This window comes from Megalops cyprinoides, chromosome 4 (assembly GCF_013368585.1).
Source record: "Megalops cyprinoides isolate fMegCyp1 chromosome 4, fMegCyp1.pri, whole genome shotgun sequence".
In the NCBI taxonomy this organism is placed as follows: domain Eukaryota; kingdom Metazoa; phylum Chordata; class Actinopteri; order Elopiformes; family Megalopidae; genus Megalops; species Megalops cyprinoides.
This window is the reverse complement of record NC_050586.1, coordinates 24,495,246-24,599,427: the sequence shown is the minus strand read 5'-3', so window position 1 is coordinate 24,599,427 and position 104,182 is coordinate 24,495,246. Positions and strand designations below refer to the sequence as shown.

The 104,182-nt window shown below is 39.4% G+C and overlaps 5 protein-coding genes across 5 annotated transcripts; 2 read left to right on the top strand and 3 right to left on the bottom strand.

The window, feature by feature from the left end:
- Positions 1 to 3,861: 3,861 nt before the first annotated feature.
- LOC118776174 (solute carrier family 2, facilitated glucose transporter member 11-like) lies at positions 3,862 to 12,454 on the bottom strand. Its single transcript, XM_036526285.1, has 12 exons — positions 12,431 to 12,454; positions 12,096 to 12,194; positions 11,178 to 11,338; positions 10,342 to 10,466; positions 10,099 to 10,228; positions 9,261 to 9,409; positions 7,991 to 8,178; positions 7,267 to 7,377; positions 6,921 to 7,022; positions 6,760 to 6,835; positions 6,298 to 6,425; positions 3,862 to 4,056 (listed from the first exon to the last, which is right to left on the bottom strand). The coding sequence occupies exons 1-12, from the start codon at positions 12,452 to 12,454 to the stop codon at positions 3,862 to 3,864; spliced, it is 1,488 nt and encodes a 495-aa protein (XP_036382178.1).
- A 5,280-nt stretch (positions 12,455 to 17,734) lies between these two features.
- Positions 17,735 to 32,775, bottom strand: slc2a11a (solute carrier family 2 member 11a). The gene is made up of 12 exons (XM_036526923.1): positions 32,309 to 32,775; positions 31,483 to 31,581; positions 31,234 to 31,394; positions 30,915 to 31,039; positions 29,807 to 29,936; positions 27,309 to 27,457; positions 26,885 to 27,072; positions 25,555 to 25,665; positions 25,186 to 25,287; positions 24,523 to 24,598; positions 23,528 to 23,655; positions 17,735 to 18,224 (listed from the first exon to the last, which is right to left on the bottom strand). The coding sequence occupies exons 1-12, from the start codon at positions 32,357 to 32,359 to the stop codon at positions 18,006 to 18,008; spliced, it is 1,539 nt and encodes a 512-aa protein (XP_036382816.1). The 5' UTR covers positions 32,360 to 32,775; the 3' UTR covers positions 17,735 to 18,005.
- Positions 32,776 to 40,729: 7,954 nt separating this feature from the next.
- tgfa (transforming growth factor, alpha) lies at positions 40,730 to 56,162 on the top strand. The gene is made up of 6 exons (XM_036526936.1): positions 40,730 to 41,238; positions 44,859 to 44,915; positions 52,785 to 52,899; positions 53,466 to 53,615; positions 54,114 to 54,223; positions 55,561 to 56,162. The coding sequence occupies exons 1-6, from the start codon at positions 41,199 to 41,201 to the stop codon at positions 55,566 to 55,568; spliced, it is 480 nt and encodes a 159-aa protein (XP_036382829.1). The 5' UTR covers positions 40,730 to 41,198; the 3' UTR covers positions 55,569 to 56,162.
- Positions 56,163 to 64,755: 8,593 nt separating this feature from the next.
- Positions 64,756 to 83,359, top strand: thoc5 (THO complex 5). The gene is made up of 20 exons (XM_036526914.1): positions 64,756 to 64,893; positions 65,237 to 65,353; positions 66,284 to 66,427; positions 67,107 to 67,220; positions 67,786 to 67,883; positions 68,012 to 68,158; positions 68,976 to 69,090; positions 69,490 to 69,622; positions 70,154 to 70,231; positions 71,952 to 71,995; positions 72,489 to 72,588; positions 76,396 to 76,504; positions 76,728 to 76,829; positions 77,876 to 77,972; positions 78,204 to 78,315; positions 79,157 to 79,260; positions 82,236 to 82,323; positions 82,413 to 82,528; positions 82,764 to 82,954; positions 83,151 to 83,359. Exons 2-20 carry the CDS (start codon positions 65,258 to 65,260, stop codon positions 83,212 to 83,214), a joined length of 2,052 nt encoding a protein of 683 aa, XP_036382807.1. The 5' UTR covers positions 64,756 to 64,893; positions 65,237 to 65,257; the 3' UTR covers positions 83,215 to 83,359.
- A 5,086-nt stretch (positions 83,360 to 88,445) lies between these two features.
- On the bottom strand, positions 88,446 to 95,570 carry LOC118776534 (neurofilament medium polypeptide-like). Its single transcript, XM_036526906.1, has 4 exons — positions 94,710 to 95,570; positions 90,898 to 91,097; positions 90,520 to 90,644; positions 88,446 to 90,354 (listed from the first exon to the last, which is right to left on the bottom strand). Exons 1-4 carry the CDS (start codon positions 95,512 to 95,514, stop codon positions 88,956 to 88,958), a joined length of 2,529 nt encoding a protein of 842 aa, XP_036382799.1. The 5' UTR covers positions 95,515 to 95,570; the 3' UTR covers positions 88,446 to 88,955.
- Between the last annotated feature and the right edge of the window lie 8,612 nt (positions 95,571 to 104,182).

The following is a 104,182-nucleotide window of genomic DNA, read 5'->3' as shown; positions in this document are numbered from 1 at the left end:
TGACAAACCATCGAGGGACAGCTGGGGAGCATGGGCTTGTCTTGGAAGGAGGCTGAAAAAGTTGCCAAGAACTGTGAGGCATGGCAAAGACCTGTTGCGGCCTTTTGCTCCAGAGGAGGTGAAGAGGAATAAGTAAGTAAGTAAGCCACACTGACACTGTGAGGTAAAACAGTAAGCAGAGGAATTACATCAGCGACTGAGCAGGGGAAGCATGTAGTTGATCTGGAAAATGCTACCCTGGACTGGTTTTTCTCCCTACTATCTTTAGAGACCACGGTGACAATGATTAAAACAGAGCCATGCTGAAAGTCAGGTGTACAGAACTTGAGGGAATATCAAGCCCCTGCAATATAGGACTGGCCGGCATCGACTGGAAACATCTGGAAGGCCCATGTCCTATGGATATTTTTTCAGATGCCTTGACAGAAATTCTAGGGTTACTGAACCACCACTACTGGATAGAGCCCCCTGTAGTTGAAGCTATGGAACACAGAAAGACCCATGGCCCTTTGTCATTTGCATCCACCTTTATGATATTAAAGGAAGTGTTCTTCAGATGGCTAGCTGAAAAGAGCAGCTACGTGTTCTAGCCAAGAATGTTTTCATCTATCCACCAAGAAATTCACTACTTACACAGTGGTGGATTGCTCATTGAAAAGTGTCCCTGGGGTCAATTACAAACTCTCAGTAAGCTCATTCAGTAGTAAGTAGTAGGACAGATGTCATAAATTGCAACTCTGTTCTAATCTAGCACATGCTTTCAATCAAGTTGAGGTGCTTCAGTTCTAGTCAGTGGTTTCTCAGCTTGCTGAACTCACTAAGTATGTGAGCTGCAAATGAACATCATCTAAGGGTAGAAAAACTCATTGGAAGATGTCAGAGAATTGAGCCCAAAGTCCCTTAATGCAATTACTCGTCTTGTTGAACTTCAATATCAATTTCAAACTTTTGCAGTTATTTTGTGCTTTCCAGGACAACACCACAGGTAAGCAACAATTTCTTTATTACAATTTTCAGCTCATTATGTATAAATAGCAATAAACAATATAAGACACATATGGACTAACAGCAAACCTGGCAAACTGCAATGAAATATACCCTGACTAAGACCCACCATTGCTGAATGTGGATATAAATGTCCGTGCATGCACAGAGAACAAGAAAAACAGAGTTTGTTTTTTAGGCGGAGCTAGTTTAGTCACCCTTGCACACTATACCTAGAAGCCAGGGGTCATCTGTGTCTTGTCGGTAGCTTCAGGGAGTACATCCCAATGTTACTGTTACAGATGTGTCCTTTTATCTCTTCCTAGTGTCTCTTGCATGATTCCTCGGTGTCCACCATTGAGGAGACCAGGAAGAGATGAGAGGGGAAAAAGGAGGTAGCTAGCACTTTGAGGGAAATTGAACTACCTCGTTCAGTTGAACTTTCACAATTCTGTGTGATGTTTAACAGGAACCCCTTCCCTCTACAATGCAGATGTTTGTTTTTAGCGTGGATAGGTTAATTTGACTATATTGCTAGTTACATCCCTGAAACAGAATTTTGTGTTCAATTTATAGAGTTTTTCAGGAAGACATCAAATATTACATCAGCTCATTATGAAATATTCAGAGGTAAAAATTACGTGTGTGATTGTTGTACACATATAATTTTTATTGTGATTTGTCATTTCTTAAAACTGTACTTTGTAGTGTTTTATAGTTCTGTAGTTTTTCATTGTCACAATAATGGAGATAATGTGTTTTACTCTCATGTAGAATCATGTGCATGTCCTTGTTTTGTACAACATTTCATGCTGTTTTGTTAACTGCACTTTACACTTGCCTTTTTAGAAGTTGCATAAGACCATCTACTTAATGGCAAAATGTAAATGTCATTGTACTCTGGCTGCTTATATGTTGCATATATGTTTGTATTGTTGTAGAGACTCTTTACGATTGCAACAATAAAAATGTATGGAATGTGGCATGAGTATAAGGGTTTATATTGTAAATCCTTGAAAAACTGCACATGAGGATACATCGATGCATCTTCTATTGGAGGACCAAGGAAATGTCTTGCTTCCTTGTTTCCTTGTAGGAATCAAGGAAATGATGCAAAAATCCACTGGCCTATTTCCTTCCTAGATTTAAAATATGAAGGTTTTGTCCGTGACATCAAAGCGAAAGTAAGTATTATTGTTCATTGGCATTTAATGCAGAGGAGCCAAAGGCAGTTTTTCTCATTACCCAAACCTTTTCACAACAAACTCAGGCACTACCCAGAACTCAACTATTTCATAGTTTTCATTTGCCTTTGACTGATGTTAATTAATGTTATCTAACTCTCACAACTCAAGCCAACACTTGACACACGCCAGAGAGAGTTGTTTATACCAAAGCAATACTTAATCATTCACTAGCTGACATAATTTAGAATATCCTAATTTTGTTACAAAATGGTAGTTATATACCTACGACCCAATGTCAGCAGAAGGGCATGATCTTCTGGGTCCTAAGGTCAATCTTGTTACACAGGTATCGGTAAATGAGTGTTGTTTTGAGTACTGAATGCCAGAATGTGTGGTCAGTTTTCAGGTCCTGCACATCCAAGACAAGTATCACATTTCCCATCATTCCTTGTATTGCAGGTAAATTTATTTCCATTTTTTATTTACAAACTAACTGTATTGAAACATACATATATATATATAGTAAAGTAAAACACATGTACTCTATATAATAAACCATTTATTTATCTCAGTGGTTAAGGTGCTTACCTTGAGCGCAGGCTGAGCTGTACAACCCAGGTTGAATCCCATGTGTATCATCAGCTGGTGATGACTGGAACTGGTTTCTTTCCGTCAAGGATAGCGGAGGGGATGGCAGCAGGGGTTTCTTGCCTTACCTCTCCCAGAAACCCTTAGATTCATTAGGCAGCTGAGAACTGCTGGTGGGTTGAGCATATTTCATACACAGTATACAGTTAGGGATTCCACAATAGGGCTACAGCGGGAAAAAGCATATAAAATATCTCATTTTCACAGACAAAATTTGAAATTTCCCAAACATCAACCTTTTTTAATTGTCATCCCAAACTAAGATTTGGAAGGAGAATTTTCAGGCAATTCCTTTTCAGTTACCCAAACCTATACAAACCGTTTATGTCCACAACTATAACAGATACAGCTTACCACTTTCTTTCTGAATCAGCTGTTCATTGCTTTACTCCCCCATTCTATCTTCCACTTTCTTTGCCTGCTTTATGATGTCCAAATGGGAGTGCAGCAACCTCAGCCCGTGGCCAAGTGCAATCCCTTCGTCGGACCCCAAGACAAATAACGGTATAACCACCTCAAATGCAACCTTCTTGCTTTGATTATGTGGATTATGTGGATTATTCATATCCACAGAGTGTCCTACTAGTATTGAAGTACTGGTGTTCAAAATTAATTTCAAAAGATTGTCAAAAGAAAGTCTAAAGAATGAAAATAAACAATGTTTTGATATATTGTTTTGTGCATTTCAGAGTTGTAGCATGAACTCTTGGAACTCACTGCAAAATTCAGTGAATGTTACTGTTAGGGGAATTAACCTGACCCTGTTAACTGATGTAGTTATCCACCCAGCCAACAGTCAACACATGTAAAACTTAAAAGCAAATGTTTATTTTCCAGCAACTCATAAAAATAGTTAAAAATTGCACACATTCACAGCTGATGGAAGGTCCAGGTATAGATAATGCAGAATAAAATTACTCCAAAGCTTTCACATTTTAGAAGAAACTAACATGGAAATACATACTCTGTTATCATGGTGATGTGTTAACTGAATGACATCTTATATTGAAAACTTCAAGTGCATGTATAAATAATATTTTTCTCATAGTTTTGTTGCAAGGACAAAATTTTTGGTCTTAATATTGGATTCCCTGTCCTTGAAATTGAGTTTGTTGAAGTCCTCCATGATCTCCACCATGGTCTTGTCCTTGGTCTCAGGAATGAAGCAGAGCATGAAGGTGCCACTAATGATGCAGTAGGTCACAAAGATCAGGAAACATGACTCTCCCAAGCCATCCTGCAGACACACACAACAGGGAACATATCAGGATCCGCTTCAGGAGGATTGTTTTCTTAAATGACTTTATAGTTCCTTTTTTTGAATACCAGACAAAAACATATACTATACATGTGATATGGCATCTCTGGTGTGAGTCTGTTCAAGTAGTCTTTGGATTGTATGTTGTATAACTGGGATTTCACTCAGGTCCATTCTGTTTGGATGACCTTTTTTCATTAGCATGAGTTTCACACTGGGGTTTCAGTCAGATGTACCATCTGCTGCTCCTTTTTTCACAACTGTTCCACAAAAAGTCACATGTAAAATGAAAACGTGTTAAGGAAAGCATACCTTTGAACCTAAAAAACACAGCCAGGGCATGCCTATGTATGGCTGTATAGCCATAAAGCCAAAGGTACCTGGATCAAGTCAAGCTTTGAACCATGTCTGTACAGTGTGTAATTTTAAAATTATTATTTAACTGAAGTAACAAACAGGTGGAAATGCATTGTGTAATGTATAGTGTTCTGTTTAACCCCTGAGCTCATGCATAGGCGTCACAAAATTTGTAAAACCCAACAAATGAACTCAGGCAGCCTTATACAGCAATGGTAAGAATGCAAGAAAAATTATTGACATTTTGGTATATTGCTATATATTTCTGATTTGCATGAATGTATCTTATTGTTAATGAAAACTTGTGAATACATATCATGTTAAGAACATGGGTGTTACAAACATTTTTTATCTTACTTTGGGATTAGTTATTTTTCTCAACATGTTGACATGTCGATTATAGATCCAGTCTACCACTGCAAACAACCCATGTAATCTATTTGCTACACTTCCACTCCATTCAATCCACCACTATAGCAGCTGCCGATGTTGCTTCCATCTTCGGATCCAAAGTTACTGACATCTCTAACTCGCTGCCATCACGCTCTGTTCACAAGGCTTCTCCGTCTGCTGCCAACCTTGCCAGCCTCTCAACATTTTCTGCGTTATCATTGAGTTAATTTCCTAGAACTCTCAACATGCAAATGGCCAGCTACCTGCCCAATAGATCCTATCCCTTCTCCCTTACTGCAGTCATTAGCCCCTGCACTTCTGCCATATATCTCCTTGATGATCAGTTCCTCCCTAATTCCTCCCTGTGTCTCACCCTTTCATACAAAGCCAACCATGGACCCCCACAGTCCTCAACTACCAACAGATAGCTCTCCTCCAATTCCTGTCTAAAACCCTTGCATGGGTTATGTCCAACCGACAGACTACTTGACTCCAAACCCAACCTTAATCATGGCTTGAAGGCTTGCCATTCAACTGAGACGGTTCTTCTCTCAGTAACAGGAGTGCTAAACTGTCTCCTTGTCTTCTGTTCTAATCCTTCTTGATCTCTCTGTGCTGTTTTATACAGTGGCCCACCAGGTCCTATTAGGAATCCTGACAGATCTAGACATCTCAATCAGTGCCCAGAAATGGTTCTCTTCCTACCCCACTGAACAAACTCCCCTACCAAGTATCATGATGTAGTTCTATCTTAACATCCCACAACCTTTCCACAAGAGTCAGCCAGGGATGTGCTCCTGAATGCCTCCTGTTCCCTCGGTACAGAATATTTCTCAGCTCGCTAATATCCTGTCATGGATTCTCAGTTGGCACCTCAAAGTTAGTCTTGCCAAAACAAGACAACACTCTCTCCATCGCCCCTAATACCATAATGGTGATTGCATATAAGGCTGCTGAGAATCTTTGTGTAGTTTTGGATAAAAATCTGTCCTTATCATAAATATAGTATCAATTAACTGGAGCTGTCAATTCTTTACAGTATCTGCAAAATCTATGCACTCCTCACTACATATGTTGCCCAGCTCAATGACCAGGCACTTGTACTGTTCTGACTGGACTACTGCAACTCTCATTGCCAGTCTCCCTAAGCGTGCCATCAGACATGCTCATGCAGAATGCTACTGCTCATCTTGTCTATACAAGTAATATCCTCAGGTCACACCTTTCCTCATCTACTTTCACTTGTTACCAGTTGTTGCCAGAATAAATACAATCTAAATACAATCTCTTGTCCAAGCCTATGGGACAGCAAGAGGAACTGTACCCTCTACCATACACTCCTGCTACACCACTACACTCTGCAGCCTCTGGTTGCCTTGTCATCCCTGAAAGGGTTCATCTTCTCACACGTCTATTCTCAACTCTGGCCCCCCAGTGGTGGAATGAGCTCCCCATGATATGCACACTCACCACTACAAAAGGGAAGAACATTCCAATGAAGAACAGGCTAACCCAGCCGACGGTGCCACTGATGACGTATGCAGAGGGTCGCCATGCTTGCAGGAAGAGGTCAGCAGGAAGGGTCATAGACACACCAGCTGAAATTATCAACAGGCCAAGGAAATGGCAAACGGGATTCTTAATTATCTATGCTCCACATTCCATTTATTTCATGGTTCTTCAAAGTTAATATTAAATTAAACGTCACTTTCTGTTCTACCCTGATGTTGATTTGGTTCTTCTAAAAAGACTTTCATTCTATTTGTTCAACAGGGAAGTTGTGTAACCTACACTGTTATTTTCAAGTAAGCTTGCAGTGTAAGTGGTAAAACTAAAATATATTAATGACAACAGGATTTCGGCATCTCCAGAGGTTACTGTATTAATATCCATATTGCCAGTTAGTCATGTTAGTCATAGAGGAATCCTTACCTGGTCCAACTCCATAAATACAGATGACAAAGAAAATGAGACTTATATTAAGGTATGGGACCCAGAGGTAATAATCCTACAAAGAAAGGAGAAATTTGTATGATTTGGTGTGTGAGGACATGTAGAGTAGCAGAGAAAATTCTCAAGTTATAAAGTGTTACCTTGAAATACAATGAAATTGTCAGAACCGACATTATAATCCCCATTAGGATGTAGCCAATACCCATCAGCTTCTTCCTGCCTGCACGGTCTATCAACAGTGACTGAAACAATAAAGGAGCAAACAATATGTGGAAGCACAAGATGAGAAAATACTGTGTTACTGTTATTATCCTTCTTTGATAATGTATGGTACTTTTAAAACTCATTTTTTAGTTCTTCTGCAGCACAGCAGATTTTAATGGAACAATACAAAGAAACTGCCTTGCTACACAAATTCAATAACAAATTTGGTACACTTTGGCAGTCTTATTAAATAATATAAAGTTGGCCTGTGGTAATACTCACACACAGACTGATGGCAAGGAATTCAGTGGCACCAAGCCCAATGGTAAGGTAGTGCATCTGATCCTTTGGTACCCCAGCTTGACAGAAAATATCAAATGCGTAGAAGTAGAGCTGCTCGTGGAGAATAACACAAAGAAAAAAGGGAAAAAAAGTCTAGGAATCAGTGCTCTATGACATATCTTGTCCCCTTTTATGTTATGATGCCTGTCAAGAGAAATACTGCAATATTGCATGAATATTTTTGATTGTGACACTGGTTCTTGTAAATGCTGATAATCTGTTATAAGTAAGGAAATTCATTTAGGTGCTCATGCATAATCGCCTTGACCCCACTAAAACATGCATTTTTTGTTCAACCTGAATGCCACTTGACATGGAAAAAAAGAAAGATTTTACTGCTGCCTATTTTAGTCTTACAACAGAGGTGAGTCCTGCCAAAGAGATTAAGCTGTAATTTTGGACATGCTATAATCTACACTTAATGCTTTGAAGTGTAAAGACCATCAGCCCCATCAGTCCTCAGCTCAACTCAGCTTACGCTTTTTCATTTTGCATATGCCACAATGTAGGCCTATTATGTGTCCCGTGAATAGAAAAAGTGTATTAAAACTGTTTAAAAATCAGATGTGCCAATTTACAGTATAGACTGCTTGTACGTATTGCTTTTTTGCACCAAAGTTTGTCATGTCCCCAGTTCCAGTCTCCTGGAAGAGGTTCCACTTACCGCTGTGCTGCCACAAAGCTGCACCCCAGCACAGGGGATCACCAGGGCAAGCAGCTGCCAGCGCACTGAGCGAGAGCGCAGGACATCACAAACTGTCTTGGCCTTCTGTCCATGCGTTGCGTCGCGCTCCTTGCTCATGTCTTCCAGCTCCATTTTCATGTCATCTTCGCCCCAGAGCCACCTTAAAGCTGAACACACATATATACATGTTTACAAACACAGGCATATGAAATGGGACACATGCCTTGCTTAATAAGCAGCAAACTGCACCAATAAGATAGATGGACTGATGAAAATCTTATTTGGGCACAAATACAGTCTTAACCAAGATTATGACCCGTATGCTCTCCGCTCATCATGTTGAGCTGATTCAAAACTACCTTGAATACAGCCCCAAGCCCAACCCATCTTTGACCCTGTTGTTCACATATTTTACAGCTGTAGAGCGTGCGTGGGACAACAAAACAGTTACTATAGAGATCCTTAAATTAATAATGGAGGTGACACAGCACCCTCTGATGCATTTACATTTACATTACATTTAGTTCATTTGGCAGACGCTTTTATCCAAAGCAACTTACAAGTGAGGAACAGCAAGCAAGCTACTGTATTGAGACCTTGGAGTAAGCTTTAAGTGCAACCTAAACAACTAAACTCAGCTAGATGAGTCAAGGAAAGTAGAAAACAGAGGTAAACGAGGTGAAAACACAAGGATAGACAGGCAGAGGAGACAAACAAGTAGTGACAAGAGAAAGAAGTGCGAGGCAGAAAGTGCGCGGGGATGGAATTGTGTTAGAGTAGTTAGAAGTTGCTAGGAGAGGAGGTGCTTTCGGAAGTGTTGGGTCTTCAAGAGGCTCTTGAAGATAGAGAGGGATACAGCTGCAGAAAAAAGCAAAGAACACTTTTGGGAGGCTGTACTTAAAGAAAATGTGCACATTTCAAATCTAATACCTACTTAAAAATCAAACATTTTAAACAGACATTTCAATGGTACTGGGCAGTTCCCTATACATGTAAATGTCAGATCCCCTCCAGGTCTCTGTGCCCGAGTTCACCCCTCAGTCGAATACCTGGGGTTACTGATGTTGAATAGGGAGAATAGTATGACCCATGAAAAAGAGAAACTGTGAATTACTCATGACCCATTGTAAGGAGGTTGTAATACCCCTGACTTTTTTTTAAAAAAAAAGAAAATGCCTATTACATTGATCCAAGCATTTGACATCATACATCTGGGAGTTTTTTCCTCCACTCTGTGGGATGCATGCACCTTTCTTGCAGCCTTCCTCGTCTCCCTTGTCGATGTAGAGGTAGCGTGGTGCCTCCGGGAAACAGAGGAGTGTCAGAAACTGCAGTAAGGCTGGGATGCCACTCACGGCCAGGAGGTAGGGCCACATGTCATCTGTGCCCATTAGCTCCCTGTGGAACATTGCATTACAGCTCATTAACAGACACTCTTATCAAGAGCAACTTACCACAGTGCTGGACAAAAGGAGAAGGCACAGATAAGTCCTGGGTATCAGCTTCTCCTTGTGCCCTTAATACATATATTTAATTTTTTAAACTTTAGAAATTTTCCTCTAAATCTAGTCTTTAGTTTAAATAAAGGCTTAGATGTATATGAAATAAATGGCAAAACTATCAGAATAGTATTGAAAGTATGTTCATGCTGGTAAGTACAGAGGTAGAGGAAATCAAAACAAGCACATTAAATATATCTAGCATTCAAAAGTTTTGTTTATGATGAATCATCAGGTGAGACATTCTGCCTCTTGTGCTTCAGATCCTGGTTTTGAGAAATTAACACCAGGCAAGTAAAGAAAAACTAACATGACAACTGGTATGTTATACAGGTAATGTCAACAGAACAACTTCAGAGGGCAGATCTGAAAAGTCCAAAGCAATAGTAGGAGGCACATTTCAGACACTTCCTCCATTTCTATAATAAGTGAAATATTTCAATGTTTTCAGACTGGTATAGGGATGGTAAACAAGCATGCAAACGTTAACTCTTGGTCTTCAGAGTCATAGATTCATTGAAAAGTGATCATAACAGATCTGCAGTTATTGAAAGCTATAGCTGAAAGTTGATCAAAGACATACTGTACCTAATTCCAACTATTGCACCAACAAGTTTCCCAAAGGCACTGAAGATGGAGCTGGTAAGAGTCAAGAATCCACGCATTTTCTTTGGAGAGCTCTCTCCTAGATACATTAGGTGCACACTGAGGCCAAGGCCTAGAACAAACAGTCAGTCATCAGCGTTTGGGTGAAATGCTACTTTAACCTATTAATTGAATGTCATGTTGTATGATGAAATGCAAAAACTAGAAATACAAAAAGACACACACCCACATTGTAGCCATAAAGGAGTCTGCCCAGCAGAATCATCTCAAAGGACTTAGCCACTCGACTTAGGGTCATCAGTAAAGCAGCAACAATTGCCACAATGTTATTGATCAGTAAGGCTTTCTTCCTGCAAAATCACAACACTGAAAATAAGAATTTGTATAAAACTAACACAGAGTAACAGTGTAATATATCCATACTACCTTGGTGTTTTTTACGCAATTAAAAACAGCATAAATACATATTGTACAGCTTTAACATACTGTAACAGCTTTAAGCTTTGTGTAAACTTCATATTCTGTATATTCCCCTCAGGGTAAAAAATGACCCACCCTTGCCACATCCCTATGATAATTGAAGCCTCTTAATTGAAACTCATCAACAACTTAGTGAATAACTGTTTTCCTACTTCACAGTGTGGAGAGACTGTATTTATTCAGTGTACACCACTTTTTTTACTACAAAACACACATAATAATAGATTTTTTTTGCTTTAATTGATGTGTTTATTATTATTATTATTATTATTATTATTATTATCCCTTGTGTACTGAAAAAAGACCCAAAGACAATCTTTGTACCCTGTACCCTGGTGGTGTACAGCTTTTATAAAAATATAAAAAGTTTCAATGCTTCACTTTTTTCTAATGGCAGGATCACTCCAGGAAATTAATTGAATTTCATGCTGAAAAAAGTACATTTATGGGGTTTTCTCTGATGTTAAACTTATTTTTGACCCCTAAAACAGCACAAGGATTAAGATACTGATATTTACATAACCATCCATATTATTAGCAGTCGAACTGACACCATTGTCATTTTCTATGTCATAGTATACCTGCCATAGACTACTGGGAGGGTCCCGCTATGTATAGCACCCAGCCAGCCCCCGATGCTGAACACCGACACGATGAAAGACCAGATCAGCATTTTGGTAGACTCCTCTACTGGGACCTCATACCTCCCCAGCCAAGTCTGGTTCACAAAACTCTGTATATGCTGGAGAGAGAGAGTAAATTGCTTTTATTATATGACTGACTACAAACCATAGAATTGATTTAACACGTTGGTCAAGGTCTGTTTTTACTATAAAAGAAACAAAGACATTGTTGGCACACAAAGCACTAGTCTTGAAAATATGCTAATAGACTTCACCATATTCTGGTAATTGCAGACATGAGGCAAAATGTTATTGCCAAGCATATGGCATACAGTAATATAATGTCTGCCATTGAAAAGCAGAAGTGTGGCTAACAAAACTGCATTTCTGGAAACTTTGTGATGCTTATCTTGGCTCGCAGACTCAGACAAAATAAACTGTTATGTTTGTCTGAATCTTTTTTAAATACCTGCTATAATAATAACAGGTCTTGGGTTAAAAACTGACCTTGATTTTTCTTTCTTGAGACAGACCTCACTGTCATAGTCCAAATCAATATGGCCTTTTTGAGTTTTGACAGCAGAGCACAATTCTGATTATCAAGGAGATGTTCTACATTACATTCTGTAATAATAACTACATTATGTAATTACTTCAAAGTACAACTCAGTCAACTCTGTTTAACAGTCTGTGGACCTTAAGCACTGCAGGCCTCTGAAAAATCAATAATTTCCCTTGGTTATACTCTTAATCCATGGAGTAAACTCATTAGGCATCTCCTAGTGCAGTGTTATTGCCAGTGACCACACTCCAGGGAGGCTGAGTTGGCAACAGCAATGAATTCTCACAGTCAGTGATGATATTTAGGCTGCTTACTTCTGCAGGGGAGGCCAAGATTGAAACTTGAATGCCATATTGAAATGATCCCCCTATTCCTAGCACCAATGTCAAAACATAAAGCCTCCAGTAATTCATCTGGAACAAACAAAAACAGAAACAAGATGTCACTACTGTCAGAGAACACACATTTCAGCAATTTTTCAACTGGCCCAAGCACAATCCAGGAAAGTAGAGCGTTTTAAATACATGAAGGAAAGTAATACAGAAAATAGAATTAGAATAGGGCTAAGTGAATATCTGTTGAGCACATGTGCAGACATCACCATTCCTCCTCTAACAAAGAATTTTCTCCGGGATGAATGAAATCTTACCAGTTCCTTCAATGTGTCCTTCATTCTGTGTTTTGACCCTTTTGTTGATGTTGCTGGAGATTAAATGAATACAGGTCCTCACTAGAACCTCTGGGGGGATGCTTCTTGTGACTGTGATGAAGGAATATATACCCACTCATTTTCTGCCCTGTTAGATATCCGTGTAGGGCACAAGTTGACAATTAATATGTAATGGACATTAACATGGGCAATGTCCACTGAGAAAGACAGAAGAAGCAGGATTAAACCTGATTCTCCAAACTGGATTGTGTCTGCTAAAGCTTCACAGCGGACCCCCCCCCCCCCCCCCCAGCCTCAGTTCTCTGTTGTTGGACATGCTGTGAGCTGATACCATAAAGGACACACTGTCAAATATTTATGCAAACTGTCACATGTGTCTGTTTTCCTTCATACTTTGGCAGGTGAAAGGGGAAGAAAGGAGAGGTAAAATACAGAAATAATTTACTAACAGCATTCATAGCTTTTTCACATGGGCTACACTGAATGTAAACAAGAGCCACATTATTAACATAACCTGTGATCCTGAAACACAGACTGGTGCAAATCCAAATCCAGCCAAATTTAAACTGAAATTCTAGCACTAACATAAGATATTTTGAGAAAACACTGTTGGGAAAGGTGTTTCATATTATACTGGAACCATTTATTGGTGAAAGTAAACTGTATGAATGCTGAAAAAGTAATGCTGGAACAGGTTCTGAAATACAGCTATAGGACTACTATAATACCTTGTGTTTAAAGGGATCATGGTCTATTTGCAATGCTGTCCTTTAAAACATTTCTACAGCATGTATTTATTCAAACAATTTGGCCCTGAAATACATTAATATCAAAGTTATGCAAGGTTAAATTTAACAAGAACAAGAATGGTTCCTGGAGTCAAACATAAGGATGAAGGAAGAGTTTTAACATCACAACCTTCCTTAATGTTCTGAACTGGCGTCACCTTGGGAGATCAAAAACGTCTTCAGGAATAGGACACACATTATGTTTGCTGGGTGCTCAGATTGCATGCGTCACTAAACAAACTATTACAAGCGTGGTTGCCAAGTACCCTGGATCTATGTGTGATGTATTATGTGTCCCCTGTTGCCAGAGTCTCTGCCTTGCTGCTGCATTGCCAAGGCTGAATGAGAGTTGACAGCATGACTGCAATCAGCTTGTGCAGGACATCACCTTTTAAAAGGTGATTGTCTGTGGAAGGGAATTCCCCCTTCAACATCCCATCAGCTCCCACCGTAGTCTTTGTTTCCTTAATGTTGTTTTATGTTTTCCCTGTTTTGTCTTTTTATGTGGCAAACAGATGAACAGATTTCATTTTTCATATTTTCTTGTTTTGTAATTGTATAAAATTTGGCTTAATTGTTGTGGTGAAATGTACATGATCAATTATGAACACCTGGATTATATATAAACTTGCAGATTTTAGCCAACATTGGAAGTTTAGCCAGGTGGTCAGTTGATTCCTGTAAGCTGACGTGCTCTGTCATCCCTGCCCTTCAAACTGCTGCATCACAGTGGTGTATAGAGTTACGTAATTTTTGCTGATTTTGTTATCAGTTCCAAGAAATGTGCCACTTTAAGTGACAAATTGGTTATCTCCCAGAAAAACATAAACAAATCTAGTTATACAATAAATCCAAACCCAAAGGATCATACAAATCCAAACATTGTAACCACTGTAGTAAAGAGGTCAAGTCAACAGAAAGTCTTTTTTGGATTCTAGCTCTGACAAGGCTTATCAAACATTTTATCAGCTGTAAAATGACTTTTGTCATTTACAGACTGGAATGCTGGTCTTTTACACAAGATAAACGGATGCCTGCAAGGTAGATTGGCAGAGCACATGTATTCCATAAGGGTGGGCAAGGTTGATTACCCTATGGCCAAGTCTTTTTTATAATGAAAACTCATCTACCTTCCAAGCTATGGCCATAAATCACATCATTTCATCTATTAGGAAGGGTAATAGGAAACAAAAAGTGAACCAACTGGAGACTTATTGGATCTATCTTGGAAATATAAAGGCTTCCAGAGTTGAATGAGGAGCAGGATACTCCTTTTTTCTGAATTCTACTAAGGATGTTTTTAAAGAATCTATGGCGCCATCTAGTGGATTTTTGAAGAGTTATTTTTGGGTAACCGACTGACTGTCTCGCATCGGTCATTGGTCACATATTACATTTCTGATTGGGGTCCCCCTCCCCCATGATCAAAGTTATGTGTCACACTCATTTGGCACTATTGTTGTTATTTTTGGTGTATCAGATTTATTGTTGTCTGATTTTGTAGATTGTACCATGCTTGATGGTTTTCCTACACATTGGGTTTGGTATTTCAATGATTGCCACCTAGTGCACCTACAATTGCCATTTATATTGTTTGTAGTGTACCAGCTCCCAGATGAAGGCTCTTTGTCACTGAAAAAACACGCAGGAGAACACCCAAATATGATTTTTACTGTTTCTAGAACCAGCCATGGAATTAAGGCTTTTTAGTTTTGCATTGAAGAGTGCCTTGGGTTTTCTTCAGCTTTTCATAATCTTTGCAGCTGTTGTATATGTAACTGCCAGCAGCTGGGAACACTTACCAGAAGTTGGTCCACAGGCTGGTATGAGGTGAACCTGCATTTCGTTCCATGGTTAAGACAGCAAGTGCCAATTAGGTGACAGCTCAGGGAAGGTGCAGCTGAGGATGGTGCAGCTGTTACAACTACTGTAGTACAAGCTATTTGGCAATGCTTTTAACATGGGAACTTATACTGTATCAAGATTTACTTTTAAAACATTTAGGTATGCTGTATGATGTGGTTCACTACTCTAAAAGATTTGTTTATTTGATTTACGAGTCAGGCTCCAACTGCCTGTAACTCTGACTTTGTGGTTTATCTAGTCAAGTGTCTGTGTGGCTTGATTTATTTTGAAGAAACTGCCAGACAAATTATCACAAACATCTGCGCATAAGAATGTCATTAGACCAGCAGATTTCTCAACACATGGTGGCAACTAGTTTGTTGAGCATTTTGCTCACAATGTGGGTGTGTCTCATTATTTTCCAAGACATGGCTAATCTGACTCGACACCGATTTCTGTCTTCTCTATGAAACCTTTCCATGCAGGAAAGGGTCAAATAAGGTAAGCACTGGAGTGGTTATTGTGTGTAACAACCTTGTTGACCAGACAGGCAGAGTGCAGTGTAAAAAAGCTAAATCCTTGGGTTTTCCTTGGGTTTGCAGGGTTATAAAATTGAGGAATACAGGTTATGAATTTCACTTCATGTGATAACACTGCATAACTAGTCAATTAAGTTGAATTCTCACTTTTTTAATGTTATTCTCTGAGGTCTGAGCACAGGCACACACTCCATTAGTTAATGAACCTTTGATAGTAAACACAACCTGTGTGAAAAAACCAATTTGGCAACCTTAATGTGCTGATTGCTCACACGGTCATGCACATATATACATGTATATCTGTCATTAATATCCCCCTAATGTACTTTTAGTAGAACTTGAATGAAACCCAGCATCTCAATATAGTTAATTAGTTAATGGTCAATAACTATCAAATGAATTATGGCCTGTCTGCAGGCTTTGTGTCTTTTGATATTACAGTGTTTATTAATGATTTTCTTAATCGGGAGAGACATTTCACGTGTAGAGTTAATCTGATGCATAGGTCTATTTAAATATCTTGGAAATGATGCAGATGATAAACCTCCTGAGATCAATCCAAACAATGAGCAGGTGTGTGGAAATGCTGTTCAGTTAGTGGCTATTAGTACTGCTCCTCTTGGTAGGAAACAGCATAAAAAATCCAAAAGATTGGATGATGATAATGTTTGACAGCTGATTTTGCTACCAAGACAGTTAAGTCTGTATGTGCAGCAGCAATTACAGCTGATCAGGTACCATATCTTAGTTCTCACTGATGAATACATTCATTTTAAAACTATGACTTCTCCAGATCATTGTGTTGAACCAAATCCTCATTATCTGTCTCATTACCCAGGGCTTACCATTTGAGCCACTTAATCATCTGTGAATATTTAGGTTTGAAAGAAAGCATGAATATACTTGGTTGTTCAGAGACGTTTAACAATAGTGCAATAAATAAATTCCGATTTATACAATTTAGAATTCTGAAAAGATTTGCAAAACTAGAGCTGATGAAAGTCTTGGCATGATGAAGCCTTCCCATTTGTGTACCATCTGTTGTGTAGCACCTGACCTGACACCTTCAGAATACCATTCAACAAGATGACAGGCACATTAACAGCATCAGCTGCAAACTGCAAACAACCATCTCAAATAACCACTCCTCTGCAATGCAAGTAATAGAGGTGAATGCTTCAATAAGATCAACCTCCCTGTAGCCCCGATCACCATCAAGCAGCACCCTGTGAGCTTTGCTGATGTTTTGCATGATGGTACAGTAATTTGCAGTGTACAGTATATCATTTTTGAATCAAATCAAAATTCATATTGAACGCTTGAAGAGAAACAACCCCCCGGAACAGTGATGAACATAGGAGGAACAGAGGAGGTCACCAAACCAACAAATACCCTAAGATCAGTACATGGCTGTGTGAGATGGCAGCCAGAGTACCTTCTCTCCTGGGAAACTGAGGAACATTTAGAGGTAAGGTGGCAATAAATAGCTGTTCTTTTTTATGTGAAGGGATATCTGGAGCTGAGGGTATATCAAAGCTAAAGAGCAAGTGGCCATGCCCCTTCTGATCTGGGTTAAAGGTACCTCTACATTATGAAAGTGTTGGTACTTGGCCTTAGTCTGACATTAAACACCACACCATTATAATCATCATCATCATCAGTAGTGGCACCTTTGGATATATTCAGACCTTTTGCTTCTAAATTAAAAAAAAAAGCTGAAATGATGGTCCTAGGCCTAAAAACCTCTTTTTCCCTTCCACAGACACACTGAATAAAATCATCAACATATTTCTGCTGGTACTACTACTACAAATAATAACAATCAGAACCTGCAAACAAAGATTTACAATTTTCTCTACTTCTACAGAGAAGGTCACAACTGAGACAATGTTAAATGACATTTCATATTTATTTAAGCAGAAATATATATGAATTATGTTATTAAAAATAAAATGTACATGCACAATACATGAATATTTCAGATTGTCTTCATTTTTTACACATTTTTGGTAATAGATAATTTAATAAATAAACAAGCTTAATAACAAAGCCTTTTCAATGGAGAGAGGTAGTAATTAGACCTCTAAAAAGCTATTACGCAGCTCCTTGTGCAAAGACTGCATCACTGTAACGTTCATGCTTGATGAGTCTAATCATTATTGCATGTATCTCTTTTTTCTAGTGCATGCCTGCTGGGGGTAGGCTCATTGTAAGGATGGGGGGGTTCATAAATTTCTTATTTTTAATTTATATAGTGAAATCACAGCTTGATTAAACCAAATTGAGACCACAGATACCGCAGCATACAAAACAGCAATTGCTGGCAGTGGGCAGAGCTGCCCTCTCTTCAGGTTGTCAAGCACGCAGGAAACTGAATAAGACCTACATTGCAGTGGAGTGCAAGACTTTACCCAACTGGTACTGGGTCTGAGCTGTGCCCGAACACTGCTTCTCCTGGCCTCGGAAATTGAGCTTGTCGTATTCGCTGGCGATGGCTGGGAGGGTCTTCCCTTTTGTCTCGGGCAGCACAAGGCCAATGAAGAGGGATGAGAGGAGGCAAACGGCACAGAAGGGAATGAAGCAAAACTGTCCAAATCCACTCTGAAAAACATACAATTCAATGAGACAACGTCTCCCTTGACATTTAGATACGTAGCAGATGCTCAAGCAAAAACTGCATCCAACAAAATGACACCAAACGTTACCCAAACATGGACACCACCATCCACACATGAACAAGCATCAGTGGCAAACACAGGGCCAAGACGACAAGTATGCAGCTGGCCGAACACACAAGAGCAATACAATAAACTAGATACAAGGACTGTACCGAACTTTGACCTTATTTCATTAATGTTGGGCTCAATGATGTACAACAAAGAACAAAAGCGTGGAACTTTATGACATTACAATGAAAATGAAGATTAATAGGGTGATTATTATTGTTGCTATTGCATTTGCGTTTGCTGCTTGGCAGATGCTCTTAACCAAAGTAGCTACAGCAAGGTAAGAAGTCTAGGTAGCTAGACAAAAAAAATTCACAGTAGGATGATTCAGATAGGGGGACCTTAGTCTCTTACACTGCAACAATCCTCTCTCTTCTTAGCTAGAAGTATGTGGAAGTTTTATTAGTTGTCTTCCAACTGTGATTCCTTGTGATCCCTGCAAATCAGGTCATTCCTTCTACCCATATAAAGAAATCATAATTCAACCTATTTTGAGAATAACAATATTATTATAATAATCTCACTTGTTGATGATGTCCCAGACCTATTTCTAATTCAGAGTGGGACACCTGACCAGCAAGCCAGCAACAAACAGGAGGTTAACATTTTTGTACGAAATATGTCAAAATAAAAGTACTTATTTGCATGCCAAATGTGATACTAAATGCTTCAAATATTACCTATTTGGACAGACTGACCTATGAATCCATCATATTTATCAACTGCAATATACAAGGAAGCCATATATGCGAAATCTGAAACATTGTTAGAAGATTTTAAATGGCTTATTGAGACAGAAGCACTATTCAGAACATAGACACACATACATTGTGCTATAGAGAAAAAAACACAAAAGAGAGTATAATAATGAAAGGGAATTCAATGTACTCTGGAGAACACCCTCTAATCAAAGTAAAACTGAAAGCTTTTGTCTTATGTAGTGCTTCTGTGCTTTTACTGCAGCCCAGCACCATTGTTTTCAGGATATACTGTCACAGGACTGCAGTCTGCGTTGTAGCGTAGAAAGACTTTATTTTACGAGAAAACGTAATTCTTTAATGTTTACAATATTAATGCACAAAAACAGCATCTGTGTGAAAGAACACTAGAAACTGAAACCCTAGCTAGAAGTATTGGGACAATCTAACTTGTGAATACTCGTTTGTACTCAGATGCATACAAATACTACTAAAATCATACAGGAAAGGTAGGCAATGAAAAGCATATGCTGATGAGGCCTGAAGTTTCATTTACATGTTGGATTTTGCTCCAGTAGCAAACTCTGGAAAAGTAGCAAAAACAACACTGCACTGGCTAACTCCAGCCCAATTTTGTAGGTTGGCTTACAGGATCACATCTGCTGCCTGACCGCCCAAAAGAATGCAATTGTTCCTCACTGTACTGGCAGGAGGACAGCAGGAAGAAATAAAGGAACAGTACCGTTATTTCAGTTGCCACCGCACACAAATCCTCATCCACAGCCTCTGGTGAGCAGGTCACAAATGGCAGCTGCACTAAAGACTGTGCGGACCTCATGATAAAATAACTGAATCTGATCATCCTCATAGCCATGCTTGGTGTCACTGAAAAGCTAGTTTCATGAGCTACAAGCTGGTGTTATTACTGTGTTGGTACAGTGGGCATATAATAAAGATCTTGGAACACTGTTCAAGGGTGAATGGTGGGGAATGAAAATTACATTTATATTCCACACCCATCTGGTGTGGTTTGATGTGTTGCGCTTACAAGATAACAGGAAGAATGTGTGTTTTTTGTTGTTTCGTTATTGTATTGTGCTATGATTGATGACATGGTTCCTCCAGTCTCTTGTCTCATTATTTCCATTAAAATTTGGGTATATAAGGGGAAAATTGGATAGTTTGAGGAGATTTGTTTGCATGACTGCCTACACACCATTTGTGTATAGCCCTCTTGTCTCTTCTCAGATAGAGCCACACTACATATTCTACATTCTACAAATAACTGTTAAAAGAAAGATATCTGAGTGAATAGTACTAATTGGAGTCAGATAGATTAAAGGTGGAATAACACTTGATTAATCCTGAACCCAAATCACTAAAGACCAGATGCTATCCTTCACTGCTTGTCCACTTCCACAATTGGTATGCGGTAAATGGAACCCTACAATTTTGAATGGCTTAAATTTCTTTTAATACCCATGTGGCATGAGAAACTAAGTATATGGCAAGCTGTTTTAACATTTAATCCTCTTCTTTGTGGAACGCACCAGGTGAACAGGTGATTGCAGCTTGTTTCCTGTCAATCACATGACAGTTTGGTTTGAAAGGAACACCAATTGCCTTGTTATCAATATCATTTCATTTGAAAGGAAGACGTTTCACAAAGCAACATTACTTCTCTTTGATGTCAATGTTTTTATTGCTTAATATCTGTCAGTACTCCCGCCTCCTAGCCCTGCGCTTTTGGTTTTTTTTCCTTTTTCCCTTGTTTCTGCCCGGCCCTTCTCTCCGCCCCGTCTCCGCCTGATTACCTGCGCACCTGCATCTCATCCCCTCGTCGGTCTGTCCCTTTATATGCCCTGCTCGCTGTTCAGTCATTGCTAGTTCGTCTCAGTGTTTTTTGCCTGTTTCGTCCCCGCGTTTTCTTTGCTCGCTTTTTGTGATTTTCGACCCGCCTGTTTCCGACTCCGTTTTGCCTGCCGCTTTGCTTTGTTTGCCTGATCGTGCCTTCCCGTTTTCCGACCCTGCCTGTTCTGACTTTCCCGTTTTGGAATTGCCCTCGGACTGCCTCTCTGGTTTTGACCCTGCCTGTATACTCGTTTTTGATTCTGCCGTGCGTTTCTCTGCCCTCGCGTTTTTTGGGTCTGCGACTGTGTCCTAACCTGTGCTGCCTGACAATATCAGAATGTTGGTCATTGACACAACACAGTCACATTGCCAATCACTTCTTTTGTCATTTGCAATAGTTTGATATAAAAAAAACAGGTCACATAGCTTTTAAATGGAGACACATGCAAATGAGATTTCATGAAAAGACGTGTCTCTGACCTTGCAAACACAGCTAGATTTAATGTTGTTGTTGATACTGACTGATACCAAGTTCAGCTGATTTCACACAAGTAACATCCAATACCAAGAACCTTATGTTTTACATTAATAATGTGGTTGCTTGGTCTCCTCAATAGCTTGTCTCGATGTCAAGGTTTAGTGTTCCTGATATCAACCTTTCTGTACTGGGATGCAACCATAACGTGGTTACTGATAACAATTCACATTTTTATAGCAATGTATATCTCCTCTGGGTATCAACTAGTTAAGCTCCATCTGCAGATATTTTTCCAGTTATGCCATACAACTGAAATGAAACCATTTTGTTTTAGTTTTTCACTGAAAATTAACTGTGATCAAAGCTTGGTGGTTGATATACAGGGGAGATATATTGCAATCAGTAAGGGAAATGGACAAAATGTGAGGTTGTTATTATATAACCTTATTTGTGAGCAATCAACAGAGCTCAGTATCAACAACTTTCACCACTGAGCATAAAGCAAAACAGATCTCCTAACCAAGGTTGCATGATGTGACATATGCAAATGAGAACACAAGAGGAGACACATGCAACATAATTGGTCATATATGTAAACGAGGTTGCAAATTAGACACATGCAAATGAGATTGCAAGATACACATTCAATGTACATGGTGATACATTCAAATAAGGCTGGACCATTCACTTCCTTTCTCAAAACTCACATTTCCATATATCACCACTTATATTGCAAGTATCTCCTCTTGTGATCACATTTCTGTGTATCTCCTCTTGCAACATCATTTGTATGTATCACTGCATACAACCTATGTGACCTGCCTGATTGATATTAAGCTAGTTTGCAAATGACATGAGAAGTGATTTACAATGTGACTGTCATGTGTCAATCAATGACCAACATGTTCATATAAAGGTGGACAAACATTGACATCAAAAAGGAGTAGTGTTTGTGAAATGTGAGTACTGCTTTCAAATAAAACAAAATGATAACAAAGTGGCTGGTGTTGCTTTCAGACTGAATCAGCTGAGATGAGTTTCAATCAACCGTTCGCATGGTACATTTAAGAAGACTATTGGGAAATATCGGGAGAGGGGGATTAAATGTTAAAAATGGCTTAACGTAGCAAGCAGGTGTTTCAGGACAAGTATGATGTCCTCAGAACCCTTTAGGCACATTTCTCCATTGTGCCATGTGAACACGACACCTGAGGATTCAATCATCTGATATTACTGTCATATTGTAACATGTGCCAGCTGTGTTGAATATTCAAAATACAAATGTTTGGACGACTCAGGCATCAATTCAAACTATGTTTTGAATTTTATGATCATTATTGTCATTCCATATAGCCATTCCTGTGATGTAGCTGCTTTGCTTTGTCTGAAATGCTGCCCATAGCGATATCTGACATGTAATGTTACCTAGATGGAATCCAAAAGAGCCCCTTCACTCCCAGTTTAACAGCAACTTATTTTGAATTTTTGGCAAATGCTTTTGACACTGTAAACAGTAACCATCACTACTGTCCAGAGTTTTTTTCCACTTGTTTTCTTGCATGTATTTCAATCCTCAGCAAGTGTTTGGTATAATCTCATTTTAAAGCAAATTGTTAAACAATTATCCTGTTGTGATAACCTTAGTCATCTCAGTTAGTCTTATTTTACTCTTTTCTCCTTCGTGCACCTGTCTTCTTGGAATCAGCAGTTGTAAATTGTTGTCTCTTATCTGTGTCAGTTTGTGGTTTTACACTGATGAGGTTGCACCAACACAGGTTCAAGGTCCTACAGGTCATGTGGTGGAGAAAAATCCGCATGTCAAAAATCCAACCTAATTTTCATGGATGCCTTGAACAAGGCAGTAGCAGGTAACTCCCTGGAAATGAATGGTAGCTAGCTAAGTAGGCAGTTAACAAGTCCCCTGTGTTACATAGTAGTGTGTATCATTCATTTTCCCTCTTCTCTTCCACCAGTAAAGAAAAAGGGAACTGACTGACAGGTATGTTGAATGATTGTTGTTTGGTGTACTAAATGTTTTATGGCTATCATTGTCTTTATTTCCACTGGGTTCTTGGGTGTCTCTAAAAATGTTTGCAAATGTTCACCAAAATAGATAAAATCTTGTCAAAATTATTTGAGACACACTCTCACCACAAGGAAGGGGAAGACCATCCCCACAAAGAAGAGGTTGATCCACATCAGGGAACCAGCAATCATGTAGGCAGCGGGGCGGGCCATTTGATTAAATATCTCAGTGGGTAGGACTCCTGTCACTCCAGCTAGGGAACAAACACAGTCAGATGAGCCTTGTCTGTGAAGCAATTGCTTCACTATTGCTTCACAATTACTTCATTGCTATTCAAGAGAACTGCATATATAAGATTAGAGGTCAACCACTCCAACAGTCCTAACCAGACCTGTGAAGATTATTGCATGAAGAAGGTACCCTATGGTATCCCTATTTACACAGATAACTACCAAAATAAAGGAAACACTTCAGTAAATGAGAAAAACCAAGTATATATCGAAAGCAGGTGCTTCCACACAGGTGTCATTCCTGAGTTAATTAATCAATTAAAAACTGTTGGGGAATGTCTGGCAGGAGCTTCCATGATGAGGACTACTCAACTTGCTGATGTATCAGGAGGAACAGTGGTGACATTGGCAGTCTGATTGAGAGACATCATCAACTAGGTGCAAATGTGATCTAAAGTTCATATTCTTTGATGCATGCATTGGTTTGAGATGCAAAGCAAAACATCTCAGTCAGTTGACTGAAAATATCAATCTAGAGCATGACCCAGCAGTTTCGTCAAGGTAAGTAGGAAGAAAAGGCGATTTCTGCCTTTTTGCACTACTCTTAAACGAAGCCAACTAACATAACTCAAAGTACATACTGCATAGATGTGGTTGATGGCAGGATTTCAGGTAAACATGAGGACCATCAAGAGTTTAGAATTTTTTAAAATGTACTGACTTGCTATTGACCTATTATCATTATCAGTATTGGTACTGGCCTTTTGAAAAATTCATATTGGTCAATTTCTAATACATAACCTTTTTAAGTCAGCAATGAGCACCTTGAAAATGCTGCAGCAAACACAAAAAACAAGTTTAGTTATAATGATTCAAAATCAATGACTCACCCGGTCCCATTCCAAAGCTCAGTATATAGGCAAAGATGCAGACCATACTCAGGTACGGGATCCACGGCGCTGTGTGCTGTTTTTAATCAGACAGAAAACAGAGGGTAGCTGTAGAGGAGCTTCATAAAAGATCTCCACCATGTCCTGTGCTTGAATGAACTCTGCTCAAGTTAATACTGTTTCACACCTGGAAATATGTAAGTAAAAATGACTATGAGAATATTTTTCATGAATAGAATGCATTCCTACGTTTTTACCATCACTTCACAGATTCAGTTTCTGCTTGACGTGTTAGAGTAAATAATACCAGAAGAGGGTCTGCAAAACACTATCTAAACAGGAGTGAAACTATAAACCCATTTTCTGGAATAATATGCATTTGTAAACAACACAATCTTGATTTGTGCAATGCCATTAAGATCAGGAAAACTGTCAATCAAGAAGAAAAAATTATTAAAAAATGTACATTTTTTCTATTATATGTTAATTAAAATTATGGAGGGAATTGTGTAAATATATCTTATCTCTTATCTCTTAAATATATAGAGAGGGGGGAGGTATGTGTCATTTAACCAATTCATTCCTCCATTCTAAGTTATAAAACATATAAATAAAATATGAAATTATAAAATATGGTTATATAATTATATAAAATAACCATACTTGTAATGACAGAGCCACCATGAAGACCACTGCCCAGCCAGCCATGAGAATGTATCCACCCATCAGCAACATTTTCCTGCCCAGCCGCTCGATCAACAGGTTCTGAGTGTTGGACAGGATCATTTCAATGGCTACAAAGAATTGACTCATTACTGTTAGTGCTAAGTGAAAATTGGATTGCTCCTGGAATTCAGAAATAATGTGACTGCTCCTGGAATTCAGAAATAATGTGGATTTTCTTTAAGCAGCACCATTTTACAATTTCAGATTAAAGATTAACATACAGTACCTTGGAGAGCTAAGAAGGATTTTGTGGTACTTACATAACATAAAAATGTGCTTGGGTAAGTAGATTAGTCAAATACTCACAGACAGTATTGAGGCCGTAAATTCACAGCTGCCTGTGCCAATGGTGACATACTGGATTTTATCCAGTGAAATCCCCGCCTCTTGGAATATGTAAGTTGCATAGAAATATATCTTTAAGGCAAAAAAGTAAGAAATAAGAAAACAAAGAAGAAAGCTTACATCAGTTTTATCATTAATTACATTAGCTTACATAAAATTTTTAGCTGAACACTTTTGTTAATTTATAATGACAATGTCCCCCATGCTGCGGCTGCCAAAGATTTGGAATAATTCCTTTTAAGGTAGGTTTAATTACTTTTAAGCAGCCTGGGAAATGAAGTTACCATATTACTAAAAGATCAGCTACATGGAATAGAAAGTGTGCAGATCATCCTGGATTTGAATACCCATGTATATATCCATTCCCACCGTATGCAGATCCAGGACGTATTTAATGTATTGTTTTGTGTGAATTTTGGAGTGGTATTAATGAAACAGAAATCTTCTGAAAATCTCACAAAAGCACATGCCTAAAACTGTCACTCTTGTATTCCTCTTGGCAGCGTGATCCAACTTTTCCATTTAGGTATCGCTTTAAGAGCATGAGCCAGGCTGGGGACATCCTGACCACCACAACCATGTGTTTTCAGCCCAATCTCACTTGCCTCTGTCATTCATCTCCAGGCTTCTGTGTAATACTGTAACAACTGGTTAAAAGTGGGTATACTGTTAAATAGCTTCTGTTCCCACTGGAACTATTAGCTTTTAGCTCAACACAGATTTCTACTGAGCATGTAAAAATTGTGGTGTCAGCTATTAAAGGTGTCAGCTATTAAAAGTCCTCTGCATCCACAGTGAGGGCCGAACAAGAGTAAGAGGGTGAAAGAAAGCGAGAGCATGGCCACAAATGCACAAAAAAATCCCTGCATCCTGTGAACCCCTAGAAAGTAGCTACATACCTGACGTTAGTTTGCTATCATTAAATGAACTGTATCCTGTGATGTTCACTGATGATGAAAGAAACCAGAAAATAGGTTCTATGCGCAGGGTTGCTAAGCAGTGGATGAATGGCAGAGATTAGGTTTCTAGCTCATTCTAGCTAGCCATCAATAGGTGGTTCATTTGGGGACAGTTTTGAAATCCACTACTGACAGCAGTCAAAGAACTCTCATCACAGCATTGCTTGATACAATGCCAAATGAATGTCTCTGTATGGTTACTCTGACATGGGATTGATTGGATGATGTAAGCATCAGTGTCACCCCATGATCATCATAAAGACAATTATGCTGTTTTACATCCATGCTTTCAAGTACCACCTCTGATCATGCCCCCCACCGACTTCACTCACAGCGTCATTCCCGCAGAGCTGCATGGCAGAACTGATGACCATGATTGACAGCAGCTGCCAGCGCATGCTGCGGTCTGTAAACAGCTCCCATGGTCTCTTGGCCCTTATCCCTGAGGCTGCAGCCTGCTCCTGCAGGATCTCCTCCATCTCGCTGTGCAGGACATCACAACCCCGTAGCTGAGTCAAGGCTGTACCAGAACACATGTGGATCACACTCAGATCTCGCTGTCTCTGACACACACACACACACACACACACACACATACACATACACACACACATGCGCACGCATGCACAAATATGCACATGTGGACCACGTAATAGTCCATTTACGTAGTTATATAAGCAGAAATTGCATACTTGAGTTCAAAACAAAGTTTAAAACCTGCCCCTTAAACAGAGCTTATCCTGGCTTTCTCCTCACCCTTGATGCAGGCCTCCTTGTTCCCTTTGTCAATGAGGAGGTAACGAGGGCTCTCAGGAAACCAGGGAAGGGTGAGCAGCTGAATAAGACCTGGGACAACATTACTGGCCAGAAGGTAAGGCCAGCATGACTCGCTACCTAAAATTTCCCTGGGTACAGGAAATCATCATCATCATCATCAACAATGGCCAAACTTGAATTTTGAGAAATAAAAAATTAGAGCTGTGATTTCCTATTACACTTTATTAAGGGCTACTGAAATGGCAAAACAGTTGTTGCCACTTTCCAGAGTCAAGCTCTTTCATCAGAACATACATGCAGAGTAACCACAAGCATATACAATTACTATCAGGCTATATAGCTGTTTTTAGCACTGATGTGGGTACACCTGTGATGACTGGGGACATTGATAAAGTGTAGAAGCATTTCATCAAACTTTAACATAAACATATCTCAGTATTCTTTAAACAGCATGCTCAAATGTGAGGATACATGCATTTAACATGTATCTCATCTTAATATTTGGTGATGGAATAATCCAAATTACCATTTCTTATTGTATCTTTATTTTCTGCTAAACAGCATTTTAGTGAACATTTAGTTCGCACCACATATATAGAGATACAACTTGATTCAGACTTGTCTTCTGTACTGCAGTTTCTATAAACCAGAAGAAACTGTCCTGGATGTTAACTTTTTGCAAAAAGGACAGTGTTTTCAGCCCTGCATGATTGGAATAAAGAGTGGTCTACCATTTTACAAGTGCCTTTGTTGATGTATGGGTCAAGACTATTTACAATATTTAACTAAGATTCACATTTAAAGAATTATCAGAACCCTTCACCATTGAAAACAAGTGTAGGTTTCTTTTGGCATGTGTCACTCATGGCCTTGTCTGCTTGTGAAGAACAGGGTGAAGGATGACTCATCTGACCGTATGGTTTTTTTTCCACTGCCCAGTAGCCACTGCCTACTCATGCCCTTGACTGATATTTGCAGTCAACCATTTCAGATATCATCATCTGTTTTGTCATGCATCTCAAACCAATGCACAGACATCACAGTCAATGAGTATGTTATTATGACCACGGTTGCCTAGTCGATAATGTCTTTCCCTCAGACTTCCATGCCAACATCATGTTAGCCACTGTTCCTTGGGAAACATCAGCAAGTTGAGCACTCTTCCTCTCTGAAGCTCCTGACAAACATGCCCCAACAATCAAGTCACTGAAATCGCTTCTTCTAGCCATGGTAGCCAGGGTAACAGCAAGATGGGACATTACTTTCTCAATTAAATCAGATGCCACACCTGTGTGGAATTACCTGCTTTCAGTATACTTTGAAACCCTCATTTACTCGAGTGTTTTCTTTATTACAAAATAACAGGAAAAATGCTTCTCAATGAATTTATTTTCCCAGAGTCCTAAGAACAAATTTACTTAACTTGGGGAAAAAAACATCGCCATTGCAATCCCTCGTTTTTGGAGGAAGAACTCCCCATAGAATGTTAAAAAGTTATTGTATAGGCAAATTTCCGAAAGTTTTAGAAAGAACTTAGGAGTGGATCGAAACACCTGATCATTCTTAAAAGATGATATTGCCTCAGTGCAGTTCAAATGAAGTGTAACTGAATAAAGACTGGTAACATTTAGAGAAGGCAAAAGGTGGACTTCTGCAATTTCAATGTTTTTCATGCAATTTAAAGAGTCCTGCATGTCAGCTAGATATCACAGTAATATACTAAAAGCAGGTTGTAAGAAATGCATCAATATACTGTGCAACATATCACTCCCTCAGGCTGTGATAATAGGCCTGGTGGGTTAATCTAGATTTTGTCCCAACAGGACATAATGGTTTTGACTGGACACCTGACTTTTAGGAAATTCATTCCACATTTTCTTTTCCAGTTACTTTTCAAAGTTACATCCAGATAGTTATCAGGTTTGGATTTCAGTTCCTTAATTATCTCAAAAGTATGCAGAAGCTTGTGTCACTAACTTGTGTTCTTATTTTAGTGCAGAATTGTTTGGTATCCATGACTACAATAGCTGCTCCTCCATCTGCAGGCTTGATTGCTATTTCCTTGCTGTGTCTAAGTTTTTTAACACCACTAATTCTTGTTCCGAAAAGTTGGAGTGAGAGAGATTTTTTTTCCCTTAATCAGCATGTCACTGTTCAAGCTAAGTCTAAATCTAAATCACAGCCAACTGAATGTTCTGATTATACTGGTTTCTTCAGCTCATTCAGAGTGTTCATATTTTGCTGATAAACTACTGACACAGTTGTTTTTGTGAAGGATTAATTCATACATAACATCTTGTTCAAAGATAATTACCTGAGAATTAAACCCACAATATTTTCACTTAGACATGGATACAGCCTGCCTCTGTAGGTAGTCCCTTTATTTGTCACCCCTTTTACAGCACTACAGTCAGAGGGTGTGTTAAGAGACTTGGAGAGAAAGGCTTCTGATCTGTTTATGCACCTCCTTGGCTTACCTGAGCCCCACCACTTGTCCCAGTACCACTCCGAAAGCTGTGAAGACGGCCGAGGACAATGCAACAGCACCTCGCAAATGCTTCGGAGCACTCTCTCCAAAATACATGGGTTGGATGTTCATGCTGACCCCTGTAGAGATACGGGTTTATTAGCACTTTTGTCCTTATGCTGTCTGATCTCTAATTGTTTAGCAGTTTTGTAGATGGCCTGTTCTGACATGACTTCAAATGTTTCTGTTTGAGTATCTGGAACTGTAGTAATGAATATACTATGGTGAAGTAGCTTAACAACCCCACAAGTAGCTTAAGTAGCTTAAGTAGCCTGACTTCAAATTATGCACTAAGCACCACTAACCAGTCCATAGTTGTGGCTTCAGGGAATAATTGTAATGCATGCATAGGGTGGTCATAAATTTCCAGTATATTTGGCTGAAACTATTACCATCATCATTCCTAATATTATGCATGTTTTCAGCAAAATGACATGTCACTGACAATAATGTTTAGGCATGAAAGATGCCCAAGTAGAACCTCATTGGAAATCTAACAAGCCAAGTGCAAAACCTGTTTGCCCATAAGTTCATTCTTAACTGACAGACAAGACATTCTTGACATGTAAAATGAAAATATTACTTTTGTGTTGAAATATAGATTTTTTTCACAGTAATAGACCAGGACATTATGAGTGCTCTGTTTAATGATTCCCAAAATGTACGTGACAAATTTATAATTCTACCCACACACTTTGGTGTATGTTTAACTTCAGAATTTCCAAATGGCAGTAGTTTGTTAAGAGGTATGGTAATGTAGTGCTTTGACCATTGCTTTATCAATGGCAGTAGTTTGTTAAGAGGTATGGTAATGTAGTGCTTTGGCCATTGCTTTATCAATGGACGTGAGCTACCCAGCACGAAAGAGATCTGTGGGGAAATCATGTCATTTAGGTGTATTTGAGCATTCCTCTAGGTGTATTTGAGCATTCCTTCAAGTTTTTAAAAGAATGCACAACATTCAAGGTTGATGAAGAGGCACATGCATTGCTGGTCTCCATTTCAACTTCACAAAAGCACTGATGCATTGTATGTAAATATTGCATACTAATGCTTACCCGCATTGATCCCCACAAGAAGACGAGCCACAATGATCATCTCAAAGGATCTGGCAGCTCTGCTCGTCACCGCCAGCACAGAACTTAGCATCAAAAACACATTGTTCACCAGTAATGATTTCTTCCTAGAGGTTGGGAGAGATGTGAATAACAGAACATTATAAACTGGAGCTACAGTATGTAACTTACACTAAGAAATTATAAAAACCAGGGGAGAAAAGTTTTGAGATACAGTCAAATTCTTCATTAAGGGAGAAATTTACCCTGATCAGTTTGTGCTCATATGCAATGCAGTGTTTGGTGCTGCATGGAACATTACCTTCCAAAACGGACAGCCATAGGACCAGCAATCAGCGCACCCACCAGCCCACCCAGTGAGAATATGGATACAATGAAGGTCCATATTAGAGTCACCTGGTAGACCTCTAGTTCTGCACCCCAGCGCTCCCGGCATGTCTCATTAATAAACCTCTGAATGTACTGAAAATAGGAAGAATAGACACCCATCACCCCATTTGCTTCAGTGATCTGCAAGAATGCAGTTACTGTTACATGAGTTCAATCTTACAATAGTAGGTGTGTTGATGATGGCGATGTTGTAACCATACTGAAGAGTTCCCCCAATGGCAGCTGAACACACTGTCAGACCCAGGATTCTAGTATGACCCTGTCAACACAGATCAGTACTGTGAATTATCCATTCCAAACTGTATTCAGACAAGTTTAACCTATGCATCCAGTGTGTAAAATGAACATGGAAGCTAATCCCAGGGATATCAAAAAGTTAAGGATTTATTTGGACAGATGCACTTACTGCAATAAATAGCTTGGTGCAACTGCAATTTCTAAAAGAAATGCATGGTGTTAATACATTGCCTCATGAAGCTCCATCAAGAGGTCAATGAACATGTACTAGATTTTTATTTCATTTTATGTTTATTCACAGTTCAGTACTGATATACAGTGCCAGTCAAAAGTTTTGACACACCTATGCGTAGAAGGGGTTTTCCTTTTATTTTGATTATATGTAATAAACAAATCTGAATGAATTTTTGGTTGAGAACCGTAAATAAAGTCACATGTCTTTTAGCCATTGAACGTAAGGCAACAATGACCCATCTCGCTCATACTGTAAGCACAGTTCGAGTCTGGATTTCCACAATCGCTTCCGTAATCAACGCGTGTTAAAGCTGAGACTAACAGATACACCACGCATTGCTACTACTCACAGTATGGAATACCGGTCTGTATGAGTGTACATTCATCATGTTCAGCGTATCAGTTTCCTAGCACAAATTTGCCAAGCCCAGTCGAATATAACTATAAAACAAATTACAGATTAATTTTTCATGACACACAACCGTGCAAAAAAAATTAATCACAAAATTGAATACCTTTTTCTCTTGGTCGTCGGGCATGTTGCATACCGGACTTTTGAGGGTCATCACAAGTAGTTTTTGTTTGCAAGCGTCTATGGAGGGTTACCCCTCAGTCAATGCGGTGTCAGCAAAAGGACGATGATTACTGATCCATGTGGAATATCCTATGGATTGACTCTCATCTGATACTAGTTTTGGGGGAGTGCTCTTTCTCTCCCTCCACCCTCTCGCTCTCTTTCTCCCTCTCTCCCTGTAAACCTACGTGCATTGAAACTGCACGTTTCAGAATATGCAACAATTAATCTACGTCTACACAAACGCGTTATTATAAATGTGCGGGTACATGTTCCTTAATATATTTTGAAAATATCCAGGTACTTCCAGTTAGAAAATATGTCCCTGTAATTTCCCAGAGTCGAAACCGATATCTTTGTGTATTTCGGGGCAGTCGGTGCACTGCGGTGTATTACGCAGGTTATTCTACCAAGCGACTGTATCAAACTGTATTTACAATCAGCAGATTCGCGTCGCTGAAGTGGGCTATACTTTAAATAACACATTTCATTTTTTGGCTAGTCTTAAGATTAATGACGTGGTTTCCATTATGGCAGTTGACGTGGGAGTGTATCTGTGTGTGACTGGCAGTTTGGAGAAGGGGTGGATAATTTTGTACAGCTCATGTCACGGGGAGCCAAACATGGGGTCATTTGATCAGGATTTTAAGTTCTCAGCGTATTTGCATAATTAGCCACTTGAAAGGGCACAAAGTTGTCCTTTCTAAGCTGACCTTAGGATATTTTAAATTTCAGTGTGTGTCGGGTTATCATTGGACGACGCTAAGCAGGTATTTTGATTTTTGATTATAGATATGGATATGAGTTAGAGGACCCAGACCTACACAGAACCAACCTACTTAGGATCCTTTGCCTTAATCCCACCAAAATTAACTAAATTTAACGATGGTAAAATTGTCTGGCAATTCCCACTGCCTTACGCCATGCTCTTCAACTCTTTGCCATCCTCTCCCCCCAGTCCCTGTCGCCTTCAGCTATGCATGTCATTCACACAAACAAACACACACAGCAGATGCCACACAGTAAATACTCCTCTATACTCCTAGCAATTAAATAAATCTAGGTAGTCACACAGCAATATATTAGTATGTGTTAATATGGTAACCCTCAGGGCCCCTACTTCCACCTCCAAAGAAAGGCTAATTTTGGCAGGGACAGAGGGTGGTTTTGCTAAGGGGACCACGTCCTCACTCCACACTCCCACACAAAAACACAGATAACAAGATGACAAGCAACATAAACAGCAACATAAATTGCAAGACAATGGTATTTCAGCAACCAGTTCCCTAGCACCAAAAACACCCTCCAAAAATTTTGAAAAGATTAAAATTACTGGGAGGCATGGTGCACTGCTGACTCCACGTCTCTGTCTCAGTGACAAGAACCATGTCCCTGTCCTTCAGCAACCTGTACCACCTCCTGCACAACAAGTGAGTGTCTTTGCAACTAATCTCTGCATTGTGATGGATTAAATTGAAGAACACAGGGGTCAAGAATTGTGAGCTCTCAAACCGGGAATTTAAACACCACCCCCTATCTGTGAGACACTCCACGGCAGCCAATAACATGTAGTGACTTGTTGAACATTATAAAAGATGAACCAAAACCAAAGGATCATTTGAGCTCAGTTACCTCAAAAATTACATAAAAAAAAACTTGGCTGCATGAAAACCTCACATCTTCAGCAACACAATACCATGTACATAAACACCTGGGCATACTGTGGAGGGAAAAAATGAATCTCATGATACACCACACACTGTGGAATAAGTCAGAAATATCAGCTGCCTAATAAAAGGATTAGAGAGAAAGGAGGTTGGTCAGACCTCAGAGCTTGCTATAGATGAAATAGGTCCTTTTTACGGCACATGAGGTTCCTATGGGGACTACTGGTGGTGCTGAGAATGGCTTAATTAAGCCATTACTTAATTGCTGCTGACATCAATCAAATTTTTTTTTCAGTATTAAAGTTGATTTACACAGGAATTATGGGACACTCTTTAATATCTATACCCAAAATAGTTTAAAGGAGCACTGAAATGGATTCAATCAATCTACACGCTGGCTGTAAAACTCTACCAAACCTACTGGTGTAGTGTGTGCTTGTGTGAGAGTTGAGGACTGGGTGCAATGTGGTAGGTAATTAGCTTGGGTGCAGGTTACAGCTGGGCCATTCTGTGACAGGTGAGCAGTAAGAACCAGTGGAAGATAGAGCTGAGTCACCAGCACCACCAGGAGTACCCACAGAAACCTCATATCATGACGGAGACCCCATCTGAAGACTTTATGAGCTGTGATTATCAGTGAAATCACAGCCATTAGTGGAGAGCTGCTCTTGGACTTGAAGTGCGATGGTGAGCACATTCATCCAACTCACAAGACATATTATCATTCAAGGGAGGCTCAGTTGCTGTGCTGTCCACCTTTGCCACTGATGTTTCAGACTTCACGACATCCGTGAAGGGAGCTTTCAGGACGTTAGGACCAGAAGCATCAGAAACCTTGCAGACTTGCTTAGGAAGTAACACTTCCTCTGTGCAAGCTTTAGATTGTTTGCACTCAGCCAGCCAAACATGACCTCAAGGCATCGCTGAGCCTCTTTACAGAGGGTGCAATGACAAGAAAATCACCCAGGTAATACAGCAGGTTGGAAAAGCCGAGGTCAGCAAAGATGCTTAGCATCACATGCAGGATGGAAGCTGGAGAGGTAAAGGCTCTATAACATCTATCAGACTCATGGAGAGGACATTATAGAAGCCTATTATAGAAGAGGTCCATGGTACTGAAAAAGATGTGTGCCCCAAGAGCAGCAAGGCAGTCAGCTTTATGGGGCAGTGGGTGTGCATCCTTAATTGTTTTTGTGTTGTGCCAGTAGAAGTCTGTACAGATCATCCGATTCCCGTTCTTCTTACACACTATGACAAACAATTGACAGAATTATTTGAAGGCAGTTTACCCATGGTGATGAGTGATGATCCAAAAAGAGAGAAGACATCTCAATTTTCACTGAGTTTGATAGCATTGGGGCCTGTGGCTGATTGAAGGAAGGAAATCAGTGCCCTTAATAACTCTCCCTGGTATTAAAACACCCTTTATCTATGTAGCTATGGACATTCTGATCTTCAGTTATCCTGAGGCTTATGCATTTAAGCAATCGGGAAGCCTCTTGTGTGCATCAGCTGCAAGCTTCAGCCAAGGAAGATGAAAGTATTGACTGGTGGAAAAGGAATGATTGATAATTACCCTGGTGGTGTCTTTCCTTGTAGCCCTTTGCCCTCTCTGTTACCTATAAGCTAGGGCTGACTAACAAGGTGGCAGAGGTTATAAAGTAGCTAACATTGGCAACGTGATTACGGTTTTGTATTTTCCATCAGTTTTTTTATTTCTGTTTTATTTTCAGTTTTAATTTCAAATTCAGTTTAGTTCCAGTTAGTTTGCAGGAAAAAGATTTTCTGTTTTTTATTTTTTTTAGTTTAGTTTAACTATTATGACCAGGAGGAATATGTTGGAAGCAAGTATTTGTGTGTCCAATGTTTTAACCTGACTGAACATGACAGAGAGTAAAAGACAATTGGATTCATTGCATGAATGAATGCTTCTTGTTTTTGTATTGATGAAATGAATAACAATAACTTAAGCTTGAATCCATCAATCAGTTTTGTTTGACCGTCGTGTATGGCCTAATCATCAACTTGGAGGGAATGTCTTTGTTTTGAGGTGACGTACATAGTAAGACTGAAGGCTTGTGTCACAACTCTTAATATATTTGAGTTTATGTTGAGTGGATGGATGGGTGGGTGTGTCCAGTCAAACAACAGCTTCTTTTGACCTTCAGGAAGACTCTTTGTTCCAGAGTCGTGGCTGTCCTGTTTCTTAGTTCAACTGTCAACATACACAGAGTATAGAAAACAACAAAAGCTTTAGACACACAGCCATAATTGGAGTGGTGACTCTATGAACATGCCCTGTTTTATCCCTGCATAAGTATTTTTTCATCTCATATGGCACACTCTCTGCTCTGGCAGATTGATTTGTGAGTGGCATGTCAACTTCAGACGCAATCTTCTATGCAATGAACCTGTATTTCTGAAGCACCTCTTTATATGTGCTTGCTGGAGTCATTATAACCTCAGTGCTGTGCTCTGGTTATACTGTGCAGTTAGGTCAACAATAAATGCCTCTGCTGCCATCTTTAGTGGCTCCATCACTGGTAATTGAATAGCCAGGGAAACACATGGATCCAGCAAGCAAGCTCCTGTTGGGGTTGGACTGAACTTGGCTGATAGTGGATTCAGTATGCCTGCAAAGTGGTCAGGCATACTGTAGCCCCTGTAGACTAAGGTCTTTTAAATACAAAACAAGCTCAGCAGTTTTACACAGCAGTACACAACCTGTTATATTAGCCTACCCCAGGATTCTACCCCACCTTCTCAAGATATGTACTCTGTAATGCTGATGAAAAAGTATCCTAGAGTGATAATATATCCATGTCTCCTTTGAAGTTTTGTTCAGCTTCCCCTTACCACCCTTTTCAATTCACAGTTTTGATATTATAATAGTCTGACCTTATTGTAACAATATCTGTACATATGTATGAAAAGATGTGCGATTTTGGCTATGACTGTACAGTTTTGTGCTTTGGTTTTATAATTCACGTGCTACATTGCATGATGAGCACTTTTCCCTTGTGTTAGCATGTTGCATTTGTCTCCCTCTTGTGTCCAAAAATACGTGGTGGAAATGCTGGGAATTCAGTGGTGAAAAGAGTTCTGGTAAAACCTCCAAGTAGAAGTAATCTTACTTAAGAAAAAAACTACTTGAGTAGAAGTAGGTATTCATCCTGGGAACTGCTTGAATAAGAGTGAAATACCTAAGTCAAAGTGCTTTTGTGTTACATTTTTTTGTAACCATTCACCGTGATGCGCAAGTACTGATGTGTAGCTCATTTCCTTCATGTTACCTGATTTGTCTTGTACAATGTCATTCGTATTCATCAAAAAGGAAGAAGAACTCACCCACAAAATTTCTAGTTTCATTAGCTCTCACTCATTACCTTCCCTGCACCTTGTCCCTCACAGGATCACCCTCAGCACACCAATGCACAAGGACATGAAAGTGGTGATAACACAGGCTTTATTATTTTTTACAGGCAATTTCAACAGCTCATGAAATGTGAGGCACAAATTTTAATGCTCCTCCCCTGCCATGGACCAGGATGCTGCCTGCAGAAGTGTGTACCCTCTTGCAGGTAAATGTGCCCATACACCATGCACATACCAGCAATCCACCATATTCACTTTTGCCAGAGGAGTTAGGGCACTCCCTTCAGACCAAGGTATTACATATACACAGCAACCTTGACAGAAAGACACAGCAGTAGGCAAACCACTAGCAATAACTAGAAATTTAAATTTGTCTTAGACAACTCACGGCTCAGATAAGCTTAAAAGATGGTTGAAATTGTACTGCTGCAAATAGTGACACTTTGGTATAACGCCAGGATCAAATGCCAGGTGATAAAGGGAAATCACCACAAGAAATTTTTTTGTCTGATTATATCTGACACATATTATCGGCTTCTTACCTGCACTCAGGAGGTAGCGCCCCTCGTGGATAAGGGACTTTTCATTATTCTATTGTGCATTGGCATTTCTTATTGCTTTTGAAGATTTCCTATATTTCTTTGCTATTGTGTTTTTTAAATTATTGTAATAAACTGAATGTTTCATTGTTGAGTTCATTCTCTGCTTGTTTCATTTATTTGAAGATGTATGTGTGGGGATAAAAAGTAGCTACTGGAAAAGTACTAAAACAACCTCCACGGGCACAATTCCCAGTGTGGCGTAGTCAAACTGACATATCAGAGGCTATACAGAGACAAGCTTAACAAATTAATATGCTTCCTGTCATTAAATTTCTCCTGCTGTGTTGACCCTACTATGGAATATACAGTACTTCACATTGCACTGTAGAAGTTCAAAGTGCAGTTCTGTATTTCCCCAATAGGTGTCTATACAGCTGTTAAGTGTCACTGTCCAACTCGCTGGTGGTGCTGAATTCTGTTTCATATGTATTATCTCTTTCTAAAGTCTGCATATTCAAGTACTGGGTACTTATTCCCTGGTGCAACATATAATTTTTGTCTGTCAGATCCTCCTTTTTCCCTAGGGCTCAAATCAGATTTAATTGGTATCAGTAGGTCTATAATTATCCACATTGCCATGTGGCTTTTCTGGAACTTCATTATTCGCTTGATGTAAAATTAATAGATTTCACAGTTTATTTTCAGACACAGTGGGGAAGATGGCTTCCAGGTCTGATGGCATAGTGACAGACTGTGGGGCAATTATCAACACACATTTCTGAGTTTCTGTTGTCTTATAAAACTGTGCTTAGTACTTATCTTTTCTGAAAATTGTCTTAGTTGCACCAATCACAAAGCTTGTTACAAGCTAGCTTGTTTTGTTTTAAAGCAAAATGAGACTGATGTTTTTCTGTCCAGGCCCCAGAGCTGTGGAATGCACTCCCAGACAATGTTACAGTGGGAATGTTTGTGTTTTGTTGCATGAGTGATGACGATTCTAACTGGGCTGAGTTATTTATTTGAGGCTCTTTGAACCTCATTATTGTAATGACAACTATAGGAAAAAATCAAGAACACTTTGTATATAAACATCTATAATCTTGCTATAATATTAAAATTTCAGAATATGTGCAAAGTGGGGCAGGAGGGACAGAAGGGGATACATGAGGATAAGGATTAAAAGAATGCTATTCCATATCTCTTGAAGATTGAAGGGATTTTGATAGCTCTATGGATTATTTTAAAGTAAAGGAAATAAAGAGTAAGATTTTTGGAGTTGTTTCTGGAGTAAATGTATTTGCAAATTACAGTGGAGAAAAGTCACATACTTAAACATCTGACAATTTATAAATTTAACTAAGTTAATTATTTGATATGCATCTGAGACAATATCACTTCTATATTGGATGATTTTCTATCATGGGGTGTGAGGAGGTGTCTTATTCCACAGTACTCGTTGTTTCCAGTACTGGTTCATAGAATATGAAGGATTTGCAATTAGAGAGGTATGTTTCATTTATCAGTATATGCAAGGGCCAGAAACCTTGAATTATTCCTGTATATTTAAATGATTCCATTTCAACTGGTTGCCAAGACATAGGGTTTGGTATTGGTTAATAAATAAAACTGATTCCATTAAGATGTTAACTTAAAAAAGAATTCACATACCCAATATATCTTAGATAACAAAGTTAGGGGGTGATCCAGATTCAAAGATGGTTGTGCAGATGTGTGTATATAAGACATGAAACTCCAAGATGTTTTGGATACACCAACCTCCATGTAGAACTCCTCCAAGAGTCTGATAGGATGAATTGGCTATCAGATAATAAATTGAAATAAAAAGCAACTAGTAAAATGAAAAGCAGATATATTATTAATTACTTGCATTTTGATGTGGGCATTCATCCTTGGAAAAACAACTAAAATAGAAATTACCTCTGTAAATCTAAATTGAGCTTTTATACCTTGTATGGTATAAAAGCTTGTATGGTATCCCACACTGATCGTACCTGGTTGGCCAAGGACTACTGTAACAGTCCTCTAGACGGTAACTTTGGATTGGTCAAGGTGATGACAGGATTGTATTACTCAGTTTTTACAGGCTTCGATTTACGTTGGCCTCACGCTAAATTCAGAGTAGTTCCCTGCTGTAATTTCACGTGAAATATTGCCAAAATAGTGAACAAATTGCATCAATTTACAACATGCAAACATTTAGCAGTGGTCAATTCTACATGAGTGCGCGGAAAAATAAGCTTACAAAAGCGTGCGTGCGACCGTGCGTGCGTACGTGCGTGCATTGAGCGTCGGAGCAAACCCTGTTCAGATACAGTAAACAAGAGCGGAAATAAAAGCTACTTTTTAGTCTAGATGTGAGCCGATATGAAATCTGTGAATTCGAAGATTGAGTTATCGTAATGAGATTCTTGTGATATGTCTACTTTTTATAGAAAACAAGACGAAAATGCATGGGAAAGGAGATGAAAGAGGAGTCTGTTTGAGAGACAGAGAATCTTAAAAGTTGGAATGGTTCAAATGTACAAAGAAGAGTTGTATTGGTGAGTTTCCAACAAGAAAGTTACGCATGTTTGTCTGCGAAGAGGAGGGTGAATGAGAAGTCAACGCTGTATTTTCTGCATGCACGGTCAACCCCCCCCCCCCCCCCCCCCCCCCCTCCCTCTCTCCCTCTCTCCCTCTCTCCCTCTCTCCCTCTCTCTCTCTCTCTCTCAAAAACACACATAGAGCAAGTCATCACTCTAGCTCAGGTCACTTCCCGACAGGGAATGAAAGGCAGATAGTCTTTCGGTTTATGAGGTCAATTCACAAGCTTATAGGACCAAAGTTATATTTCCGGAAGATTCATCGCTGAAAAAGGAAACGGTCACATGGCGTAAATAAATAAACTAAACGAATGAAGTTGCTTACAAGCTGCCTGGACTTCACAAGAGAAACACGAACCACCTCAGCAAACGTCAGTCGAAGACAAATAGATAAATGGCAGTGTTGAATGGGGTGAGGGAAAAGAGAGGGTACAAAAAAGAAGTAGTTTTGTCATGGGAGGCATTTCTTAAAGAATTGTGTGTGATTATTGTCCGAATAGGTGGTACGTATATATGCCCTCACAAATGTTTGTAGACTTTCTTAGAACGCGTTCAATCATCCTTGAGTCTTATTTTAACAAGTACCTAAACTGGTAAACAGTGTTTCTGCAACATATCGACACGGACTGAACTCAAGCCTCGTGATGAATCTTTTGATCTGGGATGTGATCTTCCTTCTTACCGGTAAGTCCTCCATACATGCAACATACACATCAGACATGATTACAACAGACAGATTGGTAACGTTGTATCTACTGGGTTAAGCCGTAACAATTCTAACACACTGAGCGTTAGCTGGAAGCTATGAGCTAACCACAGCTGTATGGTACTTTAGGAATCATTATTGGTAGATCTTTGAAAATAGATTTAGGTTCAATAAATCAAAAATCGCGGAAATGGTATTAAACGTTTAAGTAAACGACATTTCACATTCATAATGCATGTGATGCAGAGTACATTGAGGGGCTGAGGGATATTGTAATGAGCTTTGTAATAATTTATTATTCAAAGAATTTGTGTCTGTGGAACTTCAGCAGTTTAAGTTTTAGTATTTGCAACCTACTATATATTGTGTCACTCTACTTCATGAAAATTACAGGATTTTAATTAGGACTAGCGAATGTCTTTCTGGAAAAAAAAGAAATAATGGAATAATACAGATAATTTACATACATTGTGTAAATATAACTCTTCGAGGCTCTAGTGGTTATCATTATTGTGTTTTTAGCTTTTCACTGCTGATAGCTGGTGTATTGAGCAGTGGTTTTATTAACGCAAGTCAGTTTTGACATACATTTCCCTTATTTTCTTTCAGGTCTTCAGTCAGATAGCTAAAATAAATGGCACCAAGTATCCAAAGCACTGATTTTGCGAGGATGGAAAAAAATCTAGGCCTAAGTGATCATGAACATCTCACATTTATGGATGCTTTATCTGACCACTACTTAATTCTTTTTTGGATCTCAGTATTAATAGATTTCTTAGATTCTCATTTGGGTAGAATGTGTCCTTTGTCTTGAATCCATCAAATGTCCAACAGTCTCATCAGACTACGATCTATCATGCATAACTGCTGTCTAACTAATGTAATTTTGGCAACATTAGAATATGAATGAATCCAGATTGAACAGCCCATGGCACAACCAAAACCAAGTATGGGCAGTGGAGTGACGAGACACAGGTGCACATTGTTAAGAACACTACTGCAGTAGACTTGTAGATAGATCCAATTTCATGCAACAGTAGAGGAGAACCAGTAACTTAGGGTTAAATTACCTCCACTTTGTACCACAAGCAGTTTCTGTCAAGATACTACTGTACTGTAAGTCTACAAGGAGATGGTTCATGTGAATATATTCTATTTTTTTGAAGAGGGAGTGCACCAAGTGGTGTAGATATGTCCTCTTAAAATAAGTTGGAACTCAAGAAGCTGAAGCCAATATATAAGTGGAGGCATTTCCCAAACCTCCCCTGACATATGCTTTTGAGCCAATCAGGTGTTCAAATTCAGCATTAACCTCTTTGGTTGAAAGTAAGGCTGACAGACATCAAGATCAAGGAATACAATAATTTCATTACAATCAAGACTTAAGATATTTAATCACAGATGAAGTCAGTTAATATGTTGCTTGATATCACAACTGTCTTTTTTTTCTCAAAACCACTTACCTCGCATCATTGGGTTTGACGTTAAGTGGACTCTTAATATAATGGGGAAACCTGTTTATTTGCACCTGCAGAGTAGCCAATTATAGATTTTTTTCTGTAGGTGTATAGTTTTAAAATGATTGATTGAACTTATAATACCATAGTTAGCTGTAGAAACATTATGAAGAGCCAGTGGGATTGGTCAGTGGGATGGTTTAGCATGGGGTATCACCAACAAACCAAAACAACTCTGGTTACTCTGTATGTCTTAACTGCTCTGGAAATGTCTAATTTCATTCGACTCAAGCAGTCAATATACTAATTTTCAGAATAATGTTTTCAGCTCATAGTATGTTCATGTCTATGAATTTCTCCCTTATGTAGGCCTATTTTGGAATTGGTTATGCTAATCTCACTGCAACAACCATTGTAGCTCCTGCTGAGTTCTGGGGCTTAGCGAATTCAACGGTCAGGTACATGACTGTTTTTCACAGTGCAAGTTGCTTGGATGACAATAGTGTAGCTGTGCCCACCCAGCAGCTGGTGCAGCTTCATGGATGTTATCCAGTCAACCTGCAGGCACCTGGTGAGTCACAGGGTCCCTGGAAACAATCAGGCATGCAACACCTAGAGTGAAGCCAGTTTGAATCCCTGCTGTCACTGATGGATTATAATATGGTTGGAACCCAGGCTGTAGAACTCTACATGTACTCAACGTGAGTGTGATAGCCACTGAGCTGAACTAAGTACCAGCTGTCTAAACTACCACCTGACTGCAACCCTAGATGCTTCCACCAGAGGTGGTGGAGCTGAGTGTTGAGTGTCTCTGTGGAAAAATTGTGTGACAAGCTCAACAAAAATAAAGCTCCACATTTAATTTGAGAGACTCAACTTTTAAATTCTACTCCCCATGAGAAGTTAGGTGGGAAGAATGGTGGATGCAAGTTTGAATCCCTGGCTGTTTCTTTTGATTGTCTTCAGAAAATCTTTCATTTTCTAGGGTGGTGGCCTTTTTCATATGAGCTGGGTAGCTACTTTTGCAATACATATGCAATAGTTTTCTAAGTAATACTAGCGGAAAAAAGGTAGGAGACAAATGGGGGAGAATATTATGAAGATAGGTGAAAAAAGAGAGGAATGAAATAGTGTAAATGCATGATAAAACAGAACATGGAAACCTTGAGAAAATACTTAACATCACAGTAAATACTCTGACAAAGCCTATAACACCCACATGTAGGTTCAGTGCAGTTGAGTTCCTGCCCATAAAATGAAGACTTATATCATTTTTTAATCATGATTGTCTTGGTATTTTATATGTTTCTGTATGTTTATATATTTATACGATTTAAAGGTGACATGTGCTTCTCTGGTAAATTATCTTAATTTGATTTTTATACTAATTTAATATCAGCTTATCAGATAAGCATATAGGTTGCAAAAAGCAGATATTTAACTTACTTAGAGTTCTGTAATGTTCTAATGCTTTTGACAGGGTGGAAAAAAATCCTCCTAATGGGTTTTGTGTCATTGCTGAATTTGCTAGTTAGCTATTTAGAAATACTCCAACATTTATTCTCTGTGCTTTGGCATACCTACTTTCCTAGTATTATGATTACATATTCTATAAATTATTATATATTGACTTAAATAATCTTTCATAGGTTGAGTAGTTAATGCTTTAGTAAAAATGGAGAGTGAAAAAAGGTTTTCCTCCAACTTAATGAAAAAACATTGACAGGAACAGTGTTAACTTATATTGTAAGAGACTCTTTCAGATGATTTTGCTCTTTCCAGTAATGCCCTGTTTAGCTGATATATAAAAAGCTTTTGAGGATGCACGCAAGCTTGCTGTCCGATCCCATGCGGATAAAGGGATTAACCTACAATCTGTTTTTTTTAATGGTAATAATAAATTGGACTTGGATATGTATGTGTGATTTTTAGGTGTAGTTCATGTTTCCCCATTAGGTCTAGTGATGTAATTGTTAAGCAGAATTTTAGGTTCTCGGCACTTCAGCAAAGGAGTTGCTCATCTAGTGGGAATCTAACGAATTCCCAAGCAATTGTGAAACACTTTATCTGGTTTTTGACGCACTGTAGGTTGATCTTGAATCCTACATTTCTTCATGTTCTGTATTTCTTCTCATCTTCAGGCACCTCGTTTACCTGTGGACAAGTGCAGGAGAATTCCACCATGGCCCTAGTGAAACGTAAGCGTACCATTTCTGTTTATTTTGTCAGCAGTAACTACAAATTATTTCACAACGGAGTGTATGCAGCTCATTTATACAGCAGTATGACTGCATCTTACTTACGTTGTGTGCCAAGGATTCTTTAAGAGGCTCAGTCTCTGAGCTCTGGTCCCAATCTAGGCCAAGGATTACAGTAGCTAAAACACCAGCTAAAACAAATCATATAGTTCAGTAGATAGTGTGTGTCAAAACAGATTTACTGACAACACAAAATAACAGTGTATACACAAAAAATATTGGCAAGTCTAATATATACATAGGAAATGGTTAGGATTAAATTATAATTTAGACCTTTATCATTTTAAATTATAAATTTAATTTTAAATTTATCATTTCAATTATAATTTGATCTAAATCTAAGCAAGTCTGGTGGGCAAAGATAGAGGGTGGTTTTCAGTACATGGCTATAGACACCGTGAAATTCCGATTTGGTCTCACTCTGCATTTCAAGATAAGTTTCTAATTGTGGGTGAAGGCACAATGACTTGATGTGTTCATTCTGATGCCAGTTCTGCTTTTTAAAAGGAGAATAGGACAGTTCTCCCACCCACCCACATACACGCACACTTCATGAACTCAATGAAGGATTGATTTCATTTAATGTATTTGCAAGTCAGAAAAAGCAAGCTTCTGAAGAAAGTCACTTTTTTTCAACTGCTAACAAACAGAGCAAAAGATAAAATAGATGAGGCTGAAAAAAGCCAGCAATTCCCTAATGCCTGACTTCTTCTAAATGCTGTCTCTCCATGCCCTGCCAAAACTCTAATGGAGGGAAAAGAACAAAGTGAGAGAGGAATGAAAGTTTGATTGAAGACAAGAATAGAGGACTGTTAAAAGGTTTGGAGAGTGAGAGGGACACTCAGAGAGGCTCTCTATTGGCTCTGTGCCAAGGGTCTAATGGTCATGAATGAATGCTATAATGCATCTTTCTTTGTGTGTGTGTGTGTGTGTGTGTGTGTGTGTGTGTGTGTGTGTGTGTGTGTGTGTGTGTGTATGTGTGTGTGTTTGACAGGATGGGGGGGAGCTCTGATTGCCTCAGTCTGTGCAATAAAAGTATGATTCGACCACCAGGAAAGACGTTCCAACATTAAAGCCTTTTGTTGAGATGGTTGGAAAGGACAAGAAAACAAACATAAAAGAAATCTGCATTCTAAGTAGGAGCCTACCTGCATGGGTCCGTAGTCCCTTTGTACACCTGGCCAGCTAAGATGATTCCCTGAGCATGCAGCCAAAATCAAGTCCATTAAAGTTCAGTACATATTCTCCATAACTCATATTTTCACACAGTACAGGGTAACTGCACAAATCAGGTAGTTTGCCCAAAAAAGTTATCTCCAGTAATATTTTTTCTGTCGTCAATATACAAAACCAGTGCTCACCCTCGACTCTTTTCCCACACTGGCACTTCTTACTTTGAGTAAGTACTGGTGAGGTATTTATACTGTGATGATGAGCTAATGGGTCTCAACTGTGCTTCCTACCTTGCTAGGTAGGATGCAGTGGCTGAGATTGACAAGGGAGTGTTAGGTCTGTGAGGGGGCTGTTAGGGAGGCAAAGTGGGGAATGAATCAATGATAGTATGTTGTTAACCCAGAAAATGTTCTCACCTGTTTCTTTGTAACTAGACGGTGCAGGTTTCAAATGACCTGTGCTTTTCTGTCTTGTGGCTTAATGTTATGCTATCCAAATACATGACAGAGGTATTCAGCATCTTCAAACCCTTATTTGCTGTTCTTTGAGTTCGCGCCTCCTTCCTTCCTTCAAAAATAAGAAATAAAATAATTAATACAAGGTGTTTTTTTGCTAGTAATAAGTGAAAAAATCTGCCAATGGAACTAGTGGAAATACACAGATATTCAAGATGCACCATCTAAAAACAAGTCCTTGTAGCTCAAGGAAATTTTGCTTGTTTGGTGACTGTGTCTTATATTAAGTGTAAAGAGATATTTTGACTTGAAAAGAGACAAATATGCTTGGTGAGATTTGGATTTTTTTGCAGTGTTTATGTAATGGGTGTGGGTCAGCGAGCAAGCGAGTTTCGAACCTGGGTTCTCACTGCTCACTGCCAACCCCTTACGAACAGTGTCACTGCCAGCTGAGCTAAAGGAAAATTGCCCCTAGCCTATCGGCAACAATGCTAGTTAACCAGGTCTCAGGGAGTGACGTAACTGCTGCAACCGCTTGGCTACCTGCTACCTGCTACCTAAGGCTTTACGCAGCTTCACACAAGCTACTCGCTTCAGCTCTGCCACACTCACCCCCTTTGACCTCTTCTGACTTCTCAGCGACCACTGGCGGCCAAGCTGCGCTTTAGTCAGTGATCCGAGTCACGGCACCAATGTAACGGGTGTGGGTATGTAAGATTATTCTGGGACTCTGGGCAAAAAGTTGTTGAGAGACTCCTGGGAAGAAAAACTGAGGAAATGTTAATAGTGAAGTAACACAAATGCACCCGTTCATGGCATATTGGGTTCAGGCAGGCCATGAGGGGGAATCTTCCATCCAACAGCAGCCAGGCACAGACATCATGAGTTTTACAGTGCAGAAACGGTTCAGGCATCTTGTTCGTTGGGGCAGGTAATTGCTAATCATCAGGGTGTGGGGCTACAGAACATGTTGCTTAAATGGTAGGCAAGACAAACAGCAGAATAGTGTATAGCAGTTATGATTATGATATAATATGATGACCATGTAATTTGGGTGCAGTATGTAATTGGGTAGTATGACACTGTGTAGTCTCAGCAAATATAAAATATGGCAACATACAAAAGGAGGTGGGCAGTAAGGTTATGACTGATGTCCAAGAAGGTGATCTGAGACTGTCCTGCCCAATTAAGAGCTGAAACCAGCTAAAAATAAAGTGCAGTTCCGCTGGAAATGAGATGACCCTACAGTTATTTGTATCAGAGTTTTTTCAGAGTTGCTCTCCTCCTCAGCACTCAATTTTAGTGTGGATGAAAAATTTCAGTCTTGACTTAATTGAGATGGTATCTGATTCCAAGACACAATTTGATTGGTTGTTCCATAATGGAAGAGCTCTCTGTAAAAAAGCTTTACCACCAGATTTAGTTTTTTCTATTTTTGGAACCACTAGAAAGCCAGACTCTTGTGAATAGTGCAGTCTAGGGAATTAATAGATTTTGCAGAAAAGTGGGTGTCTGCAAGATCTCTTAATTAGGAACAGTAGTTTGAAATCAATCCAGTATTTTACTGGTAACCAAGGAAGCTATTTGCAAACCAGAATGAAAATTTCTTTGGGTGGCTAAGTGATAGTTTAAGTTGAGCACAAAATTAACATGGTACAATGAGAATTTTAGGGCAAAAGGCATGCTTCACATCTGGAGGTCTGGAGATCTTCACCAGGCTTTAGGATTTCCTGTGTTTGCCTTTGGTGTAAATTAGTGTTCCTGTGTTATCAGACCCAGAAACATTCCCCAGCTCCAAAGCTGGGTCTGACCCAGTAAATTCCAAGAGTTGCTTCATTGTAAAAGTGGATCCCAGGATTCATTATTTGCATGTGGCACGGTGCTCGCTCTCTGACCCACATTCACCTCTTGATGGTTGCCCCTACGCTCACAATTACTGTCACAAAGGACAGCACTAAAGCTGTCCTCCTACAACGATATTGTCCCTGACTCCAAGTTTAGATTCTTGTCTCAGAATCTCACAATTCCATTCAATTGAGTAAAACAACATTTGCAAGATTACAAGGGAATTGGATTTAGATTAGCATGGTATATAGCCTGAATTTCGACAAGAACCAAAAATAGCCCATTTCATCCCTGCATTCTTGCCTTTGCATGGGCTTCCTTTGAATAGCAGGTGGGTAGGTCCCTATGGATTATTTGTGTGTGCAATTCATGGGCAAGTGAAGTCCAGCCAATGGTGGTTCTGTGGATGGAAACAGACCATTGATGAACGAGGCTAATGGAGGCTAACATGGCTTCTGCAGACTAACAGATGGGCTACAAAGTCAGTCAACTAACAGCTGAGTACAACAGTGGTGCCGAAAGAGGCATATCAGATCGCGCAGCTCATGGTAGGCCTACTTTGTCATGGATGGGGTATGGCTAGGGGTCGACCGATTATCGGCCTGGCTCATTATCGGATCCCCTATTCAGCAGTTTTTCTATTATCGGAATTGTTTTTTTTTTTTTTAATCTGTTTGCCGATAAAATAAATTAATTAAAAAATGCACTACTTTGGCTCTGATGCAGCCGCCTCTCTCTGTCTGTAGTCACCACTCTGTGGTCTCGAGCAATGTCCTGCCCACAGCAGTATCTAATTGGTTACACGTCACGAGTAATAGCCTATCAACAGTGAAGAGTACTGTGCCACAGACCGGCACAGAGGAACACATTTGCAGACTGGAGCAGCTCTGGTGAACGAGTGGAGCTGTGTTTCAAAGGTAAGGCAGCAGATATTGCCAAAGTTGCAATAAACATCACAATCCTCTACACTGAAGTTGTACAAGTTGCAAAAGCTCCACAATCAGTCTCCTTGATTACTAATAATCAGTATCGGTATCGGCCCTGAAAAAACATATCGGTTGACCCCTAGGTATGGCAGCCAATGTCTTAACCAACTTCCAGTCCTGTCATCAAAAACAAGAAGTCTATTGATCCATCCTGCTGGGTGTCATCCATGCAGGCTGGTGATGGTGGTGTAATGTTGTGGGGTATGTTTTTGTGGATCGCTTGACATGAGTAGAGTACGAATACAATGTTTGAGTGCCACAGAACATTGTTGATTAGGTGCATACATGCGCAGCAGTGTATCCATCTGTGAATGGATTTTTTTCAGCAGGATAATGCTTGATGCTAGAAGGCTGGGAGTGTCCAGGAATGGTTCCAGGAGCATGACAGTAATTTCAGTTTACTGCAGGGGCCTCCCCAATCACCAGATCTCAATACAATTGAACATCTGTGCTGAGATGAGCTGGAACAAGCTATTTTGAGTAAAGATCCACCACCAGCAAATGTGCAACAACTATAGGAAGCACTGGATACCTCGCTTGCAATGCTTTTATCCCCGTTTCATTTTGTTATTTTCTTTTCAATGTTAAGCACGTTCAGTTGCTCTGTTGCACTGTTATATGATAAGGTGCCAACTAATGATCAATATCCTTTGATCTAGAATGCTCTTCATTAAAAATAAAAAGTAAACAGATAACCTGTTGAATTTAATAGGGTAGCTGACATAAAAACGTGGCTGAGTTTGATGCCATCTTCTGCAGTTGACTGCTAACATTTCTCCCGCTCCTGTTAGCTTACAGTTAGCGATGAATTGGCTAACAGTGGATTACAAACAAAAGTGGTAGCTCACAGAGCCCTGCTCCAAACTCCAGAGTGATGGTTGTCCCTCTCCTACTGCTTAAGACCACATTTTAAAGACAGTTCTGATTCATGCATTTTGTCTGGAAAGAAGTAGGAAATATTAGTTCAATTAATAGATCAAATATATGCAAGAATCTTGCATAGGACATTAAATTGTGTGCATCTAGAAAGCAGCATTTGTCATGTAAAATACGGCTGAGCATATCAAGGAACCTGGAGGGATGACCATCAGTTTTCTGGTATTTACAGGACTTGACACATGGGATAAAAATAATATTTGACAGACATAATGGCCATAGTTTATCACCTAGGACAATAATTAGTATTTCACATGTGGGTTAATCCATAAAACCTGTTTTCTTGGTTTACTTCAGAGTTGGTTCATCACATAGATAGATGTTAAATATTCCCTTAAAACAGGACAAAAGGTGTTTTAGCCAGATTTGGTTTGTAATAATAAGTCAAGTGTTAAGGGAACCTGCCTGATGATGTACTGAATTTTGCTCATGGAGACCTCTTAACACCAAGAAGGTTTTTTTTTATTATTAAGATGACCCCATCACCACTGTTCTGTCTCTGCACCCTGGGCACTGAAAGCTGATTTACTTTCCTTGTGGGATTCTCCTGAAATTAAGGCCTTTTAGTTTCAGGTTACTGCCAGGGTAAGATGACAGGGAAGTATATTCTTGTTTGCCCTACTTTTATTATATCCAGTGAAGTGGAACTGACTTCCAGAAAAGAATTAGGCTTCCTTCTCTCATGGCTGCGAAAAAGATGCTTGCACTCAGGCAGCAGACTATGCATGCTTTACCATGCTTTGCTCCTGGCACAAACTCTTATTCATGGTGCCAACTCAGCAACATTGAAGGTCCGTTTTAGAGTGTAGTGTACATGTGAAGTATTCTAACGGTACATATTCCACTAATATTATATACAGACGTTTAACTGAAGGAGACTTATCTCTGATTCATTGTATTAATTTATTTTTCCTTCAGCAAATAATAGTTCTCTGTACTTAGAACATAGACCATAGTCAAAGGATAGCAGCTGGGGTTAAAATTATGTCTGCAGGGAGGGGATATGAATAGTCTGTGCCAAATTTTGGTTTGGAGTGTATGTGTGTATGTTTGGCATCTCAGATGTCTGACGAATTTCTCCATTCAACTCTTCTCCCAAATTGGCTTTAAATGCAGTGTGCTCACACCAGATATGTTTCTAAGGCAGTCACAGAAGTTACTTATAGAGTTGTGTCCTGTTGTGAGTAAGTCTCTTCTCTGGTTTGGGACATATCAGGACAAATAACCAGAGTTATCACCATATATATAATAAAATCTTGAATTTGAAGATATACCCAAGAAAGACTTCTTGAGATACCATGTTTGTGTTTGAGATGGTCAGACCTCAACAAAGAACAGGTTTTTGGCTGTCCAAATATCAATTCCAATGTCTGAGGAAATTTTATGGTTACATCTGAGGTCAGTTTGGATCTGCTATCTAAGCATCAAACTATCCCCCAGGCATTAAGTGTATTGATTGTGATTGGGTGATTGCTATTATTACACCCTGAAATAGGTTTCATATCTCCAGTAAATAAACAACTTTGTAAGGAGCATCTTGACAGTGATATTTCAATATTGTACTAAACTGAGGAACCATTGCCCTCGCCTCTTCTGCTATGTAACTTATACAAGAACTCAACTGAAAATGTTTAATATTTGGCAAGTCAAGACTGGTAGCTGCAGCATTGTCACCTTGAATTGGGGGCTTTTTGTCCCACATGAAAGAGCTAAACCAACCATTTAAATCCTTCAACACTTTCTGAGAAAATGAGATTGGGATAATGTGTATAGGATACAGTAGTCTCAGGAGGATATTCATTTTTAGAAGACGTATGCAGCCCAGCCATGATGAGGGTAGGATATTCCAGTCTTTGAGGTCTGAAGCATTCCTTTTCAATGCTCATGAATCAAAATCTAAGTCAAAATACAAAGAAGCAGACTAAAGGTAACTCCTGTCCTCAGTGGTTTTGCAGATATAGAAGGAAGCATCCATATATGAAACATGGCCTCCGACAATGTGTTAGCTGTGTTTCACCCTGTGGGACCTTTATTTGCCACTCTGCTTTGATTACTCTGTTACATTCAGGACTCCATCCTTCAGCCAGTATATCAAGTAGTACATGGAACATATGTTTACAGTAACAAGTCGCAAAACTTCCCTGAGGATTTTCTGATTGCACAGAAGTAGCATGTGAGTTGTATTTAGAGAATTGGACCTCATTAAGAATTAAAATTCATACTGTTGTTATACCTTGAATTGAGATACTCAATCGCAGAAAATTCATAGATGTGACTCAATTTGAAAGGTTAAGGTCAGTATATTTCTTTCTTTTTCTCTTTATCATCCTCCTTCTCCCTCTCATCTCTCTCTTCATTGTATTTCTCTCTTTATTGTATTTCATGCCCTGTGTCTCTCTTTTTCTCTCTTTCAGATCCCTTGGCAGCAGCAGTTCGCTCTCATTTTGATGACTGTCCTGACTCTCACAGCCAGTTTTGTTTCCATGGTACCTGCCGCTTCCTGATTCAAGAGGAGACTCCAGCTTGTATGTGAGTGATCACCACCTGGGCCCTCCCAGACAATGCTGAGATACTTTGGGTGCAGGAATCACAGTAACAAATGTAGACCTGGATGACAAAGTATGATCCCCCAACACACACACACTGTACACAGACTGCAGTCAGACCTTATCAGTCAGTTCTTGAAAAGACATTTCTGTATGGAATTTTATGAGATGGAAAATTTTTAAGTGCTTCTTTTTTTGCCCTTCCCCCTTTATGACTAAATGTATAGGATCTTCCTCGATTAAAATATCCCAAGCTATAACAATAATTGTTTTTCAAAATAATTTGTTGTTAATAATCACATAATAATGGGGATCTGTAATTTTTATCAGTACTGGCAAAGGATTATTGCTGATATCTACATCTCATTTAGCAGGTCCTCTTATCCAGAGCAACTTACTTGCTGTTCATTTATGTATGATATCTATTGTTGAATTAAGATATCTGTTAATTAATTTTGACTAGCCAAAATGTAATGCACTTCATCTTCCTTTTTATCCCTGTGTATATCATCCTCTTGTGCCTCTGTACTCTTCCCATTTTATGCCTAGCTGTCACCCTGGCTTTGTGGGGATGCGATGTGAGCATGCAGACCTGCTGGCAGTGGTGGCCACTAATCAAAAACAGCAGACTATGGCCACTCTACTGGTGCTGTGCGTTGTCAGCTGTGTGCTGCTGATCTTGCTGTGCTCCCTCCTACAGTGAGTGCAGATTAATACCAGTAACTGCACACTGAAACTGATTCACAGTGATACCCTAAAACAAATATATACTGTTCTACTGTGTGTACACTGATCAAGGTTAAAACATACAGACATACAGATTGATGGTGATTTACATCCTACAATGGAGGCTGTAGATGGACATGAACATGGAAACACACACACTGATACTTGACTGCATCCTATAGTGAGTGCTCATTGATCCTAATTTATACGTTATACATTTATACACACTTACAGTAATTACACATTGATACTGTATTTCCCTATCCTACACAGACCCACACACAGACGTAATGCTCTCAATTATATACTTAAGCACTGTCTCTTTCAGACACTTCCTTATTTTTACAAACTGAATACACTACTGTAAGGCTTGATACTGGATGCATATATCCAATGATTCACGCATATCCTAACACACTATTAGTCTGAGTCAATAATCCTAAATAGGGAATGAAACCCTCTCTCTTGCAGGTGCTGTCGAAGACAGGGGACATGTAGGTGGGGCCAGGCAATGCCCTGTCACCCAGAGAAACCCAGCAGCTTCCTGAAGGGAGGGGCCGCCTGCTGCCACACAGAAACTGGTACCACACATTTTTCAAATTAATTTGATAAAGGTTTTATTCAAACATTACATTTTTGTCTTTTTTTCTTTATTTCACCTTTTATGAACCAGTGAACTGTCTCTTTGACTTGATAGAGACAGGATGAGTTATTAATTATAATCATCAGTGGGGGTTCAGTCTCATTGTCCTTTGTCATCTTCCCCAGGGGCTAAGTATATGCTAGAGGAGGTGTTTTAATGGCCTGCTGCTTGCTGTCTGCAGAAGTGTCCACTCACAGTAGAAGCCCCTAGTTTTAGCTAATAACCCATCTGTTTCCATTAGAAAGACATGCCCTGGTGTACTAGTTGGGAGAAGAACTGAGACATGTAGCACTATTTTCTGTGTATCTGTTTTTTTGCGTTCCATAGATGTGTTGTGACCATTGCATGTTGAATTTGTTGTTGAGCCTCATCAATAGCAGCATTTTTTGGTGTGAGAAATTAGTACTATAAACAGTAGTCTCACTTGCTTATGCATGTATCCTCAAACTTGTGACAGCACTCCTGTCTTCCCGCTAGATTTAAAAACAGGCATTAAGTAATTAAATTAGAAATTGTGATAAATGCAAGTGTCTTACATGGTCATACAGAGGGGTTTTTTATTACATTCAACATACATGTTTCCTTTCAATCAGTGTCTTTATGTTAAGTACTCTTTCTTCTGGGATCTGTCTTTGTCTTTTCTCCTCATTTTCTTCCTCCTGTTCTCTCTCCAGACTGTTTTCCTTATGCACAAGGTACAAGTTACAGTTCTGTAGCATTTATGTTGTGCTGTACTGTCAAGGCCTTGCTCTATATATATAGTCTTTTCATTCACTAAGTTCACAGGCTTAGGCTTCAGTGATAGATTGACAGAGCTTGTGCAGCATTCTTTCAGCATCTGCAGTGGAGTCATTTAGTAGCAGTCTAAAGTGGTGTAGTATTTGAAATAGGGGAGTAAGAATGCTCTCCTTTTGCAATAATATTTACTTTCATATGTCCTCTGAAATATTAGATCTCATTATTACTGTACTTTCTTTGATTACTTGATATCGTGTTGTTATACTATAAATTTGCCTTCAATTTGACACTGCTTCATATGTCTCTTACTTCTGTATGCTATTATACTGGTCCAAGCAGGTCCAGCAACCATTTTCTACACCATTTCAGACTTTCAGGTACTTAGCCCTTTCTCTCAGTGTTAAATCAGTTTTACAGTAGGTTTCAGCAAGGATTTTTAGAATGACAAAATAAATAACTCCCTGGTTATTTAGTTAAGAGGTTAAAATTACGAATATTTGATAACCTTTGCTTTCTCTTTCTATTAATGTCTTTTAGTGGTTTGAGATTTGGACTTGCCTTTGCCTTTTCGGGTTATTTTGTTCTCCTGTCAAGATGACTTCACACAACATCTGTGAAGCACAACATAAAGGCCATGCTGGAATGTCCGCAGACAGCAAAACAAAAAAACAACAAAAAAAAAAAAACAGAAGAAAAAAAAAAACCAGAGGATACCTTGATAAAAGCATTTCCATATTCACCAACATTTTTTTATGGTTTTTTATTTTTTCTGAGAAGTTCACAATAAGAGCATAAAGACGAAAACCAGGATTACAAAAATTTGAAGGTTGCCACACAGAAAGAGGAAAAGAACAAAGGGGACTGATGAAGACATCCAAACTGCTTCTGCACTGTCTTCTTAATCTACATCTTGTTATACAGTGGAAGTAACCAATATACTTACTGGACTGAAATGGACATGGAGTCCATTTCTGAACTTTGGAAGAAATGTACCACAGGACAAAGACCATCTCTGGTCCACCTTATAGAAATATGCGCTGTGGAAAGGGGAACTTGTTTGGAAATATAAGAGCCAAATGTCACTAAAACTCTTGACATCTGTCAGCCCAACATCTGTCTTTTAAATTAATAACACTCATCGGGACAAGCTGAAGTTACATTTTAAGTAGGATGTAGTTGCACTGGAAAATGGGACAGGATACTCACAAAGGAATCAATGATTGGAAATAAGGAATGATTTTAAGTCTTAATTTTTACGTTGGGCACTGTACAGAAATGAGAGATTGCATGATTGGCTCACATACAGATCAAGAGGATTACTTAATCTTATGATGCTGGAATTCTAAAGAAGATCTGAGAGGACAAAAATGAGTATTTAAAAAGCTACACAAACACAGAACCCTAAGGACCAACAGTGGTAAAAAGTAGCCATTGATCTACTTGTATGGCTTTATGAAGGTGTGTACGTATATGTGTGTGAATGTATTATGTAGACACTCACATTAACACTGAAAAGTCATTTCTGTAATGCAAAAGGTTAATTATGTTATTTTAAAGCCTGTATTGCTAAATAACAGGCTTCTAAAGCTTTGCCAACACTGGAGTGTTCGTAGATCTGCCACCTAACTTTTATTTACCGTTACTAATAGCATTATGACCACTGTGAATACCATCATCACTATTATTATTGTGATTTCTCTGACTTTGTGATTATTTTAAATGTGCTAAAATGTGTTTCAAGTATGCTTTGGGGTCAGTGACTTTCAAAGTAATATTTATAGCTGTTCAAGAGATGCACAAGTCAAGAATTTTCTTTCCAGCTGTTGTAGCTAGGATTTGGAGGTTTTATGCCACTTTTGTTTTAATTCCAGTAACAGCACAAAACAACACTTTTTCACAAGCTCAAGTGAGTTTGTGCACAAGCTATTTTTATACTAAATATACTAAATAATATGCACATAGTTGTTTGGTATTTGAACACCTCTTGACAGACATACAAACACATGGTACATGAAAAATAAACATATTTTAATCATTTAGAATGTGAATTTAGAGCTTTGTACATGCTGTTACATAAAAAGCTGTGTTCGTCGTTTTTAGCGTCACTCAGCACGCTATGAGACATTCTGCACTGTTTCCCGGCACCATAGCGGACCCATTCAAAGCTATGCATCATTTTGCATGAGTTCTACTCATTTAACATCAGATGTTAGATCGCAGAAGACACCTCTGTTAATGACACCACTTAGATAGATAGATAGTAGATGAGCCTTCCTGCACATTCACTCACAATTAACTCCAAATGTGCACTTCACTATCACCCATCTGTCCTACTACACGGAATCACAAATAGTGTTTATAAACATTTGCGCACTTTTAAACTACATTTACACTAGAGGAGAGAGCTGTTTTACTCGAGAGAGAGCTATAGGTAAACTCTGAGGACAGTACAGGACAATGGCTAATCTCAGAACTGCCGATGAAATGAAATAAAATTACATAGAGAATGGGACAGAAACTGAAATTAATTTGTTCAGTTCATGCATTTGTTTTTTTATTTAGATTAATGTTTGCTTTTCTCAGCAAAGGAAGGAAAGTGAATGTTTTTTATGTACCTATTAACTATTATGAGAGACACATGCATGTACACATGTAGAAAGCTATCAAAGAAAATTCACACACACATACAAACACATACGTGTTTGTATATATAAATTCAGCTGGAGTGGTTTCAATTAGGCAGCAAAGAGCTGCGGTACAACAAAAAGTATTTTAGGAACTGAACTTGGACTGGGTGACTCTAGGTTAATGTCTTATAAATTTTGACTGGGTGACAAGTCGCAGTGAAACAGCAAATCATCAAATAGTATGATGTTGCTTTGATTGAAAAAGATGCAGTATGCATCACTGTGCATTAAGCATCAAACTAGACTATATATTATTTATTGCATATTGTATTAATGGGAGTTACAGTACGTGACCTGTAAATTTTGTGTCAGTCTGAAGGAGTGGAGAGGAAAAAAGAAAAAGCTAGAGTAAAAATTTTCTTCTGCAGAAATGTACAGTGGACTGTCCCAATTGTAGTCACATCACTTGTAAATGTAAATTCATTTCTGCTTGTCAGCAACTTGACTATTTAATTTGCTTGTGAACTAACTGGTTGTATATTGCCACAGTGTGCTTAACTGATGTTGAATGCCTGTATGTTTTTTTTCCAAATAAGATTTGAAACTGAGAAGCTGACTGCTGTTTTGACTGGTATTGCTGATGTCGCAGTATACTGCTTTCCTTACTTGATTTTTTCTGCTCATACCATTCTTTTTCCAATCTCTTTGCTCTTTCTCTCATTTTTCCAATTTCAATAACTTGTATATTTCTTTACATTCTTTTGCATGGAATTTATCTGTTTCTCTCACCATACCCTCCTTGTCTGACAGCCTATTCCTTCTCTGTCCATCACTTTCTTTATTGCTAAATATTTTAAGAGGAAAAAGGAAAATCCTAAAAAAAACCATCAAACCCCAGGCACAATATAACAAAGATCTGCCTTCTGAAGTGCTTTTTTCGCTGTAGGAATCTTTTATGAATATATTTATCTGCTGTTTCAATTTAATTATCTGTTCATTTTCTTGTGTTTTTAGAATGTTCAGTAGGAAGGCAAATGGTATTGAGCATGAAAAACTGGATCTGTACAACAAGTATTTCTACTTTTAGAGTGCTTGAATTTGTTTCTATGTGCCTTTCAGTGTCAGTCCATTTGTAACTCTCACCCCATCTCTATCAGCTTGCATTATTTCATCTTCCTTTGAGGCTCTTTTTGTGTGTCCTTTCTGTCTGTCTCCCTCTCTCTCCCTCTTCCATGCTCCTTCCCTCTCTTAGATGCCTAGTGTTTTGTTTGCCAATCCCATTATGTTTGCAATTGGATTGCTGAGGAGCCTTTCAGAGCCGTCAGGCTCAGCCATTAAAGCCTGCTTTGATTTAAGTAGCTCTTCTGGGGGCTTCCTAAAGGCACACAATGGGCTTAAAGAGCGATGGATAGACGGAAAGAAGGAGCAGCTTGAAGCAAGGCTGTAATGTATTTGGGGCAATGCCAACTGCAAAACGCATTTGACAAATTGGGAAACTGCCTGACTTGAACCTTGACTTATTTTGAAATCATGTAACCTGTCATCAGGATGAAGGGTAAAATACTGATTGACACGCTTCTAATAACTAGGCCCTTTCCTGTCTTTATTCTGCAATTCAGAATTTCTGTGTTCTGCCCTTCACCCAAGAATTCCCTATGTCTGCCCTTCAGCAGATTGTGACGAATAAGACTATTTGGGTATTAGAGCAATGTGATCCCCAATCTTTCTCCTTCCATTCTTCCTGCTTCTCTCTCTCTGTCTCTTTCTCTTTCTGTCTCTCTCTCTCTCTCTCTCTCCTCTCTTTCTACTTTCTATAAATATAATTGCTAGCCACCTAGAAATAGCCCCTGAGATCTGGCAGATACATACATACAGGCACATGCATGTACGCATGCATGCACACACACACACACACACACAAACCAGTGTGCAACACTGCATCTGGTGCCTAGACAGTACCTGAACAAATTAAATTTACCTTGAAGGTAGCGTGCAAAGAATGTAATGCAAAAAACTGTGTAGAATAGTCATACTGTACTTTTGTATTTGCATTTTTCATGCTGCAGGTTTTGTTCAAACCACATACAGAACTACTAAAAGGGAGAACACATTAATCATACGAAAGAATAATAGAATCTGAGATGAAAAACATGCTCCTAGGCTTTTAGAGAGAACAGTGACATGTCCATAGCAGCCTTCAGGAGTATGACATCCTACCAACCACCCCAATGCCCAAAGATGCCCTTTCTGCGCTATAGCAGTAGGCGAAAGATGACCAGACTGCAATCAAGAGAAGCATAGTTTGGTTGAAAATTTATGAAGCCTCACACCTGGTGCTTCCTGCAAGCCTTGGTAGAGGTTCCTGGAAATGGCTTGCACTGTTAGACACTAGGAAACTGTCATCAACAACATAGGGTGAGCTTGTGTGTTGCCATTGCGCACAAATATCTTTGGTGTGTATGAATATCATTAGTAAGATTTACATATTACCAAATTGTGTGGACAAGGCAATAGAACATCAGCTATAACCAGGCCTTGTGCACATGAGTGTTTGAGAGCACCCTGGGTTGAATTTAGTGGAAATTTGGAAATTGAAGTGGAGGGCCAGCTCCTGAACATAGAAACTGAGTTAAAAAAAAATACTTCAGTTTCCCAGTGTTCAATGGTCTCATTAACTAAGTAGGAGATGCCTGAAAATCTTTCATTTCATTTTTCTGATCCATTGGATCAGATCAAAGAGTTAGCATATCATAGCTCTGAACAACCTTAACCAGGCATTCAAGTGACCTACTTACAGAATCTAATTCCACAAGGTCGCAAATGTGACAATATGTCTTTCCAGTAAAGGTGTCATGCGTGATCTCAAGACCTCCAGAGGGCATCCAGGATCTTTTGGGCCACTTCGTGGCCCTGGTAAAACCATGGCCCTTGTCTCCCAGTCCTTGTACTGAATGTAGCTAATACTAGTTAATCCACTTGAGCTTGACTTTGGTGCTCTCAGATAGGGATTGAAATGCACTTCTATAATGTAGTACTGTGCCCAATGCCATATGGAAGCAGTGGATTTTTTTTTATTTGAATTTGATTCTCAATCTGAACTAATTTAACCCTTACAACTACAAAGCTGCAAATTGCAGCCATAAAAGCTTACCTTATTCTTTGCCAAATAACTATTTTCCTCATAGAAACTTCCTGTTTTGCTGTGTACACATCACTTCCTATGTGTGGATTATATCATCAGTAAACAGATTTTTTTTTTCCATAATGGTGTGCAAAGTCTGCCTTTATTTCTGCAACACCAGTGGTTCTCTCGTTTTGTTAGAAAAGAACTCCCAATTCAGATCATTTAGTATTTTAGCCATTTCAGATTATCTGGTCATTTGGTGGTGTTCAGTCAGATGTCAGATTATAAACAATAGGATTGTGTACAGAGAAGACATAATCTCCTCCTCTGACAGCTGCAGAGTATTCATACACCTCTTTCTCAGCTCAGATGACCACACATATGACAAGATCAATTTCTATGATTATTGAAAGCTGTTTTTCTTCTTAATGGAAATAAAAATGAATTATGAACTGATGTATTATTTGATTACAATCTTTTATTGTTGTTTTGTATTGATCTTATATCATTATTTATGTAATTTATTAGTTATTTATTTTTGCAGTGTGTTAAAGATAATTAAAAGACAATTCTGCTGTGAATTTTAATATCTGCCTCTAAATAGCTGCCCCCAAATCTCTAATGGCTATTCTGCTTACAGAATATGAAATAGCATGTTTGGATGAAGACATGCCAGTGGAATTCTGTTTAATATAAATGAAATGGGTTGTGGTAGGTGGGAATGTAGCAGAGGACTATTCCACCCCCTTGGCTTGATTGCAGAATTATTTGTAAAACCGTGTATTCTTGTACTTGCAAAAGTACACTGAGCTGTGCTTGGCAGGTTTTTAAAATACAATTCTCATGTCAGCAGATTTGGAAAAGCACTAAAAGTTAGCCGGGCTCATCCACTGAAATTTAAGGCCTTCACATGGAGGCAAGAAGTCAAAATTCCAGTTCTGCGATGCAAGGGCCAAAAAAAATCCTATTAGGATTGAGAAGAGGGATTCTCTCCAACGATTCTCATTTTGGTTTTGGATTTCAACATCATAAACTTTCAAAAAATACACAGACTCCTCAGAAGAAAATACAGAGCTTGCAAGAAAGCATTTCTGTTCCATGTGTGCAGCATAAAACTACTTTTATGCATTAATTTTCTTTTTTTTTTTTTTTTTGCATTTTTCACCAAACTTCAAAAGTTTCCAGTTATGCATTAACACAAATTACCACTGCAACTGCAAGCACTGAACTGGCATAGAAGTGTGGGATAAGGCTTGTGCAATCCCTTGTATAGTGTATTATTCACCTTCTTTTTTCCTTTTTTCTTTGATTTTGTGCTTCTTTCAAACAAAATATGAGAAAACAGTGATATGAGCAGCTGTTTGCAAATTATTTTTATTGGTCTTGCAAAAATATGTCTTACATTTAAGCAAGCAGCCAAATCCATACCCCTCACCAATCAATCATTTTCTTGATTTAGTTTATGTGCCACCAACTGAAATAAGCACCTCACTTTATGCTTTCCCTGTCTCCTCTTACCACAGCAATGGTTCACCTTTATCCTGCATTATAGTTCAACAGAATTTTCCATTTGCATCCAACTCAGCCAATTGCTGAGAATGCAATTTCCAAAAGGAAAGGTGTTTTTAATCTCCGCAGTGCTACTATACTAGCTAAACAAGGCTGTAGAGCATGGGGCCTGACCCACCAAGAACATATGACAGGGTACTCCAATGAGAAAAATACCCTTCACTGAGATGGTTATTTTAACAATTGGACTAATAACTCTCCAAATCACATTATGTTAATCAATCAGAACAGCTCCCATGATACCCATCACTGGCAGGGTGGAGCAGGATCAGGGCAGAGGGGTGGGAAGCCAGTCTTGCAGACAGAAGTGCCACTGTGATGGAGAGGGGAGTGGCTGCAGTGGCTTTTCTTGAAGTTACATTTGTTGGGTTATGCAGGTCTAACTGAAAAAGTAAAATTGGACAATGGGTTAAAGACAGCACAGTCCAGGGTTTTGGGATAAGGAAGACAGCCAGTATTTCTGTAGAGCAGTGGGGTCTGAGACAAGCCTACTGGGTGAAATTTTCTTGAGAAGAGGAAAGGAGGTCAGGTCTAAGGAACAGGTGTTCACATGGTTAGAAAGTTCTGAGGTGTCAGTGTCTGTGGAGGAGAGAATATAGCATAGGTGAGTTGGTTGAGGTGGGCCTCAATTGGCTAGAGTTTTGATAACTAGGTCATAGTATGGTGAATGGCAGCAACGATCTTGTTATTGTATCATGTAAAGTCATCTGCATTGAAACAAGGAAGTGGGGTGGTTTAAGGGAGGGAAAAGATAGTGTAAAGTAGGTTGTTAGCGTTAGAGAATGACTCTTGAATTTTGTTTTGTTAAAAAGACATCTTAGCTGGAGAGAGGACAAAACATATCAAAACATAGAATAATACTATTCTTGGGTTTGCAATGATCACCAATAAGATTTTTGAATCCACCAATGATCTTAAACAGTACTTTTTTTAACATGGCAACTCAGTGACATCTCACCCCCTCACTGACTCAGAGAAAATTACAAGTTTTCATTGGTTTGCAGGACGCCCCTCCACCAGAACATTCCAATGGAAAAAGTATTCAATAATTGAATCAGTTGTTCCAAAACTGATTCATTGTGAGTTGCTCAGACTTTCCATGCCAGGGTGACATCTACTGGTATGTGGTCAGGGCAACAAGCCTTCTCATTGTGAACATGCTGGATGTGTTTACTTATCACCTTTACTTTACTTTACTTATCTATTGTACATTGTTTATTAGTTTACTAATTTAAGTTTACTAGTTTACTGTTTGCAGCATTAAAGATAAATAATAAATCAATCCTGTATTGAAACAAATGATCATATGACCCAATTCATTTTGTTTTCTTAATGTAGAATGAAAAGGGAAACATCAAAGCTGTGAACGTGTGGCAAGGAAATAATAAGACACATACATGCTTTTTCAAATTGTGTTAGCCTAAATCAAGATCTGTGTGGTCTAATGAGATGAGAAGTTTGTTATATCATCATCCATAATGTTTTAAACAACAACATGGTAAATAAAAACACTGGAGCTATTGTAATTAAAAACTTTTGATACATAATGCTACATATGCTAAATGAAACTAACAATTTGATAGTATAATGTCAAATGATGTTTCATATAGAATTAGGGGGAAAAAATCTCATGATGATTTCCCTCATTTCATTTTAATATACCTTATGATTTGAACTTATGGCATAGCATTTAGAAACAATATAAAATAGAAATAAAATTAAAGTATATAAAATATAATAATAAAATGTAATATTATATAATATAAAACATTAAATTCTTTGCATTGCACATATTACCCCTTTTTAAAGGGCAGGAGTTTGTCATTCATAGGCTGTTGTCTCACACCCCAGAAGGACTCCCCCAACTCTGTCAGGGGGAACCCAATTGTTTTGTCATTTGAACATGTTGTTGCCAATCAAACGTGGCTTTATGCTTGCACATTACAGATAACAGAATGCCATTTGTGTTACGTTTTTCAGCAAAGCTTAGCAATATTCTGTACATTTATTGTGTGCAACACATACTTCATACCATGCGGATAGCTAACCTTGTGAAAAACGGCAAAAACAATTGTGACGTCAACTTTTGAGGCCATCCAAGAGTATCGAAGTGATGCCTCTGGTACGGGAAAATCAGGTTATCCCTCCACAGGACAAAAAGAGAGATTCATATTTTGAAAACGGAACTACATTTGTTTCTTTGTATTCTTCTAACACATTCCCGTCTGTTATCCTAAACTCACACATAATTTAACACAAGCGCAAGAGTAGCTTTTGGTAGAACTACACTTCCCTACATTAAGTAGTTCCACGTTTCGTAGACAAATGCCGTAAACAGAGGGACGCTGCTGCAAAATCGGGTTGGTTAGTGGTCGAAAAATCTATTCCCACAATTCTCCGCGCTACCGACTAATGGGAAGCGGCCAGTAGAAAGCGGGCGAAGGCCATGGCGAGGTGGAGTGTGTTGCCAGTACAGTAAGCGAGTCCAGTTAGCAGTACAGTTAGCTAGTCACTTAAGCGATTATTTTTCGTCGTGTATTTTATTTGCTGGTAAGTATAACCCATGTTAAGACGCTTTAGGGTTTCGCATGTGCTTTATATGAGCTAACGTTAGTATGATTAATAATACGTTCTCGTGTAAGCTAAGATAGTTAGCTAACTTAGTTGTATGTAGCCAGCCATTTAACTAGCCTTCTAGTCAGCTAGCCTAATAACTAAAAGCATTCAGACTTATTTTCTTATGCGGTGTATTTTTATTTTTCATGTGGTAGCACTAGCAAAATTGACAGTGAATGGCGAATATATATTGCAGCATAATGTTATCTAATAAATGAAATTAACTTAACCAAAATGACGGTAAATATGAAAGCATCTTTCCGTGCTCTGTTCATAGGATCCGATACAAACGTTTACGATGTCGTCTGACGTTCTGAAGAAACGAAAACCCAAAGTGATTCGCAACGATGGGGGCACACCAGAGGGTAAACGTAGCAGAGGTGAAGGAGACCAGGCGAGTACTTTTAATTTCCAGATTTTAACGCTTCCAGTGAACAAAGCGGCAGGTAAATCGCATACACAGCTCATATAGCTTATTGGCCGTGAGCCGAACGTTACCTAAACCCATGCAAAAAGGATTGACTTCATTATCACACCAACTGACAATTTCAGATACATTGGTTCGTACGGATTAGAGGCTCTGTTTCATTTGAGTAGTAGCCAATGATTTCTTCGTGTGTGTACACTGGCCTTGTGAGTTTTCGTTTTACCAAATTCGCATAAACAGCCAGTCACCCAGACTTATTTCCTGATGACACTGGAACAGGGATATTATAAGCACAGGGATGCAGGCAGTGTGAAATAAATTACCATAGTTTTAAATGACATAAGTGATAGGAAGTGTTTTAAATAGAATGTTTAACTATACAATACACATTATGAAACTTGAACATTTATTACAGTGCTTGTGTTTGTAGTGTTAGCTGTAAACACAGCTATTAAACCGTCTTGCTCATGTCACAGTTTAAATGGATGGGATCCATTGAAACTTTTATTATGCAATCTGATATGCTATTTGTGTTGCTTTGGTTTATCCATGTATTGTAAAATTTGTGAACACTGTGACTTTGCTTTGTGCAGTGTAGTTAATGTATAGTGTTAATGTATGGTCTGATGTGGGTGAATGGGCACTTCTTGAAGAGCTCTGATGTTGTGAATATCCAATGAATTGTTGTGGTCTTGACAATTATTTAGCATACAGGTTAAATGGCTGCTCCCTCTGCAATCTGTATGCAGCCACAAGCAAGATAAGTGTTGCTATGGTCTCTTGATTGGCCTTGTGGTCACATAAATGTCATATGCTGTTGAATGTGGTCTAAAACGTCTGGAGACTTTAATGAGAGCTATAGCTATGCATTATCTGATTGTTTACTGTGGATTTCAGGATGCCCGCGTGTATAATGAGGAGGTGGAGTTGGAGGGTAGGGATCCTGCCCAGGATTATGATCAATACAAGGAGACCTGTGAGGCCCTCGCCAGGCTGATGGCTGAAATTCAGGAGCTGAAGACCAGTGGCTCCAGAGACAATGTGAGGAAACTTTCAATGTTAAACTTTGCTCAGGTTCAAAGAACTTCCAGTGTAAAACTAGGTGAACCACTCTTGAGCTCTCAGACAACTCAATACATGATCATGAACATGTTCTGCCTTTTAGAATCCATTACTTTATGCCTTTTTTCTCCTTTATGCAGCCATGTTTTGGAATCAACAGTGATATACAAGGTTCATCTGACCGTCTTAAGCAGGAGCCTTGAGGCGAGATGAATACAGTCCTCCAATACACTCACATGTCGCCAATGGCTGTTTTTCACACTGCAGATTTTAAGTCTGTCCGGGCAGTACAGTAGAGTAGGTGCCCACTGGACAATAGGCACTGCTCCGTTGGTGTCATTTGAGCAACTCACAGGCATCTGGCAAATCGCAGGGCTCTTGAGAGCAATGACACACGGAGACCCTTGTCGAACTATGCACTCCTTGCCCTGGTGTAAGAAATCCATTTTTTGGCTCCTGGACACCTTGACCACTGAGCAGTTCGGGAGCTCTCATATAATTCATTACTTTTGAGAGTCAAGTTATTGAGAACAGATATGATTCTTAGAAGTGGAGTGCACACTGACTTTTTCCCACTTTGGGTTTTATTTTAAAATGTTTTTGTGGCGTGAAGACTGATACTAAGTTGTGCTCCTGCATGTTTACAACTGTTTTACAGTCAGTTGAGATTGAAGAGCGACGCATGCAGAGCTGCATCCATTTCATGACCCTGAAGAAGCTGAACCGCCTGGCGCACATGAGGCTGAAGAGGGGCCGTGATCAAACTCATGAGGTGAACAACTTTTCAGCTGTGGAATTTTCCATGGGTCTCATTTGTCAATCATGCATAGGCCTGTTTCATACAGAACAGCCTATGCTTTTATATAGGCCTGTTCATTATTTTGTGGAAGTACTTTTTTGTTAAATGAGTGTAGTTTTCGATTCATCGGTCTTTTGAACAGGTTAGACAGCGTTCTCTGATCAGGTATAATGACAAAGCTCAAAGATCGTGTCAACCAGTGTGTAAAGAAACCAAAAATTATAGTTTGATTATTTACATCAAGCAGGCTATATTTGTTAGGATTTTGAGATTTAAAAAAAAATCAGAAGGTTAAAACAATGAAACACTCCTTATCCGTAACATATATCATCCTCCAGTAGCAGTGATTATATGATGTCATCCTTCTCAGCCATTGATTAATAGATGGTCAGAAATGTGGCATTTGCTTTCCTAATACATTACTGTGTATATATTGATTTCTCAATACATAGCTAATATCCCAGGATTTAAAATATCTTTTGAGCCATTCAAAATTGCAGCCAATCACATTGCACTTGTATGTCTCCATTGTTTCCAGGCCAAACAGCGAGTTGATGCCCTTCACCTCCAGCTGCAGAACCTATTATATGAGGTCATGCACCTCCAGAAGGAGATAAGCAAATGCTTGGAGTTCAAGTAAGTCATTCAAAGTGGGCAAGAGAGGGTGATTGGTGGTATGTCATGTAAGGCATCTCTGTCAGAGCAGCCAGATGTTCTAACAACCAGGTGCTACGCTCTTGTCCTTTGACTTTCTGTCCCTACAGATCAAAGCATGAGGAGATTGAGCTTGTCAGCGTGGAAGAGTTCTTCCAGGAGGCCCCCCCAGATATTTGCCGTCCTCACCTAACTAAAGAGGACCCTCATCAGCTCACTCTGGCTCGTTTGGACTGGGAGCTGGAGCAGAGGAAGAGGTATGAGACCAAATGCATGGCACCCCACTCCACATTGTTAGCACACCATTGCTCTCATATCCCAGTAACATCAGAAATGTCCACAGGTAAATTTTTTACCCTAGTCTGGAAACTATTAGTCTTCTCCTGATCTGTGGATGGGATGGGTGCACCACATGAAGTTAATATTTTAATCTGTTTGGATGGCTCAACCCTCTCCAACTGATTATGACATTCTTCAAATTCATCCCCCTTCTTTTTATTTTTTATTTATAGCTCTGTAGCTTACCTGTCCCCGCTCATGTTTTAAGGATTATTTTTTAGGTACATTTTAGAGGAAAATATTTATCATAAGTATAGCACATTGTTATGTATACTGTATATTCTAAAATATATGTTTAGTGTCTCATGTCAATCCATAAGACATGAACAAACGTCGGTTGTATGGATGTATATGTGTATGATATATTTTCCTAATTCTCAGTTGCAGCATGCTTTGCTACCCTTTTTTGGGTTAGAAATAAACTTGTTTCCGATTGTATTGACACCTGATGGTTTTTAATCAGCTCTCTGCAGAAAACCTGCCTGAGTCTTACCATTATACTGGTGGTTGTCCACCTCTAGACATTTTATGTATGAACTGTTTTTGCAGCTGGATATGTTCCATAGCAGTTCATGTACTACATCAGCTTCCCACATTAGGTTCCAGTCTATGCATCCATCCTAACATACCCATTACCCAGCCACTTCTTGTTCTTGCCCTAACTCACAATGGCTGTCTGGCTCTGTGTATTGTTTCTAACCATTTAACCCTTCCCTCCTCTGTGCCCCCCTATAGGCTGGCTGAGAAATACAGGGACTCCTTGGCCAGTAAAGAGAAGATCCTTAAGAGCATTGAAGTGAAGAAGGAGTACCTGAGTAGCCTGCAGCCTGGCCTCAATGCCATCATGCAGGTGAGAGCAGAATGTGATGTAGCATTGGTTCCATTGTTTAGATTTCAGTACTTTGGACAGATTTATAATTACGCACTTATCAGTTTGCTTTTTGGAGAATAAGAGATGAAATAAACTAAATGTCTGAAAAAGCACATTTACTTTGCACACCCCCAACTAGCTCTCAGACGACTCATTGAGGTTGACACAAATGATATTTCAATGAAAATCTCAGTGAACCTTATTATGATGAATGTGACAGTGTAGGTTAAAGTGTAAAGGCTCTAGGAGGTAGCCAGCAGTGCTCTGAGTCTGCGTTAGTATCCACCTGTTACAATGACAGCTTTCAGTGGTTATGGATGATATTATGAGTAAGAGCTTTCTTGGCTCTACTATGTATCTAAACTTCCTCCCTCCAAGGCCTCTCTTCCAGTGCAAGAGTACCTGTCCATGCCATTTGAGCAAGCACACAAGCAGAATGAAGTTGCTCGTCACCTTCCACCACCACTGTATGTGCTGCTGGTCCAGGCCAATGCTTATGGCCAGGCCTGTGGTAAGTACGTCTTCCAGGAGGAACCTAGTCTGTGCCTGCTGTGCTTGTTGATTTTGATTCACCTGGCAGTGAATTCTCCATTAGAGGGATGTGACCAGACTGTCGCATTGAAGTTCATGATTGAAGTGATGCAAATGATGGAATTCAACAATGCAAAAACTGTGTGTGACATGGAGAAATTTTTGTTGCATGTTTTTACACAAAGGAGTACAATTGATGCAGTAAAGCCACTTATAAGGAGAAAACATTCCCAGATGGAACGGTCAGCTTCTCAGTGTATAATCTGGAGTGGAATAGTAGAATTGATTCTCACAGAATTATTCTGCTACTTATCACACTTTACCACCATCCATTTTCAGCTTATGAACTCTCATTGTCCCACCATAAAAAAAAATAAAATACGTGGTTTTACGTCTCAGAGCATGGACCCTGAAACCAGTGCCACAGTGTTTTCTGTTCCGGGTTTTAATGATGTTAGTTTATCTGAGTTCAGATTTCCTGAAGATGCAGTTGTGTGGTTGTGCATTTCAGATAAGAACCTCTCTGTGTCCATCAGTGGGGATGTGGATGAAGCCAAGGCCCTGTCCAAACCCCCAGAGGACTCCCAAGGTGAGTGAGCAAACAGCTAGGTGGTCCACTCCAGTGCCACAAGGACTTAAGGATCTGCTATTTAATGAATTGATATCAAACTGAAGACAAGTTACTTGGCATAATTAGGCTAACAGGATCTCACAAAATTCCATAGCAAAAATACCTAGTGATTCCTGCATTCTTTTGCATAATTTGTTCCTGTGTTTTTGTCATGTTATACTTTGAGTCGTTATCCTGGCTCGATATCTCTATACGCTCTACCTTGTTGCAGTATGACACTGGATCATAGGTTAGTATGAACAGTCACAGGTGGGTAAGATTCACAGGTGGGTAATTTGAGTATGAATGTCAAAAACTGAAAAAAGCTGGGTGCACAGAGAAAGTACCGGACCTCACTGAATCACCTTTCTATTATGGTGTATACATCTTTCTGCCACAAGGTGTCAGGACATGTCGAGTTTGGAAATGTGAGTGCTCCTGCCAAGAGTCAACAAGTGCCTTGCCAGTTAACAAGCGCTGTGTTCATCCTGTCTCTGTGAGCCCTCTCTCAAAAGACAACAGTGAGGATCTCTATCAATCACTGTCACTGTGCAGTATTTCGGTGGCAATTTTTGACAGTAACCTGTCAGATCTGTTCCTTCTGAAATCGGGAAAAAGGCATTGACAAGTTATCCTTTATCTTGAAAATCTGTAGCCTTGCAGCCAGTTGAAAAAAAAACCTTAGGGGAGGTTTTTAACAAAAATATGTGCAACAGCTTTAATTTATGTGATTGTACACTTATACACACATCCAGCAGGACACAAGAATTTAAGGCTGATTAACTGTGGAAATGCCAGATCAGTATTCAGTTGACAGCCAAATCATTGCTAATTAATGCTCAGCTGGAATTCAGTCTAGCACACATGGTGGGTCTCTACAGCCATGTTTGGGAAACACTGCTCTAGTTTTCAAAAATGTTCAATTTCCCATCTGTGCAACCCAGTTTTGGCATTGTCATTGCATTAGGCTTCTTTCACCATGACATTCTCTGCTCTCATGCAGGAGCACTGAAGCTAGACAATCCTCCGATACACTTGCATGCAGCCAGTGGCTATTTTGCATACTGCAGGTTTGGCAGCACACTACAGTGAAGTGGGTGCTCTTGCAGGATAGGTGCTGTTCCACTGACATCATCTGAGCAATTTGCAGTTAGCTGATGAATGATGTGGTGCCTAAGAGGAGGGAAGTGAGGAGGCCCTAGCTAACCTACTTAGTGCTGAATAGCCAACATGGACGACTTCATCACAAGTGGAAAGCGGCCGACAGGAGAATAATTTTATTGCAGATTTTCACTCCTTGTTCTAGGAGGATTGGTGATGAAGTGGGAGAGTTGAGTTAATTATAATTCAAGTCTGGAAATATTTAATGTGAGTTACTGTCATTAAAGTTTAACATTTAACCCAACAACTTTTGAAGTAAATAGTATTATGCAGAAACAAGTTGGTGAAACAATTATTGAATTTGAGAATCTACCCACAAATTTACATGCAGTAATTCTTACAGATGTGTCTAAATCTTGCTGTAGCAGAGTTTAGGTACTATATGTGAATCCTTGGGTCAAATCTCATATTTAGTAATTGCTCTAACTAGGGCTTGCTTGTCTTCATTCTGGTTGATATTTAAGTGTAAGCATCACTGAAGACATGTGGGCCTTTAGGAACTTTCACGAACAAATCCCACTCGTGCTGTTTTCTCTAGATGATGAAAGTGACTCCGATGCAGAAGAGGAGCAGCAGAACACGGTGAGTGGCTCTCGCGATGAGTAAAATGGACCAGGAAGAACCACGCGTCTCGGATGGCCAATACACGTTAGTGCCACTAGGTGTCAGTACAACTCCACGCCAGGATTGTAGACCCAAACGATTCCTGAGGGTCACCGAGTGCAGTGTTAGTCAGCAAGTTCAGTCTTCTCCTGTTTCCCTTCAGACAGCGGTGAGGATCTCTATTGATCGCTTCTGATGTTCTATATATGGCAGTTCTTGATAGAGGGCAATCCAATCTGTTCCCTATAAATTGTAGGATGGGGGAATTTAAATGAAGTATGTTTTGTAGAAAATCCAAACCTGTGCAACAAAGGTTATATTTCTTAATTTACATTAACTATCACATATTTTGATGATTGTGTGGTGCCAAGTACAGGAGCTGAAACATAAACTTTTCTACTCAGCATTCCATTTATTCATTTATTGAAGAACTGACAATTTCAGATTATGCTTTATTTCAATTTGTAAACAGAAGCGTCGACGGCCCACTCTAGGTTTCCAGCTGGATGATAAACGTCGGGAGATGTTGAAACGCCACCCTCTGTCCCTTTGTATAGACCTCAAGTGTAAAGGTGAGTGAGTAAGCAGTGGCTACAAGGGGGGAGTTCATAGCTCACAGAAAACGAGTAGCTCCAGAAAACTGACACAGGTTTCTGCACAGTATGACAGTTTGTCACAAGGAGTCCTTTCACACCTCTTTCTTTGCTTGTAGTATCATTTACAGCAAATGATTATGACGAATGTAAAGCCATATATACAGTATATGATGAAGTCCATTGAATCCAATGCACGTGTGGTGTTTGCCTATGAATATTTCATCTTTTACCTTCAGATTTGGTTGAAACAAAAACTGTTAAAATTGTAGTTTAAACGTTTAAAATAGTTTTTTCCTCATTTTATTTTTTCTAATTGTTTATTGTCCAAATTTGTCACAGAATGTCATGGAAGTATATACCAAATTTAAACCTCTGTCAAACATGAATTTAAAGAGCAATCCCTACAAAAAATGTTTAAAGATGTACATACACTTTAAGTACATCATAACCAGTGAAGAGGTTGTTACTCTGAAAGTGCATTGCAGCTTATCTCCAAACTCTTTCAGTGTACAAAAATGCCAATGAATGAAATGGATGGAGATACAGATTTTTTAAAACTGAAAGGCAGCTGGGCTGATGTGCATGCATTTTGAATGCATGGATCATCTCTAACTGTCTTTTTCAGACTGGAGATAATCAGTCCAATCAATTTGCAGCTAATGTGTGCTTATGCCCAGCTGATTGTGTTTCTAGGGGAGTTGACAAGCTTAACTGCTAGAGCCGAACCGAACCCTTGTCTCCTGCTGTACAGTGCCGTGGCCACACCACAATGAAACATTTTGGTTTTAGTTTCTAACATGGTGCTACAACAGTGTAACGCAAAAATGTAATTGTCCAGCATGCTAATTATAGGCATAACAGAGACAGAAGCTATACTAGATTGTGTTATGCCACATTCAGGTACTTGTCTCCAGCATTCCATAAATGTGTATGGTGTTTGAGTCAATTTTTTCTGTTTAAATTCTCAGGCTTCTAGGAAATTAAGGTGAATTCCATATTGCCTATAATGGAGTTACAAAGTAACAACCTTTGGTACTGGAGTAGTTATGTAGTTAGTTGGGTACATATGCATATTAACGTAAACTATTGCTAGCAAACTGCCCCTGTGGCAGCAATTGATAAATCTCAAAATAAAGGTGAGATTTTTTGGCATTATTTTCCACCAGTTTGTACCAGGCTTTGTGGCTTTTTTCCTCACAATTTGCTGGTTCCAGGTGCCTGGTTTGATTTGATGAAATGTGAAGTTATTGAAACAAAATTTGAGAAAGGAATGGAGAAGTTAATTTAAATCTCTGCAAAATTCCTTATCCTTTTTTCTTATTTTCACTGTTACTTAAGTTTGCTTTGTTTTAGAATATTAAAAGATCATCAGTAATATTCATGGAGGTGGAAGAAATGAATTGAATCCTACCATGTCTAATGAATCTAATTCTTTAGATCCCTTTATATTATCATTTATGCAAGAACTGAATGATCAATGTCTTGCTTTATGTTACAGTTTTGTTACACTAGGCCCTTCCTGGGGAAGTATCTGCAGAACAGTTTCATATGAATTTGGGCGCTATGGGGCCTTACTTCTCTGTCAGTATGATTATAATAAATTTCATTCTACAAGATGCGGTAATATCTTAATCTTACAGGAGTCAATGAATAGGTGTGAAGTGAATGACCCAGCATCCCACACATATCCTTCCCTCTAAATTCTCACAATGAGGGCTTTTAACCATCCCCTTCTCCAACAAAATTCCAGGACTTTATTTGAAACCAAGTGATTTGTTAAAAAAATGCTTTTTCCCACCCCTTTTCTCGACACAAATGAAAGTCCTTTGTCATCTTATTTGACAAGGCAGGCAAAGTCATGGGAGAGCTGTAGTCGCCCTCTGGTGGCTGTGCAGGATAGCACTGGCAGAGGATCTGTGCATTAATGACTTGCTGATGGGCTAGGATATAGTGGGGGTTTGAGGCTGGCTCTGCAATGCAGACGTAATTTTATCCCTGGTTGGCTGCGCACTTATTCTCCGGTGCTGTTCCTCCCCCTCACAGCTCAGCACAGACCTCCACACTCCACAAGCTAAGGCCCTGCCAGGACCCCTTTGGGCTGCAGCACAGACTCCGAGCCAACTAAACACAATGCGGGTCAACAGAATGCTGTGTTAAACACTTTAATTTGCCCCAAGGTCAAACAGGGCCACAGCAAGCATATTTTATCCACTTTCTGTTACTATTTGTGTAAATCCCCCCAACAATGCGGCATAGCTGGACACCTTTTAGATGTTGGATCCAGATTGCAAATAAATATCACTCCAACTGAATTCATTCTAAAGTGATACTCTTGAACACTAATGCCGTATGTTTTCAGATGTTCCTTATTAATTTGGTTCATTTATCGTCTCCCATTCCCATTCTACAGTTGGCATTCAGTTTTAATTGATACTCAAGTCTTGTATCAGGGGAGCTCTCGCACGCACACTCGCATTCACCAAAGAAATCTGAAAGCATGATTCCGCTCTTTTGTATCGGCTCAGCATTTGTTCACACAGCAAGTGTGTCCCAAGCGTGGGGCAGATGAAGAAAACCCACAGCGGGGAAAACTGACTGCACTGCAGCAGAATATTACTGTTATTCCAGGCATTGGTGTACTCGAATGCCCTTTGAATCTGCAGAATCTGCACAGATAATCTGGTGCAGGTAACGATCTATAGAGTAGCAAGATCAGTAGGCTGCCTGCCATTCAGGAATTAATTTAACAGGGAGTGTCAAGTGTTGTCAATGGCAGATATATTATTTAAGTAGATTTTAACAGATCAATATAAATAGGTATTCTTCGTTAGTTACGTGGGTGAGCTTGTTGCTGTACCTCTGGTGCTTCCCAGGTCAGATCAGCATGTAGGTTGCAGGGTAATGGTGTCACTGTCTGATGGGCTGTCTGAGCTGAAGCACACACGACAGACGCATGTGAGTGTAAGTGTACCAGGACAGCAATAAGGTCAAAGCTGAGAGAACAGTTTTCGCTGTTATTTAATTTAATCTTGGTATTTCATCCAACTTGTACGATATTTCATCCCATTCCCAACATCCCAACATTTCATCCTGCCCACACCCACAATGCTTTGAAAAAATGTCCACTTACAGCAGTAGAGGGCGGTTACACAATGGTAAAAGTCGTACATGTGGTGTCTGTCCTTATAGAAGCAGTGTAGTGCTGGCATTTATTTTTCATTATTGTATTATGTGTTTATAATATTATTACCAACACTTAGCATTATTTCTCAGGGAATACCATTTTGTGATAATTTCGTATCATGAATTCCAAGTTGCGAATCGTATCATATCATGAGCTGAGTGTGTCATCTCTTGCCTACTTTTCAAATTAGCCACTAATTGGATCGAATAATAATTTTGAAACAACATTATTTGACTGTTTATTACTGTGACATTTTTTGTATGATGCCTGTGTTCCCTGTTTTAACAGCTGCATATTGCTTCTTAGGAAATGAGTGGAAAGTGGTGCCATGAAAGTTTATTCCTCAATCAACAGTCCTTCCTGCTTAGAAAGTGATCATTACTGAAATATTTAACAAATCCACCTCCCGGTCAAACAGTCAAATGCCTCCCATTCACGTTTTTTTTTTTTTTTTCGCTCAGGTGTATACATTCTAAGCACAATTGAATAAGCATTTGAATGTTGTTGATATGTATGAAATGGCAAACAGTTTCACTAGATAAGGGCATGAGCTAAATACTTCACTAATGAAATGACCCTTCCTGCCCCCCTCATTACAGATGGCAGTGTGCTGCACCTCTTCTTCTACTACCTGATGAATCTCAATATCATGACTGTAAAGGTCAAGGTGTCAACTGCCACAGACCTGACTGGAGCCATTAGTGCAGGGTGAGACCATAGTGTGTGTTTGACCGGCGTTTGAGTTGTGTGGTCCGCGTTTGTCGACATCTTTAAACTCTGCATCTATATGTTAAGTATGTGTTTTTGGGAGCTACACTATAGTGATATGCCAGTCTGTTGCATAATTTGTACTGCCGTATTGGATGTGTAGCAATCCTGGAGTTAGATGGGTGTGTGTTTGTGTTTATGACCAAGATGTTTACCCCTGTAGGGAGCTGTTGAACCCTGAGACACTGCTCAACTGCTTGTATGCCAATGACCAGGGCACAGACACGCCCAACCCAGCCAATCGTTACCAGTTTGACAAAGTGGGGTAAGACAGCATTCTATGAATGTATACGGTATTTGGGTCGATTCTTTTTCTCCCCAGCTTACTTTCAGCTCATCCTTGGCACAGTTTACTTTAATTCACTGCTGTCAGCAATAAGATGAAATCCTTAAACGCCCTACATATCCAGTATTGACTTCTTCATTTCAAGAAACATTTCAATTACAGTGTTATACATCTAGTATTGATCATTCAGATAATCCATTTTCTACAGAATTACAGGTGATGGATTGCAAAAACTCCTTTAAAAATTTTTGTTTTGAAATTTCCTCTTGCATGTTAACAATGCTTAAAGTGATGTATCTGTTGCCAGCAGATTATTCAGTTGTTCTGTAATGTAAACAGTCCAACACAAATAGACAGTGACACCTTTGTTAGGACACTTGGCTAAACTGAACAACTTCCATTCTCAAAATGTTATACATGCAAGATGATTATTGGTAGGTGGTAATTAGCACAGGATAATATTTCATATATTTAAATTATTAAATTATATTTTTACCTGTTATATATCATAATCCTTGATTGAATGTTGTATTAAATGATGTGAGTGAGCCCAAAATTAATTTGAACAGCAAGGAAATGTTGCAATAGTAGGCTGATATTCTACATTACAGTACATTATTATTGTCATTTAGCAAACTTATTTAAGTTAGTTATACCCATTTATACAACTGGATATTTACTGAGGCAATAAAAAAGTACTTTGCCCAAAGATACAGCAGCAGTACCTCAATGGGGAATCATGTAATTACCTATTCCAGTTATTCCAATAATATAATTAGCTTGCCTAGCTAGCCAGAGACATTCAGATATAAAGGCTGCTTAAGGGTTGAGGGGGGGTCATTTGACCTCAAATAATATCGTCCCAGATAATATACCCAGTTTGGTATACCTACAGACATTCAATGAAAATGCAAGTCACCTATCAGAACAAATGTGAGGCAACACCACAGTGTCCATTTTCACGTGTTTGTCTGTGTGGTTGAATTCTGACACTCTTTCTCCTTGCGTCATTTGTCCCCCTGCAGAATCACCACATTTGGAGATTATGTGACAGACCTGGGGCACCCTTATATCTGGGTCCAGAACCTGGGGGGGCTGCAGTTCCCCAGCGATAGACCTGAGGTAAAAAAAAAAGGGGAAAATGTTAAGATCTAATTTTTATTTCTAAATACTTCTTAAAAACCAAAGGTAAAATAGTGATCATTAAATGGTTTGAGCTTTATCTTAGGATAAAATGTGCAACATCAGTATGCACAGAGGAGGGTATAAGCCGCTTCATATTTATAAAGATGCCTATAAAAACTGCCTAGAGTTCACAAAATGTTGTTTGTCTACCTATGTGTCCACCTGCAGTGTGTCCCAGGGGGCAGCTCTCTGAGTGCCAGTCACATGGAGACCACCATGAAGCTGCTGAGAGGTCGTTTGCAGTCACGACTGGCCCTGCACAAGCAATTCTGCTCTCTGGGTGAGCTTACCAGTCCCTATGCCTGGTTGTTGTCTTCTCCTCCATACCTGCATGCTTACATTTGTGTCCTACTTGACACTCGCAAAAGCAATGTTTGTATGAATTCAGTAGAACATCTTCTCACTCTCCATTATTCACTGGTGAAGGTTTATTTTAATGGACTGTAGAGGGGAGAATAGAGTATGAGTGCGTAAATGTTGTGTAATGAATCCTTCATTAATTAAACCCATGCTTTGTGCATGTTAATTTTAGTACTGATGTGTATAACATTTAGATGTAATGAAGTGCCCTCTGTAAAATGTGATTCTGTTACAGATCCATCTGTATGAATTACCATTAGCTATTCTATAAGGAAAAGTTGCTGCAGTGCATTGGCATGACAGTTCATTTTAATAAAATGAAAACACCAAAATGGTCATAGAATGGTACATACATACAGAAGTATAAAGAAGGTGCTCATCATGCTTTTTGTTTTGTCAGTTCTGTATCAGAAATGGCATTTCTGCTTGTGTCATTAACATTATTGAATAATTATGTGACAGCTTGAAATTGGAAAAGTAAACACAGTGCCTCATTACAAAGAATGTGAGGAAATGTGGCTATCATGTGGCATATGACTCAAATAAAAATATTAATATCGTCACCCAGTTTGTATTGTGACAAGATATCCTGTATGACAGATTAATCTGTCCCTTCTTACTTGCCTTCAGGGAGGTGATGCTCATTGCATGTCTGTCAGGCTAATGATGAGGAAACATTGCTATTATAATTTCTGTCACCCTGTATAACAAATGTCTGCTAAGTAAGTGAATGATATGTTTTTTTTGTTTGTTTGTTTTAGAGCACAGTATTGTGCCAGTGTCCAGTGAATGCCAGCACCTTTTCCCAGCCAAGGTGGTGTCACGCCTGGCTCGATGGACCACCACAACCTACCAAGAATATGTGGTACGCAGTGTTCTGAGTATGCACCAAAAACAAAAAAAAATTGAGTTGGCATATATTTGCAATGGAAAATATCCATCTACCCAGTTCATATAGAATTGCTGTAAAAGGAAGGATTCAGGGAAGGCAGGACACAATGATGACTTGGTTACAGCCTTTGTCAGGTACAAAAATGACATGCGAGAAGGTGGGGTTACATGTAGAGACCTGTCTCTAATAATCCAAGGTGGGGCTGTAAAAAGTCCTTTTCAATGATGTAAATAGTAGAGAAATACAATGACAAATAAGTAAGCATGTAGTGTTTTAGTTACATTACAAGGAGTTAGAAGATCAGTTTTTTCCTTGTAGAATTTGTAGATTCTGCCTGCCTAGTTATTCTTACAGTTTTTGTTCTGTCTCCTCTTGTGGAGAAACAATTATAATGAATTATAATAATCAATTGCCAATATTCCAAGTACACTAGTGTTCTAGTACACATTTACATTTTTGTCACTTAGCAGAGGCTCTTATCAAGAGCAATGTACTATATTAGTACATTTAACTTTACGTCTTTGACACATCTTTGTACATCTTTGACATCCAGAGTGACTCCCAAAGTTGAGCACAAAGTGCATCCATCCGACACAAAATGTTGCACGGACAGAGACACCAGCATCAGGTGCCAGCATCAGATACATGGCCAAGACCATGAATGTGCATCTGGCCCAACACCCAAGTGTGACACAATACACCCGATAGGCCTGTACTCTCCCAACACAATACCAACACACAGTGTAAAATAAAACTTCCACATATGAGAGATGTTATAAGAACCATATACTTAGGAAAATTTGCTGTTACAGTATAAGATGACGATATAACAGAACCTCACCCAGTGGCCTTCCTCAGTAGACTTCCTTGTTTTTGTATTGCGGGACCGAGAGACGAGGCTGCCTTTACTGCTTCTGTGCAGACACAGCCAATAAATGCTCTGCCAAATGAACAAGGGGGTGAGCAGCCAGCTGAGACGGGGAAGCCTAAAGTTCAGATTAATTAGCAGTTAAAATACACTTGCAAAGCTAATCAAGGCACAAAAAAACAGTAACAACAGTGTTAAGCAACATACTGTTAAAATACAGTACAGCTTAACACAATACACTTTAAAGGGTTCACATAAAACTTGGTTGGCCAGTCAGGTGTTTGTCTATAGTTATCGTTAGAACAATGCCATGGCTGTGGAGTGTGGTGCAGTCCACCCCTACTGTTTTGTGCAATCTGACATTATGAATGCAAATGCAGAACAGCAAATACAGAATAACAAAATGTTGATGTAACACTTACTACTCTTTATGTGAATAACTTTATAATTTGCTTAATTGTCAAGGGAAAGGTTGCAGGTAAAAACTGTTACTTTAGCTGCGTTCTAATGGTCTTAACTGGGGTCTGTGAGCCATTTTCCTCAGCACCAAACTTGACCATTTGACCCACTATAAAAAAAGGTTTCAATCTAAATGTGAAAATTGGCATTGCCAAATCAGACATAACTGGTGTGTCTGGAACGATATTATGAATTATGGAATGCTACAAGATGTTCAGCTATAGTTTTCTCCTTTTTTATTCAAAAAAGGGAGATTCAGTGCAGGCCTGTAGTTCTCAAGATTTTATTGGATATAGACTGAATTACTGTAAAAGAGGCTACTACCAGATTAATTTTTTTCTGTTTGTGGAACCATAAAAAAGCCAGCCTCTTGTGAGTGAAGGAATCTAGAGGACATTAGGGGTTAATAGTTTCTGCAGGTAAGCAGGCACAAATCAATTTATAACTTATACGTTAAGAGCAGTTGTTTTAGACAGTAGAATACTGTTACTACATTCTAAAATGTCTGACCACATTATTCAGCTTCCATCATGGCTTCACTGTTTAAAATATATGATTAAAAGCGGCATTTGAGCATCCTGGTGACCTTACAGTAGTCTAAAATGTCATACATGGTTGGACTAGTTAGTCTCTCAAAGAAAGAAATGTTTTGTAGTTGGGGGAAAAAATGCCAGGTTTGAAATATTTTTGCAAGTGATTTGGAAGATCCTAGGTCAATTGTAAAAGAACTTTTTTTACAAATATATTCTGGGTGGGTAAGTGACAGTCAAGATTCATTGTAAAATTTGCCATGGTGCTACAAGAGTGTTTTGGGCATACCCAGAAAGATGCTTTCTGTTTGGTATGAATTTAGAAGCAAATATGTTTGATATGCTTCAGACATGCTTCACATCAGGATCAGATCAGGAGATCTAAACCAGGCTTTACTGATATATCCAGTTGTGTATAGTTAGCATAGAAGTGAAAATTTATTCCATGTTTATGGATAATGTCTCACAGCAGTATGTAAAAGAAGAGGAGCAATTTTATGGGATGTTGTGTTTATTATTGCATTGTGTACATTAGTCTTGCTTCTCCACCACATTCTCTACACTTGTGCAGCAGCACTGCAGATGTGATGAAAGCAATTATCTGATATACTTCGGCACAGCAAACTGCAGTTTTCCACACTACAAACCCCAGAGCCAGAGCAGAGCAAATGCCAAGTAGAGGATCGATGCAGCTACATTGGTATCAGTGAAATGACTCACACACATCTCAAGCCGCTAGAGGGAGCGGATCAGTAGTAGGATGAGGGGACATGAAGAGCGTAACCCACCCTACACCCAGAAGAATGAAGCTAATTCTATTTCATGGCTATGGACTCATGATTTGTTAGCTAATGACATAACCTGTCCTTGAACTTTTTTTGAATTATTAGGCTCCAGGGCTCATCTTGCACTAAAGAGTGCCTTAACCAGCTGCACCACTCAGGAGCCCCACATGTAAGCAATCTTAATGGTGCAGAGCTTGTTCGTGGAGTGAGCAGTCTGCCTGAGTACAGGTTCGGGAACACTAACAGAAAAGACCCTTTGAACTAAAAACTCTACTGTGAACATTATGCATATTCATTTGTTCACAGGAGCTGCCTTTTACTAAGCATGTTGTGCAGGCTGGCCTGGCTCTGGAGACAGACCTGTACTTCTCGGCCCTGATTGAGAGGGGCACGGGTAAGTTGGATCCAGGACACATTTTCTGGGAGGATGCTTGGGTACCATCAGACAAACCTTGACATTGTGTGCCGTCTCTCACACTCTAGCACGTCTTCACGCTACTGTGGTGCTGAACCCTCGCTACCCTGAGGTCACCCCTCTGTTTGCCCTTTCCCTTAACTGGAAAGGGGAGCGTAGTGGTAGGACGGATGATAACCTGCGGGTAAGTGCCCCGATCCACTTCAGACAAATGTCACAATTTTCACAAATCTAACGTTTTGTTTCACCACCCTTTACATAACTTTGCATAACTGCCTAAAGTGCTAGCTTAAATATCCATGTCTTTATGCTGATTGGTGCTGTATAGAAGCTTCAGTCTCTCCCTTCTGTGACCATGCAGTTTCCCTGTCCATGTGGCTGACACAGACGCTTCTTCTTGTATCTCTCCACCCACTCAGGCCATGGAGAGTGAAGTTAATGTGTTCAAGTCAGAACTGCAGGGGCCCCGTCCGGGCTACCAGCTGCTGACCAATCAGCTGCAGCGCCTGTGTCTTTGCCTGGACGTCTACCTTGAAACGGAGAGTCAGGATGAAAGTGTGGAGGGGCCCCGAGAATTTCCCCGTGAGAAGATGTGTCTGCGTACTGTGCGGTCAGTCCCCACCACGCTGCCCACACACACACCTTTTTCCTGTCTCATCCCCTCATACTTTTTATCTTTCTACTCCCACAGTGACACTCCTTTTCTAGACCTCAGTCCCTTTAACCTTTCTTCACTCTCTGTCAACACTTAATTGAACAGCTTCATTCTCAGACTTCACAGTGCTGACTCCAGCTCTGTTTTTCAGGGGCCCGAATCGCCTGAAACCCTTCAAGTACAACCACCCCCAGGGCTTCTTCAGTCACCGTTGAACAGAATATCCTCAGCTGAGGGGGATCTGGGACCCTGCCTGTCTTCAGTCACTATACACCCTCTCATGGATGTTTTTATATACAGGATTATGTCTGTAGATTAGACAATAAAATACGTTTTCTCACAATGTGTGTTTCGTGTACTTTTGGAGAAGAGCTTTGTAAATGAACAATGTAGCTAAGCAGCCCCCTCTCCACTGCTGCAGTCTCCTTTCCTCCACATTCTCCTCCTAGTCCCAGCCCCAAGGAGACTGACAGCAGCGCCTAAAAATAGTCTGCATTGCACCAGCGCTGATGAGCTTGCTGACGTACCTCAGCACCATCCAGCGCTGAGTCATTGAAACAAATCCTTATGGAAAAAATAGGGAAGCACACAGCCAGTCTCTCCACCGTACCACAAGACCAACTTGCTGCTCACCTGCCTTAAAGACACAGTGATGCTACAACCATACGCCTTCTCATTCACAGGCACTGACCCTCAAAGACTTCACAAACTAGCAAATCCGTACATCAGTATGGATCTCTCATCACTCTGAGAGCAAACCTGTATATTCAGTATTGCAACCATGCATTTACAATAAAGCAGGCAATGACTTATTTAAAATTTATCTTGCTGTTCAAAACACACTGAAAAATGCTTTTTCTTGGAAAGGTATTTATTGTGACATGGTTTGACAGTTTTTTGTAGCAGTCTAATTTGCATTGCTGCAGTGCATACCTTTATGATAATTAAGGCTAGGTGTTTGTCATGGTTACTGTGGTTTTTAGCCTCTTTTGAGAGTTTGGATTTTCCCTTATTTTGAAGTGTATTTTAATGCTCACTGAACATGTACAAATCTCAGGTTTTTGAGTGCCATTTTAAGGGAGTATTCTGTCTTTATTGGTGGGGGTGGTTCAGGACAAATTTTTTTCCATGACCCACTCTCAAGCTGCAAATTTTCTTATATGATAGCTCCATAGCTGAAGACTAATTTATTGGCATAGCTCACATTAGCAGTGGAAGTAACGTGTGCTACTTAGACAGCTGAACTGTTTAGGAATTACAGCATGTACATAGCCCCTGCGCCACCCCCCCCCCATTGAGAGTACCAGAAGTATTTGGACACATTATAACATTATAGTTCTGTAAAGTGGTTATGTTTACCAGTTGGTTGCATATCTTTGAAGACTGTGACTCATAAACATCACCAGACACTGGTTATCTTCCCTGTTGATGCTCTGCCAGGTCTCTACTGTAACCATCTTCAGTGACCCTTAAAAACTCCTTTGTCACTATGACAGTGTGTTTGTCATTTGTCATTGTCCTGCTGCGGATGAAGCACTGTCTATTGATTTTGGAGGCATGTGGTTGTATCTAAGCAGACAAGATATTTCAGGACACTTTAGAATTCTTCCTACTGCTGACATCCAAAGTGATACCACAAAACACTACAAATGAGCTAGTTCCAGTGGCAGCCACACATGCCCAAACCATAACACTACCCACCTTTTTCACTGATGAGGTGGTATGCTTTGGATCATGCCCAGATCCATTTTTTCCTCACTTCTATCACTCTGGTACAGGTTCAGCTTTGTCTCATCTGTCCATAAGACTTTGTTCTGGAACTCCACAGACTCTTTTAGACTTTTAGAGTGTTTTAGACCTGGCTATTCTGTTTAAGCTCACTAGTGTTTTCTTTTTTGTACTGTACCCTCTCATGTTCTGCTGGAGTAGTCTTCTGCATGTGTTGCTCTGACACTTCTTTGCCTACATCCTGGAGAGTGGTCCTGGTTTTTTGGACTATTTTTAGGGGCTTAACAATTAATGTATTTTTCCTCTGTCATCCACCATAGATGTCTTCCTTTGTCTAGTGTGTTTGCCATTGCTCACCTCACCAGCACTTGCTTACTTCTTAATGATGAACCAAAAAGTCAATTTTGGTGTGCCAAAAAAGTTTTGTCTTTGTATATGATCAATTTATTCTGATTTTTCAGCTCCATTATGGCCATCTTGCATTATCACTTCTACAGTCCTGATGCAGTCACCAGCAACAAACTCCAAAGGCAAATGCAAAGCCTAGAATCAAGGCTAGACATATAAATTGCTCTCTTGTGCATGCTACCATAGCAAACAAACATATCTACCATATAAAAGGCACTTGTAGAACTAGCTGTCCAAAAACTAGTATGTACAACTAGACTATGTACAAAACCTAATGTCATTTCTAAACTCTTTTTCCAATATGGATGAAAATACTCTCATTTAAGCTCACAGTCTGTACTGTAGTCATTGTATCATTTCAAATCCAAAGTACTGGTGTACAGAGCTGAAAAACAACAAATGTGTCAGAAGAACATAGGACAATTCTGCTGGGTAGAATGGTCAGCCCCCCCCCACTGTCTTGCCAGAACCTCATGACACATTGCAGAAAGTCTCCCATCAGTGTAATACATGTCAATTGAGGGTGTACAATAGTAACTTGCATTTTTTGGACTTGACTTTGCTCTGCACAATGCTAGAAAACTTAACCCATAACATTTTACAATTACACAAGTGAAACAATGTTTAACAAAAAGAAGACCTAAACATTTTTTTTCTGAAGGGAAAATATTTTTAAAGGCTTTAAGTGAAAGTTATGAAAGGCATGATATGAAGTGAATTGCAGACTAATGTGACAGTAGTAAGAAAAACCGGGGTGAAGTTTGTGCACAGGATTATTACCAGTATAATAAGGGGAAATATAATATGGAGATTGGGTGTTTCTAAGGACAGCATAGTTAAGTGATGAGAGTGAATTAATTCATCACTAATAATTACTAAATGCAGGTGTGTGATGCTATACACACCTATACAGTGGCAGCTGGTGAGCTGGAAACAGGGGAGTTCAATTAACAAGGATGGCATTTATCGATTTAAGTTACATTAAATGCTCATGATACATCACAGCTGTTGTGAGGTCTGTGTTCTAAACGTTATTGTTCATTGCACTCAACCTAGCCTAAAAGTTTTTTTCAGTAATTTAAATCGATCTAACTAAATTTAGCTCTGTTTTGTAATTTGAATTTTGTAACACAAGAAAGCTATAATGTGAAACATTTAAGAGAACGCTTTGGGATTACTTGCCACTTAATTGTTCAAATTGCCATTCTTGTTAATTAAACAACCTCATGCTGTAGCTTTCGCAATAGCGCACAAACTACAGACAATCTGTGCTGTTTCGCGAGCATAATCATTTACTCTATTTACGCATTGGTGTCAATTATTCTGTGAATTATTTGATTTATTTGCAATCAAGGAGGATAAAGGAGAACAGGTTGAAAGTAATAAAGATTTAAAGGTAATGTTTCAGCCTCCCCTGTTTCCAGCTCACCAGCCGCCACTGAACTGTATATGTGTTATGTTGTGTTAGTACACATGTGTTACTTTAATATGGGCCTTTTCATAGAAGCACTCCTACAGATTTTGGTGTGCAGGTTCTGGGCAAAAATAAGTTTGTGAAAAATTTTTCTGGATTAGAGTGTCAGTCTTCAGGACTCTCAAAAGAAATCAAGGTGTTCGTTAGACATTTTTAATCACATTTGATTGAACCACTGTTTCAAACTTAGGACTCCAGCAAACATTTTTTCTTGTTTTTGTTTTTTTAAGTTTTTCATGTATTTAATTGGATTTGAAAGTATACAGAGTAACTGAGTTAATGCATATTTGTCAGCTCCCTTATACTGATATCAGTATTTTGAGTGGCAGGTTTGTATGGACTGACTTATGTCTGATACATTTTAATAATTTGGCGGTTAAATGTGCAGAACGTATTTTAGATGGTGTTCATAAACTATGTAGATGAGCTTGTGAAACACTAGACTAGCACATGTATACACATGTATGTAATGATGGTTACCCAGAGGACAGCAACAGAGCAGCATGAATTCCTCCTCAGACAACCTATTAATCAAAGAGCACGTGAAAATGCAACATTGTTGTACTCCATGAACGGGCGTGGAATCTCCCTTTTGACAATTTAGCAATTAAATGGCATGTAACGATGCAACATTGTTGTTCCATTGTGACAGGTATTGTGACCTGTTTTGAGTGCTTTGTAAATTGTGGACACTTCCTCTCTGTATCGCATGTCATGTAACATATATTTAGGGTGAATGTCAATTCTTGGACATATGTAAGACACTACCATTTTTAATATTCTTTCTGTGCTCGTAAGTATTTTAATCAAGTTATCGTTTTAGTATCCCACCCCCCTTTTACTGTTATGCATTATCCTGCCTGCTTGTAATTTAATAACTCGGTGTCTTTTGCCTTAAACCCACACTGTCTGTTCCCAACTGTTAAATATGGTGGTGTATTTGTTGTATGAACAGCAATCTTGCGAGAGTCCTTGGGTCTGATTATTACTCTGTGTAATAGAGTTATGGCCAAGGAACACAAAACAATGTTAGCCAACCAGATGCACTAATGGTGCAAATGTTGTTTCTTCAAGATGTTCAAAGATGATAATGCCCCAATTCATACCGCTGAACAGTTTTGAGAGCAGTAATTTCCAAATATGAGTGTCTTGGAATTTCAAATACATTTTCCCTTAAGTTAAATGTAAGGGTGTGTCCCTGTCATGTCATGAATTACCCATTGCCAAGAATTAGATTGGAAAGATCAAAACCCCTTGGTGATCAGTGTTAATTTTTTTGAACAGCCCTAATTTTTAGAATGGACATAAGCATGATGATTCATACCTCCTTGAGTCATAATGCTTCTTTTCAACTTGCCATTTGAAATATTGATGAAATTTAATTTCTGCATGCGAGCTGTGCAATGTGATTTGGGAGGCTGCTGAGCAACGCTATTCTTGGCTGCAGTGCAGCACAGAAACACTGCAATTCCACACCCTGCTTGCACTATAACAGCTTTTATATGGCATTCCAGCTTAAAAAGCACAACCTAACAGATGGACCTTGAACAGATGTACTGTAGATGTGGCCATTAACAATCTAAGGTTTCATATTTTGCAAAATCATTGCTTGCATTTATAGATCTTGAAATGGCAAGACTGGCACTTGAAATTAAAGCCAACAACATATTTCAGCCTCTGTACACAGGCTTTCTTTGTTTTATACAAGATAAAGGAGACACATGACATATTAACCTTTACTGTATTCATCTGTGTTTATTGATTTGTATTGCATAATCTCAGCAGTCTATATATTGCTCAATCAATTAACAATCAACAATCAACAATCAAGTGGGGTTACAGACAGCATATCATTGCTTGAAACTGACATAAAGTGTATTAGGTGCACAACGAGCGATTTAGAATTCCTTGCTTTTTCGTAAATGAGTCGTATATAGTTTGTAATATATTAATCTATTAATTTGTAACATATCATATCTGTCTATCTTCCATATATATCTTCCTCCATGTCACCTTTTAGATTTTTTCAGCTATGAAAGTATTTTTCACTAACATGATTTATTTTTGCCACTGTATCTCCAGCCTGTTGGATTTTTGTTAAATGCACTTAATAGTTAGGGCAGTCATCACATTCAAGTGTTATAAAAAGCATTCTGCATTCACTACAATCATATATAGAAGCAATCATAACGTGTTTTGGTTGCCTGCAAAATAAATGCTATTTGCTTGCTTTTGCCATCTAATTTGTAAAGGCTGCTCAGGTCATTTGCCCTCTCTCTCTATTTTTACCTGGAATTTATTCCCACTGCATCTTATCCTGCTCTGTTAATAATCACTGTTTAGAGTTCACTTTTTGGCTTTCTCATCTGTAGTCTTGGTCTCCTTGGTGTCAGTGCTGGATGACTTCTCAACTTTCTCAGCCTTCGTGGTCTCCTTTGTAGCTGCTTTAGGCTCCTCCTTTTTCTTCACTTCCATTTGAGGCTTCTCTTCCTTTGTGGGCTCGGGCTTCTTCTCTTCTTTCTTTGGTTCAGGTTTCTCCTCAGGGACATCCTTCTGAGCCGGTTTGCCCTCAGCCTTGGGCTTTGCCTCTGTTTTGGCTGGCTTCTCCTCTGACTTTGGAGGGGTTGGCTTCTCCTCTTCCTTCTTAGCAGAAACCGGTGCCTCTTGTGGTGTGGCTTTCGGTGAAGTCTTCTCCTCTGTGGGCTTGGGAGAAGGCTTAGGAGTCTCTGCCTTCTTGGGGGGCTCTTCTGTCTTGCTTTCCTTCTTAATATCATCTTTTTCTGTTTTCTCTACTTTCTTCACGGGCAGATCCTCTTTTGCTTTACCTTCAGACTTGTCTTCTGCCTTGGCCTTAGGCTCCTTCTCTTTGTCTTCTTTGGACAGCTGTGGTTGCTCCTTAGGTTTGTCATCCTTTTCTGGCTTGGCACTGTCTTTGGTGGCTGATGGCTTAGGCTTGTCCTCTGCAAGGGTCTTCTTCTCCTGGACAGGGGACTTGGGGCTGGGAGATTTAGACTTGTCTTCTGCAGGAGATTTGGATTCTGGGGATTTTTGGAGTGGTGATTTGGGGGCTGGAGATTTGGACTCTGGCGTTGCATGTGATGGTGATTTGGACTCTGGTGATTTTCCAGCGGGAGATTTGGATTCTGGGGATTTTTTTGCGGGAGATTTTGACTCAGGTGATTTTACAGTTGGGGATTTAGATACAGGAGATTTTGGAGGAGGGGATTTGGGTGCAGGCAATTTTGGTTCAGGTGTTTTGGCAGGTGTTTTTTCTTCCTCGGTCTTAACTGCAGGTGGTTTGTCTTGTGGTGATTTAGCAGGTGACTTGGCCTCTGGAGAGGGAGACTTCTTTTCAGTAGATGGCTCGGACTGCTTCTCCTCTTCACCTTTAGACTCTTCCTCAGGTGCCTCACCTGCCTCTTCTTCCTCTTTTTCTTTTTCAGCTCCCTCTTCCTTCTCCTCCTCAGCCTCTTCTACCCCTTCTTTTTCTTCTTCCACACCAGTCTCTTCTTCTTCCCCTTCCTCACCTTCCTCCTGCTGAACCTCACCCTCCTTCTCTCCTGCCTCCCCATCTTCTGTTACTTCCTCTGTCACTTGGGTTTCATCTGTCTGTTCCTCCAGAATTACAGTGTCAGAAATCTCCTCTGCCTTGACTTTGATGTGAGAGATCTTGGTGGTGCTGTCCATGTAAGGGTAAGGACTAATGCTTGTGATAAACCGTGTCTCCTCACCCTCTAGCAGTTTCCTGTTGGAGAGACAATACCATGACAGGGAATTGCAAAGACTTTCACAGTCATAACAAATGTCCATGTGCCACTTCTGTCTGGATCAACATTTTCTTTAATGACTTCACGTAAAGGTAAAATCTAATTGATAAGTTTAATATTTTGTACAAGGTATAGGCAATCACCTATAAGCAGCGATCTCAATATCCAGTGCCATCTTCACATTCAGGAGGTCCTGATACTCCCTCAACTGGTTAGCCATCTCCCACTTCGTGTTCTTCAGCTCATTGTCCAGCTGGTGAATTGTTTCCTATAGGAGCCACACAAACACACACAAAGAGTTTAAAAAAGTCTGCTCAATCTCATTGGCTGCTGCAAGGCAGGAAATTTAGTATGGAGTCTGACTGAAGTATGGATACAATGTAGGTTCAGCGATTAAATTGTTACCTATTCTTTGGAAGAATTCATACTCTTTGCCTTTAACTCAAAATGGGTTGTTTGTTCAGTACTTCATGTAATAGGGCAGGGCTAGGGTTGAGAGATGGAAAGGAGCCACAGCTTGCCTGTAGGGAGGAGACATCGCTGTGATGGCGGTCCTCAATATCGCATCGCTGCTTCTCCAGAGAATCCCTGGTCCCCTTCAGTGTCTCCAGTTCAATTGTGCGAGAATGCAGCTGCCGGCGGTACTCCCCAATCTCGTCCTGTGCACTTCGGATGGCCTCGGTATTGAAGTGTGCTGCTTCTGACAGCTTATCCATGCGCACTGTCAGAAGAAATGGACACCATTACAACTACACACAAACACAGAGTACCAACACGCTGTGTCCAGTTTTAGAAGGAAATGTACTCATAAATTTGAAATACTTTACTTAGAAGAATATGTTGTTAAAATTACAATTCCTTTTGTTCCGTTTGTTTCCTCAGGACGACAGCTGTAAGTTAATAATGCATACTCATATAACAATAGAACCTTTCTGTTCCTACAACTGCAGTTCCAGGTAGCATCTTACAAACTAAACATTCTTTCAAAAGCGATTTCACGAACACTTGCCATCATCATCATAAAGCTTACACTGATTTTTCTGAAAACATGTTGATGGCATATAAAAATATGTAATTTTGTTTAAACCCCCTATTAATGTTGTGGGAAAAACAACGCTGTCACCAAAAGAAAAATTAACAATTGAAAATTAGCAAATGGTTCTTTAAACCACTAGTTTAGCAGCTTGTTACAGAAGTCCTAACCAGTGCTCTTTTAGTGTCACAGCCAACAAAGGAGAAATGTCCCCCTACCCCTAAATGATCCAACACTTTTGCTACCATGCTTTACATCAGTGTTTCTCAATTCTACTACTGGAGGCCCACTGTCCTGCATATCTTCTATCTATCCTTGCTCTACCTACCTGACTGAACTCATCAGTGGCACGTTTGATTAGCTGAGCACACCTGATTTAATCGAACAGCAAGGATAGATAGAAGATATGCAGGACAGTGGGCCTCCAGGAGAGGTTTGAGAAACACTGCTTTACGTCAACTCAAATCTTACTGTTGCCTGATGTCTGAAATTTTAAACACTGACTTGCCTCCACAGCGCATGCCTTCTCAATGCTCTAATTGAGCACCTTTTTCGCACTCTAGTTATTACTGGGCTGCAATGCTTGGCTTACTGCCTGTTTTAGACGAGCTGGATTCTGCTTTTTCACTCCACACCCATATATCGACAGGCAATTCTGAACAGCCAAAATGTGTCTTATTAGTCAAGGACCCTCTTTGGAACAGCACTGTCTGGGGTTACACTCCATGCAATGACACAACATGCATTCTGTGTAGACACACACGCACACACCCACGCAGTCTCACAAGTACAAGACTTACAGAACACACCACGCATTCTACTCTCCCACAGGCATGTGCAAAAGGAATGGTGTTAAACATATGAACCATGCATAGAATATCCCCTTGTCTAAACCCCCTTGAACCACCAGGAATCACAGAAAATAACTGTCATTTTCATATTCTTTCATTTTCAGTTACGCTTTTGAATAGAATTTACCATAGAAAAAAAGTGCTATTAAATTAACCATAGTGAATTATCCCCCTTTATTTAGGCTTGATTTATTTTTGAAGGTTGCTCGTGGTAGAGATGTCGCTTCCTTGTTTGGTTGAAATTCCATTTGCTAGAGTGCCACAGAGTGTTTATATGGTTAGGTGAATTGAAAAAATATTTGCTGATGTCGCTACAAAATCCCATATGCGCACATACAGGCTTGTAACCGAGAACAGGCAAACCCACACATCGCACTGAACAATACATGCATGTACACAAACCCAACAACTACTCAAGTCCCAGTCTCACCCTGCCGCTGCCTTGAGGGAGGATGGTGCCAAGGGCTCCGTCTCCTAGTGTTTGATACAGGGACAGAAATTCATGAAAAGCTCGAATTGATTAGAAATTGGTTGAAGGAGTGTAGTATATGCAATATATGTTCTGTCAGATTCTATAGCAAGGCTTCAATGCTTTCAGGGACAATCACCGATGAAAGCACCATTGGAGGCAGCAGAGTCAAATACAGCTACGATTTTCTGCTCCCAATTCTAGGCCTTCCTTAACTCAAGATTGGTTGATGTGCACTGTGATATACATGGATTCCTATTCATTCCAGTCGAATTGTTAAGGCAAAAATAAATAACATGTTTGTGAACATGGGAAGCTGATCAGAAAACTGAGTAACCAGACAATCATTTTGACATTGTCGTTTTTGAGTCCTTATGTTATATTCTACCTCACTTGTAAGTTGCTTTGGATAAAAGTGTCTGCCAAATGAATAAATGTAAATGTAAATGCTGTTTTCAGAGTAAAAGCAAGGTTTTTAATCGCAATAGCACGCAATGAAGACTTAATTATACTGAATGCACGAACGGATGCCATCCTCTGCCGTTTAGCTAAAGCGCGACACTACCAACTGCAATTGGCTGAGTCATACTCACCTATGTATAAAATCTTAACAATATCACACCCATTTTAATGTTCACTCTTTTTACATAAATAATAATAATAAAAACACACCAGGAACGAGTACCTTCAAATTTGACCATAAGTAACTACATTTGAATTCTTATTTGCTTGACTCTTGTACCTTTTATTAAAAATGAATGACCGTACAATTCTATGGTAACATACTCAGTATTCATGGCACATGCTCTTACCCAAAGCATGAAGCGCACTATAAACCTGAACAGGATGACGTCATGAAAATGTCTGTGTCCTTAAAAAACCGCAGTGCATAGCGTGCTGCGTCTGTTGATATTTGGTGGTTGCAGCGGCGTCACTGTAGTAGGAGCTCTCCACCAGCTCGGAGCGCACCAGTGCGCTCCAAATCCGAGCAGCAGATTGCAAAGGCTCACATATTATCTAGCTCTGGCGCGCGTCTTAACGTTTGTCACATCTGCATCGATGCCATCCAAACCCCAAACGAAACAGACGTCAAAAATAGAACTACACCCTGAAGTCTTGGGACTATACACCCTGAAGTCTTGGGACTACTTTTGACTTAAGAAAAATGTGTTCTCCAAGAAAACAGGCGTCTAAATCATTTTAATGTATAACTTCCGAGGAACTTGGATCACTTAAAACATTTCAGTAACAACCAGTACAACAACCATGATAGTACATCCTACATGTCGCATTTTATGTGGGTACGTTTTAATAAATTATTGTTGATCAATTATATGTGTAGAACGAACATGTTGCCAATTTCATGGGATAAATGAAATATCTAATGATTTAATGAAATGTCACTAGTAGCCTTTCATCTCTCTGAAATATTCTTAATCTCAAAGATAAATTAACAATAAATCTATGATTATGGATGTAAGTAGAATGAACCACACATCTTACGCAAAATGGTGAAACAAAATCAATTGAACAACACAATAAACACTGAATGAACATCATGGTAGAGCTTGAAATATTCCATTCAATACATTTTCCTTTATATTGAATAGATGGGCGTAACTGCAAAATGGATTCTGAAAACTGCGGTGACAGTGCACTATTGCCACAAACGCGCTAACTGCTGTCTCTATCTACAAAAGCACACACCAGAAAGACAGGACTTACTTGGGTTCTTTCTGTCTCTTTTCCCTCTCCGGATTTTATCGTCTAAAGCTATCGTGAGTCTCACATCACTGACATTGTGATGGAGGCCGTGCCAAGTGCACAGTCATCTTTATAAATTCGACCTTGCCCCTTAATCTCGAAATAAAACCAAATTTAAGAGTTTAAGAAATCGACTGCATCCAAAAATGCAGCAGGATTATGAAAGTATCTCGCTTCAAGTGTAGCGACAGTGTGATTGGCAGAAGAGGAGCTTACCCTTAAACCATTCCTCAGCCTGAGTTGCGTATTTGGAAGCATGGCCATCCAGCTGAGCGCGGATCTCCCGCAGGGCACTGGTAACATCCGCCTTCATTGCGTCCCTCACGTCGAATGTCAGCTGGGAACCCTGAATCTGCGACAGGAGGTCCCCAACTTCTTCCTCGTGGTTCTTCTTGAGGAAAGTTGCCTCTTCTTGAAGTGACTGCAGCTTTTTATCGAGCTCCAGGCGAGCTAGACCGGACTCATCAATATACTTGGCCATGGCTCGGATTGCTGCTTCAAGTTCCTCTCTGCTCCGTGCTTCGTCATCCAGCCTTTGCTTCAGGTGCTGGATGTCCTCTTCAATATGATCTTGCTCTAGCAGCACTTGGGATTTTTCGTTGCTCAGTTGTACTACCATGCTCCGCAGATCCCCAATTTCCCGTTCATAGAGCTCCCCGATTGCCGACCTGCCGGCTTGGCTCTGCCTTAGTGCTACTGCCTCTGCTTCGAGGTTCTTATTCTGGAGCTCGAGGTGCCTCACCTTGTCAATGTAACCGGCAAAGCGGTCGTTGAGCGCTTGCAGAATTTCTTTCTCGTTTCGGGACCTCATCTCTCCGTCAAATGACTCCAGACTGTCGGTGGAGGACAGCTGGCTGTAGCCTCCTACTCCTCCGCGGCGGTAAGAGGAGGATGTGGAGCCCCGCGACCATGACTGAGAGTGGAACCCGCTTGAAGCAGTGGATCCTGACGGTTTCAAGACATTGCGCTGTGGAGCGCGATAGGCTGTGGGGCCGAATACGTTGTCAAAAGAGTAGCTCATCTCTGCTGATGAAATCAGGGGCACTGCGGCAGGAAAAGGCGCTCTACAGCCTTTTATACTGCTGGAGGGGAAAAACTCTGCAACTCAGCATGAAGAGAATAAACTCAGCCGGCCCTTCTTAAAGGAGCATCATCACATTCATGCCAGCCTCCTTTTTTGCATCTCTTTGCTAATTCATTCCAGTTACTACACGCTGCAATCAATCAGACTGTTGTGCATTCATTTGCTTCTTTAGCGTTTTAAGTGCACGGTCAACGCGAATTAATGAAGAAACAGATGTCTATGTCTACACACACACACACACACACTATATATATATATATATATATATATATATATATATATATATATATATATAATACCAGGTCATTCAGTTGATAGAAAACCTGATTAAAATTAGTCACATCAATTCATTTGAACAATAGCAAAGCGTTCATTTTTGTTTTCACCAAAAAAAAAAAAAAAAACAGATTATTTTTCGCTTATCTAGAATTATTATCAGTCTAAAAGACACAACAATACAATGAATCGCACATGTAGTGATTTGGGATTGTATTAAATTTGTAATTAGGTGACCAAGTAGCTGTTTACGGTCAAGGTATCACTCCAAACTGTAGCCTACACTTACACAATATACATGCAGTGGAGAATATGTGCTTAGTAGTTTGTTATCCTATGGAATTGGAACCTTTAGAACATTGACTGGACTTATATATTGAACAGATTTATTGGTCTCATAGGTCTAAGTAAATGACAGATTGAAAATCATTTTGTTCAAGAATAAAGGGAAAATTGTCACAAACATAAAATGTACAAACAGGACAATAACCAGCCTTTGGGAGGAAGTGATCCTTCCCAAATTGGTTGCCTCAAAGCATTGGCATCATGCACACTCCCAGAAACTTTGCAGTCAATGTTCCAAAAGATGAAAATCAAAAATGATAAAATAATTAGGTTTTTGTTGAATTGTCTCTGTGGCTTCTCTCTCCTCTCTCCAGCAGCCTCACATCCCAGCTACTTTATTCAGGATTATTTTATGATTGGATTGTCTGTAATAAAATGTGGTGCCGTTTGGGCCAGCTAAGGCCATGAATAATAGGCATATTTATAATTAATTAGTTTGTTCATTTAAGTTTGCTTTCCTACCAATATTTGTCATCCACGGTGGCTTTCAGGATGTAAGAGGGCCATCCATTTCTGTTAAGGAAATGTCTCTGTAGTCATCAGTGGGTGGTAAAATAGGAATATGTGTCCCATTAATGCACCCTATTATTTGTGGAACACCATAGTCTCGCAGAACAGGTGTACAAACGTTTAAACTGTGGATTTGTGCACACCAAACTGGTTGGCTGTGACACTATAATCCGCACAGCTGGCCAGGTTATACAGTGCTATTGCCACTCGTATGACAAGAGGTATGGGTGCACCAACAGTGACATCCTTGGGATGAATAGCAGGCACAGCATTTCACATACATTGATTCCCTTGACATACAAAAATTTCCCTCAGCTCTCCATCTGTGAACTTTGTCAAGACCAGCCCTTTCCACCAGCCGTGGGTATGTACCTTCATCCAGAATCATCTGGTTGCACAGTGTGGCAGGATTGGTACCATGCTGACCAAATATATTGCTGTTGAATCCACTTGCACTGTCGTCTTCTTCTTTTCAAAATGATGGCCAAGAGAGCAACCTGGAGGAATGCGTTTTGCAGAAGCAATAGACCCGCAGCAAAGACAAACGTGTAATAACAAAATGGCATGGTTCTTGCTGCTGTAGCTACTTCAACTAAATGAAAGTGGCGGGACAGGACAAGGATGCATGCAAATGTAGTCACTGTGCTTTTTGAAATCCATTTGACTTGCATGATGTGGATGTCTCTCCAGAGTATTTTTAAAATGCATTTTTTTTAAATCAAGGGTCTGACAATTTGCTCTGAAGCACTGGAAATTTCAGATAATATTCAATAATACCATCCAAAGTACAGTATATTACTAGTGGTGTGCAGAAAATAGCTCTGGAGGCATAAAAACCACAAAACTTCAAAGTTGCCCATGAGTAACCTAAATGTTCTAAATTAAAGCGAAGATTGTTTGAAGCATTTTTCATTACTCTACTATACATTTCATTAAATGGGAGAACAGCAAGGACATTGAAGCCCTGTTTTAGTAATGCTTGCCATGAATTCACAATCAATATGGAAAAATCTAAAAAAATTTCCCTAAATAGATAAAATATCACTATGTTAACTTAATTGAAAAACATGCCACCTAACGGGCAAAAAGCCCTCTGACCTTACTAATACACACTTGTGACATAAGACATACTACTGGCTAAGCCTCTAGAAATGTCATGGTTCAAGTTACTTCATGAAGTAATACCACCAAAAATATAATAAAAAATTATCCATTCTAACACGGAGTTGCTGACCACATATATAATGCACACAGTATTTGAACATGAATCAAAAATTGTGCAGGCTTTCGATGACTTTGCTGTCTGCACTCCCTGGTGGGGCTGCTGGAGGGACAAGCGCAAACTGAGCTATCCTGTGGTCACACGTGGAGGGCCTATTAGAGAAGCTGCTCTCAGATCAGTTTTGCAGGTTCAAGAGATGCATGAGTCAGCTCAGACCAGAGTCTATTGCCTTGTCTCTACAGGGCAAGTGAGAGACTGACTCTGGACTATCTAACAAATTGTGAACATCTCCACTTTACTACATCTTTACTACATCCACCCTTTACTTCCTCAATCAAACCTGTCCGGGGGGACATCAGTGATGACATACTTAAAAGTGGGCATGGATCATTGAACGTCATTGAACGTCATGCAAGTTGAGGTTAATAATTTGGAAAAGTCACTTTCCATATTTTCCATGTATAAAAGCCCGTTCAGCAATGGCGGTAATGACAAAATATAAAAGTGAACAGCAACAGTGCTGAATTATTTGTATTGCAAATATCTGTGGTTAATACATAATTACCAGTAAACCATAATATATACCAACACTGATGTTAGTGTTTGTGCCAATGGCAACACAGATTTGGCCTATACCCAAGCCTTTAAGTTTATAGTCTTAATACAGAAGCAAAGTTATGGTCTATGCAGTACACAAGCTAAGACACAATACAGGACCTTCTGGATCTTGATCAGATAATGACTGTAAAAATGTTAAAAGGGGACTTTACTCACTAGCCAACTCCATTGGAATTTGGGAGGCAACATTTTATGTTTGTTTAATGTGTAATGAGTAATGTAAATGTTTAGTGTAAATCATGTCCTTTTACTTTTAATCTGTAATATTGTCATTTTATATTTTCCTCTGCTAATCCACACTGGCTATGATTATGCACAAGTGGTAGTTAGCATTGTTTACATTACTCCACACAACACCACAGTCCATTGTAACACTTGGGGGGGGGGTCTGATGTCATGGTGGATTGTTGGCCTCTGTTTGGGTCCGTGAAGCTCTGTATGCCTGGTTGAGAACAAGCCTCTCCTTAAGTTCAAGATCTTTCAGTAACTGCACCACAAAATACCAGGTACTCTGACTCCCTCCCTTCATTCATTTCTTTAACAGAGTTGAGTGTAGATGTAACATCTGAGCCAGCAATAGCTACTAGCTTTACTGGTTGGATGGTTATGCCATGAGCAGGTGGGGTACAGTTGTAACTGTAAATATTTCAGACACTCAGAGTGTGCCTAATCTGCAAGTTTAGAAGTTATTGTTTTGTTCTTAATGTAATTTAGTCTGAAAGTTGCAGGAGGTACTGTAGAATGAGTCTTCTCTGCTCAGCCGGAAGTGTCCCTATTATCTTGTTTTACTGCAAGTTTGCTTTGTTATCTAACTACTTTGTTAGCTGTACGTACAATGAAGCCAGTTAACTACTGACATTATATAACTGACTACCTAGCTTCTTAATTTTATATGTTTCAATACAGCAATCTTTTAGTATCTGGTAGACAGCTCATTAATTGTGATTAAATTAGTTAGCTAGCCAGCTATCATTATATTGAATGAATGCCCACCAGCATCTTGCGAAGGAAGTCCAGCATGTCTACCACGCTGAGGTGATGGACCCAGGTTTTTCCAGGCAACTAAAATGGTGTTTATTTGTAGAAATATTTTTCAAATGCACATGGGTAATTTACATGAAATAGTTATAATTATCCACTGTGAATCCACTCCCTTATGATTATGGCTCCAACCAGCACAATCTACAGCATTCCTATATTTAAGAAGCTGATTATTACAAACTCTCAGTTTGTACAGTTAGCTAGCTTGCAAGGTAATATCATACAGCAACTTTAGAATTAATTTGCTCATAAACTAACTAATATGTATCAGTAACCTGCCTTATGGGATTTTCATTTTTGCTGGTTCATCCTCTTTCTCACTGCATGTTGAATGTAGAGCAAGTAAATAAACATTGGGTCTAACTCAGCCTCATTGCTAAGTGACTTATTATGAAGGTGAAGCCCAACACAAAGGGGCTTTCTCTTCAGTTTATTCACAGTGCTCCTCAGGTCTGGCACATGTATAACAGTAACAGGACTCATTCACATTCATAATTTATTACGACAGTCTAAATAAAGACAGATTTATAGGACTGAGTGGGGAACCTGCAACCTCGGCTTGCTGTTGCACACACATAGATTCAAGAGCTTTCTTCAAGCTTGTGTGATTTAAGGATGGCAATGAGAACAGAGGAATCACAGTAGGTGCTAAGGAGATGGTGGGACCTTTGGCAACGTATGCTGTTCTAATGGAGAGACAGGCAATTTGGTGTATGAAGGCATGATCAGCATTGTTACTGAGCAGATACAAATACAGACTAATAAATAACATATAAGCTTTTCAAAGAAGAAGTGACCATTTAAAATATCAGCTTCAAAAGGACTGCAGCAGTCATGCTGAAGACTGCAAGTGCAGGACGGTCACATCCCCCTGCCCCCACCACCACCTCTGGATGCATTTAACTGTGTCGATTTTTTGGAGAAAAGAAGAGGAAGCAGTCACCTTGATTGGACAGAGCTGGTCTGGCAGGCATTAGAGATGACTCAGCAGCATTTTAATGAAGGCCTGTATTGCATTTCCCTGTGTCGGTGAGGGACTCATTGGGGTGTGTGTATACTAAAGTGTTGACGGGGCAGCAAAAAAAGACAAATGCTCTGATTATTGGTGTAAGGTTTTTTATAGGACATATTCCATTTTGTGGGATTAAACTGGGTTCTATTAGTCGCTACTTCTGTTGCTGGCAGCCAACTACAGCTACATCACACTTATAGATTTATATGGCTTGACCATAGACCATAGGTGTGTCAGAGTAATTGTTTTCCTAATATTTCTCTGATGTCTACAGCTCATATCAATGTATACATTGATGCAGCTTGAGGTGACAGAGAGAAAGCTCAGCTGATCAGCATGTCTCATGGTTTCCTCTGCTACTAGACACCAAAAACTGACTTTTCAGCTGGAAAAAACTGACTTTTTTCTGGAATTTGCTGCCACATTAAGGGGTAGCTCAGAGTGCTCAACCCACTTCTTATGAAATTCTCCTGGTAGCACAAAAGTATAGGATGCCTTCTGGAGATCACTTGATTTTATAGTTTATCCTCCTGCATTTTAATGTCTGGGTCTATCGTTTCTAATGTAATGGTCCTGTTACATTACCAAAACATTATCAAAAACAATGTTATGTGCTATTTGTCACAATCATGGTTTCCTCCCCATTTCTTTGAATTGTTGAACAGATTTTATCTTAGCTCAGCCAAGCAGTTTATAATGTGATAAGGGATCTACTTTGTATATGAGAGCTATAGATGCGGAGGGTGTTGCAGGATCGGAATAGGCTGTAGCGGGGCATGTTGCTGAAGAGGCAGCGCCAGGACCTCCACCTGCATAACCAAGCACTTTGGAAGGAGAAGAGGCTGTGGGTTGAGAGCCAATGGCTCAAGGACTATATAGGCCGTACTGATTTTGGCTCAGAGAAATGGACTGGAGGGGAGACAGAGCAGAAGTGATTCAGACGCTGGTTGTCAAAAGTGCATAAAGAATTGATACCGGAAAGCACATTAAAAAGTGCCTTGAGTTGATTCCTAAGAACTTCTATGCTCACACGTACTTACTTAAGCATGTATATCCAATTGTATCTTTAAATTTACACAGGGTCCTAGACAATATTTGAAAGCCACATTAGTGTTTGGTGAGGTGCAAAGAATTAATTCTTTAGTGTCTGACATTTTATTAGTGTAGTGTTTTACATTTTATTAGAATTTTATTATATTTGTATTGTCAGGATGTTCTTTTTACCGAGGTTGCTTAGTTAAGCACAGAAGCTCAGTGATGATTATGTAGTGAGAGCCAGGAAGAAGAACAACGGATTCAAAAGATTGATTGAACAAAACTGTGTCTGAAGAGAGATGAATCTGATAGTGATAACATTATTTACTTCCAGGACCTGGACTTGGAAGGACATGAGATTGCATTTTTAGGATTGTTAAGCCCACAAAGAACTGCTGTCCAGATTCTTTTGGTTCACACTTCAAAGCACAACATTGCTTGTCTCTCTTTGTATATATTACGAATCATGTTTCTACTCTGGCCTTTCTTTCTGGCCTGTGTTGACACTTGTTACTTCTTTTTTGCTGGAACTTCTCCTCTGGCGCCCTCAGGTGGCTAGTCTGGCACAGGATCTCAAGATGTTCGGGGAGCTGCAGCTATACCGTGCTGGTGACATCACTGAACAGAATAAACTGAGTTTGTCCTCATATGAACTTGGTGACCTAATACAAACCTAACGGAAACTGAAGGAGATGAATGACAGCCCATGACAACATATTAACAGATATTTCAAAGACACTAAATCCTCATAGGCAAAACACCGTGGGTGAGGATGTATGTGGGATCTCACTGTTTTGAACACATTTACATGTAGATAGATATTTATATAAATACAATACAAGCTGTGTTCAGGTATTTGAGATATCCTCTTGCACTACCATTTTTCCTAGCCTCAGCAAATAAAGCTCACTTAATAAAGCCCACAGAGGGAAGTGTCATTGCAAAATTCCCATATATCTATTTAAAAGATGCTTTTGTAAAACATTGTTTTTCATTTATTTTAACATATGTAAGTGGAACAAAGCGCTCCTATTCTCTGTACTCTATGCACTCTGGGGATTGATGGATTATGAAAGCTGTATTATGCATGCAGGTAGAGAACAGGCAGTTGCAGACCCAGCTAGACACCCTGAGCTGGATACAGATAGGACTTGCCCTTGCTATTATCCATATAGAATTGTGGTTTGCAGAAGACTCTGTCAGGACCAGAGCCAAATCTATATTTTTTCTTGTAGTTTTAAAGGAGTTTCCTGCAGCTGCTGTCCCACCTTCAGATGGGCCTCTCCATCCTGGTCCATGCGATCAGAAAATTCACATTCATAAAAAGTCTGCTCAGGTGTGGAGGACACAAATAAATCCATTTTGATGGTGAAATAGGGTGTATATTAGAAATAGTATCCTCATATACAAATAAATATATGAGGATAATATCTAGAGAGACTTCCAATACAAGAGAACATCCAAGTTATATGATCAACTGTGACAGACCAGGTTAACTGCATGAAAAACACAATTAAAGCATCATAGCAAGTTAACTACTAATCCAAAACCAGACAGCCAAGAAAACAACAGGAAATCATTAAGCGGTATATTTATGAATAATACATTGAATATCTATGACTAATAAGCTGTGTATTTACATTTACATTTGCATTTATTTATTTAGCAGATGCTTTAATCCAAAGTGACTTACAAAAGTGCATACAGTGAGTTTACTAATATTCTATAATAAATTTATAAATGATTAATTCTCATTGAAAAAACAAGCTTGGTCACTGGTCTTTAATGAAATCTTGAAACCAGAAAAAGGACTAGCCTACTACAAGGTAGTAATGCAAGTAGTAATGTATATGAGAATGTTTCATGGTTGTCTGGTGTTTTTCAGAAATAAGGTGTGCTTTGAGTGTTGGAAAACTTATTTTGCTAATTGTCAAGTGTGTTATTGTCATGGTAGAGTTTAGCTTGTTCCTGAATTGAGCACTAAATCCACTCAAACCTGTATGCAATATTTTGTCAATTTATATTTAAAGAGTCACTTCCACAGTGTTCTCTCAGACATGCTTTTAAGAACTACATTTTGATTTTTCTTCATTAAAGCAATAAAACAATCATTTTATCAATAAAATATACAAAAGAAAACGAAAGTAATGAGTACTTGCTGTGTTCAAATACTTGCCAAAGGATATGTGTCCAAATTTTTAAATCCTGAACTTCAGATCTTTTTTAAAATGTCAATCCCGGTCATAGGTCCTTAATGAAGTATTGAAGTCAAAAAGGATTTCTGTGTGAATAGTGTGTATTTGAAAATGTATCATTACATTAATTTATACATGATACTATTTTTGATGAAATTCTCCTCTGCAGTATCCAGAGGGTGTAATGGCAATTCTGCGGAGTTTGGCGTCCTCTGCTGAAACTACATAGCCTAATACTTATAACCCAGGTCAAAAGTATCTGAAATTCTTAAAGAAAACAAGAGGGAAAGACGTTAAACTAAAACAGTTAACATTATTACATTTTATACATAAATTATTTTATAATAACTA

Excerpts from the sequence above, each read along its gene's own strand:
- LOC118776174 (XM_036526285.1), bottom strand. The coding sequence starts at position 12,454 with ATGAAGGACACATTGAAGGAACTG. Across the intron at positions 12,195-12,430 it reads AGGACACATTGAAGGAACTG|ATGAATTACTGGAGGCTTTA; the intron begins GTAAGATTTCAT and ends TGTTTGTTCCAG. Across the intron at positions 10,229-10,341 it reads CCTTTATGGCTACAATGTGG|GCCTTGGCCTCAGTGTGCAC; the intron begins GTGTGTGTCTTT and ends TGTTTGTTCTAG.
- slc2a11a (XM_036526923.1), bottom strand. The coding sequence starts at position 32,359 with ATGACCCTCAAAAGTCCGGTATGCAACATGCCCGACGACCAAGAGAAA. Across the intron at positions 27,458-29,806 it reads GGACAAGTGGTGGGGCTCAG|GGAAATTTTAGGTAGCGAGT; the intron begins GTAAGCCAAGGA and ends TCCTGTACCCAG. Across the intron at positions 18,225-23,527 it reads TGGTCTTCCCCTTCCTTGTG|AGTGGATTTGGACAGTTTTG; the intron begins GTGAGAGTGTGT and ends TATGTTTTTCAG.
- tgfa (XM_036526936.1), top strand. The coding sequence starts at position 41,199 with ATGAATCTTTTGATCTGGGATGTGATCTTCCTTCTTACCG. Across the intron at positions 41,239-44,858 it reads TGTGATCTTCCTTCTTACCG|GCACCTCGTTTACCTGTGGA; the intron begins GTAAGTCCTCCA and ends TCTCATCTTCAG. Across the intron at positions 52,900-53,465 it reads GAGGAGACTCCAGCTTGTAT|CTGTCACCCTGGCTTTGTGG; the intron begins GTGAGTGATCAC and ends TTTTATGCCTAG.
- thoc5 (XM_036526914.1), top strand. The coding sequence starts at position 65,258 with ATGTCGTCTGACGTTCTGAAGAAACGAAAACCCAAAGTGATTCGCAAC. Across the intron at positions 72,589-76,395 it reads TATAGACCTCAAGTGTAAAG|ATGGCAGTGTGCTGCACCTC; the intron begins GTGAGTGAGTAA and ends CCCTCATTACAG. Across the intron at positions 82,324-82,412 it reads CCTGATTGAGAGGGGCACGG|CACGTCTTCACGCTACTGTG; the intron begins GTAAGTTGGATC and ends CTCACACTCTAG.
- LOC118776534 (XM_036526906.1), bottom strand. The coding sequence starts at position 95,514 with ATGAGCTACTCTTTTGACAACGTATTCGGCCCCACAGCCTATCGCGCT. Across the intron at positions 91,098-94,709 it reads GGCTGAGGAATGGTTTAAGG|TGCGCATGGATAAGCTGTCA; the intron begins GTAAGCTCCTCT and ends TTCTTCTGACAG. Across the intron at positions 90,645-90,897 it reads GCGATGTCTCCTCCCTACAG|GAAACAATTCACCAGCTGGA; the intron begins GCAAGCTGTGGC and ends TGGCTCCTATAG.